Source organism: Cuculus canorus, chromosome 10 (assembly GCF_017976375.1).
Source record: "Cuculus canorus isolate bCucCan1 chromosome 10, bCucCan1.pri, whole genome shotgun sequence".
Taxonomy (NCBI): Eukaryota; Metazoa; Chordata; class Aves; order Cuculiformes; family Cuculidae; genus Cuculus; species Cuculus canorus.
Window position 1 is genome coordinate 582647 of NC_071410.1, and position 138368 is coordinate 721014.

Below are 138368 nucleotides of genomic sequence, written 5' to 3' on the forward strand. Positions count from 1 at the left end.
AACAGACATCAGTGTCCCTGGGCAGGAGTTCTGGTTGATACTTGGAGGTGTTCAAGGCCAGGTTGGATGGGGCTTTGAACCCCCCTGATCCAGTGGGAGGTGTCCCTGCCCATGGCAGGGGGTGGAACTGGATGGGCTTTGAGGTCCCTTCCAACCTGAACCTTTCTTTGATTCTGTTGCATGAGAGCACCGGTTCGTTGACTGCTCCTCATCCCATCCAGCCAGTTACGGAGCGTGTGCTTCCCTGGATGCGCGCAGGTGGGTAACCCGAAGAACGTGCTGGAGGGCCCTCAGCTCTTCAGCCAGAGACCAAATGTTCTGGTGCTCACAAGAGGGCGGCACGACCTTGCAGTCCCCTAGAGCCTGGCTTCTCTCTTTAACTCCCCTTGCCTTCTCCCATTCATCCTAGGATGAGTAGCCCATTTTCTCATGGACAAGAGCTTGCAGGCAGCCTCGGGAGGGGAGTTTCTGCCGCGCGAAGAGACTCGTCCTGTTGTGCCTGACCTGCCTGTGCCCCTGCAACTGATGCATCCCAGTGTTCCAAACTACACATTCACAGCCCAGAGATGAAAGTGGTGGGGTTTGTGGTGTTCTCCCCCTGGAGATGAGCCGTGGCTCTCGCACAGGGCCAGCTCACAGCCTGGGCTGACCTGAAGGGCTGCGCTCCAAGCCCTGACATAGGAAACAGACCAGGATCCTCAGGTTCTATGGCTGCCAGGAGCCGGCACGGCTGAAATTCTCCCTCTTGGTGCTGGGGGTCCATGTGTCCTCTGTGCCTGGAGGCAGGTGAAGAGCTGCTGCCCGCTTCCAGGCAGGAGCACGGCTCTGTCCTTGGCAGGTGCTGGTGCTGAGAGCTCTGAGCCCCTGGGATGCCCTCCAGGAGAGCGGGTCTGGCCTTCCTGCACGCTGTGGGGAGCTGGCGCTAGAAATGAAGCTCTTTGACCTAAAAGCAGCTGTTTCTGGATGCAACTGGGCAGGCAGTAACTGCACTTCAGTTGAGTAAAGCTTGAATTCAGCAATTCTTTCTGCCAAGGCGAATCTTTTAAGGCCATTTGCTGGGCTGTGTGTTAGGGCACGAGGATGGGGCAGGGAACAGCAAAGGGAAGGGTGTTCCCCATGGAATCGAGGAGTACCTCACCCGGTGAACCCACTGGCTGCTGGCACAGCGAACCCTCAAGTCCTGACCTTTGCCTTTCCTGACAGGACAGATGAAACAACTGCAGGAGCTGGAAGTCAGCTTGAAAACTGCTAACCCTTTACGCCGTCTGTGCTCAGTGCCGAGGTGAGGCTGTCGGGAGTGCGTGTGCACAGAGTTGTGCTCCCTGGGGTGCTCTCTGCCCTGGGAGCGCGGTGGGACAGCCTCTCTGCAGGCGGCAAGGGGAGCCAGACCGCACATAGCGCCGAGCAGAGCAGGTAAGGCAATGCCACGGGTGGGTTGGCGTGGCAGGGAGCTCTGCTGCACCGGCTGCTCGTGCTGACAGACACGAGGGTTGCTGCGTGGCTCTGCCGTTGCCTCGTCCAGGGGCAAACACTGGGGCTGCCTTGCCTGTCATATTTGTGCTCCTTGTGTATTGCTTCAGTCTGTTGGGGTCCCAATAAGATCTCCTGCTTTTCCTCTTGTAGCTCTTGACTTACTTTGGAGCGGGGAAGCAGAGCCCCTTGCTGTTGCTCAGCCCGGCGGCCGAGGGCAGGTCGCTCTGGCCAGGACGAGCCTGGCAGCCCCTGTGGCCACAGGGCGGGGGAAGAAAAGAATTTGCTGCTAAATCAGAATGCCCTTCTGTGTAGGACAGTTTGCATTAAGTGTTGAAGCTGCCTCAGAGTTTTCCTGGCCTCCCTGTAGGTTGGCAGCAGCGTGCATGGATCCCAACCAGCTCCGGGAACTCCCTGGAGCCACAGTGCCCATGGGTGCAGGATGGGCACCTACTTTCCCTGAGCACGAGGCATCTCTACGTGTTCATGCAGTCGATGGCCTAAACAAAGGATGTTGTTGTGGCTGTGCTTTTGTCTGAAAGGGGGCCAGGAGGAGCAGTGCCCAATGCTGGTTTGATTTAAATGTCTTCTGCGATGCTCCTGCACAGGAAGAGTGCTGTGCAGCCATCCCGTGCCTTTGCCATGTCCCTGCCACCCGCCCACGCCTGATGGACCTGGCTGTCTCTGCCCTGGGTCCTCCCAGCTTTGGTGTGCTCTGCTCTTGGGGTGCCTGCAAGAGTGGCCCAGCTCTGATGGGGTTTGGCCTCAGCCCCTGTAGCAAAGCTGGGCTCTTGTGGACAACCCAAGAGCGTTCCTGGCCTCTGCGCATAGGTGGGCTGGCAGAAACCCTTGGGTCCTGTTATCTTTGTGCTCCTGCCTGCTCCGGGAGTGCACATGCTGATGCTTGCACCCACCAGGGAATTTCCCTGCTGGCTCTGCACCTGGTGGAAGGAACAGTGCTGTGTCCAGGGACTGGCATCCCACGAGCAGAGTTGCTGTGTCTCTGGTACTGTGCTCTGGAGGAGAATCTGTGATGGACAGGGTTTGTCTCTGAATTCTGATGTGGAAAACTTGGTATGTGGATGGTCCTACCCTATGGAAGCGAGAGGAGGCTGGCTGTGAATTCATCGTACGGGGTTAGACTTGTGAAGACCTGCCCTGCTCTCAGGGAGCCGAGCACTGCCCCTGACAGATTCCTCTGTCGTGTTAATTAATCCCAAACCTCGGCCAGAATTAGGGCTGGGATCTTCCCCAGACACCAGCTGTCACTGGAACTATGTGGAACACATATGAGGAGGTCAAAGCTTGTTTATAAAATGGCATTTAATTGTGCAAGCCTGAGCAAGACATGTTTCTGCTGCCTGTGATTACCGTTGGTAGCTGCTGTGCATGTTGGCTGTGGGAGGCAGGAGGGTGTCCCATGCCCTCAGTAGCCAGGCACCAGCAGCAGCATGTCCCATGCCCCCAGCCAGCTGCTGGCCATGTGTCTGTGTGTGCAAGCGTGTGCTGGTCCCCTTGTGCCCTGTGGGCATGGGGGGCTGCCTGGCAAAGAAGATCTGCCCCCCCCGACCCGTCCCAGAGCCCGGCTGTGCTGCGGGCTCCTTGTGGGCTGCTCTAGTGCAGCCCTCGGCTTCTCCGAGACATCTGCCGCAGGAGCCTCCCTGCCCTTGCTAATAATAAGAGATGCTCGCGATTCCTTGTGCCTGTCTGGCGTCTGCCTTTGGGAGCAGAGGATTAGTGTCCCAGCCGGGCTCTAGAGCTCCATGTGTTCCTGTCGGGAAGGGAAAGCTGCCTTGGGAGTGTCTTGCTTATGCCATTCTTACACAGTGCGGGCTGCATTTATACCCTTTATCTTCACAACACCTGCATGAAAACTATGTATTGGTAGTAGATTTTTGCTGGACTTCCACCTTGTGTGGGAATCTTTGTAGACTTCCCAGACATACTGTTGTGCCCCCGTTCTGGTGGAAAGCCCTGGGCATTGCGGGGTTGTGGGCTTGGATCCATAGGTGTCAAACGCAGAGCGAGAGCCGCATGGTGGTGAGTGCCCTGAGCTCATGTGCTGCACCAGTGCCTTTGGAAAGGATAATGTAACGGCTGACACCAAGTGTCCCTGTGGACAGCATCTACTGGCACAGATGGAGGAGGAGGAAAAAGGCAGGAGAGGAGGGATGGAGCCAGGATGGCCCACAGCACCCTGGCTTGGTGTGTTTCTGGTGGTTGTCCACCACAGTGACGTTCCCCAGACAGGCTGTGTGACTGCATCAATCAAAACCATTCCTTGCTGCTCATGCCATGGCATTGCTCCTGGTGTTGTGCGCTCTCTGCCAGGGCGCTGCTCTCTGGTGAGCGGGGCAGAGTGGTACAGAGCTATGGTTCCCAGCCTGGCTGGGCTGGGGCCACTGCCAGCAGGACGTGGGGCGACGTCTGTGGGCCAGGAGACCTTTGTGCACAACAAAATTAGGTACCTCTTCCAAGGAATGACAGGGCTTCTGTTTGGATAGTTTGTTTTCAGAATCAAAACCAAACAGTTTAGATTCTCATCTGTTAAAAACAAAGCATCCGGATCTTAGCAGTTTTCTCCAGCTCTCGAGTGCACTGTTGGAGGTGAGCACACATGTGACGATTGTTTATAACGAGGAGGTTTTCAAGGGAAAAAGCAGTGTCAGGCAGGGAGCTCGCTGCCTCACCGGTGGCTTGGGATGTCTGTGCAACAGTGGGAAACTGGGGAATGCCTTCTACTGCTCTTCAACATTCAGGTATCTCAGTAGGCTTCTTGTGGTCCAGCCATTGTGGTCCCTGGTGCCCCTCCAATTGCAGGCACCAAGCCCGGGAGAGCCCTGGGTCCTCTTGGCTGGATCCCAGCGCTGGGGTCTATACTGGGCATGGCATCACAGCCGAAACCCTCACCTCGGGGCATGGGAGGTCTGGTTCAGCATGGGAGGGGCTCAGCCCCATCCTTGGTGAGGCAGGGTCTCCGCAGCCTCCTGGGTGACGTCTGCCCTGTCAGCAAGTTTTACACCTTCTCCTCCCCACTCCCGAGTGGTGTCACCGCCCCAGCCCTGTGCTGCCAGCCCTGTCCTGCCAGCACCCGCTCAGCAGTTCAGCGTTCCTAAAGAAAGGGGTTACTGTTCCTGCAATGCTCATAGTGCAAACGCCTGCCCTGCAGCGCCTGTTCCTATCCTGACCTCAGGAAAAGCCTGTGCGGAGCAGCAAGTGGAAAATCACTGCATGCTGATGGCTCACTGGGGCTGCTGGGGGCCAGGAGCAGCTTGACCCCCTCACGCCTCCTCAGACACCCCACGTTTTCTCCCTCCCGGCCCTTAGGAGTGGCACCAGCAGCAACAGTGCCTTCTCTTGCTGGCAAGGATGCTGCCGGTAGGCTGCCAGCCCTGAGGTGTTGTGAACACCATGCTGGGTGCTGTAGAGCAACAGCCGGGGCAGGAATGGCTCATCAATGGGACAGGAATAGCTCCTGCCAGCAGCCGATCCTCTGGGGGATGATCTGCTGTGAGAAGAGGCTGTATCTGTCCTCCAAAATAGCAGCCCTGTCCCATGGCCTATGGAGGAAGCGAGCTGTTTGCTGCAGTGCCGGGTCTGGGTGGGGAGTGTCCCAGTGCCCGTCCAAGACTGGGCAGGGCTGGCGTTCATCTCATGGGAAGCTCTGAGGGAGACTGCGCGGTGCGGAGTTCTCTTTAGAATCAGCCTTTCAGAAGTAGCTTGCGTTTAGAATGGGTTCTTGCATAAGTCTGAAGGTGATAGGGAGACAGAGAATCACTAGAAATCATTTTTGTTTCTCTCGTAGCTGTCTGCGGAGCAGGTACATTAGAGGTGTTGGGAAGAGCCAAATGCAGCAGCAGAGTCTGGATCCTGGCATCACCCGGCAGAAACACCCATGTTGGGATATCCAGGCTTCAGCTGCTTTGTGGGGGATTTGGTCCCCAGGACCTGTTCTTACCAAGGGTGGTATCCTGGAATGCTGAAGAAAGATTCTAGATTTCAAATTACTGGAATGCTTTTGGGATGACTGGAGAGGAAGAAGCTGCATAAGTATGCAGAAGCCTCTGTGGTTTGTCTCCCAGACCCTGGGAAGGAGACAGCTTTCTTCTATTTGTGCTAACTTGGTTTTTTTTTTTTGCTTTTGGAGGAAGAGGCAGAAGGACTTAACACTGCCAGAGTGAGCAGGAAATGAAGTGCTGGCAGTCTTTTCTCTGGCAGTGGCATTATGGTTAAAGCTATGGGGCTGCCCCCCTTTCCGCTAGGGCTGTCCTGGTTGTGGCAGGACAGAACTGTCTCTGTCGGTCTGTCGTGATTGCCTTGTGGATGTCTGTGTGCTGCTGTGCTGGCTGGAAGGGGCGATTGCCCATCCTTCCCCTGAAGCAAAGCGTGGTGCGGGGGGACGAGCCCCTGGTGGGGGGTGTCTTCTGCACCACAACTGTGCTGAGGGCAAAGCTCTGAGTGTGCGCCAGCCTGTGCCCACGCGTGTGCCGCTGCCACCCTGGCAGCACGTTTGGCAAGCAGCGAGGTGCTCCCATGGCCCAGGGCTCTGGGGCTCTGCCTGCTCCGAGGGGAAAGCCTGGAAGAAGGGTTGAGGAGCTTCCCCAGAGTGTTGATGGCAGGGAGCACCCTTGGCAGGATCCCAGGGTGGCGGTGCCGTTCGGCAGCTCTGCGGCGGTGACCGTCCCTTGTGAGCTGGAAGGGGACGTGTGGAAATGGGCACTCATCCCAGCTGCCTTTGCCCACCACAGGGAAGAGTTTGAAAGTTATCTGAATGAAATCCGTGGCCCTTGAGGCAGCAGTGAGTGAGTTTCAAGAGTGACTGACTCAGGCAGCAGCATCTGGCTTTAACTCCTTTGTGTACCCTCCTATGGGTAAAAGGCTTGCTGGGAATTGTGACCCTGGACAAGTGTTCCATGGAAGTGAGGCTATTTTGTTATCATTTAAAGGAGGAGAGAAGAAGCTGGCACACAATTCTTAGGTGGAGTCTTGGTGTCCCCAGCCCTGCTGCAGTGTCCCAGTAACGCAGGGGACACAACGGAGGATCTGCAGCCGGTGCCAAGCCCAGGAGCTGTGCCAAAATGCTGCTGAGGAATGAGCAAGGGGGAGATGGAAGGAGGCAGCTGGAGCTGGCGCTGGGACTGTCGCCGCCCGCATGCTGCCGCTGGGGCTGCGCTGGTGCCGTCACGGAGAGGAGGTCTGGGTGTGGGTCAGGTCTGCTCTGAGTGACCAACGTCGTCTTCTCCAGGTGGGTGCAGCTTCTCCAGCTCTGCTGCACCATGGTCTGCTGTGCTCCTGTCCTTGCCTCATCACCCTGCTCCTGCTTCCCAGGAGCCGTGACCGCAGAGGCCACCAGCGAGGCTGGCACTGTAACCCCTATAATGGAGATTTCGGATCTGAGCAGTCCCCTTCGGCTCAGTGGTGGTGGTGGCTGTGGCCAGGAGGAGCTGCCACACACCGTGGGATGTCCTCTGCCAGGGCTTTGCTTACTCCTCCATTCCTCTCCCTCACAGTCTTCCCTCCGCTGGCATCTCCGGGCTGTCTGGGTGCCCTGCATGCACAAAGCCCAGTTAACTCTGACGGGCACTGGTGCTGTGCAAGGAAAAGCAGTGGAGGTGGCCCCAAGATGGGCAGGAGTGGTTTACTGAGATGCCAGTCCTGCTTCGGGGGGGCCAGCACCCCGTCCTCATCTGCCCACGCTGACCTCTTGCTGTTGCTTATTCTGAAATAATAGCATATTCTGAAATAATAAATCACTGGGGTTTTCTTATGTGCCTGCAAGGAGGTCTCCAGCCCGGGGGCCTGTGCCCCGGATGGTTTGCACAGAAGTTGGTGGCATTGCCTTTTATTTTGGTCCTTCTTGGGAACAAATGCTTGGCTTGCACAAATGTTTGCGGAAGGAGCTGTGAATAGAGCTGGGGTGAATGACTGGGGGGTGGTTTTCCCTCTGTTTTCTCCCTGCTGGACTCACAGGCTCGCCAAGCGGTGCCCGCTGCTCTGCGGTGTTGTTGGCTGCACCGCAGCTCGCAGGAGGTTGTGGCAGGGTCATCCAGGGATGGCAATGTGACCATGTGGGTACAGCTTGTCTCTCGGAGGGGAGAGCATTGAGAGTCCTCTGAGAGGAGCAGGGGCCGGAATGAAAACCTAAACCATCTGGGGCTTGGCTCTCCAACGCCCTACATGTGTCTTTAACAGCGCAACTCCCGTTTCTTCTGCTCTGGGGGGATTTCTTTTCTCTCATTGCTTCCCACTGCCTGGGAACAGAGCACTGCTCGGTTTGAGGCAGGAAGGAAAGCCTGGAGCTGACTAGAAGCAGTCTTCAGGGAATTTCAATCGCCGTCCAAGCCTGTTCGCAACCAACTGAGTAACGGTGCAGGGTTTGAATTGCCGGCCCGCCTCCGCAGGCAGCGCTGCCTCCTCCCTCGCTGCCTGCGCCGCACTCCTGCCCGCACTGGGGCTCTGCCCAGCTCCGCGCCGGGGCAGCGGCCATGGAGCTGCCAGGCTGGGCTCTCCCCGCGGCCAGGGGCAGCCCTGAGGTGTAGGGGAGCTCCGTGCCTCCCCCTCGCCAGCCCCATCATGCCATTGCTGGAGTTTTTCTGGGCTTGCTTCAAAAGAGCCAAGGTAAGGCACTAAATTTAAATGGCACCCGTCGCTCCAACACCATCGGCTCCAGGAGAAGCCGGTGGACGGGACACTGTGTCTCCCACAGGACTGGGGTTTGTGCACAGTGCCTGATGTCTTCTCCAGAGGGAAGTGTGTGCCCCAAGCGCGTGTGAGAGATTTATATGGGAAGGGCCGTGCGCGGCTGCACGGGTTGCTGTGCCCTGTGCTCGCCTGCCCGTGTCCGGGCACCAGCAGCCCCCGGGCAGGCAGGGGGTGCAGATGCGGTGCCGGTGGTTGGAACACCATTGGCACTGGGCTCTGGTGGTCGTGTGCACTGCCAGCCCCCAGACGCTGTCCTGCCGTGCCCAGCACCAGGGGCACCCCTGCAACGGGCTGGCCTGGAGGCTCGGTGCGCTCTGGCGCAGCAGCGGAACCACAACTGGCTTTGCAGACCTTGGGGGACGGGGTGGCTGCCAGTGATTCGACCAAGAAACGGGCAGAGCAGAGGCCCCGAGTTTTTAATTTCCTGCAGCAGTTTCTCATGGCATCTGGTATTTTTCACTTGGGTTTAATACCTCATCTGCCGCCTTAATAACATGCAACTCTCCAGCTCTGCCTTCTCCTGGTTGTTGTTTAGGATTTATTGCATCACAGCCAGCGCAGTGCAGAGGAAGGTGTGCCAGGTGGGTGCTGGAGATGTTGTTAGTATGGATTTCAGGAACTTCAGGCTGGAAAAAGCAGTAAAATCCCTCTCAACCAGTGCCGTACACCGGGCTGTGTCAAGCGAGTGGATCTGCCGTGGTGGAATGGATGTGGAATGCATGCCGTTCCCCTGGGGTTTCAATGCAAAGCTTAAAATAGTTGACTCTAAAAATGACATTTGTGAAATTCATTAACAGTATTAGTAGCTGTCTTGTCCCTGCTGTCTCCAGAGAGCTTAGCCTGTCCTTGTTAACCCTGTTCCTCCCCGTGAGCTGCATGTTGTCACTCCCACCGTGCTTGTGGTGACACAAAGACAGAGATGGGGTCCTGCACCCCTGGCAGAGCTCCTAGTGGGCTCCAACCTGGCCCTTGCTGGCTCCCCATTGCCTGCTGCCCTCAGTGAAGCTGGAAGCAGCCAGCAGACCGCTGGCTCCAGCCCGCTGTCACCTAGAGCCTGGCGAGGTCACGGTGGCCTGGCCAGCGTGAGTGGCAGAGAGGAGGCTCCGAGCTGCTGGGAGCCGTGGGATGGCTCCTGCCCTCACTGGCCCCAGGTCCCTGTGCTGCAGCTGCTCCTCTGGCTGCAGCCCAGGGCAGTGTGTGAGACTTCTCCTCACCCCAACACGTTCCCAGCTCCCTTTCCATCTGAGCCCCTGGGTTTACTAATTAAGCCGATATTTGTATCTCCTTGCTTGCAAAACGCTTTTGCAGGGTGCCTGGAGCACGTGGGGCCTGAGCGCGGGCAAGAGTCATTCATAGGACTGAGAGTAGATTGGTCTTTCGGTTCTGAGGTTCTTCCTGCCTGCCGTCACACTGCGGTGTTGTGGTCAGGGACCTGTGATAAGAGAACCTCCAGGCAGTTGGAGGCTGCAGAAAATATTTGATCACTTGCCGTGAGACAGGTGGCCTTTACGCCTGCGAGGGATGGGCTATGCCCAAGGAGAACAAGAGTGGCAGTCCCTTGGCTCACCACCTCCAGCTGCCACGGGGACAACCTGTTCCAGTGGGCAGAAGCAAAGCAGTGAGGGGTGGGGGACTCCGTCAGGATTGGAGCTTCTCTGATGTTCAGAGGTGAGGGCCAAATCAACGTTCCTGCACTTTGTGTTTCGTTGTTCGCTCAGCCATGAGGCTCTTGTTCGATTTGGCATCATCAAACCCCAGAGCAGTGAGAAGGGTCTCCCTGGCAGATGTTGCAGGCGCTGCATTCTTCCCCGATTCAGGAGGAGCTGTAATCTTTGCGTGGTGTCCTTTGCTGGTTTTGCGCTTCCTTTGTTGCTCCCCTTGCAGTGATGCAAGGTATTCAGATGGACGCTCTCAGTCTCTCTCCATCTTTCATCAGCAGACTGCCGATCCCATGTTTCCACTTCAGCAGCTACTCTCCACCAGCAAACAAGACCTGGCTGATTCCCACAAGGGCTGGACAAGTCCTCACGTACTGTGAAGCTTGGGGAGAGGGGCAGCCAGGGAGCAGCTCTGGCCGGGTGGGCTTTAGGGCCAGCTTAGGCACCTGAGAAGTCAAAGGCATGGAGGACACCACGCTCCTGATCCCCCTCATTGAGCACTGGTGGCCTCACATGGGGCTAGGGCTCCTGCTTCACCCTGGTTCCCCATTTTCTGTTGCTGCTCAGCAAATTGTCGTGAGCAGAGAAGGATTTCTTGAAGAAGGAGAAATGTGCAGGGCTCTATGCATGGGATTAAAGCTCTCCAGGTTAAATGTGGTGGATCTGTGGAGGATTTTATGGGTAAAAGAAAATGCTAGGGCCAAGATGTGATGGCAGGGGAGGAGAGGCTTCCCAAAGCTGCTGTAGCACAAGAATCGGCCTTCCCTGCCCTTGCTATGGCCTGGGAGAGCAACCCCACCTCACTGCCCACCACGCCTTGCCCGCTCCATAGGTATCAACCACACGTGCTGGCTGCAGGGCTGATGTTTGCAGAGCCTGTGATAACGGACATGATAGAGGTCCTGGTGACACCTCTTTGTCCAAGCATTTTGGCTCTGATGCTCTCTAGTTGCACACAGGCTGCCAGTGTTGGGCTTGGGCGGCTGCACAGGTTCTCCCGGGGAGTACAGAGCCAAACTCAGGCTGGCGTCACCGTGAGCAGCCTGGCAGTGGGGAGATGGTTAAACCCGTGTCCCCTGGGGCATCCCCAGCCAGGAAGAGGGGTCCCGAGTGGCCTGTGGGAAAGGACAGCTCAGCAGTGCACTGCATTCCTGCAGTGATCCCCGACGGCACTGCTGGCCTTGTGGCGGCTGCACTGCAGGGTCTTGCCTGTGCCCAGAGGGGCTCAGGAGGGACCCAGCTGAGGGTGCTGGGCTCCGTGACCCAGCCAGTGCCAGGACCCTTCTGCTCCTCCACCTCCATTCAAATCGCCGAAATCTCCTGTGTTCTGGCAAGGTTCTGCAGTCTGTAAATCTCACTTCCCTTGCCTTTGTCCCGGGCGAGGGGCAGCCCCCATGCACGGTGCTGGGTGGCCCCCTCCCCACGCTGGGTGCTGTGCCATGGAGAGGCTTGGGGAGCCAGAGCCCAGCCTGCTGTCAGCTTTTGTTTTTTTCCCTTTCCTTTCTTTATTGTTGGCTTTCCGTGCCAGCAGCCACCATTGTACGCTCTGCTCCCGGAGCTGCTAAAGTGATTAAATGTGGGCATGTCTGCTGCAGTCTGTGCAGCCGCACAGGTACCAAGGGATGTGTCTGGGGGCGCCCAGCCTGGTGCTTCCTGCACTGGAGTGGGGACCTGCCCCACCATGGCTCTCCCAGTGCCGTTCAGAGCTAGACCCAGCTCCAGCGTGGGAATGGACTGGGCTGTGACGCACAGTGCTGGCGTACGGGTGGCTGTCGCTGTAGGGATCTGTGTGCTCAGAGAGACAGACCACATCCGTCCAACCCTTCTTTTGATCCCCTGCTGTGGATCTCATAGCCTTTGCCTCCTACCTGTCCACTCTCGGGCAGTTTTGCACCATCCTTTTCAAGCTGTCGGGCAGAAACGCCTTCTGTCCGGCCCTCCCTCTCTGCCCGGCTCCCTCACCCGCCCCGGGGATCAGACCCCTGCTCTTGGCTGCTGCTCCTCCAGTGGCTTCCAGCGGGCCAGGAGACACAGTGGTGGGCAAGCGTTGGGCATGGGTGTTTGCCCAGTGCTCTGGGCTGTGTGTGGCACTGATGTTTTAAAGCCAGAGGAGCCAATGCCGTTTGGAGAAGCCTTGGCTGGAGTCCTGCTCCTCTGCTGGCGGAGCAGAGCTGGGGTGGAGACGGAGCCCAAATGTGAGTGGTACACCTCTCTGGATGTGCAAATCAAAAAGGCAACAAAATCATTTCTGTTCTTTTTTCTTTCTTTTCACAGTGTTTCACATTGCTGGAAGAGAAAAAAGATGCAGGTAAGCTGCAACAATGTTTTTTCAGGGCAGGATTGCCCTCGCTGTGGGGCAGGCAGGGCTTGTGAGAAAAGGACTGTCCCCTTGCTGGGCTTCTGGTTCCTTCTGCCGGCAGCGTGCTTGTCCACAGAACTGTTTATCTCCAACGGGACAGTGAAGGCAAGAGGCGTGAGGCAGCGCCCCGTGTCAGCTCCTCTGCTTTGGGTGCAGAGCTCAGAACAGGTCCTACAGGTGATGGCGAAGGCAGGGAGGAGCGGTGCTGCCCGTGCTGCCGGCCAGAGGCTCCAGCGCTGTGAAAGGGAAATGCTGCCTTGCAGGCAGCCTGGGATGTGCCCGGGGATCTTGGAGCAGCTCCCCTAACCGGGTGGCGGTGACCTGGCCTCTTGGTTTTCACCGCATAAGGGTTAGGTGAGCTCTGAGCTGGACTGGCACAAGAGCCCAGGAGCACAGGACGGCTCTGGGTGACAAAAGGTGCTTTGTGAACTGAGCTCCAGAGGTGATCCTGGGTGGTCTCTCTTGCCCTTCAATGGGAGAGATTAACAACATTGATAGCAAGAACTTGTTAAAAAGGGTTAGAGAGCCCTGTGCAAGGGAATGGGCAGGGAAGTTTCCTACAGGTCACATCCATGGCTCAGATTGTGACGGGTTGAATGTTTATAGCTTTTTTTTTCTCACTGGTTAAAGCTGCCTGTGAGATCCAAGCCTCTCCTGGTAAAGGCTCAGCTACATTCACAACAATCCCTGCCTGCACCTTCCTGGCCACAAGTCTGCATCCCAGCCTGTCCAGGGTAGGACCCCACCATGCGCTGTGGTGTGGGTCCCCTCCTATGGCAGCCCCAGTCTGGTGGGACACAGAGCCCGGAGCCCTCCGGCTGGAGCAGTCCTAACCAGGGCCAGGCTTCCATGGATTTCCTAACCCTCGGTGTCCTCTCTGACAGTCACTTCCCACGTATTGTTCTGGACAAAATGGAAAGGAAAGGCTCGCACATCAGTTGTGTGCGGAAAACCTGCATGCTCTGAATACAGTCCTGCAGGCAGCAGCACCAGCCTGTCCACAAGCAGGATCAGAGCATGCCCTGCAGACACTGTTGAGCAGGGATCTCCCCTAACTGCTGAGTGGTGGGAACTGAGCTGTCAGCTTCCTTCAGCACAGCCAGGCAGCAATGTCATTGCTGTATTTCCAAAGCAGGCTGCTGCGCTGGGACGTGGTGAAATAAGAGAGAAAAGCACGAGGGACACGGCTGAACTTTTGCCCCTGCATGAAATAATAAGGTTGTATTTACCCAGCATCTGGATCTCTGAAAATAGCCTGCTAAATTTAGCTGTGGTTGATGTGTTGTCGCAGCTGAGTTGTTATTCTCCTCGACACGGAAAATCTCCTGCACCGGTCCTGCTGGTTTGTAGCTGGAGCCCTTTGCTCCTCACCTGGTGTGTGCCCACGTATTCGACGCCCTGTTTTTGGTGGGAGAAGAGAGGGACTGGGATCTTGTTTTCTGTCATTGCTTGAACAGACCGAAAGGGAGAGAGGCCGGGGCTGTCAGGAAGGTGGCTTCTGCGAGGGATGCACGGAGACCAGTACCGGAGCCGTGCTCTACCTGTGGTGTTGGTGCAAGGGAGGAGACCTGAGGTGGGATGTTGGACGTGACTGCATGGACCCGTTTCTGAGGGCTTCTGAAACCCTATGAAAAATTGCTGCCTGTTATAGGGTGGAAAATGTGGTCACGGGTCTGGAACCCACTGGAAGAGGTAGGAAGTAAAAAAGCTGAACTGAATGCGATTATGAGGGGGTTTGATGTGACATGTGACAAAAGGGACTCTGTGTGGCTCCTGCCCACCCACGGCGTTGGTCTTGGGCTCAGCTGGGGCATCACGCTGGAACACCGACCTTTGGGTCCCTCCCTAGCGCCCACAGCCCTGACACAGAGCTCTGTCAACGCTGGCCTGGGAGCAGCGCAGTCAGGGTAGACTCTGCCCCTCCTCTGGTTATTTTTCATGAAGGGAGTTATTTCTCCAATATTGTCCCTTTCCTTCTGTTATGGCCTCCATGGCCTCTCTCCTGGGCACCCTCCTGTCACTGGGAATCGATACAGTCTGGGCGGTGTAAAATGCTTTGTGATTAGCTGTAAGTGGTAAAAAAGTTGAAACAGAAGTAAGAAGACATTGCCTGGACAAGAATTTATAGAATATAACTGCTCTTCCAGGGTAGCTTCAGCGCAAGCAAGCAGTTTATGCTTCTTTCCATCAGGTGTTTTCTCAGGAACTGGGGCCAACATCTCCCAAGGCTCGAGATGCCATCTCCAGCATTTCCCTTTCAGCCTCCTCAGTGAACCTTTGAGGGCATTTTTGCACTGCTGAGCTCTTTGAGATGCATTGATCCCTTTTGGCTTGGTTTCCCTAGAAGGCAGGCTGGCACTGAAGCCCATCAGAGCCAAGGTGGTGAGCTCTGGCATTCCCTGCCTGTCCCTGTGGTCACTGCCATGGGATCTTTGCAGGTCGATGCCTTCTGGGCTGTTTTGATAAAACACCTTTCTTGGTGCTGCACTGGGCACTGCCACCTGCACCGGTGCCTCCGAAACACCCAGCTGCTTCCCAGGAGCTGCTGAGCAGGAACCACTTGCAGGGAGGGAGGCTTCCATAGGAATCCATGGAGCCATGCGTGTAACGGCATCTGTTGTTCATTGCCAGGAGCCGCCGTGCCAGCGATACGGGATGCACAGGGCTCCCGATGGCTGATAGGAATCGGGAACGCAGAGGGGTTGTCCTCCTGCCACCTCTGTGCTCTTCTGGCACAAAGGGTCCTGGATCAGCCCCCCCTTTCCATTCCCTCTCCCGGGCTGCCGAGCACCATGCTGCCATCCTTGGCTCCTGAGAAACAAACCAAAAAGGAGGAATGAGAAAAAGTGCATTAGAAGAAAATCAAAACCAACTTGGCCACACTTCAGTCTTTCCAACAAATCATTGTGGGGAAAGGATTTGTCAGAGGAAGAGGCCCCTCCAGCCCCTGGAATGAGGCCACTGCTTGTCCTCGTTCCCCTTCTGCCTATAAACTTTCTGTAACTCCGAAACTCAGCGACTGCTGCAGCCACCACCTCCCATCCCCCAGCCCAGCTCCCCGTCCTTCTGGGATTTTGATTCCAGGCTCTGGAAGTTTTTCTGTTTCCTGTAGCTAACAAAGTGCAGATTCCCTGCTCTGAACAGCAGGATCCTATCAGGAATGGGGTGAGCTGCTTTGCAGGGCAGAAGGGAAGAGCTTTGGCTGGAGATGGGTTTTCCCTCACGCCAGCTGGGCTGCGCGGTGCTTGGGAAGGGCAGGGGATGAGCTGGTGAAAGGCCCCTTTGGCCGCTTGGTGCTCAGGGCGTCACCAAGTGTTTGCCCAGGGCAGCAAGAAGCAATTGAGGCAGCCTGGAAAGGAATCGCAGACAAGAAAGTGCATTTATGTCTGCACCCCCGGGGTGGCTTGCGTGACATCGAAAGGATTGAGAGGGAAGTTGTGAGTGTGGTGACCTCCCTGAAACGAAAAGGAGAAAATCCTCTGAGAACTGAAAGGAAGCATTGGCTGCCCAGTGGTTTTCCTTTGGTAAGAGCTTTGGAGAGGAAGCAGCGTTAAAAATGCAAAGCAAGGTAATGTTTCCTGAGTCTGAAGGAGGCGGCATGTGCTGCGGGAGTGACCTGGGCTGTGGAGCACACCCGGCATCCATGGGTGCTCCGGAGACTCCTGTGGTTTCCTTCCAAAGCCTGAGAGGTCAGGTGGGAAAACAGAGGTGTGAGGTGTTTGCAGGTTGGTCTGATCATATTAATTCCTTCTCTTCCTAAGGAAGAGGCTCTGAGTCCTGCCCGAAACATCCACAGTGCTTTGGGGACCAACGCACCTGCGGGAGCAGAGGCAGGGAGCGGGTGTTCCCGGGCATCCTGATGCTGCATGGGAGCTGGGGGCTCGCTTTGAGGTGGATGCAGAGGGAACGTGGAGCCATCCTCACAGTGACCTTGACCTCTGGCCCGGCTGCCCGCGGCCCCTGTGCCTGTCCCGGGCGGCTGCAGGCAGGGGATGGAGCGAGCAGGGGATGGAGCGGGCAGGGATGCTGTGCGCAGGGGATGGATGGGGCGGAGCGGGTTCGCAGGAATCACCCCGGGGCGAGCGGGTTCCTGCGGGGGGAAATCCGCCCGGGGTCCTCTGTCGGGAGGGAGGACTCTGGGGGTCGCTGTCGGGAGCAGCCGCTGCTCGCCCGGCCCAGCGGACGGGGCTCCGCCGCGCCTTCGGGACGGGACCGGGCAAGGGGCAGGCAGAGGGTGGGCTGGGACCGGGGCCGCTCTGTGTCCCCCCTCTGGCTCTGTCCCTCCTCCCGCTCTGCTTCCTCCTTTCCAGTTCTGCCCTCCTGCCACCTCTGCCCCCTCCAGCTCTGCCCTCCCCTCCAGCTCTGCCCCCTCCCATCTCTTCCTCCCCGCCCTGTTCCGGCTCTGTACCCCCCCGCTCCAGCTCTGACTCCGTCCATCTCTTCCTCCCCTGCCCCCATCTCTTACCCGCCTTCATCGCTTTCCCCCCATCTCCTCCGCCCCCACCTCTTCCTTCCGCCCCCATCTCTGTTCGCCCTCTCTCCATCTCTGTTCCCCTCCAATATCGCCTCCCCGCTCCAGGTCTGCCCCCCCGCCCCACTATCTGCCTGTGCCCCCGGCTCTGCCCCCTCCATCTGTCCCCGTCCCCCCAGCCGGGGGCACCGAGTCCTGCGGCCGGAGGGTGCTGGCGGGCCGAGCTGTGCCCGGGGGCGGGTGGGGGGATGTGCCCGGGGGCCGCCACGGCCGCAGCCCCCGCCGAGGGTCTCCCAGCAGGTCTGTGGTTGCTCCCAGAAGCCAGCCGTGCCGGTAAGGTTTCCTAGAGTTTAATCAGCTTCTTCTCACTTGTCTTGGTGAGCCCTGTTCGTGCTTCCTGAGGCTGGACCAGAACGGAAAACCGCTTTCTTAGACTTGCAAACCACCGCGGTTGTATCTGGAACAGCAGCGTTGTGGTCGTTGCCCCCTGTAGCAGAGCTGCCGTGGTTGGCGTCGCTTGTGACCCGCTGACTGCGAACGCGGTGCTGTGTCCTCCGCCAGGCCCCTCTGCTCCCCGTCGCCTGCTGTGCAGTCCCCGCGTGGCCTGGGGGACCCCGTTCCGTCCCTGTGACGGTGGTGTTTGCCCGCAGGAGGAGCAGCGGCCGTAACCCCGTGGTGTAACGGGGGCTCCGGCGTGGGTGGGTGAAGCGGGAACAGTTGGGGTCATTGAGCTGGTGCTGCTTCTCATAGCTCACCAATGTGTTTATCCTCCAGGAGAGGGAGGCTCTCTGCTCTGGTGCAGCAGTGGCCACGTAATCCGGATTCCTTGGATAAATCCCTGCTGTTTCTCCGAGATCTGTGGCTGCTGGTTTAATTGCCTACAGCTCTGGGCCAAACACAGGACCCTTGTTGCACAGACTCGGCTCCCATGAATGATGCTGTTGTGCTGGTGTCTCTGAGCTTCCCTTTCCCTCCCTCCTGCCCTCCTCCCTTGGAAGCTGCGGAATTCAGTATTGGTGAAATCCCGCCTGCCACGCTCATGCAGCTGGCGGCACCGGCTCCATCTGCCATTTCATGTGTGCCAGTTAACTTCTGCCCCCTGATTTTCCTCTCAAGGATATTGAAGCCATCCTCCTGCTCTTGGGCCGAGGGAGCTTACTCGCTTCAGGCTGGTGCTGTGCCGAGAGCATCCCTGCGGCCACAGGTGCCGTCCCGTGAGCGGCCAGGGCTGACCCTTGGCACGTGCTCCCCTTCATCCTTCCGTGCTGAGCCTGACCTCCTCCGGGTGGGATGCAGTGGGGGTGAACTGGGGTCAAGATGGATGGGGAGAGGTGGTTTATGGGTTATCTGTGCTGTGGGGAGAGCCTAAGTGGGCAGGAGGGGGGAGCAGGCAGCTCCTCTCCTGCTCCCCTGCTTGCCGTTATCAGGGCCTTGAGCCGGATGCTCGACTCCAGATTGGGTTTATTGCTACCCTCTTTGTCAATAATGCCCTGGTGCCCCACGCAGACCCGCATGGCTCCATGTGCTCTGCCAGGGAACAATCCCACCTGCGCTGCCACGGTGAGAGCCTGGCAGGACCCATGTATTTGTTTGCTGCTTGCAGGTGCCAGGGATGCTCTCTGGGGGTCCGATGGGCAGCAATGGCAGTGGGGAGGGGTTGAATAATAGCTGTGGAGTGAGGAAAGCACGGAAGCGTCCTGCACTGGGTGGCCAGAATCGGGCACCCCAAGCAGGGAGAGGGCGGTGAGTGCCGGCTACTCCTGGATCTGAGGTGGAGTTGGACCTGCACCAAGGTAGTTCCTGTGAAAACGGCATCGGCTTTTCTCTCTCTCTGTGGCAGCGGAGAGCTGTGGTGCATCGATAATGCTTGCAATAGCAGAGCAAGACTGCCCCGAGCATATGCTGGTGTGCAGATTCACCCTGGGACACCCACACACTTGGCTTCTTTCCACTGTCTGTTTTTATTTATACACCTGAAAGAAAATCCCAACTTTGTTTTGTCCCTGTTTGTATTGGTTGATGGAAAAGAGAAGCGGATAACAGGCGCTCAGGGGCTGCTCAGGGTGTGTTTGTGGTGGATGCGTGGGTTTTCTTTTCATGGTGGTCAGTCACTGGAGGGAGGATGCTTTCCTTATGGATTCATTGTAATTTTTTCCTCCTTCTTTGATGCCTTTGCTTGGTTTGACTTTTCCGGCGCGGTTCCATTTAGCGTGGGGTGTTGCGTGCCGGGGCCAGCAGAGAGCACCTAGTCCTGCACTGCTGCGGGGGGGTCAAGGACTGGGGGTCATGCGTGGGGGAGAAATCACACGTGGAGAAGGGGAATCATGCATTGGATAGAGGGAATCAAGTGTGAAGGGGGGATCATACACGGGAAGTCACACGGGGATGTTGCCTGCTGCAGCCAGGGGAGCCCCCACCTCTTTCCCTCCCATTCCAGCTGGTCCAGATAAGCCATGTCTGCCCATGTGCCCTTCCCATCTGGAGATGATCTGTCCTCAGGTGCTGGAGGGGTGTTTGATTCAGGGATATGTGGATCCAGCCCAAACAATTGGTCTTTTTCAGCATTGGTGTTGTCTGTGATTCCTGCCACAGCAGCAGTGTTCAATGTACACCTTGGTGTCATCTGTCCTGTAAAACAAGCCTTTGCCTGTAGCTACTGGGATGCCCAGCCAGTTTCCCTGCTGGACCTCACCTGGCAGGGAAGGGTTGTGAGCGCTGGCAGGCAAGGAGGCAGCAGGGCAGCCAGGCTGCAGGGTGGGCAGCACGAACAGCGTGCCCCACAATGCTGGGTGTCAGGTCTGGGGCTTGGGCTGCATCTGCGTGCTGCGCTACAGGTGGGGTCAGGATCCAGCCCAGCTTTCCTTGGGTGCATGCGGCTGAAACGGCTCTGCTCACTTAGCTCTGTTTGCCTGCTGAGCTTGGGGTGCAGTGGGGTGAGCACAGCAACTCTGAGGTCCCGTTTATGGTCTCCTCCGAGGACCTGGTCAAGGTTATTCCACCAAGCTTGTTCTTGGCGCTTTCCCAGGTTCAGGTCTGGGTGTCCGAGCATCCAGGTGGCTCCCACCCTCCCTGCTGGGAGGAGGAGGAGGCAGTTCCGCAGCCTGTTCACCCTTCCTGACGTTTTTTCCTAGTATTCAGCCAGCCCCAGAGGCCCTTTGTTGGATTTTTTCCTATCCCTTCTCTGCGGTGCCCTTTGGGCCACCCTGCCCAGCCGCCGTCCCCTGGCTGGCCATGGTTATCTGGTGCTGCCAGGGCACCTCCGTCCCTCCTGGACGTGCTCTGGCTGGCAACCCCTGTTCCTCCCTGCCCAACTTGGGAGGGCAGCATGCTCCAGGCTGTTCCATCCCTCCTGGCTCTGCGTAGCAGCTCCTGGCGTGCCAGCGCTAAGCCCTTTGCCGGGCATCTGGTGTGAGCACCATTGGGTGGCTTGTGTGGGCACTGTGCTGTTCCTCTGCACTGTGCTGGGAATTCTGGACATCGTGAGGCGTGAATGCAGCCATTGATGGGGCAGCGTGCAGTATGCACAGGCAGGCGTGCTCTCGTCTGTGGGATGGGCTGCATCGGTCCTGCCCTCTTTGCTGCCTGTTTATAGCTCAGTGTCTCCAGGAGATTTCCTGCCTCTGCCCCCACACCCTCCCTGTTCCCGCTTTGCATGAGGAAATCAGAGGAAAGATGCTTGAAATCCTCCTCTGAGCCAAGTGCTTTTTCCACTGGCCCTCATCATGCTGCCGGGGCCGCCTGGGTGCTGGTGCCTGGCCCTGACTCACTGTGCTGCTGGGCGAGAGCCGAGCGTGGCAGCAGAACGCAGTGTGAGCTCTGCCCTTACCCACCATGCTCCCAGCACCGGGAATGGTGCCACGTCCTTCTCCCTCTGTCCCTTTCCCACTTATGTGGCCGCAGTGCAATATCCGTCACAGCCGTCCCCAGGGGCGCTGGCTCGGTGCTCAGCACCCTGTGGCTTGGCACATATCTTCTGTTTCCAGAGGCTTTGCTCCCTCTCCATCACTGTCTGCTCCTGAGAAGCAGCACTTGGTGGATGTTGGTGGTTTGGGGGGTCGAGATGGGGTTTTTGATACCCCGACCCCACTTCTGACCCCTCCTCTGCCTGTGGCTCTGTTGCAGGGTGCTCACAGCCTTCATCACCTCTTGTTTTACTTACCTTCTACTAATCTAACCCCTTTCCACAGGGGCTTGGACTAGATGACCTGTGAAGGTCCCTTCCAACCCAAAGCATTCTCTGATCTCCACCCATGTGGATCAGCAGCTGCTCCCTGTGCCGTGGCTGACTGTGTGTGGGGGACACCAGCTGCTGCAGGAGGTTGCCCCCATCCACCCCTGGCCTCTCCCTGGTGAGGGGCTCGCTCACACAAAGCTCTGTGAAGGCTTTCATGCCAACAACAGCCTCATTGAGAGCCCCTTCCCTCCGGAGTTGAGGGCTGGGGCGCAGGCGGCTCGGAGAGGGTCTGCAGAGGCAGCTGGGAGGTTGTTGGGAAGGAGGGTCAGGAGCTTGGATCTGGGGAAGGAAGGAGGTGTGCATCAAAAGCTTCTTAGACTATGAAAACAATGGAAAAAAACTGTTTTTTCCTCCTGATCCTCACATGTTGGGGTGCTTGGGCAACCCTCCAACCCTCACAGGTAATACCAAGAGAGGGTTTGTGGCATCCCTACCATGGTCTCTCCTGCTTTTCTGCCATCCCCAAGCCAGATCCCGTCACTGCCTCTCCCCCCCTCTCTCTCTTTCTCTCCTTGTGTTGTCTCTGTGCTCAGTCTTCACTGTCAAACCCCCTGCCCAGTGTCCTGCTGACTCCATCTCACCCTCTGCCTCCTCTCTGCTTCTCCTCCTCCTTCCACACTCAGGCTGGTGCTTCCTGACCTCCAGCCCTTTTGCATCCCTCTTCCCACAAACAAATTCCTCCTTCAAGTCCACTTTGCACACTGTGCTTTCCTCTCAGCCCCTCTATTCCAAACCCTATCCCACTTTCTCTTCTTCCCCTTCTTGCAAGCAGTCTGTGCCTGGTTCTGTCACAAGTGACGTGGGTCTGTGATCCAGAAGCCGGGTTGTGAGATGCGCGTTGTGGGAAGGATCTTCCTTACCCTGTGCTGTTCGTGGAGGAACTACTGAGGAGGAGAATGCCCTGTGGCGTACAGGGGATCATTGGGATGGTCCTGCTCTCGATGCCTTGCTGCGGCTGCACCCCTGCTTTCCCCACTGGCTTGGATTGATGGGCAGGGAGAGCTGTGGATGCCGGGCGTCAGTCCAGAAACTGTTTTGAGCTCCTCATCTTTGGGAGGGAACTGCTCAAGGGACCCTCATGGGAGCTCGGCATGGCGAGGAGGTAGCAGCTGCTCTGTGTCCCTGTCCTGGGGCCGCCAGCCTGCGGGGCAGGCCCTGCAGTTGCTGCTGCCGCTCTGGCAGCGGAGGGAGATGGCTGAGTGGAGAGGGGGCTGGGGGCAGCGCGAAGGGCACCGTGGGGCACGAAGAGGGCCTGGGGTCTTGCTGGGTTTCTCCTGTGTCCTGGAGCCCCTTCCCCTGGCGCAGCCCAGAGCTGGGGAGCAGCCCTTTGGCTCTCGTCTCTGGAATGCTGGTGGGTGCTGGTGAGCCAGGTTGTGCCTGTGGGGTGCTGGTGTGTGTGACAGCTCTGCGGAGCGCGGGGAGCCTCAGGGCGGTGGGGCAGCGGGCAGGGCGATGGGGCGGTGGGGCTGGGGCGGGGCGGGCCGGGGCGGAGACGGTGCGGGGCGGGCGGGGCTCGGCTCTGCAGCCCCGCACCTGCGGCGGCCGGGACGCAGCGACCCGCCCCGGCTGCAGCCCGCTCGGTGCCCGCATCGGCGCCGTCCGTCCCCCTCCCCACCCTCCTCCTCGTCCTCCTCCTCCTCATCCTCCTCCTCATCCTCCTCCTCCTCCCCGCTCCCGAGACCGCGCGGTGGATCAGGTAAAGGAGAGCCTGCGGCTCCTCCGGCGGGGGTGCAGGGCGGGCGGGGTGGGGAGCGGGGCCCGGGGGCGCTGCCGGGGGTTTGCTCCCAGCAGCCGCTCGGGGGGCTCGGGTGCCCCGCAGGATGTTCTAGGGGTTCTGGGGGGCTTCTGGTGCCCCGCAGGACGCTGCGGGGGCTCTGGGCGCTCGGGTGCCGTGCGGGGCGGCTGCTGCCGCGGCCGGCGAGGAGGAGGGGTGGGAGCTGGTGGGCGCCTCCCGGCCCCTCGAGCCGTTCTGGGTCCCCACCGTGCCCGGAGCTCCCCCGGCGCTGCCGCTGGGCCGCGGCTCCTGCCCGGGCTCCGCGGGGCTCTGCGCCTCCTCCCGCTGGAGCGGCACCGAGTTGCCGTCTGATCCCGAAAGCCAGCGTGGAAAAACTGCGCTGGCGTCACGGGGCTCCGGATCGGGCCCTCGTCCGTAGCGGGGTCCCGGCTCGGCCCTGGGCGCGTCAGCAGCCGATGGGCTCTCTCGGGGACCGGGAGGGTCTGTGCGGGCGCGGCGCGTCCCCTTGGGAGCGAGCGGCGATCCGTCAGAGCGCTGTGAGGTGAGGCTGTTGTCTCAAGCGCTGTTTGGTCGCTTAACTTAAACACCGGCTCTTTGTGCCTCTGCTTTTGTGCTTTGTGTCCTGGAGCGGCTCCGGGGCGCGGAGGAGCCTCTCCTGCTCCAGACCCCCGGCAGCCGCGGGTGTCAGCGTATCTGGGTGCTATTGGCAGGAGTCCCGTTCTTTTCCGTGTGCATACTTGAGTTCTTATCAATGGATACGCTTTTTTCTGTTTACATTTTAACTGAAACGCAGTTCCGAGAGGCAGCGGTGCCGCTGGGACGGGCGCAGCCGCCCCTGGCCGCACTGTGACAGCAGTCTCTGCTCCTCGCCGGGCAGAGGCCGCAGCTCGCTCAGCCCCTCAGCCTCCCTCCAGTCCTGTAGGGGAAAAATTGACTCCCACCTCTATGCCAAAAGCTACCCCGTAATTTCCTTATGTGACAAAATATCCAGTCCCAGGGCAGAGCAGACATCAAACCTGGCTTCTGAGGAGCTGCTCATGCTTTCTTCAGGTACTGGTGATTCCTCTGAGAAATACTTTTCCAATAAAAGGCCGGCTGAGTCAATCCAACCGTCCGTCTGTTAAGCATTCCGTGCCTGCGCTGTCTCAGGTGTCCAAACCTGAGCACGTGCATGGGACAGGCTGCCAGTGGATCAGTTGTGCAAGAGAACAATCTGCGGTCGTGTCATGGGACATGACAGTGCTTCCCCTCGGCTTCAGGGCTAATTTAAAAAAGATTCGAATGTTCTCAGAGTCAGTTGACGTGGAGCAGGGGAAGGAAAGGTTGCCCTTTCCCTTAGGGTGTAGCTGGGTGACTTCGTAGTGAAGGAACAAGCCGACAGCTTGGCCGGCACTGAGTGCTGCTGGTGGTGCTGAGGCAGGGTGCCAGCCCCTCTGTGCCAGGGGAGGCAGGAGGGGAGCTCATAAAAGCCAGGTGCTGCCCCAGCTTCCTGTCCTGGGAATGAGGCAAATCATTGCTCAGTGGAGAGGAGAACCGAGGCTCCCGCCTTAAGCTGTTTGTTCCCTGAAGAGCCCAAAGCAGTTTGCCGGTTGCAGATGTGCATGTGTGCTTGGCATGCGGTTAGAAGGGCTTTTGCATTCAGAAGGATGTGGGAGTTTAATTCTCCAAACACAGCAGTGTGCTGGCAGTGAGGCTGCGGTGGCAGGAAATGCCTTGCAGTGCAGTTGCTGTGGCCCTGTCTGTGTGGGGAGCCGCAAGGGTCCTGCGGGACCCCAGCCCTGCACTCAGGCTCATCTCCCCAGCCTGGTGATGCGTCAGGTAACACTGGTGTCTCTTTCCGTCTCCACTAGCCTGATAACGGAGATGTTGTTCCATCCCTCTGCACACTGGCTTTGGTGAAGTGCATTGCCAGCACCCAGGGACTGAAGCTGAGCTGGTTTTGGGGGTGTCAAAGGCTTTCAGGGGCAGCACGCTGGCTGCAAAGGTTGGGGTGCTCTTGCTCATGCCAGGTCTCCCATCCCATGCTGTGGAGTGCTGATCTCGGGGCAGCAGCAGCTCTGGTGGGAGACAGCAGCACCCTGAGCCGTGGGTGCTGTCGGCATTGCCCGGGACAGGCTGAGGTGGGAGCTGAGGCACGTGTGGCTGCAGGGACATCTATGTGGAAGCTAGGTCTTCTCCTTTCTCAGCTTTCCTTCCTCCACATGGTCTTCCTACCCCGCCAGCAGTATGAAGGAGATTTTGGGTTGGGTTTTCCTCTGTCCTGGAGAGCAGACAGATCCTGCTTGGGGCTGGTGTGGCAGAACCATCCGTTAACCTTTATGCTGAGCTCTGGAGAGGACTGGCAGCACATGGCCACATTCCGGCAAGGCCGGGGGTCTCCTGCCTCGTTAATGATTGAGCCACAATAACCCTCCTTGTGTAAGCCTTTCTGAAAGTCACCTCCGGATAATTATATTAACTTTTCCAGGCTGCCGGGGCTGGGCACAGAAATTTAAAGAGACAGAGTATTTTCCTATGTTTCCAGCAAGAAATTTGTTTTTAGGTGCAGGAAGTGACGGCTGGCCAGTGTTCCTTGTCTCCATTTGCTTCCTGCTTGGTTTGGCACGTTCCTTGCACGGTTCTGCACAAGGAACTGCTGGAGGTACAGAGCCGAGCTGGCCTCGCACTGCCCCGCTCCGTGCTCATCTCTCCCTTGCCCTGTGCTCCCTGGGAATGACCCCGGATGCCAACCCTGCGCCTGGGGGATGCTGCTCCGGCGGAGTCCCAGGGTGTCCAGCCCCATCTCTGGTTGCTTGGCTGTGAGTGAGTGTCTCGCCGGGTTGCCACTCGTCCCGGTTAATCATTGACAGGGTCCCTGTGTCACGTGGGCGTGCAGCACAGTGGCCGAGCTGTCCGTGCTGCCAAAGTGTCCCTTCTTGGCGCGGGACACTTGTCCCCCTGTGCCGGTCACAGGCAGAGTAAATGCTGAAGGCTGGCCCTGGGAACGGGCACTGACTGGCACAGCAGCATGGGGGACCTTCCCTGGGGGCTCAGCCATTCCATATCCCACTGCGGAGAGGCATGTTGAGCCGGCAACGTGTGCTCCCAGCCCAGAGAGTCCGTGCATTGTGTGCATGCAGAGAGCCTGCGCCTTCTGGGGCATCACGGGCTCGCTGCGCCCTTAGGAGCAGGCTCCAGTGCCCATGTTCGGAGCACACAGCACAAATGATTAACGCCGCTATTTAAAGGACGTGGGAGCGTGTGCTGGGCTCCGTGCTGCCAGGCGGGTGCAGGTGTGTGAGAGGATGCGCTGCTTATGTACTGTTGATTTGTACATGGTGGGTTTCTGTTCTCCCTCTCTTTCCACCCACCCCTCATGACTTTTAGAAGATCTTTGCTGCTGCTGCGGGCACGAGTTCAGTTTTTGAATGCCCTTTTGTCTGGTGCTACGCAAAGGACTTGCACTCCCCCCCATTTCTCGTGGGAATGGCAACCAAACGCTTCCACTGCACTCCTCGCTGGGTGCTCCAGCCGCTGCTGCCCCATGGATGGCTGACGGCTGGAAACCCAGTGGTTGGGGAGCCAGGGCAGGAGACCTGCAGGTGTGGGGGGATCCGTCCCCAAGCTGCCAACCTCTCATGCGACTGCAGGCTGCACAGGGGTGAAGCAGAGGAGCTGGGGGCTCATCCCGCCTTCCTCCTGCCCCTGCTGCCTTCCCACAGGGTCCTGTGCCTGCAGAGTGGGGTGGCTGGGGCTCAGGGGGAAAGGCAGGGAGAGAGGACATGAAAGCGAGTGTTTGAAGGCGAAAGTGGAACGGCTGAAGAGGATGAGGCTTTGCTGCAAACACTGGGCTGAAGGCTGGGCTTGGGCAGCGGGTCAGGCTGGGGGATAGATGAGTGGTCCCTGGGGCTGCAGGCGAGGGTTTGCTCAGCAGTGCTGGTGAGTGGTAGAAGGAGACCTATTCCCAGCAAAACTAGCCATGGCCTCGGGCAGTGGCAGGCGGTGGTGTCACGAGGCTGCGGGACGGTGATGCTCAGCAGTGACTCAGGCGCACTTGACCTCCTTTCCTCAGTGGCATTGGGCAAGAGCGGGACAGCTGGGCAGTCGGGGCTGGCACGTCAGCTTCGCTTTGCCAGTCAGGGAATTCCCTGCAGCCGCTGTACCAACCTCCCAGCGAGGCTGTGCCCCAGCTGAGCCATCGGCACAAGCCTCCCAGGCATGGGCAGGCACCAAGCTGGTGTCTGTGGCTGGGCATGGGCTGTGGGTTTGCGATTCCTCCTGAGAGAGAGTCCTGTGCGGATCTCCTTGGAGCAGCAAGAATTTAGGGAGCAGTACTTCTGCCCCACTTAAAAATAATGAGCTTTTGAAAACAAGAAAAGGTTTGAAGGACTCAAGTGTGTCTGAGGTCACGCGTGTGGGAAAACAGGTTAGGTGCCGGTGCCCCAGTGCTCTGCATGGGTCCCCTGCCCCTCTCCCATTCCCCTCCAGCCCTATAAGCCTCCCCGGCCTCTGGGAGCCTGAATGTGGGCTTGATGGGTGCTGGCAGAGCAGTGGTTTATCCCCTCCTCTTTGTTTCATTCAACGTCCTTGCACCCATCTCCAAAACTTGTCATCCTTCATGAGAAATGTTTCCTGATCTCGTGTTGCTCATTTGGAGCAGGGAACATTTCTTGTGGACATAACATGGCCTCATTAGTCTCTGTGGTGCATAAATCTCCTCTGCCTATGGCAGCTCGGCATCGGCTGGCTCGGCATTGTGAAGGAAGGTACCTGCATGCCTGCTGCTTGTCCTCCCAGGGCGGCCTCCTGCTGGGAGGGGGGTGGAAGATGCTGTCTTGTGACTGTCTTGTAGCACAGCTGGTGGTGATGGACTGCAGAAATTAAGCTGAAGTCCAGATTAATGTTGTGCAAGTGCCTCTGTAGGGTGTGCAGTATTTCCTCCCTGGCTGCTCACACTGTCTGGTGGAAGTGGGTGTCCCCTGGCAGAGGCACCTGCGTGCGGCAGGGGGTCCATGGAAGGATGAGGTGCCCACTATTGAGGTGCCGGCGCGCTCAGTTGAGATGCCCTGGCACTGTGGGTGCTGGGGATGTGGGGCCAGGTGGGTAGGGGTGGTGCCACTGTCCCAAATCTCTTCAGCCACCTACTCGGGCAGCAGTCAGGGCTCTCGGCTGACACTGCGCTCCCTGTTCCTGAAGGCTGAGGGAGGTGAGATCCCAGCTGCCCTGCTGCTGCTGGCAGCAATGACAAAGGCACACAGAGGTTTTGCTGTGAGGACTGTTGAAGTTTAGAGGTGCTTTTCCTGTCCCAGTAAAATGTCTGGCAGGTGCAGTGCAGCAGCAGGAGCACCCAGGGATCCCCGGTCCGTCCAGAGGGGATGCGCTCCCAGCACGTGGCTCTGTGCGCTTCGCGTTGCTGCTGACTTGAGCAGCCAGGGATGCCCATCCTCGGAACTGCCAGCATCATCCAGACAGGGCGGCTGCTGGCTCTTCTGCATGGCTTTTTCACTGACAGCAGTGAAGCCCTGGCAGAGGCTGCCCAGGGCAGTGGGGGAGTCCCCGTCCCCGGAGAGGTTCAAGCACTTTGTGGCGGTTGCACTTTGGGACGTGGTTTAGCAGGCATGGTGGGGTTGAACTGATGGTTGAAATGAATGAGCTGAGAGGTCTTTTCCAACCTGAGTGATTCTGTGATGCTATGATTTGCTCTTCCTTAACACCTTCTATGTGGGAATCTCCAGAGGCTGTAGGTACCAAGATGCCGACTCGATTACTGCTTGTCTCAGCAGAGCCAGAGGAACAAGCCTTCTGTCTTGGACCTTGCCTGGCCATTGCAGAAGTGTCCTTGTCCTACAGAGCTCTCCAGAGCACTCCTTACTGCTCTCCAGGATAACTGCCAGCTCGTGCAGGCTCTCAGTCTGCAGGGACTGGGGCTATCCTCGCTGGACACCTCAACAGAGAAGACAAAAAAGCATGGACTGAGCAGAAACTGCCTCTCTTCCCAGGAGGGAGTGTGATCTTTTGCTGAACTCTTCACTTGTGCTCCGGATGGACGCTCGCTTTCCAGCCAAGTGGAAGCTGACCCCACTGTTTCCTTTTCCCACGCCCAGGGCCTGCACACACCTCTGCACACACCATGACTTTTCCAGTGCTGCTGCTGCTCATAAAAAAAAACCCACAAGAAAACCAAAAAATCCCAGCAGCAAGTATTTTAGGCATTTTGCAGGCGCAGCTGAATTGTATCAAACTGCTCCGTGCATCTGAGGCTGCAAGTCCTGAGTGCACGTTCTGTGAGGGGCTCATTCAGGGAGGTGTTGTGGTCCGGGGACGAGGGCAGTGGTTTTGTGAACACAGGGAACTGGGCTGTGCTCTTGGCTTTGTTCCTGACACGGCTTCGGGCTTTGCCTCAGCTCTCTCCTCTGTAGGGGAGGGATAACAGAATTCCCTTCTCTGCAGGTCGTTTGTGACCCAGCGATACGCAGGGACACTACTGGGCTCTGTCACCACGTTTGATTTATTGGTTCTGCCTCGTTACTGTCCCTTGCTTGGGAACAGCATTCCTAGCTGCCAGGTGGCAGAGCTCACCTCCTCTGCCCCGCAGCTTTGGGGATGGAGCCTGTGTACAGACTAAAGGTAGGTCCCGGGCTGTGAGCCTGTCTTGGGGGTCTGGCACTTTCCTTATCAAAAAGAGGGTTTGCATGTGGAGTATGGAGTTTGGACCGTTTTTGCTCAAGACCCGGTGATGCTGCAAGGACAGAGGGGCCTCTGGCAGGAGGGATCCTCTCGCATCACCAATCCAGAGCACGGACACCTTGAAATTCCCTGAGGGGCAGAGGCATGAGGGTGGCTGAGTTTTCGGCAGGGACTGAAAGGGTTAAAGCTGCTTTGCAGTGTGATTTTTTTTTTTCAATTTTTTTTATTTTTTTTAAAAAAGCCATTTCCTCCATGTCCAGAGACAGTTTATTTTCTGGGCATTCTTCGGGACACAGGGAGGTGCCTTTTCTTTAAGGCATTTCCTGTAAGCAAAGTTTATATTTGGACCGGGAGGGTGGGGAGAGGAGGTGGGTGCTGGGGAGGGGTCCCGGGCTGAGTGACCTCAGCTTTTGGCTCCCTGTCCTGGTTTGTTGGGGGTGGCAGTCGCGGGATCAGTGACCACGACAGAGCAGCTGCCTCTGGGTCCGAGCTGAGGAGCTGCTGTGTTTGCCTTTCCTCTCCTTGCTTCTCCCTGCTGAGCGGGGACCTGCTGAGGCACCGTTCAGTCCTTCTCTGATGTCTGTAGAGGTCTAGGTTAGCATTGGGAATTTATGGAGCAGGCAGGTTTATCTTCACCGTAATTCACCACTAGCACTAGAAAATAGCTGTCTGCCTCTGCCCAGGAAGTGGTCAATGCTGAGCAAAGGTGACCAGTCACCCCCTTCCACCCTTTAAGACCACCCCTCCCATCACCTTTAAGATGATGATGATAAGTCCTGCCAGATCCAAATCTGAGGCTCATTGTTGACCACCTCCAGTTCTCTTCCCTCCCTCAGGATGGCTTTGATTGCTGTTAAAAACAAAACAGAAAATTCACTCAAGCAGGCACAGCAACATATAAGATCATCAACATTTACCGTGCTCTTGATGTCTGGAGTGCAGGGTTAACTCTTTCTCCTTGAGATTTGATCAGACCTTTATTCTTGTGCAAGGTCCTTAGAGCCTGTGGCCGGGCGAGACGAGGCAGGCTGGGCTCACCTCCGCAGCAGCACCGGGGTTCAAGCAATTCTCCTATTGTTCCCCATGCCAAGTTTCTTCTCCCCCATCTTGTTTTCTTTTTATTACCGTAATTTCCTTACATCGGAAGAGGCGAGTTATGAAACTGGAGTTATCCAAACACGTCTTGTTTGAAGATAGCGTTTCATCCAGCAGATGCAGCTTCCTGCTCTGTAAATGGTTTTCATTGTTTCCCGTTGGCTCCTGGCCCCGTCGCTGCCGGGGCCACTGGTAGTGTCGCTTGGCTCCAGCAACCTGAGAAGCAGTGGTCCCAGCCACAAAATGCCACTGGCCATAAGATGGAGGGAAAAGATTGGACTGGGAACATTGGTATTCCGGTATTTCCTCCAAAACCATCTGGAAGGCACATGCAGGCTGTCTCTTGCCAGGGTTAAGAGGGCAGCGTACCTGCCGTGAGGTACTGCTGGCTCAGTTGGCTGCTTCTCCAGCAAGGGATGCTCAATACGTGTCCACTTATCCAACAAGGCCTGTCAGGAGGGGCCAGTTGGTGCCATTTCTGCTCCAACACACCCCAAACATGTGCTCCAAATACCCACCTGGCTGGTGGGATCCCGTATGTTTGAATGGGATTCCAACCGTGGGGCCCTTGACCAGATGCTCACTGGTGAAATGGAGACACACCCAGCACGGAGAGCAGGTATGGAATACGGCACTGCTATCGGCACTGCTCTTGCCAATTTTGGTTGCAAATTAGAATCATCTTCTGCTGGGTCACGTTCAGGGAGTGCCGCTGGTCTGGTGGTTGGCATCCAGGGTGCAAAAGAGGGAGGAACCAGGGAAAAGAGGGTAAATAAAAGAAGGAGGTGCTAGTCAATGTGGTGAAGGTTGTTTCCAGCACAAAGGAAGCTGCGGAATTTTAAAATCTTTCATAGGTACTGAGGAGAGAGGGTTTGGAGACACCACCTCGAGTGCCTGATGGTGGGCAGTGCCGAGGGACAGCCCTCCTAGGGCTGCAGCAGGACGGCTGGGGAGCCTGGCGGGGCTCCTGGCAGCAGCCATGGGTGTCCTTGTGATGGCGTGGGGGATTTCTGCCAAATGTGGTGGAAGAGGCCACAGAGATATGAGGGCTGGAGCAACTCCCGTGTAAGGACAGGCTGGGAGAGCTGGGGTTGTTCAGCCTCTGGGGAGACTTCAGTGTGGCTTCCAGTACAGAGAGGAGCTCCAGGAAAGCTGGGGAGGGGCTCTTGATCAGGGAGCACAGGTATAGGTTGAGGGGGAACAGTTTTCAGCTGCAAGAGGGGAGATTGACATGAGATCTTAGGAAGAAATGTTCTCCTGTGAGGGTGGGGAGGCCCTGGCCCAGGTTTCCCAGAGCAGTGGTGGCTGCCCCATCACCAGAGGGGTTCAAGGCCAGGTTGGAGGGGGCTCGGAGCCCCTGATCCAGTGGGAGGTGTCCCTGCCCATGACAGGCGGTGGGACTGGATGGGCTTTGAGGTCCTTTCTGACCCAAATCATTCCATCAGTCTATGACCTTGGACTTGCAAGGAAGCGGTGCGCAGCCTGTGACTTGAGCGAGTGGCTGAGGGATCTGGCCAGCAGGGAGGTGGACGCAGGCTGGGACTTGGCTGAAGGTGGATTTTGGATGGATTGCCTTTCTCAGAGAGGATCTGGGTGTGCCCCGACCTCTCCCTCTGGCGCAGGAAGCTGTGGCGAGGTCCATGCCGTCCGTGGGTCTAGGGCACAGCATCCTGCAGCCCACGCTGGCGATTCCTGCCTCTCTGGCTCTTTGTCTCCACAGCTTTCCCACCTGCTTGAGAAGCACTGGTTTTTTAAATTAATTAATTAATTAACTTTGCCATGAATGGCATGTGTTTTTTGTGAATGTCCTTTAGGGGATGTGAAGCTGCAGATGTTTGCTCGTTAACTCCGTTTTGCAAAGCTGCTGCCGGAAGCAGTGCCTGGCTCTTGGCAGCACTCTGTGGTTTGATGTTTTTCCTTCCTGCCCTGCGCTGGAGCCCCTGCCTCGGCCCCTGCTCCCTCCGCCGTCGGAGCCATGCTCAGGGGGCACCTCTGCTGTGGAGGTGAGGTCCTCTGGCAGGTCGCATGAAAGCAGCTCATGTCTTGTGTCTCTACATCCTTGGCCACAGCTGTCAGAGAAGGCAAAGGTTGATGGGCTCAGAATGAGTAGAATTCGATCAGATTCACTGGTATTTTGTCTCTATAGAGAGGAGAGAAATGGGGAATTAAGAACTGAGCCCCGGCTCTCTTTTGGGATGTGGTCCTGCCTCATGGGACCCAAAGCCTCTGAGATCCCCATCTCCTTACACAGATCTTGGGTGTTCCTTGGGTTTCCCTCCAGCAGTGCTGGCACAGCTGCTTCATCTGGGGAGGTTCCTGCTCTCTGGTGGTGCATGTGCTTCTTGAACAGGAGCTGTGCTTGCCCAGGGCTCCTGACAGCATGGTGATAGCAGGGATAAATACAACTCAATGTTGCGCAAGTCTGTTTTGTGGATTATTGAGGCACTCCTGTTTCTTAGACAGGCTCCTAAGCCCGTTGGGGTATCAAATGAAGCACTAGTGGCTTTGACAGCACTTTCCCCATTTTCTAACACAAGCTGGTCCTCTTCGCCCATCTCCAGCTTTGCTTGGGGCTGATGATGGGCAGGGCTGTGCCCCACAGGCACAGACCATGGGCTGCAAGGGAGCTCCTGCCTGCCTGGCTGGGGCAGCGGGTTGGAGCCGTGGCCCTGCTATAGTTCAGAGCTGCAGGCAGCTGGTGGGGTGTCCTGCCTGCTGCGGGGCAGCTGCAAACACTTCCTGGTCACTGCTGTGTTATCTCTCTGGCCCAGCCAGTTGGCATATGTAACATACCCAATAACGGCTCCGTGTTCAGAGGGGTAAACAGTAACAGCAGGCAGGGCTTGGAAAGAAGGAGAGCAAATAAGGGAAATTGAGCACAGGTAATTTCAGCTCGACCTGTGTGATGGTTTTGGTGGAGTAAGTCAGTAGTCAATGTTGTATCAGAGGGCAGGAGACCTTTTGCTGGTTATACCCACTTGCTGTGGGGTGGCATACTCTGTCAGGGTGGGCTGGTGGCTGCGACGAGACCTGGAGCAATCCCACCGTCCAGCAGGGCTGCTTTGGTGGGTAGCCTGAATCAGTTTAGGACAAAAAAGTGAAGTGGGAAATGTAGGCTGTGTGGAGGAAAATGAAAGGCTGGAAAGGGGTTCTGCTCAGGTCCAGCCCTCCTCTTCGGTAGGCGCAGGAAGGAGGAATGGCATTTGCTGCTTCTCAGGAGTGCAGGTAGGAACTGCAGAGGAGGCCCTGTCCCCCTGCACTGAGTGTTCCTGTGCATCCCTCTCCAATGCCAGCCCGCAGGTCTGGGCATGGGGATGGACACAGATTTGCATTGGGATTGGGATGAGATGCTATATCCCACACATCTCTCTTGGAATGGTCTGGAAAGCTGGGGAGGCCAAAGCTCAGCTCGTCCAGTCCAGGTTGGTGATCTTAGCCCAGAGGCACCTCGTGACTTCTGCAGGCAGGTGGGAACAAAACGCTCAGTGAGCAGTGGGCGGGCAGCGGTCACGGCTCAGTGTCACCATGTGTGTGTGTCAGCGCCTGCGTGCCAGGCAGGGTGGTTGAGCGTGCCCGCCCGTGTGCAGGCGACTGCTGCTCGCTCAGCCAAGCATTGTGTGAGCAGCAGAGCATCCCTGCATCACAACATGCATGTTTTTAGACAAAAGCAAGATAGAGCCTGTCTGGAATGGGTCAGATGGTGAGCGGCTGCGGTGGCTGATGCTGCTTGTGCCCTGCAGATGCTGAGGTTGACCGGGATCATTAGCGTGCTGGGCTAGTTCTTCACAAGGGGGTGGGAAGAGAGATTTTCCCAGCCTGGTGTTTCAAAGCACTTGATTTTCTCATCACCTATGAAAGCGGGGCATCAATGAAGGGCTTGAGTCCCTTCATAAAACATGTGCATGAGTCAAAAATTAGCAGCTCAGAAGAATAGACACAGATGAGTTTTAGGGGGATGTGAGCTGATTGGTTTACCATAAATGATGTTAACCTGCGGCTTTAAGGTAGAAGTTCTCTGAGGCAAAGGTTTCCTGAGAAGCATCAACAGAGATTTGCTGCACACTGGTGAGGCCGAGAAGCAGTGCCTGCTTGAGGAGATATAAACATTTTAAAGCCCTGTCCTGAAAGATGCAAAGGTGACCATGTGTGTAAAACCCTGCTGGCAAAGCACCTGCAAATGGGACGGGGGTGACCATGGGGACTGAGGATGGGCAGCCCCCTGAGATGCAGGGAGAGGCGATGATGCAGCCAAGGTCCCTCACCCTGCAGCACATGGTGGTGTGGGCTTTGAGCCCTGCTGGGGGTGTTTCCTGGGTGGTTTCTTACTAGCCAAGGAGACCTGAGCGAGCACCGTGACAGCTTTGGTCTCCCAGCTGTGGCAGAGGTTACCTGCTCCTTAGGGTGCCAGGGCTGTTCCAAAACAATGGAGTGTGGGTTTTCACCACCATGCATGGCCACCGCGCTGAGGGTTTTGTTGGGGAGTTTCCTCCTCACAGGTGGGCATTCCAGCATGACTGTCTGTAGGGTGAAGTTTTCCTAGTGTGAGCACTGGGCGGTGGGCTGGAGCCTTTGTCAGCCCAGTCCCTCTATGTGAACCCATCAGCGGGAGGGGAATTTGGCTCCCATTGGCAGCAGCTACTCCTCGCGTGTCCAGCTATGAGCACAAGCGAGAACATTGTACTCTCAGGGCAATACTCAGCTGGACAAGAAAACCCCAAGTAAGTCTTGCTGTGACAAATCTTTTACTTACACAGGGGCTTTCACATGGAAGGGAAGCTGGAAAAAACATGCCCATTCCTGCCAAGAGGTGCTGTTCTGCCAGTAACTCGTCTCTGTTTGCTGTTGCTGCTGCAAATAGTTGGAGCTAATAGTTGAGTTAGGGCATCCTGCTGTCTTCTAACCCATGGGCTTCTCCCTGGCCTGACCCTGGAGAGGTCTTCCTCTGCTCCTGACCTTGCTGTCTGCAGCCGCAGCACCAACTCCGATGCGTTTGGCGTCACAACTTCCCTTGAACCAGAATAGCTGTAGAAGGGGGGTGTGAGCTCATGTGCCTGTAAATCCCTTGGGCAGCCTGGAAGTACTTGGTTAATTAACAGGACCGAAGAAGAGAGTCATTCTAACCATCTCTGAGAAGCGTTTCCTATCGCTTACAGAGAGGGTCTGGGATTTGGGACTCTCCTCCACTATGGACCAGTCCAGCTCCCTCCGTGGATCTGAGGATCCTCACTCTGCTGAACAGGCTCTATGGCTGTGTCCCACAAGGCTTTGCTTGCATTGGCTCCTCAGAAAATGCTTTGTTGTACATGTTTTACATGCTTTACACTGTGCCTTGGCTGTGGGTGGGCATGTCTGAGGGAAAGGGACGCAGGGCGGGCTGGCAGAGGTGCCTGTGCTGGCTTCGCTGGTGGGAGCAGATAGATGGGACCAAGCCAGGTGAGCGGAGTCTGCCGTTTCCGTGGTTGGTCTTCCATCAGGATTCAGCATCTTGACTGTCAGGCCACCATATGAGCCTATAACATCGCTTCAGGCCAGCTTTTGCATCCTGTTTTGTAATGTTCCTTGACATTCCCCACATTCCTGGCAAGGAGATTTATGTATTCTTTTTTTAAGATGTCCCTTCGTCTCTTTGCAAAGCTGTGACATCCTTTCAAACCGCTTCACAAAAAGCCCGCTGGCCTGCTCTCTCCAGCAACTCCCGTTACCTTCATAAAGAAATGAAAGCCTTGAGCTGGACTCTGGCCCCAACACTGTCTCCTTCCCACGGGGAAGGAGCTCTCCTGTTTCCCATAGGTGATGGGGACAGCAGCACTGGGACCTTCTCTGTGCCCCAGAAGAAGCTGTAGGTTCTGCTCGCGGTCTCCTCTCCTGGGCAGCATTTCAGTTTGCTCCAGACGAGGGGACGCCTGCCTGCCTCTTCCATCGCTTTGGAGCCAGCAAAGGCTCCCTCCTCCCCTCGCTCCCACCTACAGATGTTGGCTGCCTGGAGACCCAGGAGGCAGCTGTTGCTCTTTTGCTGCAGCTGGAAATTATGGTCTGGTTTCCTTCTGTGGTGCCGCGGTCTCATTAATGACAGGAAGGTCCGGCCAGGGACAGTGGAGGAAGAGGCTTTTCCTGAGGAGAACTTGACCAAAATCCCCTGGTCAAGGGGGAGGGTGTGAGGGTGTCACAGTGGGCAGGACGCTTGCGTGACACTCGCCTGTGCCTCCCTGCACACTTTGCCCTGGCTCAGACCCAGACCTGCTGTTGGCATGTCTGTGCGGAGAGCCAGCCTTGGCCACCAGCATCCCACATCTCCAGCACACACCTGCAGTACCGGCTGGGTTTGGTGCAGGCTGTACTGTGTGCACAGAAAGGCCTTTTTCACTCTGAAATATGGTCATTATTTGGTGTCCGTTGGCTAAGTGTGCTGCCAGCTTGTGTAGCAATACTCTTTTGCAAAGGGCGTGCTTGCTTTCAGCCCCGAGAGGATCAAGACATCTTGGGTCAGGGATTTCATTAACCTGCTGTGTCAAAACAGCTCCGAGTGATCCCTGAGCGGCGTTAGGGGTGTGCGTGCTGTGAGCCGGACAGGCAGCAGCCCTGGCATCTTCTGGTAGCGTGTGCTGCAGGGCAGCAGCCCCGCTGCCGCTGAGGCCCGGTGCTTCCCTGCATCGCTGGGATGTGAGATCACATTTGGAAGCAGCTTTCGACTCCTCCTGCGTTGGTGGAAATTTTACACATAGTCGCTGGTGACTCGGATGGCCACGGAGCCGCCTCCCCTTCCCAAGGCACTCGCTCTTGTCAGCTGGCCGCCCTCGCTGTCCCGCCTGTGGGTGTTTTCATCCTGCTCCTCTCCAGGCTTTGCTTGCAGATGGATTTACCAGCTCTCTCCTCTCAACTGTCCCCTTCTGTGCCTTGGACCTGCGATCTCCCCTGCTCCACTGAGGGGATCTCACAGCTCGTTTTGTGAACTCTTCATGCCAAAAGCACCAGCTCAGGGAAGTGTGGCTGCAGGGAAAGTGCTTTTTATTATGGAGACAAATCCCACGTCAACCAGAGCTGCTCGCTTGGACAGTGCTGTTGCCCTGAGCTTCGCTCTGCCTGAAAAGCTCTGGCAGGTTCTGCCTGGATGGAGGGAAGGAGCACTGCTGGTTTATGGTGCAGCCCCAATGGGTTGAGTGCAGACCATGAATTTGTAGAAAATTAGACTATTAAAATCTAGGTATCTTGGCTAGCAGGTGTTCCGGTTCTTGTCCCCAAGCCATCTTCTTCCAAAGCTTTTAGTTTTCCTTGGTATCTCGAGGGACTGGGAAATCTGTGACAGATCAATCTTTGCTCTCAATTTTCCCAGCACACCCATCTCCTGTGGGTGAGAAAGTCTGTGCTCACCCGCGTTGTCCTGCCTGGCTGCGAGCGACCGGCAGCTCCAGCTGTTTGCGAAGAGCGACCAAGTGAAGCACTCAGCTGAGGTTTAGGGTCAGTCATTTGACTGGTCAGTACCCAATGGGATAGGAAAGAGGATTTTGGTGGTCTCCATCACTCTCCTCCCTCTCAGCTCATGGAAGGGCAGTGCTGAGTGCTCCTGGTGAGTCCTGATTCCAAACCCTGCTGCCAGCATAATTCAGCCCTGTGGGAAGTTTTGCACTTGAGCATCATCTGAGAGCAGCCTGAGGAGAAGGACTTGGGGTGCTGGCGAATGAGAAGCTCAACAGGAGCCAGAAATGTGCGCTTGCAGTCCAGAAAGCCAAACCGTATTGTGGGCAGCATCCAAAGAAGCTTTGCCAGCAGGGTGAGATGTCCCACCTCGGTGCCAGCCCCTCTCGGTGTCCCTGCTCCGGGCCCCCAGCCACAGGAAGGGCTGCTCTGGTGGCCCTGAGCGTGTCCTGGTGCTCGTGCAGGGCTTGTGGAGCTGGAAGCAGTTAAGCAGCGAGGCTGCGTGCATGTGGCTGGCTTCCTCGTGCGCTCCCCGCCTGCTCCCGCCCCCACTGCTGCAGTTTGGCCCCGTGTGCACCGGGCATGTCCTGTTTGCTGCTAACGAGAAATTAGATGGCTGGGTCAATCGGGGCAGATTTCATTAGCTTGGTACAGTCGGCCTGCATGGAAAAATTGGAGCTGTCCCATTGAGTGCCTGCGGGAAGGTGCTTGGCCTGCGGATGGAGCTGGAGTGGCCGAGGTGGGGCGTCGAGGAGGACAGGCGTCATGCTGATATTCTTTCCTGCATTTAATCCACCGTTCCCAATGAACAGAGCCGGGATTAACAGCTTTTGCCATGGTGAGTCTGCTCGTGCCCCAGCTTTGTGTTTGCATCCTGTCGAAGGCTTCAGCCGCTAACAGCCTTTCACAGGGAGACAGGAAGGGCTGCAAAGTGACCTTTTTTTCTTGTCAGGAATGCCTTGAGAACAGCGTTTCCTTTGCAGCAGCTCCGTTTGCTTTGGCTTTTACGCAGCAGAGCAAGGGAAGGGTGAGGAGGTGCAATCTGGTTTGTTGTCAAGCTTTTGGTTTTTATTCTTTTCTTGAAAAACAGACTAGATTTTCCTTTACCTTTTTTTTCCCGTGCAATGATCTGTAGCTTCTGCCCCATTGGGAGCGTGCCGGCCCGCAGAGGGGCTGCGGCTGCCTGCGTGTGAGCCCCGAGCCCCGGAGAAGGCACTGGAGCCGAGGGCGCGGCTGTGCATGGTTGGAGAGAGAGGGGAAAGGGATGTGACAAAGTACAGGCTGGTTTCAGTCTCTGTGTGTGGCTTTCCTTCCCAGCCCTCTGCTCCCACTGGAGATGCAGGAGGCGTAATGGATCTGCAGCCTTTTTAATATTTGGGCTCATTTCTCACAGAGTCGGCTAAGCTGGTGAAAGCGCAGCGGCTGTGTGCCGTGCCAGCTCCTCCTGACCCTTGGTTGTTTCTTGATCCCACGCCAAAATGCCTCTCCGTGAGCCTGACCCCCACCTCTGCGGGGCAACGAGGGCAGCTGGGGTAGCAGCCAGTGCTGGTGGGGACGCGGCAGTGCCGGTGCCAGCCGTGCCATGGGATGTGCTATCTCCTGGTGACACCAATGTCAGGGGCTTGCAGGGCTTCCAGCAAAGGCCACGGGAGCCTGTGCGTTCCTCAGCTGGGAACTGGAAAGGTTTGGAATTCTGTACAGCATGGAAAAAACTGTAGAAAGACCACGAGGGAATGCTGCTCCAGGGGGTTCCTCTGGTAACAGATGCTAGTGTTTATTCTAAATAAATGCATAAAAGTACAAGGCAATTCCCTGCTGGATTAAGCCATGGAATTATTTTCAAGGCCTGGGTTGAAAAGCAGGAGCTGAGGTTGGCTCGTGGTGCAGGAGGGGAACTGAAGCAGGTTTGCATTGATTGGGAATGCGAGTGCATCAGCTGCAGGTGCTGCATTATGGAGTTGAGAGCTCTCTGCAGGAGTGAGAGCTGCTGCTGCTGGTCGGTTTTTAGCAAAGCTATTGTCCTTTCCCTGTGCCTTGACCTTCCTCGGCCCTCGCTGACAGCTTGTGTTGGGTCTGGCACTGCATGTTGTGTAAGTGCTGTGGAAAAGCAGCAGTGGGATGCTGCTCCCTGGGCTTGAACCTCAGTGTGTGCTGGAGGTGGGAGGAGGCTCTGGGTGCATTGTTCTGGTGGTGCTCGATCCAACGCTCTTCTAAGCAGTGGAAAAAACAGATTCTTGTTTTGTCAAAGTGAAGAAATACATGATGTGATCCCTCCTCATCTGAGAGGTGTGGTCTTGGCCAGCACCTGCAGTGGCTGATAGATGCTGTGCCCTGGTGCCACCAAAGTTGGGAGCTGGCTGTACTCGGAGGGACAGCATCTGTCAGTCCAGGCAGTGCGTGTCAGACCTGTGGGATGATCGACAGGAAAACAACAGTGCAATTTTAGAAAGGGTGGGATACAGGATGGGCAAGACAGATTAATTTTGTTCAGCATCTAAGTAGCTGTTTTCGTCTTGACCCACCAGAGCATTAGAAGCCTTAAACAAGAGGAGCACAACTCTGTTGTCTTCTTGGCGTAGCACACAGTCTGCTGCAGATCACGGTTATATGCTTAGGTACCTGTTGAGAAGGAACCACACTATCTGGTACAATCGTCAGGCTTCGGGCAGGCTGTTTGAGCAACGCAGGCTCTTTGTGAACACAGTAATTACGATTGGATGGGGCAGGCTGCCCTGTTCCCTGCGAGTGGTTCCTTGCTGGCTGCAGGCACAGGGCTGTTGGAGCACAGATGTGGGTAAGGGGGAAGGCAGGTATACCTGCATATCTTCAACTTCATTGCACAGCTGGGTGCTTTCCTTTGCTCTCTGCTGTTTGTGGTTGTTTGGGGTGCCCTGGTGCTCTTTGCTTGGTGAAGGGTGGTGACCTGCAGACATCACAGTGCGGTCACTCTGACCAGCATCCCTTGGTTCTGCTGGGTGCTTCAGCCACACAAGCAGCTTCTTTCTAACCCTTATTTTCACTGTGAAGCTTCTCCCTGTCCCATGCACGTGGATGTGCATTTGTAGAGATACAGGCAGCTCAGTAGAGCCTGAAACCCAGGAGGGCAGCAACAGAGCTGGTGCTGAAGGGAAGGCAGTACCTTCACCCCCGGCCGAGATCCAGCAGAGGCGAGCTGTGGTGCTGACAGACCTTGTCGGGGTGCTGCATGAGGTGTGCTGGAGCTCTCTCTCCCCTGAGCTTGCTTTGCCATTGCCTTCCCCAGACGTGGAAGCTGATGTTCCTGCAGCCAAGCTTACCAGTGCACTGCCCAGACGCCAGAGGGGACGGGTTCCTGTCCTGGCTGTTCTTCCTCTGGGTCAGAGCAGCTGCAGAGGTGCAGGTGGGGGAGGCAAGGAGGATGGACTGGGGTCTTCACCTTCCTGGCTCTTTGTTTCTGTTCCTAGTGCCTTTTCCATTCCCTTGTTCCCACCAGACATCTGCTCTGCAGCTGCAGGGCTTAAACACAGCGTGTTTAACCCCTGAGCTACTGCAGCGCTCATGCTCCCAGGGGCTGTTGGAAGCTGCAGACCAGGAGGAGGTGTCCTGAGGTGGCCAGGAGTGCCACCAGACACGGAGGGGAGAGGAGATGCCTATCGGGAGAAGGCATCTATAATGTCCTGTGGGACACCCCTCATAGTGAATGCCTCACATACAGATCTGCCTTTGTCTGGTCTGCCGTGCTCTGTGTGACCTAAAACCATGGAGAGGAGTGGCCACCAGTGCTGTGGGACTGGTCTCATCCTGCTTCCTCCGGCTTGCTTAGCAAGAGCAGCGCTGCCTCACAAAGAAAAGCCATCATGGCAGTGCCGGAGGCCCCTGGCTTGGTCCGTCTCTGCCACCCCACCGCGTCCTGCAGCCGCGTCCAGCAGACAGCGTGCCTAGCAGCCCAGCTAGTCACTTCCCTCCAGTGGCTGGGGCATCCCATGCCTCTCAAGCATGGATGTTGGTTGTTCAACCTTTGCCCCTGAAATAACACCCCAGGAGAGGAAGGGATCCTTTGCTGCTGCAGAAAATCAACATTGGCTTCCCTGGAGGTGAATGTGAAGCTTTGGCATCCCAGATGGGTGAATACCAAAAGGAGTGGAGGAGTTTCCTTCCCTTTTTAAAGTAAAGAGGGTAACAAGTATGTTTGCATTTTGTGAAGGTCTAATGAAGTCTCACTCATTTGGGGCTGATGTGGCTCCTTCGGTGCTGTCTTGCAATATTTGTTAAAGGCAGGAAAGGCTGCAAATGTGAATTTAAATTGCTCAAAGTGCTGTTTCTGGAAGCGCTGGCGTTCCCGGTGCAGATGGGGTGCCAGCCTGCAAGGGGAGAAGCTGCTTTTTGGCTGGGTGTGGTGCAGAGCCGAGCCCTGGCATCGCCTTGGACTTCCTTGTGGTCGTGGCTGCTACAGTGCGGAGCACGACGCTGCTCTCGCTTTGGGCTTTGACTTTTTTTCAGAATGGAATCAGACAGACACGAGGCTACTGTTAGGCTCGTTTGCAGGAGAGGAAACCAAAGCTGTCACATCCAGTTGATAAGTGCGGTTACATGCAGCCCTGGAGCGGAGCCGAGATGCAAGTGGGGAAGAGATAAGGTGGGGGGAGCGCTCTGGGGTGTTGCTGCTGCGCTGCCCGGCATGGGCTCCCTGTGTCCCCCACGTGGAGCCGCCTCTGCCCGGGCTGGGGGCACCTGCTGGAGCAGAGCCTGATCTGCTCCCTCAAAACTGTGCTCTGACAACAGAGCAGCAACTAGTTCGGCTTCCTGGTGCCCTTCCTCCCTTTCTGCTGTCCTAACCCAGGAGCTGGTGCCCACCTGGGGCGCTGAGCAGGGTGGCCGTGAGCATCTGCCCAAGCCAGGTGCTGCCCAGAGGTCATGGGGAAGGAAAGGGAGGGCCCCGGCTGGCGGCTGGAGGGCATCTGGGAGCAGAGGAGCTTTGTGGTGACGTTTGAGGGTGGTGTATGAGGTGGTCCAGGACCCCAGTGGCTTCGATCCCCTCACTATGGGGCTGGGAGGTAACCTGAGTGCTTCTCGCCCAGGTTGTACCACCTGGTGCTCTAATACCCTACCCACACGGACACTGGACAGCAATTTCTGCCTTGCTTTTTGGAGCGTTTTGACTCCCAGATTTTGCCCATGTTGATCTCGCACCATGCAGCGTGTGTCTGGGATGTGAACTGGATGGCAGTGGGCTCTGTACCCACTGGGTACCTGCTGGGGCTGACAGTGCCATCATGCCCTGTGCAGTCCTGTCCCCAGGGCAGCCATGCCCTTGGGAGCAGACAGAGCATTTTGAGGCTGGAGGTGGCAGAGGCATTTGAACAATTCTGTGTTGGCGACCTAACAAGAAGCAGTTCCCAAAACTTGTGAGATCTATTTACTACCCAAAGGTTAATTATGGTAACCCACTGCATCTGGGCGAGCATCCAACTGCATTTCTCATTCCTATCTGTGCGTCCTGTCCGTGCTGGCGGCTCTGAAATCTCTGTGGTTTCTGGATGGTGCTGGGAGCTGACTGGGCTGGAAGCAGGTAACTGGCATTTATCAGTACTGAGTGCCAAACCACACGTGGATGGGGGGATGCCCGTGGTTGTGTGGAACTCGGTGTGCCTCTCCTGCTCCAAAAGCCCAGGTCGGTGTGGGCAGTGAGCCCCAGCCGAGTGTGGGAGGCAGTGCAGGGGCTTCCTCCAGGCACCTCTTCTAAGCATGCTGGAAGTGGAAAGGTGCCTTCAGTCAGCACGGAGGGGTCCAGATTTGGCCCTCAGATGCGTTTGAGTGATGCCCTGCTCAGATGGCTCACACTGATCCAGTGAGCACGTATTGTGCGTATGTTGGCAGTGCCCTGGTCCCTTCAGCAGCAGTCGGATGTGCATTCCCTGTGGGGTTGTTTCCGATCCTTGCTGTCTGAAGCAGTAAAGGCACCTGCCCCTGGTTTAGAAGGTTTTCCACCATTCCTGTAAGCAGTAGGCAAGTGTTTCTGTTTGCAGACAGGGAAGGGGAGCTGAGCTCCGCTTCTTCATGTTCAGTGTCATGGGCGACACTTTCATTGTAAGGCAGGATGGAAAGAAAGCAGACCCAAAAGACAAGAAAACAGAGCACTGGCCCTGCGTGATGGTTGGTGGCCGGGAGCTCCCGCCCACGCCTGCCGGTGCCATGGCTTTCCATGGGGCAACCGGTGGGCGAGTCTCAGGGGTGGTTTGCATTTCGCACAGGAATTGGCCCCGTGGGACTTTTTACAGGGAATCTGGGAGCCGGCAGCGCAGAGCTGGGATCCCCGGCTGTCAGTTCTTGTACTGTGGTTTTGATTTTTAAAGGGAAAGTGCAGAGCCAGGATTCTGGGAAGTGGCTTTCCTGCCCGGCATTACGCCTGTCTCTGGTGTTGCAGCTCACTTGTTTTTGGAGCTTTTATTGCATCTCAGGTTTTCCCCTGTCTGCGCCTGTTCCACGGTGGTGGTGGGATAGCTGTGGCCCCAAAGGCACTTGAGGGAGAGATGCTGGGTTCCAAATATCCCACAGCCTGGAGCCGTTCCCGTCAGAGACACCACGGACCCAGCATGGGGCTCAGTGCTTCACCACCCATGGGATGTGTCCAGGGAAATGCTACGGTGCAGTGGCCGTGCCAGAAGATGATTAGGGGGGTTTTGTCCTTTTTGTCACCTTCATGTTGGTTTTCATACCCACTTGGAGTGTTTCTGATGGACCACGGTGGCACTGGAGCCACAGCGTGTGCCACATGTTGAGTATAGAGAAGGGGAGAGCAGCTGTGGATGCCTTTCCCTTGGGAGCAGATGCCAGAGAAAGGCTTTGCCTGGAGGGGATTCTCTGTGGCTCTCGAGGGTTGAGCACCATCAGGAGCCTTTTCTAGCAAGTACATTGATGCTGCTTTCCTCCCTGTGGGGATGTCCAGGCATTTCCCAAGGGCTTATCTCTCATGGAGGACATCCTCTGAAGTGTGGTCCTCTGTGGAAAGCCTGGGTTTGAAGCACTACTGTTGTTTTTTTGTCCCACCTTCATTGGCGGCTCGGTCCTTGGTGAGGAGCCTTGACATGCTGAGGCAGCCGTTCCCCTTGTGCTGCTGCAACCTGCCCCAAGGCTGGGTCTGGTCTGTGATGGGAAGGGGGCTTTGTGGGATTTGTGCCCTTATTTCTTAGGGAAGCGTGGGCCCTGTGTGTGTTTATGCGCCTGTGCGTGCCTGCTCCTCCCACATTACCACTGGAATGGGATCATTTCCGACCTGTTCAAACTAGGGATCACAAAGATATTAAGTTGCTAGAAGCCTGTGAAAACCATTTGCTGTCCGGAGGAGGCGATGAGCCCCTCTTCCTGGCCCCGCTAAGGGGTGAGCATAGTGCACTGTGAGCCTTTATTAGACATTAGAGAATCCACATGTCTTGAGATGCAGCTCTGTTAGAAACCTGTCTCCATTGCTGCTGCTGGTGGTGGCTTCTCTGCCTGGCATGGTTGGGTCTTCAGGCAGTGTCCCTGAGGACCTGGTGCTGGATCTCCAGGAGAGACCCCGGTCGCTGTGCCCTGGTGGTGAAGTGGCTCGTGGGGATGTGGCTCATGATGGGTGATGCCGGTGCTGGCACCGTGGCCGTGCCTGCGTGTTCAGCAGGAGGGTTTGCCTGCCCGTCCTTTCCTGCACTTCCCTGGGAAAGCACGTCTGTGGGAAGGGTGGAGGAAGCTGGCCGCCAGCTCTGTCCGGGACAGGGACACTTGGAAACCTGTTCTGTGCCAGCACTTCGATGTGGGGAGGGCTCTGCTGGGATGGGTGAGCCCCCGGCTTGTGGGGGCCTCTCGCTGCACTGGGGCTGTGGGTCAGGATGCAGAACTTGCTGTAGTGGGCAAAGCTGGGGCCGCGGCCCCAGGATGGGATGAGGAGAGGCATGGTCCCCCTGCCCCCCCGGCAGCCCCTGCGCTGGGAGGAGGCGACGGAGGGGAAGGAAATGTCGTGCTCTGACTCGGTTTCCACTGGGCGATGGGCGGCTGAGCTGAGTCCTGTGTGGGAGCGTCCTGCTGCCGCAGTGCCGCGCTGGCCCTCGGCTGGTGTCACACCAACCACGCTGGCTGTCACACGGCTCCTGTGCATCCCTCGGCCAGCTGAGCCGTGCCGTTCGGTGCCTGGCCATGCTCTTCTACCAGCTCAGCCCCTCCATCATCAGGGGTAAGCTCGGCACATGGCTCTGCTCCAGCTGCCCTTCTCACCGCTGTGCTTGCTGGAGGACACCAGAGCCATCTGTCCTTGGGACGGTGGGCAGAGGGGGGTCAGGGCATCATGGGCAGCTCTGGGTTGGGAGGTTCTGGACTGAGGTCATCTGAGCTGCAGCCTCAGGCTGGGGTAGCCTCGTGGCCAGAGACTCCCTTGTGAGGGAAGGAGGAGCAGAGCAGAGCGGGAACGGGGCTGGCAGGACCTGAGGGCTGTGGGAAAGGCCCATCTGTGGATGCTGCCTGCCCTGCAGAGGTGATTGTGAGCTGCTCTCTGAAGCTGTTGTGGCCACAGACAGCGAGTCCGGGCACCCTCCCAGGTGCATGGTCGCAGCCAGAGGCGCCTTCCCCTGCCGAGGTGCTGGGGTGCATGGGATGGGTGCCGTGCTCCATGGGGACTGGGCTGACCTGGTCAAGCTCCAGGGTTGAGGTCTCTGCTGGAGTTCCTGGTTTGAGCCCTGCAGAGGCCAGGAGGGGTCAGCCCGGGGTTTTGGCTGGGCTTGTGGCATGGTTAAGGGCAGCTGCACCGCTTGGACCCAGATGTGTGTGCTTATTCCAAAACTTCTTCCCAAAACTTCTCAAGTATTTGGGTCCAGGGTCCTGGCTTGGTCCCATCCTTAACTGAACTGGTTGTTTTGAGATTTTTTTTTTTTCGTCCCTGCTGTAGCTTTGTAGTTGGAAACGCAGCCAGAGCTCTCGGCTGAGGCTGCTGATGGGCAGTGATGAAATTGGGGTGTTTCGCTGCAATGTGCTCTGGGTGGATCTGGCCTCAGTCCGGTCGGTGCTGGGTGGTGCCTCAAGAGGAACGGGCGAGACCCTGGAACTGCCATCGCATTTTCTACACATGAGGTCAAATATTTGTCACCCTCAGCCATGTAAATCGCAGCAGAGTGACGGGCTGCCAGCCCCAGGCAGCAGCTTGCCTTGGCTGCAGAGCTTTGTGCTGCTTTCCTTCAAGTTCTGTAAATCTGAGCAATTTCCCAGAAAACGGAGCTGGCCGTTGGTTGGGCTCATCCAGGGGAGACCTGAACCCAGGTTGAGGGGCGGGAACTGGCCAGGCAGGGGGCATGGAAAGCCATGAGGGTTTTGGTGCCTGCCAAGCTTGGAAGAAGGGGTGGGGAGGCCCGGTGTGGGAGGAGGTGAGAGAAGGCACGGTTTCTTTGGCAGGCTTTTCTGGAGCATGTTTGCAGAAGTGGCCGTCCCTAAGCTTTGATCAGCTCTGAACGGTTGTTAAAAACAAAGACCTTCCTCTCTTGTCTGGCAAAGTTCTGTGTTTGGTTTGGTGGGTTCAGAAGTGGATTGCTTCATTGGGAGGTTAGTATTCTGTAGAGGCTTGAATCTTAGGTTCAGTTTTGGACCCCTCACCCCAAGAAGGACCCAAGGGTCTGGAGGGCATCTGGAGAAGGGAACAGAGTTGGGGAAGGGGCTGGAGCCCAGGGGTTGTGGGAGCGGCTGAGGGACCTGGGTTGTTTGGTCTGGAGAAGGGGAGGGTGAGGAGAGACATCATCGTTCTCTCCAGCTCCCAGAAAGGAGGTTGTAGTGAGATGGGTGCTGAGCTCTTCTCCCAAATAACAAGGCATAGGACAAGAGGGAATGACCTCAAGTTGTTCCAGGGAGGTTTAGATTGGGTATTAGGAATTATTTCCTTTTGGGAAGAGCAGTGAAGCCCTGGCAGAGGCTGCCCAGGGCAGTGGTGGGGTCCCCATCCCTGGAGAGGTTCAAAAGTGTGTGTGTGTTGCACATTGGGACATGATTCAGTCAGCACGGTGGGATTGGGCTGACGGTTGGGCTGGATGAGCTTAGCGGTCTTTTACAGCTTCAGTGGTTCTATGGTTCTGTGCTCAGGCTGCGTCTTTGCTGTATTTCAGAAATCGAAGCCAAGAAAGCCTGTGAGTGGCTGCGAGCGGCGGGATTCCCTCAGTATGCCCAGCTTTATGAAGGTGAGAGCTGCCTCCTCCACTGCTCCCGGTCTCTGCCTGGCATGTGCTCCCACGTCCTGTGTCTCAGCCGAATACTGGGGTGCTGCATGGGGAGCTCATGAAGAACTGAGGAGAGGAGAGGGTAGAAAGGATTAATAATTGTGTGATCATGTGTTAAAAGTTCAAGCCTTCGGACTTGGCCATGGCTTGGAGAGCCAGCCCTGCCATGAACTTTCCTGCATTCCTGAACTTTTCGCCTCCAGGCAGGGCTGTGAGGAGTCCCGGGGCAGCTGCTGGGGCCAAGGGTGGTTGGGCTTTGGAGAGCCACCAGCTCCAAGTGGTTCAGGGGGTGTTTGCAGTGGGAGCACTCAGGCACGTGGTGTAGGGAATGGGGAGAGTGAGCATTCCCTGCCATCCTCCCTGCTGACATGTCACCAGGCTCCTGCCCTGCCTCGAGGTGCTATTTTGCAGCAAGGTTTGTGCTTTTGGAGCAAGCTGTGCCCAGAGCAAAGCTGGCTCGCAGGGCACGGGCAGAGCCCTCTGAAGACCCGCTCCCACCTCCCTTGCCACGCGCCCAGGGCTGGTTTGAAGAGGGACCCTGGTGCTGGATCTCACCTCCGGCTCGGTGATGTTTACAGCAGCCCCACGGCTGGTCTCTGCCAGGGGCCATGCCAAGGTGCGGTGGCTGCAGCCGGCCCCGCTGGCCGGGACAATAGCGGGAAGCCTGGTCTCCGGTGGGCTGCGGCGATGGCCATTGTTTGGCTGGGCGCTTCCACCACCCCCCGCAACATGTGCGCGGGAGCTGTTCCCTCGCCTCCGACCTGATGGCTTTACAGGCTGCCTGTTTGCTTCTGGTTTCTATTTTAGGGAGCCAATTCCTAGCATGGCCACGTGCGAGGACTGTCCAGATCCCTGCAGGGGACACCCAGCCCCAGGTGTCAGCCCAAACAGTGCCTCCTGCCAGGGCGACAAAAGCGGGTGCTGGGGTCTAGGAATAAACCAGCCCTCTTTCTAGCCTCACTGAGCAAAAATTTCCGCATCTTCAGGGTGTTTTGTTCTGTTTTTCTCCGCAGCTGGCAGGGCTCAGTGTCCCCTTGGTAACTGCACTCCATAGTTTTGTTAACAGCTGGGCTCAGGTGCTTGTGGGTAATGGTCCAGGTCCTACATAGCTGGTCCCAGCAGAGGTGTCTCTGAGTGCACGGAGATGAGCAGGGAACTGGATGGAGGCCCTTGGGCACCTCTTCACCCTCACCTAACCCATCTGGAAAGAGCAGTTTCCAAAAACCTTGGGCATACACCACCTCTGGGTGGTCCTCAACTCCTACCCTGAGGCCAGCAAACAGATCTGCCTGTGGAGACCTGGCCCACAGCCTTGGAGGCGTGGGGGGATTGAGTGAGATGCTAGATCTACTGTACCACCATAGCAATACAGCGTTCCTGCTCCTCTCAGCAGCTCCTCCCTCTCTCCAGGAGAGCTGAAAGGCTTTCCTGACCCTGAGGGATCGGTAGGAGAAGGGAGCTGTTGATGATCAATCCATGCATGTGATCAATGCCACTCTAGAAGCCACTGTGAGGTGCTGAGGAGAAAAGCTGAGGGATTCCCTGTCCCTGGTGCAGTGTGTGTGGCTGTAACCCCGAGCCCGGGCTCCAGCTGTGCTCAGCTGGGAGCAGAGCTGTGCGGGGGTCCCTCTGTAGCCATGTGAAAGCACTGCACAGGGCTGGTGTTCATTTCTGAGTGGGCTTAATCTTCCTGAGTGCTCCAGCCAGCCTGGCACCCCAGCCCAGTGGGAGCCTTTCCATGGGCTTTACCTGTCGGGGGCACACTGAGGTCCCCGGTGCAGGGACAGGGTTGTTCATCCTGCGAGGGGGAAGCAGTTGGAGGAGAAGCGAGGGGATCTGCTGTATGACAGGGATACCTTTGCAGTGTCTGGGTTGCCACAAGCCCTTTCACTCTTGGCCCAGTGGGTCTTCTTTCCACCCCTCTCCTCTGCCTGGCCCATCCCTCTCACCTCTGCACTTGTCTTGCTCTCGCTGCCATGGCACCGGAGCATCCCCGGCCCCTCCATACCAGCACCCTCGTTGTCTTGCCCTGGCTCTTTGCTGGCTCCTCCGGGAGCTGTGGGCAAGCAGTGGTCCCTTGGGAGGAGCTGCCGACGGGACCCTGGGTCGAGTACTCTGTGCTTGGTAGGATCCCCTCCTGCAGCCACGGCTGTCAGGGTGGCAGCTCCTGGGGGCGATGTCCCACACACATCTCATGGCTTCTTCTGACTTGTACTCATGGCCCAGAAGCCTCCCACACTTTTCCTCTGCTGCTCTCTCCCGCTTCCCCAGCTCTCCACCCTCGCCGTGTCTCCTCCTCTGGCTCCTCGCAGCATGTCCCTCCTCCCACACTCACCACCAGCCCTCACGCCCGGTGAAGTAACTGGTTCAGGAATGGGCACTGATTTTCCTCTCCTCCCTAGACTCCTTGTTCCCTCTCGACATCGGTGCTGTGAAGAAGGACCACAGCTTCCTGGACCAGGACTCCCTCAAATCCCTGTGCAGGTAATGCTCCCTCACACCCCTTCCCTGCTGCAGGCGGTGGAGCGGGCACAAGGACTTGCCCCAGGAGAGGGCTGGGGCTGCCTGCATTCCCCAGGGTCAGCGGGGCGATGGGCGCTGTGGGGTGCCTGCCCTGCACCCCAGCTGTGGCGCCAAGCCCGCTTGGATGCTGTTGCTCCCTCTGTGAGAGGATTTTGGATGCTTTAGTCTTCTGAAGCGGACTGCACTGCTGGGTGGTGCCTGGGAAACGGCAGCGTTTCTATTGTGAACATCCAGAACTCCTGGAGAACAGAAATATTTCCCAGGAATAATTCTTCTCTTTGTATGACTTTCAAGCTGTTTCAGTTCCATGGCTGGGTAGTTCTGGTCTGTAGAGCTCGGTTAGAAATGGATGGGTCAGAGCTGAACTGTAGAAGAGCGGAGGTGCAAAGAGAGACCCAGTGCTGCTGTGCCTGCTGCCCACTTTCTCCCCTTCTTCTGACTGCTGCCCAGGGTGTGCTTTGTGTTGCTTTATTTTGCAAGGATGCTTCATAACATCTCTGAGAAGGAAATGGCGTTTGGAAACCACATCTCTGTGTCAGAGTGAAGGGTTCTCGCTGGTTGTTGGCATAAGGCAGATGGAAGTTAAAGCATCTGTGGGTGAAATGGTGTTGTGGACAGGGTTCCACTCAGCCATCAGGCATCTGCTGCCTGTGAGAGAGGGAAACCATGCAGTGAGGGGTTTGCTGAGCACTGATGCTGGGCTCGGTGCTCGGTGGAAGTTGTGTGCTGCTAATTAGCACTTTGTGCAGGTCGTGAGGAGCTGCGGCTGCTCATGGGGTGGTTTGGGGCTCTCAGTTCACACCGCTAGTTTGCTTTGCGCAGGTGACATCGGTGCTGGCAGGTCCCTCCCCTTCCCTGGCACAGCCGCGCTGCTCTGAGCAGGGGTTCCTGCGGTCACAAGTGCTGCTGGCTTCGTGTGACGTGAGTCACACGCGGTGCCTGGCAACGCAGCCCTGCTGTACATTTTCCATCAGGACACACTATCCCTGCCGCAGCGGGGCTGAAAATAGCTCCAGGAGGTTCTGTGAGGCTGCAGGAAGGCAGCGTGTGTCTCAGGGGGACTCAGCCCAGTGCTGCCGTGAGCAAAAGCAAACACCCAAAGCAGTGCCCCACGATGCAGCCTCTGTCTGGGCGGGCTGTGCGTCCTGCTGGCACACGGTGACTCAGCCCTGCTTTGGCTTTTGGGCCACAGCATTGCGCCCACGGCCCCACGCTGACTCCATGCTGAGGTGCAACCATTGCTCTCCCACCCACGCTGCCGCCAAACAGAACTGAGAATAGATGGGGAAACAGTCTGTTAGTTATGTGGTTTCCCAGCAGAGAGACTGCTGTGCCGGGCAGGAGGGGATCCCCTGCACTGCTTCCCCGGTGCTCAGCAAGCTCCTGATTTTCCCTCTTGGTGTTCCCAACAGGGCAAGAGGTCTCTGCCCATCCCTCCCTGTCTGAGTTTCCTGCTGGATTTGTCATCGCTCAGGCAGCCACAAAAGCTTCTGAGGTTGTTTTGCTTGAATAACCCAGAGCGGGTCATCCCTGCATGCTTGCAGAATTGGTGTGGTTGGGTGGGCCACGCTGGGCAGGAATGTCCCCAGCATGTTGAGCTGTCTCTGAGGTCCTGGAGGTAGCCCTGTACAACGTTTGCCTTACAGGGAGGTCTAAAAGGACACTGGAAAATGCGTCTCTTCCAAAACCAATGCCTCCTTGGATACGTTCTCTCTCCCCCAGCACATGCATGCTCCCATCCTGCTGCCTCTGCCAGACTTCATGCATTCAACCCTGTGCTGCAGGACCACGCTCTCTGTCGGAGGGGTCAGTGGGATCACCAAGAGGGGGCATTAGTCAGAGTTTTGGTAAAATGTCCCTAAGATTTGTTTTTTGGCTGTGCAGAAATGGTGTTTGCAGGCTGGAACAAAAGTACCTGTAGCAGCGTTCATGAAGGTGCTAATTAAAGTGAATTAACTGAAGATTCATTCACTTGTGTAAAGGAAAAAAGAATGGGACTTGAAGCTGTACACGAGTGACAGGAGAATGGCCCTGGTCCAAGGGCCCTGGCATCTGTCTGTGCTTGGGGGAATGGCTCTCCCCAGACACACAGCTTCAGAAAGAGCAGAAATGTCCTGTCAGCCCTCGGGCAGGGCTGCTTGTCGGTGGGTGCGGGGAGGGGGTCACGGCTAACTCTGCAGCTGTTGGAGGGGCCCCCTCTCGGCCAAGGTGAACCCTCAGCGTGGGACACTCGGCAAACACTGCCTGGGAGGCAGCTGGCAGCGCAGTGGTGCTGCGAGCGGTGGGAGACGGCATCCTTTGATGCTATGGTTGAGGGAGAGCAAACGTGGGGTGCTGGGGCAGCTGCCGGCATTCAAGCACGGCCAGGACGTCCCGGTGCCTGCATGGAGGGAGCAGGGTGCCGCTTCGATGGCTGCGCTGGCCATATCCCCACTGGCGCACAATCAAGGGCTTGCACCGCTCGTGCACTGGAGCGGTTTCACCCCTTGGCTGCGATGCCCAAGGCGCCAGTGAATGGCGGGCAAGGTGTTGGCAAACAGGGATGCAGCGTGGAGCACTGCAGTCGCCTGGGAGCAAGCTTGCAGCATTGCTGGGCTTCACAGGTCCCCCTGATCCCTGGAGCTGCAGCTGATGGGTGACAGAAACAGAAAAACCCAGCACTGTGGCCCCAGGAGGAGCCAGGACTAGGCTAAAGTCTCTCTCAATGTCTTGTAGGAGGCTGATGACCCTGAACACATGTGCCTCCATGAAGCTGGAAGTCCACTTTCAGCGTAAACAGGTACTTGCTGTGCGTTCAAGGGCAGGCGGGGGCGGGCCAGGGGGAAGGCGTGCACGCTGGTTGGGAGAGCCCTGTGTTCAGTGATGATCCCAGGCGCTCCAGCACTGCATCCCGGGGTGGACGCGGCCTGGAGGTGCTGGGCTGAATTATAGGATCATAGAATCATGGAATTATTCAGCTTGGAAAAGACCTCTAAGATCATCAAGTCTGTTCAGCCCAGCCTCACTGTGCCCACTAAACCGTGTCCTGAAGTGCTGCCTCTAATTAGCAGGTGCCTGTGTTTTCCCTGTGCTGCTGCAGCTCTCCCAGACTCTGGCAGTGGTGAACCGCAGCGCAGGAGGTGTTGAAGCCACGCTGGATGGCCGCGTTGGTCCGTGCAGCACTGTGTGCCCGTGGCATCGCCCCTGGGGTCCCTGCTAAGCTGGGCTCTGAAAGCCCCCAGGATGGGCAAAAGGAGCCCGGGTGTCACAACAATTAATATTGGCTTGTTAATAACAAAGCCTTTTCTGTTCCCCTTAACAAAACATTTAAGATTCACGCTGGCCTTGTGTTTAGCATATGGAAATCATTCCCTGCATGCACCCCTGCTTGCTCAGACAGCCCTTGTTTTGGCTTGGGTGGGCATGCTGCCCTGCGTCCCGTGCGTGGGTTGCGAGGAGGCTCCGCGGTAATGTCTCAACTGCCTGTGAGCTGTCCAGAGGGTGCTTGGAAACAGCACCTTTCCTTCCCCGGTGCCGCAGGGCCCTTGGGCAGGGCACAGCAATGCCTGGTGGCTCCTGGAGTCCTCTGCGGTCCTCCAAAGGGGACAAGGGTGGAGTTAAGGGGCTGTGCTGCAGTGTGTGTCCTTTGCAGGATGCGTGTCCCAGGAGAGCAGGGCAGGAGGATGCACCAGCCCTCTGTGACTGATTGATTATTCCCTGTTGTTGACCACTTGCAGAATGAAGACTCCGAAGAGGAAGACCTGTGTGCCATCAGTGACCGATGGGCTTTTCAGCGGGACAGCAAGAGGTGGTCGCGAGTGGGGTCTGTCGATGTTCTCTCCCAGGGCTCCGAGGTCCTGAGCTCCACCATGCGGCTGGCATCCAGCCGCGAAAGCGTCCTCACGGACCTCAGCACCAACCCAGAGGCCGTGTCTCTGCACAGCAGCGGCAGCACGGGTGGCACACTGGGTGTCAGAGCCGTGTCACCTGGCCCTCCATCCCCCATCCCCGCCGATGCTGTCATCGCCGCCTCCAGCCACAGTGTGAGTGAACGCCCCTTGCCCGAGCAGCCCTTGGGTGGTGGCGAGGGCTCCAAGGAGAAGCTGAAGAAGCGGCGATCTCGCAGCTTCCTGAAGAGGATTGAGTCCCTCCGAAGGAAGGACAAAGAGAAAACCAGCCCAGACGAGAAGGTGGCCGCACACAGCAGCATTGCAACCACACCAGGATGGGCCTCCCTGAAGGCTAACGGGGACCTTGCAGCCCCGAAGGCCAACTCCTCTAAAAGGGGGATCTCTGCCTCTTTCCATGGCAAAAAACACTTCTTCTCGGTATCGTACAGGACTAACCGCTTGCTAGCATCAGGTGGGAGCAAGGTGAGCTCTGATTCGAAACACAGTGGAGTCTACTTGGAGGACTACGAAACAGCCGGTACAGCCAGCAGCGACTGGACTGACAGGGAATGCCAGCACCGGCACGCGCACCAGGGCAATTGTTTGGTGTACATCCCCCGGGACCACAAACCAGGCACCTTCCCCAAATCCCTCTCCATCGAGAGCTTGTGTCCCTTGGGCGGCAGCTCCCTGACCCACTGGAAATCGGGGAACGCACCCATTGGGCTGGTGGGAGGCGGCAGGGGTGGCAGCAGCAGCAGCGTGGAGGGCTCATCCTCGCCACGAGGCTTCGCCTGCCGCCGCCGGCGTGGCTCCTGCAGCTCCCTGGGCAGCCGGGTCAGTGTGTACGACAACGTGCCAGAGTTCGGCAGCAGCGAGGATTTCTGCAAGGAGGACGGGGAGGTGACCTATGAGAACCTCGACGACATTTTGCAGCACATGTGGGGACTGCAGCAGAAGGTGGAGCTCTGGTATAAAGCCATCTCCCCTGACCTGGCTGGGGAGGAGGGGGTTGAGGAGGAGGAGGAATCGGACTCAGGAGGGGAACCCTCCAACCTGCACTTTGAAGAGCGTTCCATGTCGGATGTTGGCACCTCTGCCAGCGATTTTGACAGCACAGGCAACTCCCTCAATGAGGCCGAAGAGATTGAGATGCGGGAGCGCCGGGACTCAGGTGTGGGAGCATCACTCACCAGGCCCTGCAGGTGAGTGCGGACGGGGCTGGGGTTGCATCCTCCTCCCTTCCACTGTGCCTGAGAAGGGCTCAGTCCTGGAGCTGCTGGCATGCCTCTGGCCAAGGGACCACCACAAACCTGTCCCCCATCGCATGGGTGCTTCTGCAGCAGGGATGCACTGCCCGTGGCTCAGGGAGCAGCACCAGGGCCGTTGCTGGAGGCATGCTGGCCCCGGCTCTGCGCTGTCACCCTTTCCCTGGTGGCAGGAGTGGGGTGGGGAGCAGGAGATGCTGATGGACCAGGGCAGGGGTGCAGTGCAGGGGAGCGCAGTATGGGTCGTGGGTGTGCTCTGGTGGCTGCCAGCCCTGCTGCTGGTGCTGGGGCACAGGCTGCCACCTCTCTGCCTGCACAGACCCTGTGATTCAATGGGCTTTCCTTTGCTAATAACTAGTCTGAATGAAGGGGGTGTTTGCTTCCAATGTGCTCATGCTCCCTTGTGCTTTCCCTAAGAAAACTCAAGCCACGGTGGAATTCCTTGACTTTTCTGGTGCCGCTGAAGTGTATTGGAACAGAGGGAGGAAGAGGGGTGGGTTTTCCATTAGCTGGGAATGTTCCTTCTGGGTATGGGGCAGCCCCAGAGCAGCTGGGCAGGAGCATTCCTGGAGCAGCATGGACTTGGGGAGGGTGTAACAGGCTCACAAAAGAGCATTCCCTCCCTGGGTTGTCTTTTCTTCTTGAGGAAGCAGGGGTTGCAGGTGTCTCCTTTGCTACAGTATTGCTCTGGGGGTGGTCCTGCAGGCGTGTGTTCCCCTGAGCTCTCCCCACGTCTCCTGGTGGGGCCGCGCCCCACACAGCCCTGGGGTGCTGGGGTAGGTGCAGGGCGTGCAGCCTGGATGTGAGTGGAGAGGGTGCTGGTTGTTTCAGGAGAACCTACTGAGGGAACAGTGCTTTGAGGTGAGGGACGATGTCTGTCATGCTCTGGCAGCCTCTTGTGCTGGGTTTGCTGGATTGGTGAGCGCCTGGGGATGAAGCAGCACTGGCAGCACTGGGGTTGGCATTGGGATCACTGGGCTCAGCCAGTGCCGCTGTGCCCATGCCTCACCCCAAAGCAGCAGGAAAGGCCCTGCGCTGGGGTCTGCAGCCTCTCCACCACCAGCCTCTCCCTGCAGAAAGCTGCGCTGGCACAGTTTCCAGAACTCGCACCGGCCCAGCCTGAACTCGGCCTCCCTGGAGATCAACCGACAGTCTTCTGCCCAGCTCAACCTGCTACAGAAGTGCTCTCTGCTCCGTCTTACAGCCATCATGGAGAAGTACTCCGTGCCCCACAAGCAAGCCTGGACGTGGTGAGTGGGGAGGGGGACAGTGCCTGTGTTGTGGGGGTGTGCTGCAGCTCTGCGCTGTGCCAGGCGCTGCCTCCCAGCCTGGGGCAGCTTCCGTGTGTGAGGATGATGGAAAGGGAGGGGGAGAAGCTGGAACAAAGCTGGCTTTGCTCTGTGTGGCTGTGAGCATCCTTGCAGGAGTGAGCCAGGGGCTGACGCCTGGGCTTCTGGCATTGCCTGCATCCAGGAGGGCTGCAGGCACCTATGGGGCGTTGAGGTGCTGCAGCGATGTACAGAACCACAGGATCATAGGGCCATAAAGGGTGGATAAGACCTCTAAGACTGCATCCAATGCAGCGTGGCTAGCAGGGCAAGGGCGGGAATTCTCCCCCTCTACTCTGCACTTGTGAGACTCCACCTGTGTCCAGTTCTGGATTCTCTAGCATAAGAAGTATATGGAACTGTTGGAACAGGTCCAGTGGAGGCCATGGAGATGATCTGAGGGCTGGATTCTCTGATTGTATGATTGTATGATCAAGTCCAATCATCAAATCAATTCCAACTGTTGAAAGAGACATAAGGGAGAGAAGTAAGAGAGTGAGACAATGGTTTCCTTTTGTAGCCAAGTATCAAAGCATTTTGGCTTAATCAAAGGTGCTGCAGTTCCTGCTCAAAAGCTGCCTTGCTTCTATATTCAGAACAGGGCAGAAGCGTGAGTGTGTGTGCCTGGGGTCCTGCTCCCTGTGGCCAGGCAGTGCTCAGGGAACCATTTGCTGTGCTGATGTCCATCTGTCCCACCCTGCAGGACTGTGCCCAAGTTCATGAAGCGGAGTAAAGTCCCCGACTACAGGGACAAGATGGTCTTTGGAGTGCCGCCCATCATCAACGTGCAGCGGACGGGACAGCCGCTGCCCCAGAGCATCCAGCAGGCCATGCGCTACATCCGCAGCCAGTGCCTGGACCAGGTGATGCCACAACCGCTGGCCGTGGCTCTGAGCCTACTGCTGGGCATCAGCACCGGGGTTTTGGGAAAAAAAAAAAAAAGCAGGAGGGGCTTTTCATCACCTCTTGTGGTGAATCAGGAGCTGAGATTGTCTGTGGGAATTCTGCTCCTACCGGTGTCTTTTGACCGTCCCTCACTCAGGCTTCTCCTTCGGGTAGCAGGGGAGGGAGGCCTTTGGGGGAAAGCCTGTCCCTAGGGAATCCACCCTCATTGGTGCCCCCTCGGCACTTGAGCACCCACCTGTTCTTCCCCCGCAGGTTGGCATTTTCCGAAAGTCGGGGGTGAAGTCCCGGATTCAGGCGCTCCGGCACATGAACGAAACCAGCCCCGACAACGTCAACTACGATGGGCAGTCAGCGTACGATGTGGCTGACCTGCTGAAACAGTATTTCCGTGACCTGCCGGAGCCCATCTTCACCAGCAAGCTGACAGACACCTTTCTGCAGATCTACCAGTGTGAGTGCTGGGCTAGGGGTGACAATCAGACTCTCCCAGACATTCTTCCATTCCTTTGGACAGAGGTGATGGTGATGGGTGGTGGCCCATGGGGACAGAACCACTGACCACCAGCTTCACCCTGTGCCCGCAGTTGTGTCGAAGGAGCAGCGGCTGCAGGCGGTTCAGGCGGCCATTATCCTCATGCCGGATGAAAACCGGGAGGTGCTGCAGACTCTGCTCTACTTCCTGAGTGACATCGCCTCTGCCGAGGAGAACCAGATGACAGCTGGGAACCTGGCCGTGTGCCTGGCCCCTTCAATCTTCCACCTCAACGTCTCCAAGAAAGAGAGCACCTCGCCAAGGTAAGGATTGGACTAGTTCTGGCCTCCTGAGCCTTCCCACAACCCATCGCCCCTTCCTTGTCTATCGTGGGAGGAGGCCACCGGCGTGGTAGGAGCACACGTGATCTCCCACAGCCCCAGTTGCTCTGCTTTGCGATGTAGGGTCCCCTGCTCTGCGACACAGAGCAGAGCAATGTGGGGCTGGGGGCAGGTGGGATGCCCAGCAATGCCTGCTCCCTGCAGGGTGATGCATAGGAGAGGCACCATGGGGAAGCCTGACCAGAAAGACCTCAATGAGAACATGGCTGCGACGCAAGGGCTCTCCCACATGATCATCGACTGCAAGAAGCTCTTCCAGGTGGGTGGCTGCAGTGTGCCCAGCCTGGTGTTGCCCTCCCTGGGTGCTGCCAGTGGGAGATGTGAGTTTGCTGGTGGAGTGCTGGTCCTGCGGAGTCGGTGTGGGGTGAGATAAGGGCGCCCATCCTCTGGTGGGGCAGCTACCGCCAGTCAGTCAGCCACAAGAGCAAAGCCTGGCTGCATCTCGTGGTGGTGCAGGTCACACACTGTGGGAGGCACGTCCAAGGAGGCTGTGTCCATCCTTTCCACATCCGTAGTGGAATGAGGATTTGGGGGTTTCTAACTGCTCAGGACCATCACAAAGTCCATGTAGGATCCCTCTGGCTTCCTGAAGATCTCCTTGCTTTTGGCTTCTAGGTTTCCCATGACATCTTGCTCCAGCTGAGCAGCTCCTATATGGCAGCGGATGCTTACCCCCATCCCCTGGCTGACTTTGTGTGTCAGGGGGAAAGTAAGGCTTTACACTCCTACTTTGAGCAGAGTGTCCAGAACCTGCTGAAAGAGTCATCGGAGAAATTCAAGGGGTGGTTGAGCACTCCAGGGCCCCTGAACACGGAGCTCTCCTGCAAAAAGGTAAATGCTGCTGTGTCGAGGGGGAGGTTGTGGTCACACAGGGAGATGTGTACAGAGTGACCACGGGGAGCCATGGGTCCTGTGGGCACCTGCCCGTCAGCTAACAACCCCTTGGTGCTTGGAGGGATCAACAACCCCTTCCCTGGCCAGAGTCGGGGCTGAGAGATGAATGGCTCTGGGGTGGAGGATGGTCTGTGCCCATCAGTTCTGGCAGAAAACCCACCGCCTTGTTAGCAGAGGAGCTGCTTGCCCTTGCCCATGCCATGGCATCCCCTCCTCTCACTAGCCAGCAGGTGCCAGGTGCTGCTCCATGGGGGTGGGGTGGGAGCCATCAGTAAAGCCACTTGGGGTTAGTGCTGCGGGGTCCCATGAGACAGCCTGCCTGACCTTTCTCTCGGCCTCTCAGGTTGGGGATGGACACCCTCTGCGCTTGTGGAAGGTCTCCACAGAGGTTGAGGCCCCTCCCACCACGGTGCTGCACCGGGTGCTTCGGGAGCGTCACCTCTGGGACGAGGACCTGCTGCAGAGCAAAGTGGTGGAGGCTCTGAACAAGAACACAGAGGTCTACCACTACGTCATGGACAGCATGGCTCCCCACCCGCGCCGGGACTGCGTGGTGCTCCGGTGAGGGCAGGGCCCCAGCACGAGGGTTTGGTCCCGGTTTGAGGGATCCCACCTGGCCCCAGCTCCTCGGGCTGGGCAGGATCCCCACCTCCTGCTCCCGCTGCAGACCCCGAGGGCCGGGCAGGGGTCCCACAGGGGAGCACGCGGGGCTCAGAGCTGAGCGGGGCTGCTCTGCCTGCAGGCACTGGTGCACGGACCTGCCGCGGGGAGCCTGCCTGCTCATCTCCATCTCGGTGGAGCACGACAAGCTGCCGGCTGAGGGAGGCGTCAAAGCCGTCGTGCTGACGTCCCAGTACCTCATGGAGCCCAGCGCCATGGGCCGCTCCAGAGTGACCCACATCTGCAGAGCCGACCTCAGGTGAGGGAGCCCTTGGTGCCGTGTCAGCGGCCACGTCGGCTGCCGGGGAGGCTGCTGGAGCAGCAGGTGGGGTGTGGGAGCTGCTCGTCACTGGCAGCGCAGGCAGGGCTGCAGCTGGCGCATGCGGTGCCAGCCCCGAGTGAAGGGGGTGCTGCTCTGGGGCCAGGCTTCAGCTGCCACAGAGCTACTGGGAAAGGAGCCGCCGGCTCAGTCGTGCCGTGCTGGTGGGTCCTCTGGTGGCTCTGAGCGTGGGAGCAAGTTGTGGAATGGGTTGAGTTGGAACGGACCCCGTGCTTTAAGTCCCTTGAAGCATCAGAAGGCCCAAATTCCCCATGGGTCCAAACAGTGCTCCCCTCTCTCTGGTGAGCCATGCTGGGTGTAGGGGTGTGAGGTGGGCTGGTGCACAGGCAGCCTGGTTGTCACTCTGTGCTGGTGCGAGCCCGGCTGGGTCAGATATTCCCCCATTCTGCCACACGTCTGCAGTGGGGAAAGGGACCTGTAGTGCTCGTTCATCATCTCTGAGTCCATCACAGCTAGGACCCCGCTGAGTGCCTGCCGCATGGGTCCCTGCTGCCCACTCACCCTCCTCCCGCTGTTCCCTTTGCCAGAGGCCGGTCTCCCGAGTGGTACAACAAGGTCTTTGGCCACCTCTGCGCCATGGAGCTGGCGAGGATCCGAGACTCGTTCCCAGTCCTGAGTCCCAACGGTCCCGAGACGAAGATCTGAGGCACCAGGAAGATGCTCTGTCCTGTCTGACATGGACTTGCCGGTGGATCCGGGCTGGGGCTCCTGGGAGGGAGCACGCTGCGGGCAGCCGGCCCTGGAGGGGAGCAGAGGCTGGCGCGTGTTTGTAGGCGTCCTTTTACCCTGGGCTGGGCACTCCCTGTCCCCCCAACTCTGGCTGCTTCAGCCACCCCTTGCCTGAGCGCATCAGGTTGTCCACGGAGGCAAAGCAGTGCAGTCCCTGGTCCCCACAGGAGGGGTTAGGGAGCAGTGGGGAGCCTGTGGGGTGACCCCGGGACAGCAGCCTGCGGGCAGCGCTGGGCAGCAGCTGGTGTGGGTTGAGCTGGGTCCCCCCCGGTGTGAATTGGGAGCTGCGAAGGGTGAAGGTGTGTGGAGCAAAGCAGGGGAGTGCAGGGGCTTGAGAGAAGCAAGCGGGGAGGACTGTGCTGTGTCTGTAGGTTGCAGCTCTGTGTCAGAAAGTGCAGTGTGGCAGCGAGGGGTGGATCGAGTGTGGTGGCACTGGCAGGGACAGCTAGGGAGGCTAGTGGAAGAGGCTGCTATTCTGGGACAGGAGGGGCTACACTGAGATATGCCTGGAGTCCCAGCAGTTGTTGAATGGCAAAAGGGATGTATTGCTGTTACCTTTGGTGCTGAGTTTTATTGGAGAAGAAGAAAATGCCCTCTCATGCAGCACCTTGCTCTTAGCTAAAAGAGAGCTCTCATGTGCACTAGGTTTAGTCAGGGCTGGATGGAGGATGTTCCAGGGGGAGCCTGTCCCTCAGAACCAGCTTTTGCTTTGTTTGAAGGGAACAGGGCCCGTCTGGAGCCCCTGCTGCCCCTGTAGTTGCTCTGGGCAGGGAACAGGCAGTGTCCCCCTGGGACGGTTCGGAGGAGGCAGTGTGGCAGGGAGGGACGCGTCCAGCCCCACATCTCCCCAGCCCTTGCTGCTGCTGGGGTTCAGGGTGCACTGCCCTGGAGAGAGGAGAAGGGCATGGCAGCCTCGCCAGCACCCACTGCACTGCTCTGGGCTGAAAGCTTTGGCCAAGCAGGGTTGTGGTCATCCCAGCTCCCTGTGCAGCACCTGCCGCCTTTAAGCAAGCAAAGCTGGGTAGCCCAAGCTGGGCTGGGGTAGCCCAAGCTGCCTGGGGCAAGCTCGGCCCCATCCTGGCCCTTGCAGGCAGGTGGGGTGGCAGGAGGTGGAGGTGTCCTGGATGCACCCCTCTTGGGGTGGGGCCCCTGCCCCTCCAGGGTGCAGAGCTGCCTCCCCAGCACTGCTCCCGGCAGAGTCCATTCTCCTTCCCATCCCTGTCTTTGTCGTGGAGGAACTGACTGCCGTGGCTGACAGCACCAGGAGCCGACGGGGTTTCTGCGGTTAGGCAGGGACCCAAGGTACCCGACATTGTTCCAACTGGAAGGCAACGTGACCCACACATGGGAGCAATTCCCAGTGTCAGTTCTGCTGTAACACAGCCTCTCCGCCTGTCTTTTGGTGAAAGAAAAAGCAGCCCAGCCTGTACTATGTGGTTTTTTTAATATATATATATATAATATATATATTATATATATATATATAAAAATATAACTAACAATTGGGGGAGTGATTTTTCTCCTAATTTTTTTTAGGCGTTTCTTTTTTTTTCTATCTATAAATACTTGTACAGTTGGAATATTAATATATAACTGGCAGCAGAGCTCGGCGCTCGGTGATGCTCACTTGAGACATGCATTTTGTATTTAAGGGACTTTCGTTTTGTATCATACGTGACTGCAACATTCTTTGACTCGGATCGGGGCTGCTCTTCCCATCTCTGTAATTAATAAAGTACTAACGGTATCTGAGGAGGAACCCTGGGTGGTCGGTGAGCGCCGCCTGCTGCTGCGATGCGGGAGCCGAGCCGGGTGCTCCCTCGCGGGGCTGGGGCGCCCCGGGGGGCACGGGGGGCACCACGGTGGGTCAAACGCTGCTGGCCGGCAGCGTCACCAGGGTGAAGCTTTTGCGGGAGTCGTGCAGCTCCAGCTGCTTGGTCTGCAGGCAGCCCTTCACCTTCTCCTGGAAGGAGGCAGTGGTGATGGTGTAAAGGATGGGGTTCAGGGCGCTGTTGATGGGCAGAATGAAGATGACCACCCAGGAGGTGACAGTTCCTGTGTCAACAAGGACATGGCATCAGGCAGCCGAGAGGTCTCCCACCTGCCCTGGCCTGCGCGTTGGGAGCGGTGCCATCCGCAGGCTCGTAGCTGGAAGCAGGGAGGTCATGACTGCTGCTCCCTGGGGAGAGCCAGGGGCTCAGGGACACCGGGAACACTGTCCGTCTCCCCTTGCAGCCCACACATCGGGGAAGAGAGCTCCAACCTCAGCAGCACCTACGGCGAGGGGTCCCTGAGCAGGGACTTGGGGCAGGCAGCACCAATGTTGGGGTCCGCTTCAGGGCCTTGTGGGGAACGAGGGCTCACCTGGTATTTCCACCTGCAGCAGGGAGAGCAGCTTGAGGAGGAAGATTGGTATCCAGCAGAGAGCATCAGTGAAGACAATGAAGAAGAACCGCTTTGCGATGGCGACTTCCCGGGAGCAGACTCCTCTCTCTTCTGTTTTGGATGCCGTGACATGGATGGAGTAGAACATGCCGGAGTAGGCGAAGACAATTGTGATGAAGGCTGCGAGATTCACGCCTGGATATGAAGAAATGTTGCTCTGAGCATAGCTAAAGTGCAAACCTTGTGCGCTGGGCTCGGTGGCAGCAGGACGACTGGTGCTTTTAGCGCTAGAGGGGGCAGAGACATCCTGGCAGCCCTGGCTGGACCTGAATCAGCCTGAGCCCAGCGATGCTTATGCCCGTGGCCAACTCTGGGGTGACGTAGGGCACAGCACCGGGCTGGTGCAGGGACCCTCCCAGCCCGGGATGGCAGGCAGAGCTGGCACCCCCACCTTAGAAGATCGCAGTGGGATGGCAGTGCCCTGTAAGATCAGACCTCCCACTCACAGAGGCGACGTGGGGTTTCCTGGCACCCTGGAGGAGAGGGCTGGACAGGGCAGCCCTGCTCCCATCAGGGAAGCCTATCTTGCCCCACACCGTCCCCATCCCCAAGTCCCACATCCTGAGGGGGCCTTACCCAAGTAGATGGTGGCAGAGTAGCCCCGGGCACTGGGCCGCTCACCCAGGTCAGACTGCAGCGGAAAGCACACACCATTCCTCCCGTAGTAGTTCCCAAAAGACTCCTTACACCACAGGGGGATGGTGCTGAGGGAGAAGCCCAGGAGCCAGATGGCCACTAGTACCGAGATGGTCTGCTTCTTGCCAGCTCTGTGGTGGCTGAATGGGAAAACAATGGAGAAGTATTTCTCCAAGGTCATGTATGTCAGCAGCAGGACTGACACCTCGGAGGAGAGCATGGCCAGGCTGCCCACCAGCTGGCATTGCAGGCTACCCATCCAGCTCTGGGCGTGCTTGTTGTATTCGCCTGAGTACTTGAGGTCAAAGGCTCCAATGACGAAGAGGTAGATGCCCATCAGGCCATCTGCACCTGAGCAGGGAGCAGTGAGAAAAAAGCATCAGTGGGCAAATGCAACCCTTTGTGTTGACTACTGTGTTTGGTTTGGGGGCCTCAGTACAAGAGAGACACTGAGCTATTGGGGCATATCCAGAGGAGGGGAAATGAACAAGAGACTGAGCGACCCACAGCTGTTTAGCCCAGAGAAGAGGAGGCTGAGGGGAGACCTTGTTGCTCTCTACACCTGCCTGAACAGAGTTTGGGAGAAGAGATCAGCACCCACCTGGATTCCAAGTAACAAGTGATAGCACAAGAGGAAATGGCCTCAAGCTAAACCAGGGCAGGTTTAGACTGGACATTAGGAAAAATGTCTTTACTGACAGAGTGGGGAAGCCCTGGCAGAGGCTGCCCAGGGCAGTGGTGGAGTCCCCATCCCTGAAGGGGTTAAAAAACTGTGTAGATGTGGCACTTCAGGACACAGTTTAGTAGGCATGGGGGTATTGGGCTGGATGAGCTTAGATGTCTTTTCCAACCTGAATGGTTCTATGAATCCATGATTAATGCCATGGCCACAAAACCATCACAGAACTGGGCAGCCTTTGGCTTTATGCAGATATATCTAAGAGCTGCCCGCTGGTGGCTGTGAGCACACCCAAGGGCAGTGGCCCAGATGCTCCAGGCAGAGGAATGCCCAGAAATCCCTCTGCCATCAGTGCGAAGGGAAATATGGCAGCAAACAGGCCCCGGGTGCACTGGGGAGGGCTGGCATCAAATAGACAGGTCCTCCCTGGGGAGATGTTGGTGGGTGGCTCATCCTCCGCCGTCCCTCCTGGCCCCCCCAGTCCCTGCCCCGCCGCCGCCCAGCTCACAGCACAGGGACTTGATGGCCATGGTGTGCTGGCTGTTCTCCGTGATGATGAAGGACCGCATGCAGATGACAAAGAGGTTGCCCAAGCAGGTGAGGCAGGCGATGACCCAGACAAAGACACGCAGGATGATGTTGGCGAGCAGGTTCTCGAAGGAGGAGATGCCGTCGGTGTTGGGCTTGCAGCTGCGCACGTGGGGTGCGTAGCTGCAGTACTGGAACTTCTTGAAATAGCTGTGGGATGAGGAGGGGAGAGAAGGGTTTCCTGGCTGCCACCAGGACCAGGAACAAGCACGGTCTGCTGTGCACAACCCCCCTTGTCCCTGCTAGCTCCCTCCAGCCCCTCAGCTATGCTTTTCCATGCGTGGGTGGAGAAGAATCGCTAGGTGGGAGCCTGGTGGCTTGCGCAGACCAGGGGAAGGGAAATGAGGAAGGAGGCAGCAGAAAGGCAGGGTGGGAGTGGGGAGGGAACGATGCTGGGACCCGCGGGGGGCAGAACTGAGCAAGGGGGCTCCCGTTTGCACAGGGATGCAGCTGGTTCTGGATTCTAAATATGCAGCATCCCAAAGCCTTTGCAAAGCTGGCTGGAGGCACCCCAGTGCTTTTTGGATCATGTAATGTGCAGCCACGCTCTTAAATCTGCCACTATTCAGCACTGTCAGCCGATAAATAAAGAGTGTTTTCCTCTAGTCCATGATTCTCGTAAACTAACGTTTAAAAATCAATCCCTTATTCAAACCCTTCAAGTTCCATTAACAGGGATTCACATTTAATCTGAAAATACAGGGGAAAAAAGCATTTCAAGCCTTATAAAAGCCAAACTGTATAAGCTTAGCAAAACTATGCATTAGAAAATTACTACAGAGCTGCAATGCAAGGCTCATTTCTGCTTAATTATAGATAAAAGGAGAGAAAATGATTGCTTATTAGCAAGTCAGGTAGAAAATGTACCACATTTATAGTGCAAACAGACCAGTTACGGGAGGGCAGAGGTACAGTTGGCTTTCGTTATAGGTACTTTAAGGTGTGCATCTGGAGAAAATTGATGATGCTTTTTCTCTGTCCCAAGTGAAGCCCAGGCACTCACAGCTGGCTGTGCTGGCCTCTTTGCCCCTCTGCGCAATGCCTGGCCAGCATGGGTGTGTGCGCCTCTCTGGGGCTTCTCGGTCCTTATCTCAGACCCCAGCCAAAGGTCCCCTAATGCCATGACCTGACCACAGCTTTCAGCTCGCAGCCTGGCACCCCTTGGTCTGACATGGTCTACGCGTCCAGGTGGGGAACCCACGGCTCTGCAAACTGCTTCCCTTGCTCTGAGTGAGCCCCACCTCCAAGAGACTCTCTTGGCCCAGGGGAATTTAAGCATTATCATCACGTGCAGAGGCTTCCAGGGGGCTGGAATAACTTGCCCAGGGACACAGAATTGACCCGGTTCCCCTCCCCGCACACAGTAGCCTCATGCACAGCTGCCCGCTGCCCCCACTCACATGTGGGAGAGGTTGGTCAGCTTCTGGAAGGTCAGGTTGTGGATGTTTGGGATCTCCAGTCCTTCCAAGCTCCTGCAGAAGGAAACAGATGCTTTGAGCAGTCCCGGGCTGGGTGAGGGGCTGCTGCGGGCAGAGGCAGCGCTGGGGGTCAGGGTTGGTGCATGACTCACAGAGACCGCAGCTGGGGCAGGCTCTCAAACTGGCCGGGCAAGATCTTTTTCAAGGGATTGTAGGAAATATTCCTGGAAAAGAGAGAAGCCTTCGGTGATTTTCCCACCTGGAAGCTCTCAGAGCAGCTGGGAGCAAGGGCAAAGGGGTGTCTATGGATTTTCCCAGCACTCCCCCTGCTCTGGGATGGATCTGCAGCCCTGAAGCACAGGGTTGGATGGCACCATGCCGGGAGGGAGCTGGTCCTGATGAGGCTCTGGTGAGCGGACAGATGGTGCTGGAAGGACCCCTACACAGCAGGATGCAGGGTGCAGGGCTCCCTGTCACTCGTGGGCCCTGGGGCAGCGCAGACCCACTACTCACAGCTGCTGGAGCCGAACGAGGCCATCAAACAGAGAGGAGGGGAGCTGGTCCAGCCTGTTGGCCGACAGGTCACTGTGGAGAGAGCAGTGCTTGAGGGCTCCAAGCCTTGCACCCTGGGATGCTGAGCAGTGAGATGCTCCGGGCAGGGGACAGAGCAGGGTCCCAAGCAAGGGCCTCAGCACAGCTCCTTCCTGCAGGTCCTGCGGGTCAGGGCAGCGATGGGTGCAGACGTACAGCTCCACCAGCCTGTTCAGCCTGGAAAATGTCCCCTCCTGGATCCACCTGAGCTTGTTTCTGCGCAGGATCCTGGAGGAGGAAAAAGAGGAGAGAGCATGTGGATATGGCACAGCCCCATACAACCTTCGGGAGCATCATCCCACCTCCAGACTGGCTGGGGGTGCCAGGGCTCATAGCAGGGTGTATCCAGCCCTGCCACATCCCTCCCAAACACACCAAGCCACAACCACCACCCCCACTGTTGTGGGGAAGGTCTAAGCCACATCCTGATCTCAGGTGCGAGGCTGATCTCTGAGGTCCTTCTCTGCAGGGCTGGTCTCCATTACATCATCTCCCATCGTGTACTGAAATCGGGGATTGCCCAAATCCAGGTGTAGGACCTTATACTTGGCCTTGTTGAGGTTCTCACAGGCCCGCTTCTCCAGTCTGTCCAGGTCCTCTGGGAGATGCGCAACTGTCCCATGCAGCAAAACTAGATCCTGGGAGAGGCACCAATGTGAATCTGCTGCCTCTGTCAGCTCCAGGAGGGCACCTAGGCAAGAGCTCAGCCCCAGAGCTGTGAGGGAGCGGGGCACGAGCAGGCTCCAGGCAGGAGGGGAGGAAACAGCAGGGCACTGTTTGACAGATGGAAAGCCGGCTCACAAGTTTTATGGCCTTCCTCAGGGATATTTTTAGAGGATTTGGACGCCAGCGGAAGAGTCTGGGCTGGCTGTGAGCTCTGGTATTTGCACACCATAGGAAGATTTTTCCACGCCGTGTCCTGCCACTACCTCTCATCTGAAGAAGCCTCGCATTAGATCTCAGCAGCCCCCGTGGGCTGGTGACAGGGTGCTGGGGTGAGCTCACCAGCTCCCCAGCCCAGACCTCCACCAGCACAGAGCCCCTGGAAAAGGCTCCGGGGCCCCTGATTGAGTCCCTACAAAATTCATTCAGCTGGCTGCTCCATCGATGCTGTGTGCAAACGAGCTGAAACCACTAAACGCAAGCCAGTAGCCCCTTATCCAGCCCAGAACAGTGGGAAACAGCAGCTCCAGCCAAGTCCTGGCTATCACCCTCCTCCTCTCACATACCCACAGTGGGACAGGGTCTGCAGCAGCAGAGACGGAGCCACGGCCAAGCCCTCAAGGTACTCACAGCACTGTGAACTCACGGCACTCCTGGAAGACAGCGCTGTGCACCGCCCGGATCCTGTTCCCTTCCAGCTCCCTGCAAAAAGGCAATGGTGGCTGCCACCTCCTGGGCTCTGCCCTCCATCTATGCTTAGGGGCTGCCCAGCCTGATCACTCACCTCCTGCTTGCCCCCCCCCCCCTCCACCCCCAGCCCCAAGGGATGCTGCCAACACTTTCCACCCATTCTCTGCTCCAGAAGCCTAGCCAGGAGTGTGAGCAGCACCTGCAGAAGCCCCTGCCCCACAAGGATGCACTCACAGCCAGCTGAGCTTCGGCATCTCCGTGCAGAGTGAGGTGTTGGGAATCTGCACCAAAGAATTGTTCAGGAGGTACCTAGTGGGAATAAGGATGAGCAAAGTCATGGCACTGTACATCTTGCCCAGGATACAACTCTGTGCTGGTCCTGCTGCTGCTCCTGGACTGTGTGATATTTCATGAGGACTTTCTGCTGGTCCTCACCCGAGAGGACATCAGCATCGTGTGGGATGCCGCTCTCGTAGTACCCAGGGGCGAGCTCTGGGTCGGGGTGCAGCCAGCCCAGAGCAACGTGGCCGTGGCCGCACTGGATCCTGCACCCTGGCAGAGTGGCCACAGCCACTTGAAACCACAGCGTGAGTTCAGCTGCCACCACCCCAGGCAAAGCCTGGCACACACGCCTGTTAACGGCAGAGTGGGGCTTCAAATTTGTTATCCTGTGCATCCATCTGGGAAACGGCTGGGCCTTAAAAGCCCCTTGGCTTGAGAAGACCTGTTGTGAAATCCCCCAGCAGAGGGGCAGCAGTTTGGGAAAGCATCAGATCCCATTCCCAGTCACTGTCTCAAGGAAAACAATCAGCAATGTAAGCCACGGGCACTGCCTCTCGTCCTGCTCATCTGTGAGCGCGGAGGCTCTGCTCAGGGCAGGATCGCCAGGGACCCGCCTGTCTCCGTCCCAAGAAGGGAGATTAATGCTGGTGTCCCGAGAGCGGGACGTGCCCCAGAGAGGCAGCAGCACCAGCAAAGCCCTCTGGGTTCCCCTGCCAACTCCTGGAGACGGGACAAGGGAGACGTACCCTTACCCCTCATGCCCTGGAAGGCAAGGAAGCTGCAGCAACTTTGGCTGCCCCGCAGGAGGCCAGAAGCTGCCTGGAGAAGGGGGGCAGGAGGTGCCAGGCAGATTCCCACCAGAGTGGGGTCTCCCCAAGCCCTGTGGGAGGGCTGCCCCTGCCCTACTTACAAGAAATACAGCGACTTCAGCCCTGCAAACGTCGAAGGGATGATCTGGGCGATCCTGTTGTTGTCCAGCATCCTGGGAGGAGAAAGGGAGAATTGAGATGAGGGGAGCCAAAGAGGCAGCAGGACTCTTCCATCAGAGAAAGCCCCTGCATTTAGGACCGTGTGCTGCCCTGGTGGGAGGTGGCTCCATCCCTTCTCCCCTGCGAGCTTCCACGGATACCCATCCCGAGGTGGGGGTTTACTCCCTCTGAGGCCTTTTCCCCTCCATTTCAGTCCTGCCCAGACAGCACTGTCTGAAGTGTTAGATCCAGCTACAGAGTCTGGATTCCTTCAGAGTCAGGATCTGTTGTTTTTTCCCTCTCCTCTGCTGCGAGATAAAGATAAATCAGAAACCATTCAGGGAATTCATAGCCCTGGCTGGCTTCTCAAAAATCCTCTGACTTGTTAGCACCACAGACCACCCTCTGCGAGCTGCTCATCCTCTGTTTTCCCCTTTGATTTAAGGAATAACAGAGCTGGTCCCATGGTGAGGAAGAAGAGAGGAGGCAGGGGCTGGCAGCCCTGCTCCAGCAAGTGCAGGATGGGAATGAACTACCACGTAAGGCAGCCTTTACGGTTTCCTCTCTGTAGTGATCCCTTTACAAGCTCCATGTGTAAAACCACCCACCACATGGGCTCAGATCAAACAGAGCCTTTGAGAATAAACAGAGGGGAAGGAGAGGAGCTGTACTTTCAATTTAGGGCTGTATTTTTCAAGGTGAAGGAGCTGTAAGTCTGTGTTTAATAGCACACTTAAAGCCTTTCGTACATAGACCTGCATTGTTTCAGCCTGAGAGCTGAGGCTCCGCGTCTGCACGGAGCCCCTCGCCGCATCCCATCGGCAAGGGGAGGGTGGCAGGATGAGGCCTGGCAGGGACCAGCCATTTCGGCCAAGAGCATGGCCAGTCCATGATAAGCCTGCCCTCAGTCACCGGGAAGGGAAACCCTAACAGGAGTTTCATAAGAGAGCCAAGAGGGGCTGAGTGTGCTCTGGCCCCCAAGGTGAGGAGTAAATGTGGGGAGATTCAGACCCAGCAGGGCAATGCACCCATCCCCACTGCGGGCACACTGCTTCCTTGTGTCCCACTGCCTCCGCTCCCAAGCAAATGAATTTATGGTAAATGTGAGGAAGAGTTGAGATCAGCCACATCTTCCCAGACTGGCAGAGGGACTCACAGCCACTCGAGATGATGCAGGTCCTCAAAAACCTGGGGCTTCAGCTGCGCAATCCTGTTGTGGCTGAGGAACCTGGAACCAGAGCAGAGCAATCCTCAGACGCTGCTGCTGATTAAACCCGGCTTTGCTAAAGCCGCTCTTCCAGAGCTGCCCATGGCCCCAGGCTTTGGATGCCCATCACACCGTCTCCCTTAGTAGCTCAAATGCAGGATGACAGCTTAGGCTGGGAAGCACAGGCACAGGAACGGGAGGGGAAATGTCTCTGCCCTGCCCCAGGGTCACCCAAAGGACGTGCAACTCCTGCTCAAAGCTGCTTGACAGGGACTATTACAGGAGAGACAAAGGGCTCAGCCCTGATCTCCAGCCGGCTGTGAGGCTTCACGCCAAGGCTAACAGAGGACTGTGCACATCCCAGCGCTCCCCTCTCCAGGGCCCTGCAACACCGAAACCTTTACTCACAACATTTTAAGCTGATAAAGTCCAGCAAAGGCTTTGGGCGAGATCAACTGGATCTTGTTGTTTTGCAAAAACCTATTTAAAATACCAGAACAGCAAAGAGACTGAAGAAGAACTGCTTTTGAAGGGATTCTCCGTGTCCCTGGGCTATGCCTGTGCCTGCAGGACAACAGCACAGGGCCAGCTGCTGCCTGCCCATTGTCATGGGCTGGGTCCCTGGCAGTGCTTGGGGACAGAGGTCCAAGCTGCTCCCGCTGTGGGCTCCTCATCTGGAGCAGCCCTGAAGAGACCCTGCCTCATTTACTCCATGCAAAGGGAAGGAATTTGAAAGTACAGATGCCCAACAGTCACAAGCAGATGCTCTGAGCTGCTTGACGCAGTTATTGCTGTATGGAGCCACCGTCCCACTCACGAGGGCAAACATCCCTGTCCCTGCTCTGTGGGGTCCCTCCCATAGCTCCTGGCACAGAAAGGCTATAGACTCAGAGATCCAAGGGTCCAAGCCCTCCAGAGCGGGACAGCTCGCTCACAAGACGTCTCATTCACACAGCATCCCATCAGGGTGTGTCGTCCCAGGCAGAGCTGTCCCAACAACTGCCCCACCAGCACCAACCTGCACATCCACTCCTCTCCCCTTTCATCACAAACAAGCAGAGAGAAGGGCAAAGAGGGCAATACTCACAGCTTCTTCAGGCTCCTGTACCTGGCAAATTGATTGTCCAGCAGAGAACGGATTTTGTTTTTCTTTAGGTCCCTGGCAGAAAAAAACAAAGGAAAAACATCAATCCCAGGGCCAGCAGACTAAGAGGGATGAGAGACCCTTAGCAAAGGTCTTATGAAGACCAGACCTCCTCTTGTGCAATGCAAACGAGATGAGAGGCAGCTGCTGTTCATCAATGCTCCATTGCTAATTGCCCTCCCACTCTGCAAGCATTATTTGCTGCAGATAAGGTTTTCTGCATTCTCTGCCCTTCCTAGCTCTTGCTTTGTGTGTGGAAGCCTCAACCACACTGACAGACTGAGCCGGTGCATCTCAGCTGGAGGCTTGGCTGGGAAGGCAGGGAGCATGGAAAGGCATTTCTGCTTCCTTGGATCCAGGGACAAGTAAAAGCCAGGGATTCCATTCCCTTCCCTCTAAGCTTCTTTTCCTGCGAGTTCCTGCTCTACTAGGGGAGAAGAGTGCATACACCCGCTGCTACTCACATCCTGGTCACGTTGGAGGAGACCCAGGGGACAGCAGTGAGGTCCTGCTCGGTGCAGTCCACAGAGCTTCCCCAGCACCGGCACCGCTCTGGGAAGAGTCCCAGCCCTGCGAGCAAGAGGAGGGGCAGCGCTGAGGGGAGCACAGAGGGGCTGGGGCAGTGCAGGGGAGCCCGTGGGGTGCAGAAGGGTGCAAGGCCCCGGGGGGGACAGCTTACAGCAGGCATCACTCTCCTCTTCAGCCTCACTGCTGCTCCTTGCAACCAGCATGTCGCCCAGGACCTGCAGCCAGCCACTGTCATCCACTGTGGGCACAGAGCGGGGCCACCGTTAGAGGCACCGGGCATCAGCACGGAGCAAAACCCCCGGCAGCCCTGGCAGAGGGGGCTGGATTGCATGGAGCCCGAGATCTGGCTCCAGCTCCACTACCCTTCCAGGGTGGAACAGAGATTCATCCAGCCCTGTGGTATGTCCCCAAGCACTGCCACAATAGCATTTTCTGTCCTTTACTTCCAGCATCCCACCTAGCCCACTTTAGGGACATCCTGAGCCGGATGTTGCTTCCAAGCCCCTCAATTAAGCAGCTCCCCTAGGGCATGAATTTGTCTGGTCTGTAACTCATTCACACTCCTGGACTCAGCAGCCCTGAGCCCTATGTACTGTTTGAAAGAAAAGAAGCCAAATTTGTGTCCTTAAAGCATATAGAACCACAGAATCCCTCGGTTTGAGGAGACCTTTGAGATCATCAAGTCCAACCAACTAAACCACCCCTGAGCACCTCGTCTACCCAGCTTTTAAACCCCTCCAGGGATTGTGACTCCACCACCACCCTGGGCAGCCTCTGCCAGGGCTTCACTGCTCTGTCAGTAAAGACGTTTCTCCTGATGTCCAATCTGAACTTGCCCTGGTGCAACTTGAAGACATTTCCTCTCATCCATCACTTGTTACTTGGAAGACCAACACCCACCTCACCACAACCTGCTTTCCAGGACACCTCCCGCTGGATCAGGGGCTCCAAGCCCCATCCAGCCTGGCCTCAAACCCCTCCAGGGGTGGGGCAGCCACCACTGCTCTGGGCACCCTGGGCCAGGGCCTCCCCACCCTCGTGGCCACTGTGCCAGGATGGTGAGCAAGTAAGATGGTGAGCCAGTGAAGAGCGGATCCAGGAGTGCTCACGCTTCCCAAGGGAGAAGTATGCTCTGCTCTTAATGCAATCATGGTCCCAGACCCTGGCATTCCCAGGAATGGGGGTTTTTCACCGCGAGGGATCCCCCCTTGCGAGGGGCTCTCCGCTTACCGCAGTTCTCCTCATCAGCCCCGTTGTCGCAGTCGTCCTCCCCGTTGCAGTGCAGGGCCTGCGGCAGGCAGACGGAGAGGTTGCCGCAGGGAAACTGCCCCAAAGGACACACGTGCCTGTCCCGCTGGGAGCCGATCACCGGAGGCTCTGCCCAAGGAAGTGGAGATGCTCAGCACTGGGGCAGCACCTTCTACCCCCGATCCTTTGCAGATGCTGCCCTGTTGCCTTCAGGGTGCTGAGCTCCTGCGGCCTCATCCTGCTTTGCGCCCAGCTCCGCTGGCTTTTGGAGCAGAGCGGGGGTAGGGGGAGGTGAATGAAGGGTGCCTGGGCTGCTGAGGACCGGCATTGCCACAGCGGTGCCCTGTGACACCGTGCTCCGGCCGGAGCAAGTGTGAGTGGATGGGGTGCTGGAGACCACCGAGGAGACACAAGAGTGCCCCAGGAGAAAAGAATGGCCCACACCCCTGCTTCCAAAGCACTTTTAGCTGGCAAGGTGCTGCCCGGAGCCAGGAGACCTGGGCAGAGGCAGTGCTACTGAGGAGTGTGTGGCAATGGAGACCTCCAACCAACTGCCCACCCCATCCCTGCTCCCCAGCCCCTCAGGCCACCGCCATCTCTGATCAGGAGCCCTGGCCCCGGGTGCAAAGCTGTCCAGGCTGAGCCCTTTCCATCAGCGATGGCGAGCGGCAGGCCGCTGCTTGTTAGCACCCTGCAATTAGCCATGGCAGAGCCATGCTTCGGATCCAGCTGCACATCTCCACAGTGCACTCTGAGCAGGGCCCTGGGAAGTGGCAGCCGCCAGGGAACGCGGGGGGGGGTGGGTGGGTGGGCAGCTCTTGCTCGGGGCTTTCTCCAGCTGCCAGGCTATTAACGGCTAATGGTGCGTGCGGTAATTAAAAGCACTTTGCCTCACTTGCACGCACACCCCCTGAGCCACCCCATCAGCAAGGGCTGTGGCGTGATGCGGGAATGGATGCGGGGGTGGCTGGGGGGGTGTTTGCTATGCAGGGCGGGCAGGGTCGCGCGGACATGGTCCCCCCTGGGCCGCTGATCCACGGCTGTCCCATCCACACCAGTGGGATTTCAGGGCAGACAGGTCAGGCCTGAACCAGAAGAAGTTTCCCATTAGACCAGAAACACCCTGCTTTCTGCACTCGCTGCTGGGCTGGAGGCACGAAGTGTGCACTGCCTGAATCCCTGCCTGGATGACCCTGCTTTAGTCCTTCCAGAGGGATTTTTCCTGTCTCAGTTCCCTTTCTAGTTATCCAGGGAGGCTCCCTCCTTCATGCTGTAATGCCACAGAGGTTTTGGGCTGTTTTCTCAGTCTGAATTTATGCAAGACCCACAGAAGTCAGCGGGAACCCTTCCAGGGCCTCCAGGTCCCTATTGCACAGAGTGTATCCACACACAGAGCTACGTAAATACTTGGAGAGAAATTTATACATGTCGGTGTTTATACGCATAAACACAGATAGTTTCTATTTTTTTGGGGACTGATGTTCAACCCGCGGATTCCCAGCCAAACGGTCACTTTGCTGCCGCCCCCACAGGACCTGCTCCTGCGTTAACTCCGCTCGGGGCCAGTGAAACCAGTGACCGGGCAGGACAAGAGCCAGGGACCCAACCCGAGACAGGACAGGAGACGGTGGAATAATGAAAGAACCACAGCAGAGGAAAAGTGTGTTTGAGGCAAGGTTGAACACTGAGAAAACAGGTGAATTTTGGATGACGTAGCTTGTTAGATAAACGACTGATCCCTGGCAGAGGCGGACAAGGTGGGCAGAGGTGCTGTGCCGCAGCAGGACCATCCTGCCACAGAAGGAAGCACAGACAGAGGAAGCGGCTGAAAGCAGCCTTGGTTGAGCTCAACATCTGCCTCAACTTTTTACGAGGGCCACCCAGGATTGTAAATGAAGCCCACGCACCACCAGGAAGGCAGTCGTGACCAAACTCTCTGGAAATCAACAGGCTGGATGAAATGCGCCTTCACTTGCATCGCCTCTGTCTGTGAAGGCAACTGGCAAGGTCTGCCAGTGGAGCCCCAGAGCTGCTGGACTTGACTTGGGGTGATGCATAGCCCATCCCGTTCATCCCTACTGCCCAGGTTCTCTGCACCACAGTGCATCCCTGCTGCCCATGCCCAGGACTGCAGCCCCCTTCCCACAGCACCTGCACCCCATCCCCTTACATTTCCCGTACCTACACCCAATCACCCTTACATCTCCCATGCAGTGGGGCTGAGCTCACCAAAACCTGCTCTAAAGGGAACCCAACCATTAACTGAATGGAGAGAAAAGTTTAACCCTCCTCTCTCCCTCAGGGCTGGCAGGGAGGGAACAGTTTGCATTGTCATCCACAAAAGTAAAACACAATAAATCAGATTGAAATGGAAAGAATGCAGAGCCCCTACATTTCCACCATTCTCTTTCCTAAGCACCAGCAAACTGTGTCACTTTTCAATCTGGTTTCTGTCTGCCGCTCTCTCCCCTCGCAGACCGTAACATCGGCACAGAGGCTGCATTCAACTCCCCCTCCGCTCCCAGGCTCGCACTCTCTTCTCTTGAATAGAAGGCACGATCTGCAGCTGTGCCTGGGTTTACAGGTGACAGGGACACTGAGAAAAGCGAACTGCAAGTGGCACAGAGAGCAGCGTTATGGGGCACACAAACTCTGCTCTCCGGACAGCACTTTCCGGTGCAGCACGGCTGTGTCTGGGCAGCCAGCACCCCTCTGGCACGAGCCAGGAACGAAACCCTGCTGTAAAATCCCCTGCACCCCCTGCAACACCCCAGTCACACAGCCCGATTTCCTCCCCACGTTGGATGCTGAGAACTGCAAAGGCAGCCACTTACTTGTAGCAGCGTAGAACAGCGATGGCAGGAGGATGAGGAGCAGCCTCATGTCTGCAGCTGCTGGCAGGGCAGCCCCAGCCCCAAAAAGCTTAGACGCAGGCTGGGCTGCTGGCAGCAGAGGGAGGAGGGAGTGTGGGGACGCTGTGGGTCCTCTGCTAATATCCACGAAGGCACGGACGTCTCCCGGGAGTTCACGCACCAGGGATGCTACAGGTTGTCACTCTTCCATGGCGAGCCATACATTGTGCCTCCATAGTGGGCCGGGGAAGGCAGCGATGCGGCGGCAGCCGGGCACCTTCGCAGCACCGCGCAGCCTGCGTGGGCTCAGCACAGCAAACCCAGCCAGGGGATGTGTGTGGCCAGGAAAGAAGAGGAAGAAGTGAATCTGGTCCTTCACCCAGGAGGGTACAGTCCTTCACCTGCACTCCCCACCCCTGGAGCTGGGCTGGTGGGACACCCCGGGTGCACAGCCCAGGGGAGCCCAGGACCAGCCTAAGGAGGAGCAGGAAAAGCAGGAGGAGGAGGAAGAAGGATGCTTCGTCCCCCAGAGGGCCCTCTGCTGGATTTGCAGTCGGTGCCTGCACCCACTCATGTCCAGTGGCCGATAGAAGTGACCCAGTGGTGTCATCCATGGGCTCCCTGCCCCATCCCTGTGTGTTCCAGCCATCCATCCCAGCATGGACGCAGCCCCATAGGGGACCAGGCAGACACCAGCCCTGAGCCTTCATCCCAGCACACCTCAGGGTATTTGGGTTTGGTGCACGGGGGTCTGGGCAGGCTGTGGGCGAGGGCCACCCTCTCTCCCCACTGAGACTGTGCTCTCCCTGTCCCCATCCCTGCACTGCCTGAGACTCCCTCCCTGTCCCCACCATGCACGCCCTGCCCTTCCACTGCTGCAGTTCAAAGCACTCACCTTTGCATTGAGGACTGGACGGGGGCTCAGTATCCGGAGACAAAGCCACTTTTCTGCCCTGATGTTCCAGCTCGAGCATTTGCTGCTGGATGCCAAGCAGCCAGACGGCAGCAATGGCAAAGACTTCAAACCTGCAGCCAGGGATAAAAAACAAAGCTCCAAACCAAAAGTGTATTTCAGAGAAGGATGACATTTCTTCTGCAGGAGCCCCCAAGCTCCTGTCGCTGTGTGTGCACCACAGTTACAGCCCCTGACAGCAAACGATGGGCTGGAGCTGAGGAACCTGCCCTCAGGAATCTCCTCAGCACAAGGGTCTGGGTGGCTTGTAAGCAAAACGGGGATCTGGGCAGCACAGGCATGAAGGTGCACGGTCAGGATGTTGATGCTGGACCTGGCTGGAGATGTTCCATCAGGAATGGGGGCAAGGAAGCACCTTGAGGGGCTTGCAGCTGCTGCAGAAAGGTGTCCCACTTCACATTTTGTACTCCTTCCAGTACAGCCTAGCAGCGGAGCCTGCTCCCCTCAGAAAGTCAGGAGGAGCCAAGCTTCTTCTACATACACTCCACATATCATCGCCCCTTGCTGCCTCCAGCTGGCTGTTCTGGCACCTCCCTGGGGCACCTCCATGGCCCGTTCCTCGCTCTGGCTCTCAAGCGGCAGAAGGAGCAGTGCCTCCCCCTGTCATCCTCTCGCAGCACTTTCCTATAACCTCCTGCACTCTCAGAGCCTTCCAACATTCTTCCCCCAGGCCCCTGCAGGCTGTCAGCGTCTTCACACCGAGTCTGTATTTCTTAACATGAGCTTTGTTAATGGGCCAAAATATTTCACCTGCTGCCCTTTGGCAGCGACCTCTGTCCAGCTCGTGGGGCCGCGCGATGGTGATGTACAGCTCTTGGACACTTTCACACACACATTAAGCCTCTGGGCTGCAAAGCCCAGCAATACGTTAGGGTACAGAGCCCCGTGGGGCTTGGAGAGGACTTGTGCAATTGCGTGGCATGGATTTATATCCCAGGGTTCAAAAGCCCAATCTCTTTGGCTAGGTCTGCAGTCATCAGGCTCCTCTCTGGCAGAGCGGCGCACAGCATCTTCCTCGCCAGCTCTAGCTTTGCAGCTCCCTGGATAAGGTCACATTGGAGCAAACCAGGCCAGCTTTTCCCTTTTGCTTTGTTTTCCGCTGGAATAATTCCTTGTGCAAACTCCTTGATTCTCATTCATGCCTGACTTCTCTGGTACTTTTCCCTATTTGTACGAGGTGAGGCTCTGCCTGCATCCGAGGCCAGGAATCAAGGACCGGACTTGTTCCCCCATGGGTTGATGTGGACACCTCACATGCCCAGCTCTGCTCTCAGCAAGGTGCAGGCAGCCTCTACCTTTGTCACAGCCGTTGATGGGGCTGCTCTGGGACTCAATCGCTTGGATGAAATTGTTAGTCTGGGGCCATTGCTGGGTCTGTTCATCCATCTAAGAGCAGGCACAGCCTGCTGCCCTGCTCCCAGCCTGGGAGTGGAGTGCTGAGCTCAGCAGAACAGCTGTAGTTCAGCATTACAACACAGAAACACACTCAGCAGCTGGAGAAATTGCCTACGGAGGACAGGGCTGAGACAGATGTGGAGCTGACTTGCCTTTCCCTAAGTCAGCAGCCCCTTTCCACCTACCTGCCCACCCTCACTCTCTTGCCAAAGGTGCAGGCAGGTTTCCCCTCCCTTCCAAACCTGAGCACGCCAGAGCCAACAGCAGCGTTGTGCCTGAACCACAGGTGGTCCCAGGCAAAGCTCTAAATCTTCACAGCCAAACTCAGAGCAGCCTTTGAAACATCCCTGGGCTGTGGGTGCAACGCCTGGTGCAGCCCAGCACCTCCCTCCCTTCCCTACCAATGCCTCACCAGCCAGCGACAGGCACAGGGTCTGCTCGCATCTTCAGAGGAGGTGGTGGAGGCCCCCACAACCGACTTCACACAGACCAGGAGACCTGCAAGAGCAGGGCAGTGCGGGTGAGACATGAAGGACAAGACCTGCAGCCAGGCAAGATGCTGGAAGCATGCAATCCAGCCCCAATCAAATCCTGCAGCCCTCGGCAGCTCTCCAGACAAAGCCTGTGCTGCCCGCCCGGTGCGGTGTCACGTTAACAGGCATGATGATTTCAGCATCCCTGCTGAACGAACGTCATCTGGTTCAAGGACAAGAACGAAATTCAGACATCCTTACTGCCTGACCCTGGGGCAGCAGAATTTTTCTGATAAACGTGTTCATTCAGGCACAAGAGAAAATGCTGTGAACTCGTGCAGCGCTCCCCTCCCTGCCAGCACCGCACTGATGCCCTTGACGGGCACGGCTCCTCTCAGGCTGGGCTCCCTGCACCCAGCCTGGAGAAGGGCTTGTCCCACATCCCATAGGACAGAGTGGTCCCAAGCGATCAGCCTGCTTGAAAGCACGGATGATCCATCCTCGGGTCCCAGCAGGGCAGCTCCTCAGCTGGTCTTTGCATTCCTCCTCTGTCTTTGGAGGCAAATCTCCAGGCAGAAGGTGGCTGGAGAAGAGGACAAATCAGAGAGAAGACAATGTTAACTGAAGATTTGTAAGGTAAAAGAGGAACATGGGCAAAGATCAACCCCATTACCAGCCACATTAACAGCAAAGAGAAGTGGAAGGCAGTGAACTGGAAAACAACTTCCTCCAAAAAATTCATTTATTAGCTGGCAGAAGAGGACAGAGGTGGAGAAGGTTGCAGGTTTGAGAGCCTGCCAAGCAGCAAGCAAATGGGCAGGAGAAACATTTCCCTGTCGAACTGCAAGAAAATGCAGTAATAATGAACACCACAGACATTTATACAGGATCTTCCCCACGGACAGGCCATCTACACACACATCACCTTATCTGCTTCTCCAAGCTGGAGCAGTCATCACCTCCCAGAAACAACTGCATGTCAGTTAAATTGAAGTTAATGACTTTTTATGAAGCTGCAAAGGTGGAATCAGAGGCAGCATCCAAAAGCCCCTGGGAACCAGGCAGCAAGGAGAGCATCACCCCGTTTCCCAAGAAGCCAGGCTGTGCTGAAACCCTGTAACCTGCAGCCCCTCTGGTTCACCACTAACCAATTCCTGCTCCCTCCTGCCCCCACGCAAGGCCCTGGGCTTCCCTTCGTGCACAGCACCTCTCTCCCCTCCAGCCGGCACATCTGGCTTTGCCCTGCTGGGCTACCAGCAGCGGGGGCTGCTGCAGTCTGATCTCCAAACACAGAGGCTGCGCTGCTTGGAGAAACCCGTCATGAAAACAAAAAGTACCAAGGGGAGCAGAGGGTCGTTTTTGTGATATTTTGATATTTTTTTTCATTTTCTTCTGTCCTATAATCTTTGAAAACACAAAGAAACGGGAGTGGAACTGTGGGTCCATGCACAGAGATGCAAAGCTGCCCTTCCTTCCTTGCCAGCACTGCCTGGAATGGAATTGGAGCAGAGTTTTGCCCTGGGAAGCCACTTTCCATGTCAGAAGTGCTTTTCCCTATCACACTGCTTCACAGGTAAGGGACAAATGTCTCATTAACAAACACCATGAGGGCTGTACTGGTGCCTGAGCACTCACAGAGGAATCAGTCTGGGCGGAGTGAAGGTGCCCAAAGCCACAGCCTTGTTGACACTGTCCTTACCCCAACTTTCCCAGCTGTCGCAGCAGAGCCGCATCCTAGTACTGCTGTGGATGCAGCAGGGCCAGCAGGAACCTGCTGCCCTCCATGTGTGAATCCCCACGGAGTTTCGTGTTGTCCTACAATTATTCTGTGCATTATCACTTTTTATCATGCTGGAAAAACAGATTGCACCGATCTGCCTAAAACCTGGAGGGAATGAAGCCAGAGAGGTCTCTGCTGGAAGGGGAAAGACCTGGGAACTGGAAGAAGAAAGAGACAAAGCCTTTCTCTGGAGCAAGGGCATGCTTGTGCTCCACTGCTTAGTGAGATTGGTACTGCAGGTCTGGCTGACTCACAGTCTCTAATAAACTCCAACCCTGGTGGTGTAAAGAGGTTAGCTGGGGTGGCAGCTCCAGCTGGGCAGAAACCCTGCTTGTTCTCCTCCGCAGTCTCAGCCAAGCACTGCTTCCCTCTGCGGTTTGTCTGCTGCTCTGAATGTGGCTGTGCTTCACTGCTGCTAATTTTGTTCTGTGGGCTGCAAAGCCATTTGAGGTTGAAAACCCTCAATGCTGGTGGAAATTTTAGTAATTACTGCCACAAAACAGGAGTGAAGAACATTCTCTTGCTGCATGAGGCTGCTGTCTACACACGCTCTGTGAAACAGGGTAAATGCTGGTGCATGGGAGTCCAATATTGCCTTACCGTGTGGTTCTTGTTTTAATGCAATGGAGACACCATTCCTGCACCAAGCTGCATCTGAGCAAGGACCGTGTGGGGATGCTGGCCTGTTCCGTGCAGGGTCTGCAGTCAGGGTGGCAGCTGGGCTGGGATCAGTCTCCATCACCGCCAAGATTATCTTTGCCGTGGGGCAGTCCCTGTGAGAGCACAACGTTCCCTCGGCAGGGCAGCCACTGAGAGGGAACGGGGAAGTAGAAAACAGAACGATTATAGGAGGTCGAAGCCCCCCAAAATAAGAATTCATAAGCGGAAACACATGGTTGAAGCTAAAGAGAAACATTAGCTTCACTGGAGTCAGCATTTGCAGCTCTGACCCCTGATCTCTGAGAAGCCTTCACCAACCCTCATTGCCATCACTGCACCTCAGAGCCAGGGAGGAAGCACAGAACACACCACCATCAGGCGAGTGCTCACGCTCCCCAAGCTGGGCAAGAACACGGCTGCAGGCAACAAAGTTGTAAACTTTGATGTGAAATAATTATCCCACTCCTTGATGGTTTAAGAGGAATGGAACCAGTCTGACCAGAGCCCAGCTGGAGCAGAGGTGGGGCAGCCTCTTACCGCTCTGGGCTGCACAACGGCTGTAGAGAAGTGGAACAAATTGCTAAAGCTCTTTAAGCTGGCACACATGGCAGTTTCTTCCATACTCTGCAGACTTACACGGTTCTTACTGCTGCAGATCCTGGCAGAACAAATTACAGGAAGATATCTGGGCCTTTGCTTTCCAGTTGTCACGTTGAAACCGTGTGAAATTGCCAACCTTAAAGCAGACAAGAAGTTTGATGGCAACACCTTGTCCCAATGTTGGATTTTAGACATAAATACTGAGCTGTGCTGCTTTTTAGGGTTCAAATGCTCTACTTTAAGCATCTTGGGAGATACAGCCTGCTGAGGGTGGTTTGGAAGCCACTGACATGGGAAAATCCAGATTTTCAGACCCAGGAGAATTGGCTCCCTGAAGGCCACCAGGTCTGGACAATGATTAAGCCAGCTCTGAGCTTTCCTGGGGAACCAGCATGATTTTCCGCTTGCTGATCCTTTGGACATTTCCAGGTCTTTTGACCTCTGCAAATCTGGACTAGTTTTGCAAAGCTATGGATTTCTCCAGCAGTTCCTAGGGCTTCAGGAGCATCCTTGGGCATCCGTGCCCTTGGCTGCTTTGGCAGCCCAAGACTCTGGAACTTTGAGTGCATAATGACAGTTGTGAATATGACAGCAGAGACCAGGGAGAAAGCGGACAACTGGCCTGCCTTCAAGTGCAAGGTTCCAAAGGGTGGGCTCTATCACCCAGCCAAATAAGAGCTGATTCCACTTACTTAGGTAGCCATGTGCCTCTAATTGAAGTTTTCTCCTTCCCCTAGAGCCCACACAGAGGCTCAAGTGAGTCTTCTTTCTAGTTTTCTGTTATTCTCTGCAAACACTGGGTGTTCTGCACTCTAACCCACTCTACTCTTTCTTCTGAGTCCTTCTTGCCCCCATGGCTCCTGCGCATGGAGCTGCGTAAGAAAAATCTGTATGCCTTTAGACAGCCAAGAGTGATGGGCGAATCCTCTGTAGGAAAGCCCTGCGTGGGGTAGGGATGATCACTCTCCTCTGATGCCCCAGGGCCCTTGGTAGAAAGCCCTGCTCAAGGACAATCAGGCAGAAGGATCTGTAATAGCATTTCTCAAGCACTGCAGAACAGTCTCCAGGGCTTGAAAAAGGATGGCTGTGGTGAGAGGAGAATCAATTGGTTCCAAGAAACGTCCTAAACTGCCGACTCAGGCAGCAGGAGCCAAGGAACAGCATCCCTCAGCAGGCACTGGCAGAGGCCAGAGCTCAAGAACATCGCAGTGCCTCATGTCCTGCATCTGCTGCTGACAGCTTTGGGGAGTCGGGGGACCTTGTCTGGCTGTAAGTGCGCATCCCAGGGACAGACAGAAGTCCCTCATCCCCCAGCACTCCAGTTCCCTTCTCCTCTCCATGTTTCTTCCCTGCCTGCCCAGGATTTTTACTGTCCAATTCTATCAACCATGACAGCCCGATTTTCCCTCCCTTCCCTCTCATCAAGGCCCTCTATAAGCTTATCACCTTCATGCTTTTGTTTATGCAACCAGAAAATCCTAACAGCATCACAGATTCCAGCTCTGGCCAGGATCCCTCTATAAAACAAAGCACCTGCCTGGAAAACCTCCTTCTCCGAGAAACGGTCCCGGCAATCGCGGCTTCGACTCTGCATGCAGAAGTAGTGTTTGCAATAACAATCAGAGGGTAAGCAAACATCATTAAGACTAACTTGCCAATGAGCGGAAATAATTATCAGATAATTGCTTTATGGATAGCCAAATAGGGAAATTAGGAATAGTATTTTCTCTGTATTAAACAGGGAAACACAAGTAGGGAAACAGAAGCACCATGGGACAAAAGAAACCGTTTTAAGGCCGCACAGAGGGAGGGGTGAGAGTAGAAATGCCCAGTCTGATTGATTTTATACCCACCAGCAGCTTAGCTGTCCTTGTGCCGGGGACTGAAAACCCCGGTCCGAGAGCCCCAGCATTCCCAAGGCTGGGATCTGGAGTCACCACCGTCTCTGTTCGCCTGGTGCCAAAGCACTCATCCCCACACTCTGCCCCTTCTCCAGCCCACAGCATGAACCGGCATCGCACCCCAAGCTGCTCTGAGCGACTCCCTCCAGTGAGCCCCAGGCTTGAGAGAGGGAACACCCACCGTGGGAGGTATTTAACCACTTAACCTGGGTGTGGGCATTTAAACCACTTCACCTGCAGCTCCTGTTTTCCTCAAAGCAAGCCAGGATTGTATTTTCCATCCCCATCTTCTCTCCTGCAAATTCGGGGCGCTGCGGGTAGCGGATTATGCAAATGAGGACATCAGCTTTAATGGTGTTCCAAGATTTTTAGTCAAATTTAATTACCTTCCTTCTTCCCCCTCTCTTTGCCTGTCCCTGATCAAATTAAAGCAAACAACCCCCAGCAGAGTGTTTGTGACAGGAATAGTGTTTGAGACTAATTAAAACCTGATGGTCGTCACTGAGATGAGCCTGGCAGACGGCGGAGTCAGGCAGCACAGAGGATGTGCGGCACGCTTGGCGTCGGATGCTCCCAATGGCACCTAATTAGCTGCATGCTATTGATCCTTCGTAATGCTGTCTCTTCCACCCCGAGCTGCTGGCCAGTGGGCAGGGAGCTGGAGGGGCAACACGTGGGTCTCAATTAAATTCAGCAATAATTTAACGCACTAATTAACAAACCCATGTGGCACCTCCTCTAGGACGCTGCTGAGCATGGCAGGGCGAGGTGAGCAGCAAGGTGAGGGGCTGGCAGGCCCTGCCTTCAACCAGGGAAGGATGGGAAGCGGGGAGGCAGCTTGCTTGCGTACCCTGACTGCACACCTGCGAGCAGAAGCCACTCCGTCCTGTTCAGCTATGCGGTCCTCAGCACAGGGCTGCTTGGGCTGGGCCTGGTGGCTCTTCCCACTCCAGCCCAATGACGGGTCCTCAGTCCTGCCGCAGCTTTTCTTCTCCTGCAGACCTCCAGGTCTGACCTTGGTGAGGAACAACCCAGCTGTCTCCTCTCGGGGTGTTGTAAAGCAGCCGCTGCCCCCCTCCTGCCGTGTGCCCCGCGGTGCCCTGCTCCCCAGCCCGCTCTCCCCACAGCCTCCCACGGGAGCGACAGTTCACAGCTCTTGGCCCCAGGTCCAAAGCGCCGCGAGGCTGCGCGCAGAGCTGCTCAGAGCAGGTTTTGAGCCTGGATGGCGATGGCTCAGCAGCCTGCCTGGTAAGGAGCGGCCCCGGGGAGCTCTTAACATCTGCCTGTCTCACATTTGCTGTTGGAGAATTAGGGCAGAAGATTTAGGGGTGGGGTTTGGAAAGGCAGCTCTTGCAGATCAGGCATCTGTCAGGGCCAGGAGCCCCTTCTGACCGTTTCTCTCCCCCTGCCCGCTGCCCATCTCTCTGCCCGGAGCCCAGGGCACGCAGCAGGGAGAGCTGCTGGTCAGTGCCAGGCTGGGCTCTCCCCTTCGGGAAAGGTCTTCCTTCACAGTGTGCAAGGGCACCCATGCTCGTGCCGTGGGAGGAAAGTTCCATGCTGGGCCAGCTGAAGTCCCCGCTGCCATCCCACCACCCCAGGGCCACCCCTGCCCGGTGCTTCCCCTTCCCTTGGTGCCTGGGCATTTTCAAGCTGCTTTGTTTGCACAAGCTGGTAGCTCCCTCCTGGCACACCCTGCTTTACACAACCAGAGGCTCCAGCACCACCGTGATGCCTTCACCTTCTAGGAAATGAGTCAAAATGATTCTGATGTGAGTCCATGCTGAAGTCTTCCCTCCATGCCTTTTCCTGTGGTAGTTCCAGATGGATTGCGAGCCTTCCTCCAGCTCAGCTCCTTCACCTTCCTGCGATGCCTCTGTACATCTTTCCTACAGATCCCTGCCTGTTCACCTGAGCTGCTGTTTGTTTATTGACATGAGCCAAATAGCCAGCACCTTCTGAACTTTCCCCTCGGAGGACAATTGCTCCTTGCCCATTGTTTCCAGTCCCTGTGTGCCCCTGATACCCGTCGGGAGCACTCTGGGTACAGCCAGCAAGGGGTGGGCAGGCAGTCTCCACCAGCAGAAAGAGGGACCTTTGCTGGCTGAGCCGTGATGGGGAGCAAAGACACATGAGAGCCGCCCGTGACGCAGCCCCCGGCAACCTTCCTGTCCCCCGGGATGTCCTTGTTACAGCATCAATGAAGTTACTAAATGATTCCTCTTTCATATCGCTGCAAATCAATGGGTCTTGGTGGTGTCGTATACAAAAGGCTGGTTTCAGTATTTTAGCTGAGAGAATCCTCAAGAGAAGCCAGGCTCATTAATTAAATACATTTAATCAATCTGCCCTACAAGGGCACTGGTTATTTATTCGTCAGAGGCTGCACAGTGCAAACTGGGTGATTTGAAAGGCAGTAAATAAACATGTAAATGAAAAGCTGAGACAGCAGAGCTTACTTATGCCTGGGAGATTTCAGAGCCGGGTCAGATAATATGGGATCATAGGTTTCATTTAACAAAATCCAATAAAAAGTGTACCTGCAACAATACCCCGAGGATGGGGAGCAGCAGCAGCCGGTGAAGCCAAGGGCCCTGGCCGGGCTGCGAGGAGCCCAGGTGCCTGCAAGCAGGGAGACATCTGAGAGAGGGAAGCAGCACCACGTTGTGCCCGGGCTCGTGCCAGGCAGACAACAGCCATGAGGATGGGTATTACTCCAGCACAGTCTCGGCTTCCTGCGGGTTTATCTGGTCAGCACCCTCTGATGCTGAGGAACTTGCAACATCGCCTTGCTCACATGTTCCTGTGACGTTAATTACAATGAGAGCCTTTCTGGAATTAGAGAAGAGGAAGGTGTCAGTTGATGGAAGTGAAAACAAAGGAGGGTGAACATTTTGCTTTTCAGCTCATTCTTTACAGGATTGTTCCCTGCTCTTCCAAGAAGCCCGGGGGGACCAAAGCTGGCAGGGATGCAGGCGAGCCTCCTCCAGGTCTGTAAGCCCTGGTTTTACCATCACTGGGAACTTGAGTAGCTTCAATATCATTCTGAATGCAAGGACTTGCAAATCAGTGCTGAATAAAACAAGGATGTGGGGCATTTCCGAGTGCTTGATCCAATGAGTTGGCTGCTCTCACAGTTTGTAAGTTTATATATTCCTTCTCGGTTTTCAGCCACACTAAAATGAATTAACCTGCACTGCTCCGGGATTACAGGGGAGCATTTGTGAAGCAAAGATAGGGGTTCCTGGCAACGCCTTTTCAGAACTCATGAGCTTTAAACCAGCCCTTTGGGATGCTCCTGGCTCAGGGTCCTCCTGGGACCGGGCAGTGTCTGTGGCATTCGTGGCTGTCACTGGTAGCACCCCAAAACACATGGGCTCTGGAGGGGGTGGAGTTGTAGCCCCTGAGGAAGTGTTTTTCAGACGCTTTGGGTGCAGAGGAGGCAAAGCAGTAGAGAGAATCTCAGGCTGCATTGTCTGGATTTGGGGATGAGCTCCCTCAAAGCACAGGAGTGCCTGGAGCTGGGGTTTTGCTCCCAGCTAACTTTGGCACCCATCGAGCTGGGCAGGGCTCTGCCTCCCCTTGAGGACTTTGTCTGGGAGTGCAGAGGCCAGACCTGCCTGACTCCCCCCTACCTCTGCCTCCAGCATCCCCCTGGAGCCAGGACAGTTTCTGAGGTACCTGGGGTTTCCCCTCCCATTTTCTTGGGAGCTTGAACTGGAAAAGTAATGTGGAGAGCATTAACTGTTAAATAGTTCCAACCATGACAAAAAGAGAAGTGTTCAGTTCCAGGTTTTGGCCTGATCTAGTATTTTTCCAAGCTGGTTTCTACCCCCACGTCCCAGACTCCCAGTGATTCACAATGACCTCATGACTTTTTCTAAGTTAACACAACTAACTTGGCTGCTAGTTGATGGTTTATTAATACCGGACTCATTCCCATGAAGATGTATTCTGTCTAGGAAATAAAGGATTTTATGATCTGTCCCAAGTTTCTGGCCAACCCATCCAGCCTCTGAGCTTGCTCATTGTAAGCGCGAGAGTGCAAGGGGCAATAAATACAATCTTTCACAGTGTTTTTTGACTCCTAGGATCTCAAAGCACAAATACACTCTGAAAGATACCCTGAGCCAGTCCAGCCGTCGGTGACGTGCAGCAAAGCATCGGCACAATGCAACGCCTGTTGCAGCAGCAGCAAAGCGCAGCCACTACATCCCATTACAGAGATGAACAGAACACCTTCCCCAAATGCAGCACATTCCCAAAATACCTGAACAGAAAATCCATACGCTTGGAAATGAAAGCATTTGTCGTTTTGCTGTCTTCACTGTTAGCTGGAGAAGCATGAATCCTCTCCGGGGGCTGCATGTGGCAAGACAGATGGAGAAAGTAACTCTAGCTGTCAGTCCCCGGGGACGTGCAGAGGAATCAGTGTTTGGCATCTGATTTAGCTCTGCTGCCTCCTCGAGTCCCCACTGTCCCAGGCTCTGAAAGACATACGGCCTTCTGAGACAGGTAAATTAAACCTCACCAAACAGAGGGGCGCGCAATGCCCCCTCCGAAATGCCAGCTGGCAGATGCTGATGGAGAGCCAATGAATCTGTGCTCACTGCCTTGAATTCGAATGCCCTCCTTCCTTCCCTCTGCAGGCTGGAATTAAACTGGCCCAGGAGAGGAGTACGGCACTGAAACCCACAGGAGAGCCCATGCAGGCAGAGCTGGGGCCAGCGGGCAGGGATGGGCATGGACAGACCTCTGGCTTCTGGAAAAGTGGGGAGACTTTGGGGAGCATCCTCCTTCCAAAGGGTTGGGCTGCTTTGTCAAAGCACAAATGACTATGGTAGGTGCTCACGGCAAGGGGGATGAGTTTGGGTGCTCACAGCAGGTGGGACTGCAGGTGGTTTCTCACCTCTGATGTACCTGAGCATCACACCTGGCAGCAAAAATCCTCTCTCCTTTCACACTTACAATGACTGAGGCTTTCCACATCCCACAGTGGCTTATGGTTGCTTCTCACTCTTGCCAGGTTGTTTGGCATCCACTCCAGCCTTGCTGTTCACAGGACGAACACCCACTTCCAGGTACTACCACAACACCTCTCCTTGCAGGAACCACCTCCAGGAGAACCGAGCACTTTGCCCAGCCTGCTCCCACCCACCTCTCCCTTGCAGGGTGGGAGCGCACGCCCAGGGAAGCGTCCAGGGAAGGGATAGAATGCACGCAGCCCGCGGGCAGCGAGCATCACAGCCAACATTGGTGCCAGGACAGGGGTTACAGGGTTCCCAGGAGCCAGACACACGCCCAGGGGAGCCCTGCTCAGGGAAACGCTTTGTCAGCAGGGCTGTGGACACCTGAGAAGTAGAGACGCTGGAGAGGAGGAGGCAAACATTTCAGGAGAATCCACAACTGTAAGGAAGGAGTGGGGGTCAGGGCAATAACACATCCCAGATGACCTGGGGAAAGTGCTCTAGCAGAGCGTGAGTCATTGTGAGCAGAGGGGAGAGCAACAGATTTTTGATATGAGGCAGAGACACTTTACTTGGCTCTTTAATCTTCCTTTTCTGATTGTGCCAGGTGAGCACCTTGCAAAAGGGTCCTCTGGGGACCCCAGCATTCCAACCTCTCCCTTGGCTGCTGGTCCGGTCCTTGCATCCTTCCTGGGCATGCGGCCATGGCGTTCTGCTGCCCACAGGCTTCTGTGAGTGTGGGGCAGGGAGAGATGCAACTGCCTGGGGGACAGGTCTGGCTGAGTCCAGCTCTGGAGGCCACCAGAAGCCTGGTTCTCAACGGAGGTAGGAGCCATCTCACCCCCATCAACAGGATGAGCTGAAGTTAGAGGACCCAGATGTGTGGTTGATATGAACTCCAACCTTAAGCCTTTGAAGATTATGGCCCCTCCCAGTTTACTTTCCTAAATGAATCTCCCAAGTGGTTCAGCATTTCCTCCTGGTCCTCCTGATTCTTGTCCAGCCTTCTTCCACATCTTTCTCAATTTGTGCCATGTCTCCACGGCAAAGCAGGGGAAAGCCTATACTCTACGTGTCTCAGAAATGCTGATGCTGTCTGGGTACCTCAGAGGACATTTGGCTTTCTCTCTCAGGGGCCTTTGGTGGACTCCTGCCCAGCTTGAAGTCCACTGCAATTCTTGGAGCCTGCTTTCCCAGTTCCCCTCCTGTTCTCAGCTATTTGATTATTCCTAAGGGCAGAACTTTGCATCTACTCCAGTTGAACTGTGCTTCACTTTTTGCCCAGGACTGTTGCTCCTGTTTATCAGGATCATTTCAAATTCAAATCCTTTCCCTGTGTTCTTCTTGCTCCATCACATATGCAAAACAAATAGGCAGCCTCCCTTTCTATCAGCTGAGCCATTAATGAATGCATGAGCCCAGAGCCAGCCCTTCTGAAATCCTGCTCCGTGCATGCTTGCAGCCTGTCAGCAGCACTGGAGAACTTCTCCATCAGTGCAGGGAGCACCCAGTTCATAATCATTTCAGTTCTTCTCATCCTTGCTTACAAGTGTGCCATGAGACACAACATCAAACAGCACTAAAGACAAAATATAGGACAACTCCTTCTTCTCTCCATCCATAAGGCTGTTGCTCCATCATAAAAAAAATAAATATGAGATTGATTTGACATGATTTTTTCTTGAGGAATCCATCCTGACTGCTTTCCTTGCATCATTGTCTCCTCACTGCTTACATGCTGCGGGCAGGATGTGTCCCTGTGTGACTGGTGCGTACCCGCCCAGCTCCGGGCACCCTCTTTTGACACTGTAGGTTGCCAAAATCTGCAGAAATCACCCCAGGACATCTGGCCAGGACCCAGCATATCGGAGGGTTCATTTCACTAAAACTAATGGATGCAGAGCAATCTGAAGGTTCCGAGGAGCCCTGCCCGTTCTGTGCAGCACGGCCCCTGTGCGGTGCTCCAGCCACGGGTGCAGCGTGAACCGGGGTCACACCCAGCTCTGCCTTGGGTGCTGCAAAGGCAAAGGTCTCTGGCACTGTGGGTGTGGGAGCGCTGGCTGAGGGTCCGTGTGTCAGTCCTGGCCATGGGCCCATGAGTGGCCCTGTGCCTGGATCTGTGTGTAGGTCCTGGCATGGATCTGTGCATGGGTGCATCCCTGTATCCATGTGTGGGTCCCAGTCATAGGTCCATCCCTGTGTCTGTGCCTGGATGTGGTTGTAGGTCCATGTGTGGGACCATCCCAATATCCCTGCTTGGGTCCATCCCAGTATCCCTGCTTGGGTTCATGCATGAGTCCACCCCTGTGTGTAGATGTGGGCATTGGTCCATATGTAGGTCGGTGACTGGATGTTGGTGCAGGTCCATCGCTGTATCCAGCCCGTCCCCATCCCCATTCCCGTCCCTATCCACATCCCCATCCCTGTACCTGTGCCTGTACCCATTCCCATTCCAGTCCCTATCCCCATCCCCGTCCCTGTATCTGTGCCTGTATCCATCCCCATCCCCGTCCCTATATCTGTGCCTGTATACATCCCCGTGCCATCCCGTCCCCATCCCACCCCGCCCCACCCGTCCCCGCGCCCATCCCCGTCCCCTCCCGGCTGCGGGCGCGGGCGCTGCCGCGCGGGGGCAGGCACAGACCGCGGAAGCCGCGGCTCGGGCTGCCGAGTCCTGCCGGGAATCTCGGCTGAGGATGGAGAAGAGGGAGAGCGGGGGGCTGGGGAGGATCTGGGGGCTCCCCAGGGGGCAATGGCCTCGTTTGTAGAGCCAGTTCTGAAATGGAATCGATGCAGGGTTTAAAAAGGGGAAAAATCCCTGCGGACGGGCTCCCGGCTGGAATTCCGAAGGGATGAGCTCTGCCCTCGACGGAGCGGGGGGAGGCGCAGCGGGCAGAGGGATGACCCACACCGGGACCAGGGCACCCAGCTGCCCCCGAACCGCCTCTGTCCCCAGCTGGGCTCGGTTCGGTTCCCTCCCGGCGCGGGAGCCCGGCCACGGGGGCGTCCGCGTCTGCAGGGCGCTGGGCTGACACCCCCAAGCTCAGTCCTGCGGGTGCTGCCTGGGGTCAGTGCCCGCTGCTGCGAGAGCACCCTCGTCCGAAGCCGTTTTGCTCCGGTCTCGTGTTTGCTCCCCAGCCCTCTTCCTCTTTCCCTGCCGGCTGCGCCCCTGGAAACACTCGCGTGAGAGGGGGATCTTTGTTGGGGGGCGCGGAGCCTCCGCTCGCCCCACCTGCAGCCAGCATCCTCACTGGGGATGGGCTGCGGTTGCCGGGGTGATGGTTGTGATGGGATGAACAGAGGGAAATGGTGATGGTGCCAGCTGGGAAAGGGCAGAATGAATTTTATTTCACGTTTCTTGAAGCACAAATTACCATAAGAAACAGCCTCTCTGTGTGCAAACAAGGGAAACTGAGGCCCTCTGGGCTGCACGGGTGCTCTCCAGGCTCACAACTGGGCTTTCAGCAAACAGCGCTGACCCGCTCCTCAAGCTGAGCTGCGGATTCTCAATGGGAATGTCTGTTTACATTGGGAGACAGAGGGCAGGGTGTTTGGGAAGGCTTGTCTGCCAAGCGTGGTACAGGGACGGCCGCAGCAGGATGCTCTGGCTCGGCAGAGCTGGCTCCCCTCTCTGGGATGCCCACAGCATGGGAGGCGGGAAGGAGCCGGTGAGCCCAGCTGCCTCTGGCCAAACCAGGAGGGTCCTGGTAGAGGTTATGGTTGATTCCACAGGAGAAAAGGAAAAGCCAGTCCTAGACTTTGTGGCTAGTGCTCTGCTTGTGCAAGCTCTGGCTGTTGATGTGTGTTCATCCTTGCCTTCCACCCTCCCAGGCTGCAGAGACAGCAGGAGTCTCCACTTTGCTTCTGCTCAGTGACTCCATCCCAGTTGGCAGCAGCGTCTGGCCGGGCTTCAGGGGTGATTCGTCACGAGCTGAGGAGGTGACCAAGTGTGAGCCTCTCCCTGCAGTCTAGGAGTGGTGAAGCTCCTCCAGCAGTGATGTTAGACTCTCTCGCAGATGGAATTGCATTCACTGAGTTTCAAAACTAGGAGGGACCACATATAATTATCTTGTCTGATCTGTGAAAAGGGGCAGCTGCTCCGAGTGGAAAGGCCAGTGGAAAAATTAGCCAAGAGCTGCTGATTAGCGCAGCATCTTCCCTTGTGTTCCGTTCTGCCTGACTCCAAGTGTCCTGCTTTCAGGCCATCCTACAGAGGGTGAAACGAAGAAACCCTCCAGGAAACTCAATGGGGCTGCAGGAAATACCTGGGACTTTCTGCGGCAGGAAATTAAAGCCGAGAAGGTTGAGTGGTGGCGAGGGGCCAGGACACTCTCCTGGGCGCATCCTCAGGCTCTGGGGCTGCACAGCTGAGGGCGTGAAGAGAAGGCGACCATGCATGGCTGGTGGGAGAAGGGGAAAGATCTCTACACTCACTCACAAAATCCCCTCTCAGATAATTTCCAGACAAGACAAGTTTGCTGCTGGTTGTTGAGGTAAATCATCTACAGATGAAATTACCAGTCCTTTGTGTTTCCCCCCCAGCTGGAAGAGCATAGACACTCAGCAAGAAACTGAGGCAGAGGCAAAAAGCCATGATGATGCACTTTTTCCCCGTGCCCCACTTTGCAAGTCCTTCTCCCCAGCATCCGCAGCTCAGCTGCTCCCTCCTTTCCCCCCGTCCCACCATCCCAATGCATGGATGAGCTTGGAAGTGGCTCCAGCCTGCACAGGGCATGTCCCAGACAGCCACCTCCGGAAATGTCCAGCTCTTCTGACACACCAGAGACCCTCTGGGGAGGAGAGATGGGTCGGTGCTGGCAGGAGCCTCTGGAGGAGGGCGGCTGGGGGAGGACGCACTGTCTGCCCTCGGGAGCCTGTTCTGAGCAGAGCGTCCCCTGCTCTCCCCTCTGCTCTCCTCATCAGCGAAGAACACATGCACAAAGGGCCACCACAATGAAATATATATTTATAACAATCATAATTATTATTCTTTCACCAATTTTCTCTTCCGTGGATGGAGCCTGGCAGGGACTACAGAGCAGGCAAAACTGCTAAAGCAGAAAGTAATGGTGCCCCCAGGACGAATAAAAAGCGTACTTCAAACCAGCAGATGCTGCTGAAAGCCCCAGCGCAGGAAATATCTGCAGAATGAATCGGGGCTTTTATGGAGCTTGATGTGCAGGTTTTATAAGAAAGTTTCACCAGCCCAGGAGGGAAAGGGAAACCAGGACGAGGGGCTGGCACCTTGGGGCGTGGGGCTGGCACTGTGGGCTGTGGGTGCCAGTGTGGGACGGAATATTCAGGTGATTTACAGGTCTGGGTGGGCCCTGATACAAAACACAGATAGCTTCTGCTCACTGGGTCCCTAAAGCACCTGTGCAGGAGCCACTGCCTCAGTGAAACCCTAGAAAGAGCTGAGGGATTGCACTGCACCCGGGGGCTTTGCACCGCTGGCCCTCGGTGGGCGTGGGGGGCTCAGCCCCAGGGAAGGGGGCAGAGGGCTCTCAGTGGGAGAAGGGACGCGATATAAGGAGCGGTAAACAAGGCAGCATCCTTGGTGAGAAACAGGAGTTCCCGGTCTCGTGCTCCTCCTTGTGCTTCTAGGCTCTGTCTGTACCCACACCTCAACCCCGAGGTGTGCCTCCGGTTTGGGGAGTCCTGGCAGTGACCCAGGAGATGGGACAGAGCCAGGCTGCTTGCACAGCACAGGGTGTCACTGAGTGCGCACAGCCCCGACCGCTGCTGCTGCCAGACAAAATAAATCAGGAAAACAAGGCTCCTCTCCCCAAAAGCCTTCAAACTCTGCTGGGAAGAGCTCCGGCAACTCAGCCACAGCTGGAACAAAGGCATTCCTGCGTGTGCTGCCGGGGTTTGGCACGTGTCTTGTAGTTCCAGGTTTTTTTTTTATAGTACATCATAAAATAATGTTCTATATTCTATATATTTTTATGGCTGGCAGGAGAGCAGTAGAGGGCAGGGAATGGTGGAAGGCTGGCCAGCAGAAGGAAGGCTGTAGGAAAGGAGTCTCCAGAGGAGCAGCCTGAGGTGGGCAGGGGCCTGGGACCAGGGTCTGGTCCAGCATGAAGTGTGGCAGGAGCAGGAGGGTGGTGGGGTGAAGGACCCAGACATCTGCAAGAGCAATGGGGCTGTGTGCAGGACACCCGAAGCAGGCCAGGGGCAAAGAGGGGAGGCTGAAGCAAGGGTACTGCCAGTTAGCTCTGCCCAGGGAACGTGCAAGGGATCATAGAATCACAGAATGGTTTGTGTTGGAAGTGACCTTAAAGCCAACCCAATCATGGGCAGGGACACCTCCCGCTGGATCAGGGGCTCCGAGCCTCATCCAACCTGGCCTTGAACACCCTCAGGGGTGGGGCAGCCACCACCACACTGGGCAACCTGGGCCAGGGCCTCCCCACCCTCACAGCAAAACATTTCTCCCTAAAATCTCATCCCAATCTCCCCTCTCTCAGCTGAGAACCGTTCCCCTCATCCTATCCCTGCACTCCCTGATCAAGAGCCCCTCCCCAGCTTTCCTGGAGACCCTTTCAGTACTGGAAGCTGCTCTAAGGTCTTCCTGGAGTCCATGGGATATTCCCATGCTGTGGGCTGGGAAGAGGCTTTCCCTTCCTGCTGCCAGACCAAGAACGTCTGAGGTCTTTTTCATCCACTTGCTGAGTGCTGCTTTGTTAACAGTGAGGAAAGCGAGAAGCTATGAAGCAGTGCAACAAATTGCCTTCAGCCTGGCTCTTGGGTCCCCCCCAGCCCTCTGTGGGTTTCGCTGCTGCGTTTGTGCGGGGGGCTGGCCTGGCTCTGCGCGGGCGAGGGGGCACCGCGTGAAGGTGTCTGTGACACAGACAAGCCCTTGGCTGCGGTCCGAGGTGCAGGTGGATGAACTTCCCCAGAGCACTGCCCCTCTCACCAGTGGTGGGGTGAGGGGACAGAAGCCACTGGTGGCACAGGGCCTGGAAATGGATATTCAGGGAGCAAAATCTTTCTGAGACTTGAAGAGCAAGGAGCTCTGCTGAGATAATCTGGAATGTGCAGACTCAGGTCACATCTTCCCCACTTCCCCATGTCCTCATGCCTTCCTTTGCCACCTCCCTGGTGGCAGCGTCCCAGGACCTGCTCCATGCTCCCAGCCCCGCTCCCCGGCAGAGGCACGGGGAGGGCTCTGGGATCCAGCCTGGCAGAGCCGGCTGCCTCTACGGGAAGGGCACGGCACGGAGCCGGTGCCAAACTGGCACTCAGCCCTTGGCTTCGGGACGGGGCTCATTAGGTGCTTAATTTTTAAGATGTTCACCAGCTTTATGGATTCCTTTCTGGCCAAGCATGGAAACTTACCTGTGGTCTCTGATGGCGTCTGTGGGCTCTGTCTCCCGGGGCGGGAGCGTGTCGGGACCCGCGTCGCTGTGGGTGGCTGGGTGGGAAGGCGTCGGGAGCTGCATGGACGGGAGCCCACCCGCCTGCGCCAGCGTGTTCCTGCAGCCCTTCCTGGGCGATCCCAGTGGGAGCCCAGGTGATGGGTTCTCTTTGGTCCCTGCCCCTGGGGCACCTCCAAGCCTTTGATTTCAGAGGCTTGTCAGAACGCTTCAGCAGCCTCCGCAAGGTGTGTGTAAACACAGTGATTAAAAACTATGGTTGCAGGGGCTGTGCTGAGGCTAAAAATGGCACCCAGGAAGCCCAGGGAGAGAGAGGTGCCACATCAGCAAATAGTTTCCTTTTTAATCCCCTAGGAGGTACCAGTACTGGGAAAGGGGTCACAACTCAGGAAGACCGGGGGAGGACCTGACCCCCAGGAGAAGGCAGGAGAGCAGAATGTGTTGCTGCAGGCTCTGTGGAAGATGCTTGGATTGTTCAGCAGGGAAGGAAGGGGCAATTTTTAGATAAACTGATAGGACTGCCTAGACATCCACATCATTTATTAATGGGGAAGTTGGTGACTGTTGGATGGAAGGTGTTATGAAGGTCATTTATTATGGCCAGCTCTGCAGAACAGCACCTACGGGCATACACCACGCACGGCTGCGGCTGGAGCAGCACCGAGGCTTCCTCCCCCCATCTCCTGCAGATCACCTAACGGCCTGTGGGTTTTCTCACAGAAGAGTATACCTGGGCAAGAAGGGACGCTTCTTCTTTCCTGGTTTTGTTCCTGTTTCTCACCTTTTTGTCTCCACATCAGACGTGCCTTTCATATTGTGATGTCTTTACAGGCACTAATGTTGAGCCACGACCAGGAGAGACTGGCAGGGGCTGTCGGGGAGAGGAAGGGGATTTTGGCTGCTGAGCTGAGCTGGGTCCAATGTGGGTGGATGCTGAGCTGCTCACTGTTGATGCTGTATCCGTCACTCCTCAGGTATCTTGCAGAAGAGGGCCCCACCAAAGGTGCTCAGTGAAGCTCTGGCTGATGCACTCCTTGCTCCAGTGTGGGGCTCATCAGACCTTTCAGACCCCGTTCTCCCCCTCCTCAGACTCAGCCCGCCCCGCTTGTCTCCCTTCCCAGGACAATATTTCTCTTTCAGCCTTTGAGGACGAGCAGGCGAGCAGTGGCTCCTGGTCTGCTGAGCACCCAGCAGCAGCACAGAGCAAGCAGAAGCCCTTTCAAAGCCGGCTGGAGGAGAAAGAGATCTTTCTCTGAGCGCTAAGGGTATTCCTCTCCATTCCCCTAACAGATAGGCTGTGGCCTGAAGTTAATATTCCTCTGGCGTGGCGCCCTGCCCGGGGAGGGTGGCGGGCTCTTGCGTTTAATAACTTATTTATCTTTCCTTATTGCAGGAATGATGACAGTTTTCATTATTAAGCTGCTAGGTAATAGTCTAGCCTTTGATGGGAGCTGAATCATCATCCCCTCTTTGCTGACAATTTGATTCAATTACCCAGGAGAGGTGTGACAGGGAGGAGGCCGAGCAGTGTCCCTTTGCTGCCGCAGCCGGGACTCAGTGCCAGGGGGATGAGGATGGGGGTACGAGGATGGTGGGGTGGGCATAGAGGGCTCTGTGTGTGCCGTGCAAAGTGTGGGCTCTCTCTTGGTGGTTGGGATGATGTCTGTTCCCCCGTGATGTTCTCTAACACCCACCTGTGCTCCCCTTTGTTCCTGCAGGGGGGCAAGTGCCCACCCCAAGGAGCCCATTTGTCCCTCACCGTGGGGTCTGCAGGAGCAGGGGACCATGAGGGCATCAAGCACAGTGTGCTGGGGACCGTGGGCAGTCCTGACCCAGCTCCAGCACTGGGGCAAGGTGAGGTGGTGGCAGGGACATGGGAGAGGGCTCTCCAGCTACTGTCTTGCCTTGAAAACAGCTTTCTCCTCCCTAGCCCCAAGGGATTTGGAAACCACCAGCCCACAGTGGTGTTGTGTGTAGCTGTGGTGCTGGGAGGAAGCCACAGAGAGCCTGGTGAAGCGCTTTCCCTCCCTGCTCTGCCCGGATGCTCCCCAGGCAGCGGCTGCAGCAGCACGGCTGTCGCAGCAGGCGGTGGGAGCTCCAAGGAGGTGACACTGGCTGTATGATGGGCACTGCTAGCAAAGTGAGGAGAAGCCAGAGGGAAGCTGGCTGCGACCCAATGGTGCTTCTGTGCCTGTGACACTGCACAGAGAAGCAGCTCTGTGACTGCTGCTCATGGATGCAATGAGCCAGCAGTAATGATATATGCAATCAATTAAATATGGCCAATTTTTAATTAGATGTATAAACACGCCTAAAGTTAAATGAGGTCTCTTTATAGAGAAAGAATGCAGCGTGGTACCATATTAAATGAGAAAGTCATGCGCTTCCCAAATGGGAGCTTCCCAGATTCACACGTGGATTTGCCTTTGTAAACCAGCCCCTCGCCTTCTACTTGGCAGAGGCGGTTCGGGCAGTCAGGGGTGTCTGGGCACAGGGACTGGGGCTCACAGTGATGCAGCCTCTGGTGGGAGGAGAAGGGCTGCATCCCCCGGCTCTCCTCCAGGAGCCTCAGCTCAGCTGGGATGAGTCCCTGTGTCTGCCCAGCTCCTGCTCGCCCAGCTCCGCTTCAGCCTGTGCTTTGCAGCCCCCTGGCCCTGATCTCGGCTGGCAGCTTCCCCTCCCAGATGCACACCTTGTTAGAGCAGTGCTAGTACAGACGAAAAGAAACAGAAGGAAAAATGGGAACCGGTTTCTAATTATGCCTTGTTTGCTTTCATTTGGAGCTAATTCGGCCCACACAAAAGTTATTCTCCAAGCTAAAAGAAATATATATTTAAAAAAACCACACAGATTCATGGCTTCATTAAAAACATTAGAATGTTGAATGCAGTAGTGCCCATTTCCACCTTTCCCCCTCTGATTAAAAACTATTTGCATTTCAAAACAAACCATCATTAATTTGGACCAAATGTTACCAGGGCTCTTCTTTCTAGTCAGGGTAATTAAGCATGTGGCACAACAGTGAAGGACTCCTTCCCTCTACAAAGACTCAGATTTTCTTCTTCCTCTGGGCTGAGGTGGTGGCTCGGAGGGATGCAGAGCCCGTGTTCCAGAGCAGCTCATTGCACTGATGCCTCAGGGACAGAGCATCTGTGGCCCCAAGAAGGAGAGCGGGTGCTGCTCCCCCTCCTGCCTCGGCAAGGGTTTGCTGCGGCTATGGGAACCCAGAGAAAACGTTTCCAGAAGGTGAAGCCTACGCTGAGCCTGCACATTGAGAATTAAGGGCAAGAAATCCTCCAAGCAAGGTTTTAGGCCCAAACCTGTAATGATTCCCGCACAGACTCGGAGATCTGGCTGACAGCAGTGGTATTTTGTGCAGGCACAGGGATCTGCTGGCACAAGCTGGAGGCCACGGTAGTTTGAGAAGAATAAAAAAGCCTCAGGAAATCCAGAGCTTATTTGCAGGAAACCCAAACACTTGAAAGAATGGAAAGTCACCACTGAAGGTGAGCAACCTGCCTTCCACGTGCCCCTGCCTGCGCACCACTCCCTCGCTCTCTCTGTTTCCCTAAACCCTTGGAGGATGGGACCTGGGGAGCTCTGGTTGCCTCTGTTCCTACCTCTGGAGCAGAGCTCAGCCCTGGCCCCCACTCAGCTTTTGTTCTTCCCCTGTATCGCTCTGGTTCGGCTGGGCTGGACCGGGAGGCTCCGAGCATCCTGCATCCTGCAGCCCCCAGTCCTGGGCTACAGTGACAGGTGGGCACATCTAAGGAGCAGCGGTCCACCAGCAGTCACAGGCTCTGGATGGGGAGCAGATGCCGTCAGGGTGGCGCTCGGTGGCAGAGGGCACATCGTGTGTCAGAGCACAGGGTGCAGGGTAGGGAGGAAGGTGAGCAGGAGCCTTTCCTCGGCCCCCGTGTCTGCTGCTGGAGGGTTATGGGCATTAAGCTCCGCAGGGCTGTATCTCCCAGGAGTCTGGCAGCTGTCTCTCACGGGTGCTTTGGGGGTTTTTTGTCCCTTGTGATGGAGCTTCCGGCTCAAACAGCAGATTTCAGTGCTGGTGCCACAGCAGAGGACAGCCATGAGACAAGGCTCCTGGCTGGTCTTGCTTGTCAGAAGAGTCAGCACGGTGGGAAAGGAGAGGAGAAACTTGCAGGCTCACTAGCCCTGCTCCCGTTAGGTGTCTGTTCCTGTTTTCCAGAGGCACTGGAGCTCCCGCTGCACAATCTGACAAGCGGATAAAGCGATGAGTAAAACACAGCCCTGTGGTCCTGAAGCTTTCTCTCCTCCTCCGGCAGGGCTGTGTCCAGGTGATGCGGGCGGACTGAAAGAAACCATGTTTAGAGCCTCTGATTTCTCCTAAATGCAAATGGAATTTGAATGGAGGTTTCTGGATTAATCACAGGGGAAAAACATACAGATGATTAAATAGAGAGAAGTCAGAGAATCGCCTGAGTGGGTTTGAGCAGAGCTGCGAGGCTGGGCTGGGCTGGCCACCCACCTCAGCACTGTCCTGCTGCTTCACGTTTTCTGCCCAAGGTTTCTTCACCGGGTGATACATCTTGGAAGGTCGCAGTGGGGGAAGGATGCCTTAACTCAAACAGATCTGTGCAGCCTGGGGACTTGTACTACTTGAGAACCTCTCTGTAAGAGGGCCATCAGCCTCTGGGTTTCCAAACCATGTGGGTTTCCTCCAGAAGCTGTGAGATACAGCTCACAGTTGTGATAGCGTGGAAGCTGGTCTAAAACAGGAAAGGAAGTTCTTTGCCCAAGGGCTGTCGGCCCAAATGAGCACCGAGGATGGGAACAGCACAGCCGATCCTGTGCCGGTGGGAGCAGGGCAGGTGCCCTGGCATGCAACTGCTCCCTCCTCTCACCTACATTTGGCCCCCAAAATATCCTGTGGGCATGTCAACATTGTAATTATGAATGAAAATAATTCACTAAGACTTTTCCTTCATTGCAGTTGCCTTCTGTTTGTGTTTGCTATGGGTCTGAAGCCTTGGCCAAGCCCTGCGGGCACCCATCACCCTTGAGGAGTGCAGGGCTGCCCTGCTCCCATCAGGGTCCCCCACAGCAGCTCCGGCATCTGTTTTTCAGGAGGTATTGGCCAATGTTACTCTCAAATAACATTCCAGAGATATTTACAAGATATGTACAGAAAATAAATACACAAAAAGAGAATTTATTAAAAATAATAAAGTGGAGGAGCTGCGGAATGCCTCGTCTGCCCTGGTTACACTGCGCAGCCGCCCATGGACCGATGCTGGTCTGGTCCAGGAGCAGCCCTGCAGAGATTTGGGGAGCAGAACGGAGCCATTAGCTTTTACCACACCTCAAGGCATCTTAGAAGCCCTAGGTTGGAAAAGATGTTTGAGATGATCAAGCCCAGTCAACCCTGTCCACTACTGAACCATGCCTGAGCACCTCGTCTGCCCGTCTTTTAAACCCCTCCAAGGACCGGGACTCCACCACCACCCTGGGCAGCCTCTGCCAGGGCTGAGAACCCTTTCGGTGAAGAAATTTTTCCTGATGTCCAATCCAAACCTGCCCTGGTGCAACTTTAAGGCCATTCCTTCTCCTCCTATCACCTGCCACTTGGGAGAAGAGACCAACCCCCACCTCACCACAGCCTCCTTTTAGGCAGTTGCAGACACTATAAAGTCTCCCCTCAGCCTCCTTTTCTCCAGGCTAAACCACTCCAGGTCCATCAGCTGCGTCTCATGATGCTTGTGCTCTAAACCCTTCCTCCGCTCCGTTCCCTTCTCTGGACCTGCTCCAGCCCCTCGATGTCTGTCTTGGAGCGAGGAGCCCAAAACTTAAGCCAGGATTTGATACAGCCTCACCAGTGCTGAGTACAGGGGACAATCCGTTCCCCGGTCCTGCTGGCCACGCTGTTTCTGAACATCATCTCTCTGGAGCAGGACATGGGGCTCGGAGAAATCCTCCTTGATGCATCCTGCTCCCCTGTTGGAGCTCACGCCTCTCCAGATCACCCATCCCCAGCACCCGCTGCTGCTGCACCCATCAACAATGCTGAGCTCACAGTGGAGCATGAAGCATCGGAAGTGCTGTGTGAAGAGGAGAAGAAAAGCAGACTATTAATTAACAACAAATGTACAGTTAATGGGGCTTTTTTCCCTTCCTAGACAATTTCTCAACATGATTTCACAGAAATTTAGCTGATGGGGCGCTAAATGCAGCTGCTCCGTCCCGCTCTGTTTTTTTTCTGTCCTGGCTAGAGCAGAAAGCTGATATTGCAGCCTCGGATCGGGGATTAACTGCACGCTTTGGGGTTGGAGACAGTGGGAGTGAATAAGTTAGTGCTTCTGCCCCTGCCAGAACCAAGAAGATATAGGGGCTGTAAGTAGAGGGGTTACAATACACAAACCTGACATAATACTCACCCCTTCCTTTATCCATGCTCCTTTACTGCCTGTGAGTTCATTTAAATACAGAGCAGGAATTCCTCTTGGGCCAGTTTAGGGCCTGCAATAAAGCCAAGCGAGGGAGGAAGGCCAAGCTGGTTATTGGGGATGCTGTTACTGGATACGTCACACTGTTACCGAGTGCGCTCAGCGGAGCCCTGAAACGGCCTTGCTTCGTAAAAAACCTTTGAAAAAAAACAAGGTTGTTAAACTTTTTAGTGTTTTTTAAGATTGCTCTTATATAGAAAGAGGGAAAACAGCTGTTTACAGCTTTAAAAGCTCCGTCTTTTCCTTAGAAGTCACATTGCTTTTGGAATTTAAAGGTAGAGAGAAAGGCAAGCTGTAACCAAGAAAGCTGCCCGGTATCTCAGGGTGCTCGGCAGCTCTGCCAGTGCTGACTCTGGGTCCCGGACTGAGCAGCGCCATGGCGAGAAGGATCTGTGTTAAGCACATGCTCTGTGTCCCCTCAAAGCTGCTCGCTGGTGCCTGGCTGGCTTGGCAGATGTTCCCGAAGCTCTGTCTCCTGTACGCCACAAACACCCTGAGCTCGGGGGCAGCTGTGCTTTCTGGGGAGGACAGCAGAGTTCATCTCAAAGACCAGTGCTGTGGGGCGCCGGTGCTCACGGGAGGTGCTCCCCACGGGCAGGGCAGAGGGTGAGCCGGTGCCCTCACTGGGGCAGTTGGGTGCCTGAGAGGGAGGTGCACGACGAGCCGAAGGTTACCTGCAGCCCAGTTCTCCCTCGAAACCCTCTCATCCCTCTAACCTGCCTGTGTTTCCCAAGTCTTAGAAAGCTGCTAATCAGCAGAAGCATTTAGATTTCAGAGCTGGCTGTTATTTTCTGCTTTACACCCTCATCTTGCATCCCCAGAGGAGGTTGGAGGTGGCCTACAGTGGTCATCTACTCCAACTGCCTGACCGCTTCGGGGCTGACCAGAAGTTGAAGCACGTTATTAAGGGCTTTGTCCAAACGCCTCTCAAACACTGACAGGCTTAGGGCATTGACTGCCTCTCCAGGAAGCCTGTTCCAGAGACGCAGGGTGGGAGCTGCAGTCCAGGGAGACGGCGATGGACAAACAGGATCCAGCTGCCAGAGGAGCAAATCCTGGAGCCTCACAACTTTCCCATCCAGCCATGAAACAATCTGCTGATTTTATTGAAACCAGATCACTGCCTTCATCCCGCAGTCACTGCTGCAGCCGGTTCGTCACGTCCAGCGGCCCCTGGGAGCTGCCCGTGCTGCAAGGGGAGCAGGAGAAGATGACAGAAGAGATGCAGGTTGGCCACATTCCCCCACCACAGCCTTGCCCGAGCTCACAACACATACACATATGTTTCCAAAAAAAGGTGGACCAAAGCATTGCCAAGATCTGGAGGGGCTGGCTTAGAGCCCATATGGCTCCCATGAAGTCCTACCCACCACGCTTTTACCTTTTGGCTTGTCCTTCTCCCTGTGATATTCCAGTTAGTCCTTTCCTCTTACACCTCTCCAGGTGCCTTATTGCAGAGACCAGGGCTGGCATCTCCTTGCCCTGGAGGTGCAGGAAACTTTTAGTGTGCCTGGGGCTCAGCACCTGCCTGATGCCCACATGGCAGCAGGCACAAGTCCAGCTCCCTAAACCCACTGGAGATGAAAGGCTTCAGCCTGCAAGTCCTGACCTGCCCCAAGTCCAGGCCTTGCTCGCAGCTGTGGTTCCTGTAACCAGAAGTATCATAGAAGACCCACAGAAGTGGGTCATAGTAACTCAGCCAGCATCCCACCACAGCCTGCATCCTCCAAGGAAGCCCAAGTTTATCCCAGGGGTCACAGTTGAGATGGGTTTGCAATGAGTTCATGAACAAAAGTAACCAAACCTGCTGTATTAAGCCTGGGAATACTTATCTCCATTGTGGTGACACCCAGGGTCATGGTTGGCATCCCTGAGCTGAGAGCACAAAGAGGTGGACTTGAATTTCTATGGGTGATGCTGCAAAGCCCAGAGACTTTGGACAAAATCTTCAAAATTATTTGAGTGACTAATTGCTAGCGAGCTAATGAGGAACATTTGTGGTTCATTATGGAGCCTTAATGACTTCCACCAAGTCAGAGATGTTGCAGCACCCTTGGTGGTGTTTCTGGAAAATCTTAACAGAAAAAAACATGATTTGTTCTCAAGTTTCACAAATCCAGCCTTGGGACTCAGCCTCAGGGAGAGGGAGGGTGCCCAAGGGGTTCTGCTGGGGTCCCCAAGGTGGATCCGCAGCCTGCAGAGATGGAGGGAAGGGGACAACTGGATAAAACCATCCAGCAGTGACAGTCCTCTCCAATGCCCTGCACAGAATGCAGAGCAGACTCTGGTGGAGAGCAAAGTCCCCTTGCTTAAAGAGCATCGTGGGCATTCATTTTGCTGTGACTTGACTGCCCTTAGTAAGGAGGAGAAATGGAAAAGAAAAATCATAAAAGAAAGAATGTGAAATGAGCTGGCCTGGAGGGGAGAGAGCGAACCCCCAGCCATCCGAGATGGCAGAGCGTTTACGCTTCTATTTCAAAATATTACTCAAAGGGTGGGGCTTTTGTTCCACAACCTTACTTAGAGGGTGATAAATTATATAAAGGCAGGATGGGATTTTGCCTAAAGCCTCTGAAGCCCAGAGCTGCGCCACGATGAGCATGGCTGGTCCTTTACAGTCCCAGAGATTCCTTCAGCCATCTCAATCCACAACCTTTCACCGAGGGTCTTCTCCGCGGGATGTAAAACTCTGTAAGGGAGGGCAGAGCCACCCTTCCTCACCCTGTGTTGATCCACAGCAACAGGAACAGCAGCAACCGTGGCTTTGGCTGAGTTAGGAAATTTAAAATAAAGACATGTGAGAAATAAAGCACTTCCCTGCTTGGCTGTCCTTGCTCCAGAGAGACCAAGCTTGGATGCAGTATGAGGAGCAGGATCTCTGGGTCAGAGGGGACTGCAGCAGAACCCTCGAAGTGGTGAATGGGACCTGGACAGGGTAGGCTCCCACACCATCCCAGGGACCCGCCTCGGGCACCCCACCGCGGCGGAGCAGGAGCTGCCTGCTTGCCTTCCCCGGGCAGGTGAGCAAAGGGTGCTGTGACAGAGACACCAGGGCTGCTCTGCAATCCTTAATCTGCAATCCCAGGAACGAAGAGCATCAGCACATTAGGGTTGCTAAGGAACCTGTGCTGGCACCAAACTCGCTCAAACAAAACAAGCCTGATGCATCCTTGCAAATCAACAGCACCTTCAAACATCACTCTCGATCTTCTGCACAGTGGAATGTCTGGGAGAGGGGCAGGGGGACCCCAGTCTGCTCCCCACCACAGGCAGATTCCACGGGCAAAGCATCCCCTCTTCCCTGTGGAGACACCCAAGGTTTGCTCCTTTGTGTTCCTTTATTTATTAATCTTCCTCTCCAGCAGCCTTGGGCGAGGACCCGCAGGAGGCTGCGGGACAGCCAGACCATCTCTGTGCGTTCAAAGAATGCGCCCAGGCACAGTGCAATAACACTCCTCCTGGGATTAGGCAGTAATCCTGGCTGCTTCTTGCCATCCAGGAAAAGCTCCCAAATGTTTTAACAAGGCAGTGTGTTATCCACCTCCTTGCTCCCTCCCCTCTCGGCTCAGAGAACCTATTCCCAAATTATCACGGGGATATAAGTGGAGCAATAACCCGGGCTGTCAGGAGGAGCTCAAGGACCCGTTGGCTGCAGCCCATGAAACAGCTATTCTGGGCACTTTTTCCCCCAAAGTCTGATTATTTTATTTTTTTTTAACCAGAGAAAATTAACAAAACCCAGAGCTAGCGGATTTCAACAAAGTGTTTTGATGAATAATGTGCTATAATGGGCCAAAAGAAGATAGGGAGTTTATCTCATCCCGCTGCACATCACATTTCATGCTCACATCCGCTCGCTTCCAGCCTTCCTTCCTGGGCTGTGATTGGAGAGTCTGGTTCCTTTCAGAATCTGCTCCAACTGCTCCAAAATGGGATATTTTGAGGGTTCTAGAGAAAAGGGTTGGTATTTTTTTCTTCCATCTGTGCCATTCTGTCAAGAGGCTTGTGCAGGAAGGCAAGGACAATCAGCTTGTGAAGTTGGGAAATCATCTCAAAATGCAAATATCATCCATATGCCCCTCCCCTCCTGATTTTCAATCCCAGTGCAGTGCACGTCACCCAGGTCAAGAGGCAGACACAGCCCCAAGTACCCACATCTTCTCAAACACCGGACCTGTTTGGGAACAGACTGGTCATTTTGTCACATATTTGTTAAGATCATCTCTCCTTGGTGTTTTGGGTAGAAAACCAAGTGCAAATTGAACGAATGGTTGAGCACCAAATCCATGCCCCTATTAAACCCACGCCCCTATGCGCCTTTCATTTTGTGTTTGTATGCATGAAAAGATTCCACAAGCCCTTAAACCCATCTTTCCTCTTATGTCTGGAAAAGAGAATTAAAAAAGCAGCGAGGCAAGCTTGCGGCTCCGTTTGTGGGACTGGTCCCGCTTCCCAGCCCTGACCCTGAGGCTGCCGTGGGGCCAGAGCGGTGGCCTGGGCTGCCTGAGCGGCTGCAGCCCCTGCTCCCTCAGGCAGCGCTGCCATGTGTTTCCATTTATAAATTAATTAAATCTCATATCAGACCCACTGGAGGATTTTGTGCACTCTCTGCCTCTCTGAGGAAGATGTCACAAGGCATCGGCTGCTTGGAAATATCCAGCCTCTTACTCTCAGCGACACAGGAATGCATAGAGGGAACAAAAACCCATTTAGACCTGGAGTCTCCCCTGGCCTTTAGCTGATGCACCGTTTTGGCAACCAGATTAAGAGAAGGAGCTACTTGAAAGCTACCTGGAGCGGGAGACCGGCAGCACGGCAACTCTCCAAGCTGGGTTTTCATCCTTTCGCTGGGCACACTCTGGAGGGTGTGCAGTGGTAACGGAGGGCGCTGCAGCCCTGATGGGCTGCTGAGGACGTGGGGAAAAACTCTTCCACCCCAGATTCCCAGGGAATATGCAGTCAACAAAGAGCTCCTGTTTGGACACCTGGACTCAGCACAGCCTGGCCTTGGAGCACGCTCCGGCACGTAGCTGTTGTGTTGCCATGCTGGCTGGGCAGTGCCAACATCCCAACATCTGTTATGAAATAGTGAAGGTCAGGAGGGCGATGCTGGGGAGGCTGCTCTGCTCTGGACCTCATCTCAGCTCAATATGTGAATGATATAAGGGGTGTGTAGGGGCTGCTGCCCCTCCAGGTGAGTCCAACAGAGGTTTCCTCTGAGGGAAAAACATGCTACCAGCCTGGCTTTTGCTTGCACCTCTCTTCCTGGGAGCTGGAGTGTGATAAGGGAGGTGGAAATGAGGACATGAAATGGGATGCTTTGAGATGAGACCCCTGTGAAGCACACACTGGGGCTGGATGCTCAGCACACAGCTGCTCTGCTCCAAGAAGAGTGGAGGAAAAAAATAAATTAAATAAACTCCCAAATCAATTAAGCAACCAGACACATTTGCTCCAGGAGCATTTGTTCAAAACCCATAAGTAATGTACTTCCCTTGACTTTAGTGATCAATGCTACTTACCCGCATGCACTCCAATTAATAAAACCTTTGTTCACTTGGCCCTGGTCCACGCTGGCTTTTTAGCATCATACATGCTCCGGAGCAGCCCAGGCCACCCCAGCAGCCTGTGCCAGAGCAGCCTGTGTGCTTTGCTTTTGTAACCCTTGCTGAGATCAGAGCTGATGGAAAGAGCCTTGTTCCTGCCCTCCCTTGGCCCCAGGGGAGCCCACACATCTGGACACGGGGTGCCCAGGAGATGCCCCAGTTGAAAAGTGCCAAAAAAGGAAACTGCTCTAAAGTCTCCCTGTAGCCTTCTCTTCTCCAGGCTGAACAACCCCAGCTTCGCCTGGCCTTGAATGGGAGATGCTCCATCTAGTGTGGGCTGCTGGAGGCTGCCCTGTGGCCCTGCTCTGTCTCATGAGAGCCTCATAACCAGTGCCGAGACAGTCCTGCAGCAAGCTCCCCATGTCCAAAGCGGGGTGGGCTTTTCCTGCCTCTTCTCAGTGTCACATGTGTGCTTATTGGGACAGAAATTTCACTTGAAATGCTTTTATTCACTGAAGTGCCTGTACTCGTGCACGCACAGGCACGTTCCCAGGTGGAAAAGTGCTGTATGTAAACGACTCCACAAGAGAAGCATCTCCCCATCACTTCGCACACGCAGATAGTTACTCTGAGAGAGAGCAAATGGGCTGTAACGTCTCATAGATAGTGAACATGTCTGATTCCCCCTCTCCTTTGGGAAGAGAACCAGATGCTTTTAAGCCTGGGGATGAGTGCCTAGTGCCATTTCAACTTGTTTTTCTTTGTGCAGCCTCTAGACCTCAGAGACTTATTTCATCTTGGTGCCAGGGTTGCTCCCCTGCTGAGGAGGGACATCCCGAGCCGTTTGGGGCTCCACCAATCCCTTCTCCTCTGTGTCAGCAGTTTCCCTGCATCCATGTCCCCGGTCGCACCACCCCAGGTCTCAGGGCCACCCGTGGCAAAGCCTGACCAGCTGTGGGGTCACGAGGAATTAGCTGAGAGGAGGGGTCCAAGCGATAATTCACAGCCCAAGTGGTGGCCCAGGGGTGAGGAGCTCTCAGCCTCACTTCCAATGTCTGGAGCCGTACTGGTGCCCGTTTCTCTAATCTATGGACAAAGAAGCAGCAGCATCACCTAGGGAATAGGGGAGATTTATTTTGAGCTAACATGAATGCTGTTCCACAGCACTGGGATGTTTAACCTTGGCCAAGAGGAGTGATCTTTCTATTGTAGAGCAGATAATTAATTGTTGCAAAGCCCCCAAGAGATAAGACAAGCGGAGGGTAGCTCTGAGGCAAAGTCCCAGATTTATACTGTGCCTTGGGCCACCTCCACCGCCCGTGGCCGAGGCAGCCATGTCCAGCTCCCGGCGTTTGGCGAGCGCAGCGTTGGGTGCTGAGTTGGCAATTTAAAGCAAACTGCAGAGTCCCCGGGTGGGCTCGAAGCCAGAGCATGAGAAGTGCCTGCGTGGGGTGTTGCACAATGAGCCCTGGTAACACCTCATCGTCCCCCTCTGCTGCAGAGCTCTCTTGTGCCCTGGGGACTGCAGCAGAGCCGGGCATCCCATGCGCTGCAGCTCTCCGTGGGGCAGAGCCCTAAGCCCTCTCCCCACAGGCACCCGATGGGGTGGCAGGGGGTCCCCGGGTGGGCGGCTCTGCTGGGCGAGGGGGCAGAGGGTCCCAGGTGCAGCACCCGCTGTGCCAGGGGCTCCCTCCCCTCGCCTGCCTCCTTTATCCCAGTTCTGGCTGTCACAGGACAAACCAGCTCTGTGTGTAAATCTCCCTGTAGCGAGGAGTCAGCGAGGTTCCCTAAGTGTGTTTTTCGTGTATTTTTAATAAAGGTCGCTCTGTGTTTACTGGCAAAGATGATCAATACTGGTTCATTATTTATAAAGCATCCCACCGGTCTGTAACGACCTGCGTTGGAGGACACAGCGAGTTTTGTTCGCAGCATCTTCAGTTCCCCTGCCTTCTGTTCTGCCCAGCCTGAAGGCTGCTTGTTTTTAAGGCATTTTCCCCTCCCTTTCTCCCTGGGATGGAACCCGCAGCTCTGCCGAGGGGCCAAGCTGCTGCAGCGCGGCTGTTCAGCCAGGCACCACCGCCCACCCTTCCCCGCTATGGCCAGAGAGATCCCACCCGTTTCCATCCATCCCCTGCCCACAGGCCCGTCCTGAGGCCCAGCACAGTCTCTGCACTGCAGGCACCACTGGGCTAAGAGCGAGGAGCCCTTGCTGGGCCGCAGGTCCCGGTCCTGCCTGCCATGCAGCTTCCCCGTGGCCATTCCTGCTCCCTCCTCCCTTCCAGCCTCTCGTGCCAGCTTTAGCCACACGATGCCCGAGTTATCTGAAGCTGTGCCTGCACGCAGGGCATCCTCTGGGCACATTCCTGGTGGCTGTTAGCCCTCTGCTGGCTTGCAGAGAAGAAGCTTTGCTTTTCCTGAGAGCTGAGCTGCCCCTGGGAGCATCCTCATCGGGGCAGGGATGGGGCAGTTCCTTTGAATGAGGTTGGGGTAATTCCTCAGGATCAAGCTGGGGCAGTTCCCTGGGATGAGGCTGGGGCAGTTCCCTGGGACGAGGCTGGGGCTGTTCCCTGGGATGAGGCTGGGGCAGTTCCTTGGGACGAGGCTGGGGCAGTTCCCTGGGATGAGGCTGGGGCTGTTCCCTGGGATGAGGCTGGGGCAGTTCCTTGGGATGAGGCTGGGGCAGTTCCCTGGGACAAGGCTGGGGCTGTTCCCTGGGATGAGGCTGGGGCAGTTCCTTGGGATGAGGCTGGGGCTGTTCCCTGGGATGAGGCTGGGGCAGTTCCTTGGGACGAGGCTGGGGCAGTTCCCTGGGACGAGGCTGGGGCAGTTCCCTGGGATGAGGTTGGGGCAGTTCCTTGGGACGAGGCTGGGGCAGTTCCCTGGGATGAGGCTGGGGCAGTTCCTTGGGACGAGGCTGGGGCAGTTCCCTGGGATGAGGCTGGGGCTGTTCCTTGGGACGAGGCTGGGGCAGTTCCCTGGGACGAGGCTGAGGCAGTTCCCTGGGATGAGGCTGAGGCAGTTCCTTGGGATGAGGCTGGGGCAGTTCCCTGAGACGAGGCTGGGGCAGTTCCCTGAGACGAGGCTGGGGCAGTTCCCTGGGATGAGGTTGGGGCAGTTCCTTGGGACGAGGCTGGGGCAGTTCCCTGGGATGAGGCTGGGGCAGTTCCCTGGGATGAGGTTGGGGCAGTTCCCTGGGACGAGGTTGGGGCAGTTCCCTGGGACGAGGCTGGGGCAGTTCCTTGGGACGAGGCTGGGGCAGTTCCCTGGGACGAGGCTGGGGCAGTTCCTTGGGACGAGGCTGGGGCAGTTCCCTGGGATGAGGCTGGGGCAGTTCCCTGGGATGAGGCTGGGGCAGTTCCTTGGGGCCCCGAGCTCCCCCTCTCCGGGCAGCCAAGCAGGGTGGGCTATGCTGACCGGGCACGGTGCAGGTGCCAGCAATGGCGCTGGGTTTTCCTACAGGCGAGGGTGCTGAGCCCCCCGGCAGTGGCTGCCCCTCGCTCCAGCCGCAGCCTCATCACCTTGACATTCCCACCCGGCTTTGCACTCAGAGCAAAGCGGCAGCCACGGCTGCATGAAAACCTGTGCTTGCTGCGATGAGGGGGGAAAGAGAGAGACTAATGCCTTAATAAATTTGATTTCAGAGCAAATGAGATGGCTGCTGGTTCGTGGTTGTCCATGTTAACCTGGTTTTACATTACCAGCTGAGAGGGGGAGCGTGGCTATTTTTAGGCTCTTAATACCAGTGGAAAAGAAGGCAAAGAAGGCAAAGAAAGAAGAAGAAACATAAACCCCACAGTAAATAACAGGGACTGGGTGGGACTGGGGTGGGCTGAGAGGGCACTTCTGAATCTGTTATCTCTGGGGAACCCCCATTTGAGGTCCACTGGCTCTCCAGCTGGTGCCTCTCACACAGGAGGTCTTGGGGCTGGGTGTGGACACCAAAGTGCCAGGAGGTCTCCAGCCTGTGAGAGTGCGCTTGAGGCTCGCACAGGGACTCGAGCTCAGGGTTGGCCTGGAGCCTTGTCCTGCTGCAGTGTCACCATTCCTGTTGGACACAGAGGGTGCGTGGGTACCATGTCCTTCCCGTCCTCCGCTGCCCTCCCATTGTGCTGGGTCCATGGATGGGCTGTCCTCCTTCTCCATCCCTCTGGGTCCTGGCCCTCACCTCTGTCTGCAGCAAATGAGCTGTGGCACTGGGGAGAGCCCCACGGCTGGAGTGCCAGGAGAGAAACAGCTCAGGGAGAAGGGATGTCCAGGGAGGCAAAGCCTTGAGCTCCTGATGCAGCACTGTTTGCTGGAGAAACCTCCCTGCCTGTGCCTTAGTGTTAATGAGCTGGACATAACTAGGGCAGATTCACATCTGGCCGCAACGTGTGGTTACCTCCTGCTCAAAAGGCCCCTGCGACAGTGGGTCCCAGCCAGGGGCTCCCCTCCAGAGCTGGCAAAGAGGCTGAAGGGATTTTTTTCTCTTCTACCAAGACTTTTAACACCAAGGAGAGTTTGTCCCTGCTTTTGGCACTGACGGACCAGGGGGTCCTGTGAGCATCTTTCTCCTGGCCATGGTCAGCCCAGATTTTGGGGTGCTTGGAGAGCCAGCCCTTCCTGCTGCATTCCTGCTGCTGTCAGCCTCTTTCACCCAGGTCCTATCCCAGCAGCTCATGGGAGGCAGCGGCTGAGGAGGGGCTCAGGACGCAGTTTGAGTAGTGTGGTTTTTGGGCAAAACTGGAACATTTATTCCCACAGCAATCAAGAAGGTCCTTCTGAATTTTATTATTATGGTACTGAAGCATAAAACAAAACAGGGGAGAGAGAAGCACATGACACTATCAAGTGGAGAAAAATAAATTGATTCTCCTAATAAAGGTGGGGAAAGAGTGGCTCATCTCCCTCTTTTTCCCATGAAGAATAAGGAGAAGCCAAGGCAGATCCCACAGACCTGTCGAGACTGCTGAACTTACGTTTTCCTCAGGATAAATCGGTGTGAGAAGAGGAGGTGAGCAGAGCAGAGAGGGGCCAGGGGCTGTGCTGACTGGCACTGTGGGTTGGGGGCTGCTGGGTGCCTATGGCCAATTTACTGTGAGTTCACTGACCTGAAATTTGGCATCAAAAAGGAAGAAAAATTTTAAAGAGACGTTCCAAAGTGCTTCATTTGTCCTGGGGGGAACTGCACGAGATGGTGGTGGTCAGGATAAACCATCCCGGTGATGTCAAAGCTGTAACCACGAGCCCATCCTGCCGATGGGGTTTGAGATCATGGAGCGAGCAGGGAGCTGGCTGCGGTCCCTGTCTGTGGGAAGGAGCTCGGCCGATGACCCTGAACATCAATTTGAAATAATCAACTCGCTTCCCCTTCTGAAAACAAAAGCCCTGGGAGATTTGCAGTGGGGAGGTGGGTTTATGGCCCAGAACTACGTGTCGGGCCAAGCATGCGGCTGTGGCTGAGGAAAAGGCCAAGCTGACAAGAAGTGACTGAGGCTGCATTTCCCAAAGAGCCCTCAGCTGTGCTGGAGATGCTCAGGGGTGGATTTGGGGTCCCCGTGAGGGCAAGAGGCAGCTGGGGCTGCAGCACAGCCAGACCACCCAGCATTCCCCACCGGGAGAGGGAACACGTGGTCCCTGGGGACCCATTTCCATCACTCTGGGTTCTTTTCCAGTTGGGTTTGGCAGGATGAACATTGATGCCAGCCTGGGAAATGCTTCTAGATCATGGCATCAGGCTCCGAGGGGCTGAACGTTAGCAGAGGGCTGGAAGGCAGAAGCTGCAGGATAAGTCAGGCAAGTGTTACTGAAATAGTCAGTTTCTGATAAAATACTCAGGCCAAGCTGCCTCTGAACCTGCTGTTAATCCCTCCTTGGCCAAGCCTGTGACTGCATTTCCCAAATACCAATGCAAGAATGTATTTGCACAGCATAAACCTGATCCGTATCAACATTTTCCCCTTTGCACTCTGGTCCCATTTCCCCAGGACCCGAGGCTTGAAAAGTTCATGCTTGTGAAGGATTTGTCACCACCCTAGGCCAAATCCCCCTCTCTTTGTCTGCTGTCCCTCACCTCTGGCCACGGAGCCTCCAGCCTCTCGGCAGGACCCTCTCCCTCCCTCGCCTCTTCCTCAGAGTGAGAAATTTTTGCAAAGGCACGAACAACATTTTTATGGCTCCATTATGTGCTGATTTCCTCTGCTGAGAAACGCTCCTCTGGGCTCAGCTCCGTTGGATACCACTTCCCTCTTCACTGCTGGGCTGCGAGACACCATCAGCTCTGGGGATGCCCATGACAAGGCTGCTGGGATCCTTCTTTCTGCCTCGCTCCTGCACCCTCACTCCAAGACTGTTTTCCTTTAATTAGGACTGAAAAATAGCAATCATTAAAAACTGTTCTTCATTAGAACGTGCTCTCTTTCTTCTGTCCCTCTCGTCTGCTGGCTCTGCAGCCAGTTACTCTGTTCTGCCTGAAGAGCCCTGCCGGTCCCACTCCCACAGAGCCCCCGGCCGGCTCCTCGCGGGGCAGCACAGGGCACTGGGGACTCGCCAAACAGTCACCAAGATGCGGTGAAAGGAGGGGTGGGCAGCCTGAACGATGGGGAATGGCCGGCAGACTGAGCCCTTGAGGTCACCTAAGGTCAGCTCTGCACCAGTGCCTGCCCTCCTGCTCCCAGTTTAATAACGTCTTGGCTAGAGAGTAAAACCCTCCCCAGAAAGATGAGTTGGAAGGATGTCAGTAGGAGGAACAAAGAAAGGGTGTATGGCTGTCATCTGCACTCTGGAAACTCTGCCCAGGCTGGGAAGAGGCAGCTTCACAAGGCAGGCTCTCCCAAAGCCCTGAGAGACATCCCAGAGCGGGCACATCCCCCAGGTGATGGCACAATGCTGCTTCAGCCAGATCTTCATTTGAGATGGATGGGTGCAGCTCCTGCCACTGATGCTGATCTGTGAGACTGTGTTACAAAACAGTAATAATAGTAATAGTAGTAGTAGTAGTAACAATAATAGTAGTAATGTAATAGTAGTAGTAATAATAATAATAACAACAATAATAATAATAATCATAGGAATAATACAATGGAGGTTCCCTAATTTGCACTAAATGACTGGAAGAACCATTGTGAGTTAATGAGATCTCTGGCTTAGCAACCAAAGGAGCAAATCCCATTTTGCATAGCTGGAGTAATTCATCACCAGATGCACTTTGTTCGCCTGATCTGACAACTGCAGTTTGTTTTTCATTATTGATGCTGTCTCACAATGTCCCAGCACATACATGGAAGCGAGTTTTGTAGGAGTGGTGAGATGAAGTCTCTGTAATGTGAAGCTGGAGAAAGGCTCTGAAGCCTTCGGGCTGTTCTCCCAGCAGGATCTTAGGGTGGCACAGACCAGTGGAGCCTGGGACACTGCTGCCCAGGGAATGCTGTGGGAGTGGAGGCCTGAGCCCCTCAGAGCCTGGTGCTTGCACTGGGCATAGGGCACCCCAATGCCAGAGACGTCAGGGAGTGCACCCGGCAGAAGCTACTCGCTACCCTTCCTCACCTCTGCAACGCTGAGTAAGTCTTTTGTGGACAAACCTTTCACCTGTAAGGCACAACTTGCCTTTGTCCTCTCTCCAACCTCCCTTTCCATGGTTTCCTCCTGCCCACACGTACCCAGGTTCCCTCCAACCTGTGCTCATCCCTCCCCTGCTCCCCGGCCAGAGGTATTTTGCAAACACAAATGCATTAACAAGCTGGTGAGAGCCCACATGAATTTTTCATGTTTAACATGCCCTCGTTTCCTCCTGGTTAATGGATGCTCTCCCCATTATGTCTCCACTTGTTTGAGCAGGATACCTTTTCAGTGGAACATAAAAGCCGCTCCCCGGTGAGGTGGAGAGGAAACCACTTAGCTCCGTGATTCAATAGCCCCAGACACAGACGGGTCCAGCCACCCGCCCTGGTGCGGTAGGCAGATTGGGTTTCCTCTAACAGCTCCTCTTTCCCTCTCTCAGCCATTTTTCTTTTTTTCCCACACTGAATTTTGCTGACACGTGTGTCCGGAATGCCCCACACCTCCCCCAGTGCTTTCAGGTGGTGATTTGCTGCAGGACAGCAGATGAGAGCAGAAACCATCGTTGTAGGCAGCGTGAAATGCACCTGGCTCCATCCTCCTTTCTGGGAACTGCAGAGAGCTATGAGGTCTCCCCTCAGCCCCCTCTTCTCCAGGCTGAACAGCCACAGGTCCCTCAAAGATGCTGCCCTGCAGGTTTTCTGGACATCATTCCCCTGACCCCTCTTGCTCTGAGGAACCGCTCCTCTGGCTCAGCTCTTCCCAGGGAAGCTGTGGGTTGGAAGGTGCCACCATCAGCAAGAGTCGCTGCCGACCGGCTCCATCGTGACATTGGCCTGGGGATCAACAGGCATTGCTGGTGCAGTCCCAGGCTCTGCAAAATCGATGAGACAAGATGCGTTAGCTGCAATAAAGCCCAAGAAGTGAGGCAAAAAAATGAATTAATGTGACTAGAGGTTTAAAACTTTAAGCATAGGGTGCCTCCGCATGACTCCTCGTCCCAGCACTGAGCCGCCCTGGAGCCCGTCCTGGAGCCAGCCGTGTGCCGATACCCATCTCACCCGGACACAGGGAGTGGGTGCAGCAGGCTCAGGGGAGCTGCGGGGGTGTCCGCACCCAACAAAGTGGCCGTGTGGCTTCGCCCCCGGGGCTGCGCTGCGCCCCTGCTGCTCTGGAGCGCAGTGGTTGCTCCTCGTTTCAATGAGTCCTGTTGCATGGCCAAAGCTGGCCTGCGCGGACAAGTGTGCGGGGAGCACCGAGATGCTGCCATCTCCGGTGGTGCCACACGAACCCCGAGCTGGGCCCCCACTTCAATCACACAAGCACGGGTCTGGGATTTGAGTTTGCAACTCCATCCTTCACCAGCAGACCGGGGTGCTCAGGGTTTGGCTCCCCAGCGTGAGCCACACTCCGGCAATGGAACCCACGCTCCCCAAGATGCCAAACACCCCTTGCCCCCTGGGGAGGTTTCAGGCTGGGCGGAGGGGCCTCAATGGGAGCAGCCACTAGAAAAGGCTCAGCCTTGGGGAATCAAAAAGTGAAAAAGGAATTAATCCAGGTTTAATGAAATGTTACATTTCACTTGCAGGGAAATATTTGTTTTGTTCTGGAGCATTAGTTTTTAAAAAGTAGGATTGAAGGGCATTTTAAAAGCAAAGATTTTGGAGAGAAAAATCGACACATTTCATTGTTGAAATGCCAAAGGGAGGCTCTGAATCTGGAAAAAAAAAAAAGGAAATTTAATTTAAAGATCTGAATGTGAGCAAAACAAATGCAGAAAGGGCTGAACTGCTGTGGCTGGCTGAGAAAAGCTTTTCCTCAAGCAGAACTGTTTCCCATCCCAGGGGCTTCAGCAGCAGCTCAAGTGCTGTGTGACCTCCCGTCCCAGCGTGTGTCCAACCCTGGTGGGGAAGGGAGCTGGGAGAGCCATGGCCCAGCTGTGATGCTCCATCCCACGGGATGAGCCCTCCTGCATCCCACCCCTGCAGGGGATTAGGATGGGCAGCGGGCTGGGACCGACAGGACGGCGACTGCAATTAGCACTTCGGGTTTGATACAATTATAAATTACATGAGTAGTAAGGAAAACAAAGTCCTGGCCAACAGCACGTTCCTGCCAAGCAGCCATGGAGGGGCTTGGGCTGGAATTAGGTTTCCTCAGTGACGGGGTGTTGATAGACCCCATTTGTGTGTGTACATGACGTGAGGGCTGCGGACAAGCTGCACCAGCCTGGATGCTGGGGGATTGCTCCGGGGTCTCCCCAGCTCAGCCACAACAGCCCAGGCACGAGGATCCGGTAGTGCTGGCAAGTCCCAAGACGTGTATTTGTGCCAGAGAGCTGGCCTCAACACGGCCGCTACCAGCAGCAGCTGCGGGTTGCGAGAACAGCGTGCTGCACCGGGACACGCTTATCCTGTTTCACCACTCCAGCTCCCACACCCTCCTCATCCTCCGAGCTTCACAGGCACAGGGTGTCCCAAAGCACGGTGCCGTGGAGTGTCCCAAACCATGGTGCCGTGGAGTGTCCCAAAGCACGGTGCCGTGGCGCTCACCCCGGTCATCCGGTTGCCCTAGTGCGGGCAACAGCACGGTGTCCTGGCTGCACTCAGAGCAGCTTCAAAATGCCACTGCTGCAGTTTTGGGCTCCTCATCTGTGGGAAACCTCTCAGAAAATTCCCATGAGAGCTCTTTAAGTAACCAGGAGTCCAGGGATTCCTTGCTGGAGGAGCTGGGCAGAAGCTGGAAGGGGACACCTACACCCTGCAGACCTTTGAGGCAATCGGACCTGTCCATCCCCAGGGCTCACTGACAGACATTACACTGTGTCCCCAGAGCCAAAGCACCAGTTTGATGCCAGTGGAGACGTCCTGCTGTCACCCAGCCCAAAGTGAGCCACCTGCCTGTAGGAGGTGTGGGGATCGGGAAGAAGCAGGCTCCTCGCAACCTGGGTCCCAATCTGCTCTCAGATGGTGCTGATGCAATGCCAGGGTCCCAGCCCAGCCCTGGTCTTTGGGGAGCGGGGAGGGAAGGGGGTCCCTCAGCTCCTTCCATCATCATTCACCTCTCAGCTCAGTTTGCTGTCAGCCAGGATCTGGGGCCCATCTTTGCCCCTTCCCAGGTTCCCTTCCATGCCTGTCCTTCCCACCCCTTTCCTTTCACATGCAGGGTTTTAATCTAATTTTCTCAATGCAAATCTTAACAGGGAGAAACCTTGAAATCGAATCTACAGAAGCCTCCTTTCACAGTTCAGAGGTTTGATTAAATTGCAGGCTTTGTTAATATTTGGTGCGGTGGTGGGGGGAGAGAGGGGAGGTGGGGAGGCAAGAGGGGAGAGGAGCGAGTGGATCTGTCGAGGGCGGCCGGGGCCTTTTCAAATAATCTGTTTACCCCTGCAGCTAAGGAGCCCATTAGCAACCATTCTCGTTTCTAATTTCCCAGCGTGCCATGTCCCGCAGACCTTGCTGTGTTTATTTGGAGAAGCAGAACAAAATTGTTTGTATAATTAGATCTGCTACAAGGGCTGCCCTCGAAGGGTCCCCAGCAGGAAGCTTTCCATTGCCGAGCCCCCGCCACCGCCAACCCCGCAGCGCAGCCGGAGCCAACGCCACCCCCATCCCACCAGGACGGGCTGCAGAGCCACCGTGGGGTCCTCGTCCCGTAGTGGCACAGAACACACTGCTCCAGGCAAGCGGTGGGAGCAGCACACTGGGCTTTGCCAAGAGATGAAGGCAAGGGCTGCCTGGCAGCGGTGCCCAAGGCAGAACTGGGCTCCTGTGTGATGGCCACCAGCTGCCCACCTCCACTAGCCGAGCCGCCAGCTCCCCATGCATCCCACCCATCTGCGAGGCCATTTCCTACCAACATGGGAATGTTTTCCAGCTGTGTTGGAGTGGAGACCCGTCCTCCTCCCCCAGCTGCTGGCCCCGGGCAGCGCTGCCCTGCTCCCACCGAACCACCGTGGAGCCACGGATGCTCTCACTGCCTCCCAGGCGCTGGCTCCGGCAGCACTGCGATGAGTGGGAGTCGCTGTAAGGCGTTCCCTCATGGTCCTCCTGTCCTCCCATCTTCCCATCACAGGTGTGAGAAGGTGGATATTTTTGCAGGGATGCAGTGAGGTGCGAGGCAGGGCTGAAGGAGCAGGCTCGGGGCCAGGCAGCTCAAGCAGAGACCTAGAATCTACTCACATTTCTTTATTCAAATAGTATTTTACTGGAAAATGATTTTTTTGTTGTTTCCAAAGCTTTCAGTGTGTGTTTTGGTAACTGAAGGAAAGTGCTTGAAAAAGCCGTTTTTTTAAAGAAAAGGTTTGGTATTAAAAATAGTCTGGAAAAAAGTGTTTATGAAGAACACCTTCCCTAAAAAAACAGAAACTTTTTCCCAAGAAATATTGATTTAAATGATAAAAATAAAACATTTTTTTTTCTCTGTGGAGTAGAAAATCCCAGCCCCCTGTGCCCCACCTGGCAGCCTGGGTGGCTCCATGGGGGCTGCCGTAAACCTCCCAGTGCTACCAGGGCATCACTGCCAGCCCCGGGGTCAGTGAGGTGGGGATGGGGTGATGTGAACATGGGAGGGGAGGAAAGACAGCAAGGTTTCCCCTGGTAACATCTGCTCTTCCTCTGGAAACAACTCCAGCTGCCCCGGCAGAGGCTGCACTGGTGCAAGAAGAGGCCTTTGTGAATGTTGGTGCGGAATGGCTGGGTTTGGTTGGCCCTGTGGCTCTGACAAAGCGGCGGTTAACCCTAACGGGAGCCACCCCGGCTGGGCACCAGGAAAGCGCCCTGGAGGTGCTCGGGAGATGCACTGCCTGCGTTTGGCACTTTAACCACACACCTCCCATCACCCACCCAAAACCCCAAACAGAGCAGCGGGCTCAGGGTGGATCATTAATCATGGTGTTATCAGCACTCAGACGCCCCAAATGTGCCATTTCCAAGGGGAGCTTCCCTGCGTGCTGTGTCCCGGTGTGTTCCCTGATGGAGCTGCAGGGCTCCCCAGGGACTTTCTGGAGCTCATCCCACCCGAGGGAGGGCTCAGGAGCATCACACATGGGAGCCACCATCCCCAGGGCTGCTGGTGGAGTGGGATCTGCTGGGGATTCCGGAGCACTGAGCACTCCCAGGGCAGGGGATGTGATGGAGAGTGAGCAAGAGCCTTCCTGAGCAAACCTCCTCTCCCCTTTTTCCCCCTTGAGGTGGGTGGAAAGCAGAGGCCACGTGAGCAATTTAATGGAGCAGAACTTGGCTTTAATCTGTTCCCATAAATGTTTATGATCCCCTAATTATTAACATTTAATGCCGTATTAATTCATTGATGGGCTTTCATTTTTGTTTTCAATGGCTCAGCAATTTCTGCTCTCCCCCTTTGCTCTTTTGTTCTCGAAGGGAAGAAGAAGAGGCAGCAGTACACAGCGGGCTGTGATGGTCTGGGGTGGCTCTGCCTCCTCCGCTCTCCTGCCAGGGATGAAGGTCCTGGGGAGCCACGGCCACTGTTCCTCCCTCCAGGAACGAGGGCTGGGAGAGGGGAGGGACACGCAGCCGTAGCAAGTGTCCCCCAGCCCACGATCCTCCTTACTGGGGGCAAAATGGGACTGGAAATGCTTGCAAGCTTCAGGCTGAGCTGACAACATGGTGCGAATTGCAGAGGGGCAACCTCAGGGAAAACCCTCGGGACTGAGGGCACGCATGGTTTTTTAAATGCTGTTTATTTGAAGTGTCCTGCTGAAATGCTTCCAGCACTGCCCGGCTCACACGAGTCTCTCCCACCGTCCCACATCCATCACGCCACTGGCTGAGATGTTTATTTAAGTGTCCTGAAAACTTTATCTGGAAATCAGTTCCCTTCTCTTCCCCTTGTCCGCCTTTCCACTTTCTTTTCCCCCCATTCATCACTTTGAAAAATGATCGCTTTTCTCTCCCTCACTGGATGCCTCCTCCTCCCCGCGCTCCCTGACAGCGAGGGCTGCCCACTAATTAATGGTGCTGCTCTGGAGAAGTCACAACTACATCCCAGGGAGCACAGAGGTGACAGATGGACCTTCTCACACCGGGACACCCCATGTCCCCAGAGCATCGCTGCAGTGCTGGGGCAGCCTGGGAGGGCAGGACCTGCCCTGTCCTGCCCATCCCACAGGACAACAGTCATGAAGGAGGAATGGGAGATAAGCTTGGAGAAGACCATGGAATGGGGTTTCTCCCATCCTGAGCCAAGGTGCTGGTCTTCACTGAGCATCCTCTCACCTGAGCGGCTGCTTCAGCTTCCCATGTTGTGACAATCTGCCAGAGAAGAAGAATCAATTAACTAAAACCAAGCCCTGAAACGATTGTTTGTCCACTTCCCATCCTCATTTGGGAAAAACGAACACACAGTTATTTCAGGCTGGCGTGCGAATGCACATAGTGTCTGCATTTCCATGATGAATGTCATCTGCACCCAGAAGCGCCCTCCCCTGTACCCTTCTCCACCTCCATCTGCTCCCCACGTCTGGGGCCTGGCCAGCAAAACCAGGGACAAAACTGCAGAAGGGAGGGAGCAAAAGATGGGGAAATGCACAAAGGCTGTGAAAAAAAATGTGTGGTGGGAGTTGGAAATGTCATTTTCCATTGAGGGCTCTGTCACCTCCATCTGTAAGCTCAGCTCTGTAAAACTGGGATTAACAGCTCCGGTGTGGAGGAGGACACGTAAGGGAGGGCAGCAAAGCCCTGGCAGCCTCTGTCTGGCCAAGTCTTCCTCCTCTTGTCTCCGCAGCTGGCCCCAGAGCTCTGGGCACGACTGCACTTGGGCTCACCCGCACCGGTGCCTGTGAGCTGCTGGGCTGCAGGGGCTCTCCCTGCATTCCAGGGACTCCGGCCCCTGCTCCTCGCTCTCAGCCCTGAGCCTGGTCATCAGCTCTCCTGAGCTGCCCACCACGCAGACGCGCAGCAGCCGTACCCGAGTGCTTTAGCTCTGCTCCTGTTCAGGGAGGCTGCCTGCTCACACCCCTGCTCCTCCACAAAGCCCAGGTATGAATTTGCACAGAGAACAGCAAGCATCCCTTTCCCCAGCCCTCGCAACCTTCTTCTCCTTGTGCTCGCCAGGCTGATCCTGACAGCAGCTTGCACCTCTTTGCACAACCTCTCCTCCAGACAGGCGGTGGTGTTAGCTATAACCACATCCTGCCAGCGCTGGCCAAGCAGCACAGTGCATGGAGAGGACGGGTACCAGGGCCTTTTCATTCCCGTCCTCAGGCTCCTAAATCGTGTAAAACAACAGAGACTGAAGGAATTCATTTTAAAAAGCTGTGAAAAATCCTCCTGAGAATTCCTTTTGTTCCTGAAAGGGAGCAGAGCTGGAGCGCTGGGGTACGGCTGCTGCCCATCTACACCATGGGCTGCTCGGATGAGCTGCTGGCTGGACCCCGGGCTGGGGGCAAGGACCAGGGTGAGGTGTGGGGGCAGCCCCAGCAGCACCGCAGCTCACGGGCACGGCTGCAGGCAGGATCAAGTGCAGTTGTGCCCTGGCCCAGAGCTGGGTGGCAGGGCGAGCTTTCCTCTCCCTCCTCCCTGCCCTCTGGCAGCTCCCCATCCGTCAGCAGTCTGTTCTGGAAACCAGCCTCCCTGCAGCCGGCTTCTCCTGGGACTTTCAGTAAATAGAGGCAAAGGTGCAGCCTTCAAGCTGAGGGGCAGTGTCAGATCCCTGCCAAAGATACCCTGTGTTTGGAAAGGGTTTCCTTCCCCTTGATCATTCTTTGATTCTTTAACAGTGTTTTTCCTGCAGTTTTTCTTGATGTCAGCAATTAATCTGTTGCTCCTCATAAGGAAACATGAATTTCCTTGGCAGGAAAGTCAATTGGCTGTGTCAGATGTGAATGGGCAGGAGTGCACTTGGGATGTGAGGGGCTGGTGGCCCCAAGGCTTTGCTGGGCACACGAGGAGGATGCCTATGGATCCCCACAAACATGGAGAATGCTTTTGGGATGGATGTGATCACACGGGCCAGCTCCCCGGCATCCCCGCCAGCCTGGGCAGCACCCGCAGGGCCACCCTGCAAGGCACAGATGCAGCCACTCGACGCTGGACGCCTGGTTCCTTCAGCCCTCTCACTGAAAAATGCTGATACCAAGTTTGATACCAAGTCAGCTTTAATGGGAAGATTATTTGCAAGTCTTTTCCTGGCAGGAACAACAGCAGTAGCACCAACAACAGCCTCTCTGCAAAGAGCTGAAGAGCTGCCAGGCGGATTTTCAAGTGAAAAGATGGCAATAAAAGGAAACTTGCCATTGCACAGCCCCCTCCACATCCCACCCAGCAGCTGCAGCAAATCCTGGCGCTTTTGTGTTTTATCTTTGCCGAGCTGTGTGCCCGTTTCTTGTATCCTGAGTCCATCACCTCTTAATTCCCTTTCAAAGCAGCAGCAGTGGGGAGGGCGGGCAGCTGGGAGCCACTCGAGCCGCGCTCCAGCACGGGGCTGCGGAGCGGGACAGGACGGGCATGAGAGCAACGGAGAATGGAGCAGCTTGGGACAAACCCACTGCAGGGTTTAGACTCCTTTCTTGGGTAGATGAAACGCTCTGCCTTTGCTTTATTTTCAGAGTAAATGTATTCTCATCTCCAGCTTTCATCAAGCATTAAGGTTCTTGTCATGATTAAATCATGAAAACTGACAGCCCTCCCACTAAAGTACCAGGGCAGCGTAAATTAGACATGTTTAAGCACAGTGGGCAGGATAGAAACCCAATTTTGCCCCTTTCTCTTATAGGGAGGCTGGTGGGAAGGCAGGAGGATGCTGTCCACTCTCACAGACACCACGTGGAGGCACCTTGAGGCGTTCCCTGGGAAGGGCATGGACAGGGAGGGATGGGAGCGGGAAGGATCTGGCCAGGTGCTGTTCAGGTTCCTCCTTTCTCTGGGAAACCAGCATTTCACCAGCAAACTCCATTATTTTAGCTTTTGTTTAATATGGCGTGCTGGAAATCTGCTTGTCAGAAATGCTAACTGGTGCAAACCAAACACATTTTACCATTGCTCTAGCAGAAAGTGTTAGCTCTGCCCCCACCATTTGGCCACCGCTGCCTCCTGACCCCGTCTCTGCGGGATGGGGGAGCCCGGGGTGCCAGCAGGGTGCTGCTCAGCAGAGCCACGAGGCTGTGGAACAGGATTTGCTGTGCCCTTGCAGGGGCACCTGGGGCTGGATACAGGGACGGACCCCGCTCTGCAGCTGGGCTGGGGGTGCTGGGGGGGCCCAGACCCACCACCCCTCTGTCGCAGGTTGTCCTCTGCTCGGCTGGGCTATCACGAGGCCCGAGCAGCTCCTGCCCGTGTGCTGGGCTGTTTGCAGGCAGGTTTCCTGGGATACTGGTAAAGATGGCCAGGCTGAAACCAGGGTGATTAAAGAAGGACGAAGAGCTGACCCGGTTCAAATGAAAGCACTTATGGTGGTGAACCTGGCAAAGAGCATTTGCAGCTCTATAGCAAAAGCAAAACAGACTCAGACGGTGCATATTTTCTTTCCTTTGAAAGGGAAAACACAAAGTTAAAGGATTTAAAACTTTTTTTCCCCCTTCTTTTTAGAGGAATTAAAACAAAAATTCACATCTGGAATGACAACTCCTAACCCTGTCCCGTACCCCTCAAATTAATCAGGCCCTGTAATGGAAATGCTGACAGACTCATAACTCCAACCTTTCAAACACAGATCTGGGATTAAACTGCCCCTGAAGCCCTCTAAGGAGCAGTGCTCGAGCAACAGCATTTTCCAGGTGCTACAGGAGATGCAGCAGAGCGGCGTGGGCACTGGTGATGGGGGCTTGAGCCCTCTGCCCATCCAGTGCCACTCTCCTCTCCTTCTCTAACAAGGGATGCTCCTTTCTGTGCACAGCAGCCTCCTGCCCATTGCACCAACCCCATGCGTGTGCCGACACTCCCGCACCCTCCTGTCCTGCACCCTGGTGCACCAGCACAGCTCTGCTCACACGGCAGCTGCATCCCTTCTCCACAGGGTGCAGGCAGCAGGCACAGCCACCCCCTCCATGCTGGGGCACTGCCTGGTCCCCCTGGCTGTCTCCTGGCCCACCCACTCTTCCCTTGTCAGGATGGGATCCCACCACACTACGCGGCCTCTCTGCGAGCTGGCGCGCCGCAGCTTTCAGGCAATCCCCATGAGCACAGCTCAGCACACGTTGGCTGCACTAAACCTGACATGTTCTTTCCCTTCAAAGCTGCTGGTCCCTTGCAATTGTTTAAACTTTAGTAGCATTAGTGTACAAGCTGTAAAAATAGAGCCTGATGCCAAGAGACCCATCTAACACGTCTTTGAACTTGGTGTCAGCCTGCGGCAGCTGCGGGTCTCCCCCTTCACCGCCTCCCTGGGGCTGCTCGATCCCGGGCGACCCAGCCGGCACGGGGAGCCGAGCGGCTCGGTGCCCAGGCGGGAGGTGTCAGACGGGGCACGGATTCAGCAGTTTGCAGCCTGTGAAGCAGCTCAGGCACAGCCAGGATCACTCTGCCCACATCCAGGAGCTGGCTGGAGGCTGGGGTTGGGGCAGGAGGGAAGGAAGATTTTCTGGGAAAGGAGAGTGTAGGAGAGTAAGGACAAACAAAAGCTCTGGGAAGGGCAAGTGTTGGCTGTAGAAAGTTGTTTGCATGGGTGCTCCAGCAAAAAGCTTGGCTTTCAGCATGCCATGAGTCCCTCACCCCTGCGACAGCTTTTCTGGGCTGCTGACAAATGGGAACTTCTGTCAAGGGACAGGAAGGGGTGCTGGGCAGAGGCTCAGCTTTTACCTCTCTTCCTCAAACAGGGTCCCAACTGTGTTGTAGCACCTCCTGCATTAGTGATGGGGACTTAAGGGTGACGGTTACTGCGAGTGTCCTCTACTGTGAGAGAAGGACTCTGGAGAGAAGGGCTTCTGGAGGAAGTGGGTACCTGGCCAGGGCATGAGCACGGAGCGGTGCAGGGACACGGGGCTGTGTGGGCACTGGAGGTGCCAGGAGCCCTGGTCCTGCAGTGAGCGGATAGCGAGCTCTATTGTTTTCCCACCTGTCTGAGTTACAAAGGGCTGAATGGATTTTCATGAAATGTTATTAAAAAATGAAAAGGGTTTGGCTTCCGGGCCCGGGCCCTGTTTGCCAAAGCAGCCCCAGGCGAAGTTTTATGACTAAGTATGCAATAAAATCCTTTGAAAGAGGGGCTTATGTCCGAAGTCTCCATAGACCCTCTCCCCTCCAGGGCAGCACGTGGTGATTGCAATCCATTCATATCCAGCTCTGTACTCTTCTGGAGGCATTTTTCCATGACAGGGACAAAATTTCCCTCAGGACAGACCTGCTGCTCCCTGCAGCGTCCCAGCTCTGCCTGCACTGCGGTCTCCTGCTGGAGGGGTCATGGTGGGCTCCCTGGCAGGGACCATTCCTCTCTAGGTGACCATGAGCAGGGGCAGAGGGGACAGAGCTCCAGCGAGACGCGCCAGGACAGCCCAGCTCCCAACAAGTGCTGTGTGCCCAGGAACGGAGCTGTGTGCCCTGCAGCTGGCTGGGATGGTGCCCTGGAGCAGCAGCCCCGCGGGTGCAAGCTGATGCTCCTGTATCTGGGTCTCTGAAGGGTTTGTCGGAGGGCTGGGAGGGTGTCAGCACCCAGCAGTTTGGGAGGGTCCTCGGGGAGTCAGTTTGAACTGGGCCAGGAGAATAATTCGTGGCTGTTGGTGTCAGGTGGTGTGTGGTGCACGTGTGCTCCCCACAAACACGCTCCATCCGCACAGGCTTTCTGGGTGCAAAAATTTGCTTTGAATCATTTGTAAATAATGTTCTCATTATTTTGCTAGCTCTAATTAGGACAAAGGGGGAAGAAATTAAGTATTTAGGCTGACTCCCAGGGAAACTTCATGGCGCAGAGCAGCTCCCTAGGCTTCAGAGCAGTATCCTAAGGGAGAGATGGAAACCCTGAGCTGTTTAAATTTAGACTGGAGGAAACCCTGGAGGCTGATGTTCAGGCCTGCGTTGGCCCACGGAGGGAAGCGGGGGAGGCAAAAAGGCCTTTTTCTTTCCTCTCCATGCCATTGCAGTGAAGGAGCAGAGGGCAGACTGCAGATTTCTCTCCCCTGCAATACATCGCTACTCTGGCTGGAATCTCAGGCTCTGCTCCTTTGTGCTCAGGGTTTAAATTGGCGTTTAACAAGATCACTCCAGCAGAGTAATGAGACATCGCTTTAGTGCTGCAAATACCAATCTGCGGTTAAAAACTGCACGTGTCAACTGATGGCTTTGTTTCCACAGTCGTCTTGTTCGGCATCAATCTCATGGCTAAGCAAGCCTTTCGAGCAGGGGGGTCTGAGTGTGAGGGATGTAAGTGTAAGCGAGTGGGTTATGTGTGTTATCTGAAGTTAATTACAGCAGGAGAGTGACAGCAGCTCGTGTTGGACAACGCGCTGGAGTGAAGCCCACAGGAGCTGCCGGCAGCCGAAGGGGCAGCTTTGGGCAAACCTCACAGGTGAATGCAGGGAGGATACAAAGCAGGGACTCAGCCACGAAAGCCCTCGGGGGCCTGCCTGGGCTGAGCCAAGGAGCAGTTTGCCAGATGAACCCCGTGCATGATGTCTGATGAATGAATGCTCCAGCTTCTCTTGCCTTCTCCGTCAATTGCAGAAGCAATCAGATCAGGTGGCAGAAGTAATTGTGAAGGTATGAAAGCCCTGTCCCTGGCAGAGAACGGGCTTTGGGAGCGGAAACAGAGCAAACCCCAGGGTAATTCTGGGCAGAGGGACAGGAGTGATGCTAACTCACTGGCTCTTGGCGGAGCTCTGGCCTTGCCAGGTAGGTGGAAGGCTGATGAGATGCTGATCTGTGGGTTTACCTTTCTCATCTAAGACACATTTCAACAGATGTCCTTTTCACACCATGTCATGTCACAGCTGAGTGCTAGGGATGCTGGAGCTACTGGGGACAGAGGGAAAGGGATGATGACAAGGCAGGAGTGCAGGTCAAGGCAGCAGAAGGGCTGCAGCTCCCCACTTGTGTTTCTGCACTGCAGACAGTGTGGTCAGTGGGCCCTGGACTGGTAAACACAGGTGTCGAGGTCCCACAGCCAGAGGCAGGGACAGGCTGGGAGGGGGGCAGTGGGAAGGGAGGGGAGGTGGGGGGATTATTAGTGCACACAGAAAAATTGTGTGGGGGATAGAAGAGTGGAGCCTGCAATGGGGATTGGGTGGGGTGCAAGAAAAGCCCAAACCAGCCCCACGCTGGGAGAGCACAGGGGGGCTGCAAGCACCGTACACCACGCTTCCCCCTAGAAAGTGCGTAGCTAAGTCTGACTCCAAAAGGGAAATCCTTTCCTGTGAAAAATGTTCTGATTTTCTAATACCAGAACACATTCCTGAAACTGAGTGAAACATCATTGGTTTCCTCAATATTGCCCATTCCTCAGTGCTTTGGGAGCACCGGATGATCTAGAGTGGACACACGTATCGTGCCTGGGCTTGGGGGAGCTGCCAGCATGTGGCATCTATTTAGGTATTGCAAGGGAAGGCAGAGAATTCAAGGTTTGCTGCTAACAATTCACCACGCATGAATGTCTTGAAAAAAAGACATGAGGATGGTTGTGTCAGGCCCCAGGTAACACTTTCAGAAGAGAGTGTATGTGATAAAGTACCTCTTTCTCCACCTCTTCTCGTTCCCCTTGGCTGACACTCACAGAGCACGTGGTGGTGCCTGTGAGTTGCCCAGCCTGGAGCCGGGCTGCTGCCTCCTGCTCCGGCTGGCCCAGGCTTGGCGCGGGTGCTCCACCGGCAGTTCGTGGGTGTGAGCCCCAGCACCACTCCAGGCTGGCACAGCCGTTTGTCAGTGCCGGGAAAGATTCATTGCTGATTTTGCAGAGGTGTCGCTGCAAAGCCCCAGGAATGAGAGGAGTGGAATCGCAGCCAACCTGCTTGCATGAAAATCACCAAATACCCTTGCTAAAAAAAAAAGAATGCATTTTTAAAGCTGCTGATTGCTTTGGTGGGATTCCTGGAGGACTTTTGGGTGTACCTGAGAGTGCATCATGCATCTTGAAGGTGATGTTTCCCTGGCTGGAGACCTCAGGCTCCTTGAGCAACCACTCAGCACTCCCACCCACGATGGGGACCAGAGAAACTGTTTTGAGAAGCAGCAGCAGAAGAGATTTCATCTCTCTTGCCCAAAAAATATGTGAAAAGAAATGATTGTGCTATGATCAGACTGGCAGGGGTTGGCAATTCTGCTTCTCAGCAACTTCAAGAGCTTGAAATTGATTGTTTTTTCTGCTGGAAACAAAATGTGACCTCCTGGAAGGCCTTGCAAAATGGGCTGGTGTTGAAACATCCACTGCCGGATCAGAAGAACTGAGGTTTTGATTTGTGAGCACCTGCCTCCCTCTCTCTGATCGGAGATGACTGCAGAATGCTTGACCCAACCTGTTGAAAATAGCGTGGAAATCAATGCGCCTCCACACGAGTCCTCACTTCTAATGCAATCCTGTGTTTAGACAAAAATAGACTTGATCAAGAAATGCTCCTACTGCTTTATCATGTCTTCTCCAGTACTGCTGATGGGCTGCAGCAGAGCAAGGATGCGACACCCCATCCTAAAAGGCGAAGGGATGATCTCGGTGCCCTGGTGCTCTGGCACGAGGGAAGCGCAGGGCTCTGCCCCGCAGGGCTCAGCAGCGGCACTGCCCTTGGGCTGAGCATGGACACGGTGGGGCTGTGCACGTGTGTGGAGGTGCTGGCCAGGCTGGTGGGAACGCTCCCTGGGATGCATCACTCCCCCCTGGACTCGAGTTCCTGCAGGCTGCTGCTTTCCTGGGTGGATGTTTGGACGCAGCTCCCACATGGTGAGAGTCTGGGAAAATGAGACAAAGCCTTGCATGGATCTAAGTGTCTGACATCTCCACTCTGTGATGCCTTTACTGTGCAAACATCTGGGCAGCTCGGAGCTCAGAACCCTCAAAGCGCCTGTTCCTGCATACGGGGGTGTTGGCGCATGTTCCCACTTGCTGAAGGTGCTTTGTGCTCCCCAGGGACTGGCTGTGACAATAACCAGCCACAAGCAAACGTCTTCCTCAATGGTGACCCCACAGAGCTGGCGGTGCTGAGTGGTGCTCGCTCCTTTGCTCCCATCAGAGGATGCGGGACAAGTGGGTCAGGATGATGGTGATGTCTGGGATGGGTGCTGGTGCAGAACTGGTGACGCTGGTGAGGTTGGATGGGGAGAGAGCAGCCAGCACTGGATGAGATGTGGGGCCTTGCTTTGAAGGAAACATGCTCCGTGCAGGGGACCTGGGCTACAAGCAACCACTACCCCTGCAGCCCTTGCAGCCCGCGCAGAGGGAGAGGGGCCAACTCCCAAGGAGGATCAGCTGACTCCCCCTTCTTGTGCCCCTGTGTCGGGGGCAGGAGGGGACACATGGGTCTGGCCATGCTGGGATGCTCCCTGAGCCACGGGAGAAGGGAAGTGAGTGTTTGGAATTGTTTGGTGCAAAAGGGAATGAGCTGAAGACAATGTCAAGCTCTGTAAATATTTATGAGATGAATGAGAGCAGGGGTTTGAAACGTTAGACAGCTGAGAAATGGCTGTTTTAATAATTCTCCTGATAAATTAAAGCTCAGGGCGGGGGGGGGGCAGGGAGCGGGTCAGGGGAGGAGGGGGATTGTTTAGAGATGTGGGGCTTGAGAAGCTGTTCTGGGCTGAGATAGGGCCACAGTCGGCCAGCCTGGGCCTTTATCCTTGCGGATGAGGATGAGGAGAGCTGTGCTCTTGCCTACCAGGGTGCCAGGGCAGCTGCAGCTCCCTCCTGTCTCTCATTGTCACGGTATGCACAGGGCTGGTTACAGGGGGGACACACGAGAGGCAGGGGCAGAGCAGCCCCTTGGCAGAGCAAGGCTGCTCCATGGAACCCACCAGAGTAACAGTAGGACAAGAACAGGATGGTGAGCTCACTGATAACCATAGACCAGCTTGACTTCTCTGCTGACTTGGGCATGTATAAGGGGAAAAGACTCAATTCTCATTGTTTGGACCAAAACCTCACACTGCAGCCAAGCCCAGCAGCAGTCTGCAAGCAGGGCTCTGGTTGCGTTCTCCTGATGCTCAGCTCTCCCCACTTTCTCAATTCAGCATCTAAAGCTCCATGCTGAAGGACCAGACCTCCACCTGCAATCCTCCCTCTGCCCCTCGTGGAGCCCCACCTGCGCTGGGACACGACGAGGGTTTGACTCGCTACGTTCTGCGAAGCACAATCACCCCCTGGCAGGGAGTGCCCAAAATCCTGGTGCTGGGGTTGGCAGGTGAGCGCAGGGAAGCAAAATTTCAAGTAGTTTGGTTTCAAATGTGTTTACAAGTTTGGAGCCTGCACATAGAGTTGATTGATTGCTTGGGATCTTGGAAGAGTTGTTGTGTTTTTTTTTTTAAATAATGTTATTTTAAACAAAACTTTGCAGTTCCCCTTTAAAGGAGACATCTGGGCTCAATGTGGCGGGCAGGGGAGAGGCACGGAGAGCAGAGATGATCCCAGGGAGAGGCACGCGAAGGAAAAAAGGACATTGCTGTGGGGAACTCGGGAGACAGCTCCCCTCTCTGCCAAGCCAAGGTGTGCTTGCAAGGCTCTGACTGGGGCACGGGCCACGGGCACCCTCCCAGCCACCGCTGCTCGCATGGCCTGGGAGGCGAGGCCGTGCTTCTCTGTGGATTCTAGGCAAGAAGAGCTCAAAACCAATAGGAATAGGAATAGGAATAGGAATAGGAATAGGAATAGGAATAGGAATAGGAATAGGAATAGGAATAGTTGTGCTACGAACTCACCATGAACACAGGTATTACTGCGGGGTAGGCTAACAGGAGAGAAATACTGGGGAGATAAACTTTCCCACCTCAGCTCCTAGAGCATCCCCTGACCCTCTGGAGCTGGGCAGAAGCAGCTCCTCTGTGCATGTAGCCCCATCTCTCTTTTTTATGGGATGTCTCCAGCCTTTCCTGCAGCACCTGGTAGCCAGCGTTGGGAGGGACAGGCCTCCAGACTGCGGGGAGCTGCAGTCTGGCCCTTTATGCCAGTTCTTAGGCCGCCATATTATGTGGGCTTTGGGGCAAGTTGAAGCACAGCTGAGACAGAGGAGTAAAGCAAGACCTTTTTATTTATTTGCCTTCTAATGCTCTGCCATATTCACCTTTCAGGAAATTCCCGTCTGCCTCCAAGTGGCCGGCTTCTTCCTTGGGCTCTGCATGCCGGCTCCACATGGTTTCATTTTCCTCCCCAGCAATAATAAATCTGTTAGTGAAAGCGTCTGCTGGAGGTGTCTGCTCCCTGATAGAAAAGCCTCCTTCGCCTACGCAGAATGTCCATGTCAGCAGCTTACAAATCCTGCTCCTGCGCCAGCCCGGGAGGCGAGGGGCTGGTCTCGGGGGGCCCGGGACGGGGCTGCCTTCCCTGCTGGGCTGCCTGTGCCGATGCAGTGGCAGAGCGGGAAAACTCCTCCAATTAAATATATTAACAGCCCGTTCTGCTCTGCCCGGGCTGCCGGGAGCTCCTCCTGCGGCACCATGGGCTGGGTAACCCGGTGATGCCCTTGCCTGCATACCACGAGAGCAAGCACAGCCCCCCAGAAAAGCAGCCGAAAGCTTTCCTGGGAATAAAAGCCAACTGCCCAACTTTGTACCATCAGCTGCAAGGTCTCCAAGCCAGCTTTCCCCAAGCAAGGGCCTGGGAAGCAGGAAACATTCTCAGGATCTCCTAGTTTTGGCCAAGTGCTCAGCTCTGACAGTGAGAAATGGGTATTTTTAGTTAATTGAAAGCTGAGATTAACTTATGAACCTGTGACTTTGGGAGACTGCACTTTAATAAAGCCGATAAATGAAAGCTTTCTGATAAGAATCACAATTTTAGAGTGCAACATGATTGTTTTCTCTCCTTCCCTACGGCGCCCCAGGCTCAGGTGTAGCTTGAGAGCACCTCAGGGCAAAGATGGGTGATGAAACAAGAGGGGTTGTTGGGATTTTCCCCAGCCTGTGGTTTGCTCTGAGGCTGGCAGGTGCTCTGAGCCATGGCTCCAGCTTTAAAAAGGGCTCCCTGGATTCAAGGAAAACACGGTTATACTTGATTCGTACAGATCTTGTTGGTGTCTCACAAAAACAGTCCTGTCTGTGCTCATGGTTCAGCCTGGGCGTTGTGACACATGAGGGTAAATGCTTTTCACGTGCCAAGCAGAGATTGGAAATCTTTGGACTGCCCTCTTTGCTGTCCTCCTCCCCAGCCTCTGGCAAAGGCAGCGCAGAGTTTGCCAGGCTGGGATTGCATTTTGTGCGTCAGCAGGTCTTGGCCGGGGCACAGAGCCCACTGCTCAGGGACACAACTCTGGCTGCCTTCATCCCCTCTTCCTCCCCCTCCTCCCACCTGCATGATGCTTTCCTTATCACTAACAACAGGTAGCGAGGTGAGCGTTGGTCTCTTCTCCCAAGTTACAAGTGATGGAATGAGAGGAAATGACCTCACATTGCACCAGGGCAGGTTTAGATTAGAGATTAGGAAACATTCCTTCACTGAAAGGATTCTCAGCCCTGGCAGAGGCTGCCCGGGGATGTGGTGGAGTCCTCATCCCTGGAGAGATTTAAAAGCTGGGTAGACGAGGTGCTCAGGGATTGCTCAGTAGTGGACAGGTATGGTTGGACTTGATCTCAAAGGTCTTTTCCAACTAAACAGTACTACAATTCCTCCCAACCAATGCTCTTTTCTCTGGGTTCTACTGACTGTCCCCATTTCCAAACGCACCCCAGTGCTGCCACTGACTCTCCACCGGGAGGCTCACAGAGGGCTGACTTTACAAACCCTGGCATTATCCTTCCCTCTGCTCCAGGTTTTTATCCACCTTGTATAACCAGAGAGCTCTTCTGGGGAAAGGAGCTATTTTTATTTCACTTGAACTAACCTGAGCACATTTCTGCTGGCGCAAAACAAATTCCACGTGGAAGATAATGAACGAGGCAAAGAGCTGTGCCGGGAAGCACAGACACACCAAAGGAATGAGGCCATTGCCCTGAAGACACCTCCGTGCAGGCAAACGTTCCCCAACAAGAAAAACCTTCATCAGCAGTTCAGAAAGGCATTTGTCCTGCCTTGTGGCAGGATGGCGAGGGAAAGAAGCACGACTTCAGGGGATTAATTTAAGTGTCCCTCTGGATACACGGGATCACAGCCACGATTCAGCAGCCCCACTCCGTACAGATGAACCCAACACACAGCTTAAGGTTTCCTAAGGCCCCTCACTCCGTGGCCCTCTGGTGCTGCTGGAGGGGTGGTGGGGAGGAGCAGAATGGTTGTTCCCAGGGACAATGAGCCCTGCTGTCCCCATCCCCACCGCCGTGCCTGCAGAAAGATAAGCAGCAGATAGGAGAAATCGTTTCCTAACAGCACAAATCAATATTTATTATAATGAAAAGGAGAGATTGATATCAGGAAGGGTGATAATAATAATAACAAAACAAGTCTAAACTTATTTGTATGTACGGTCCGAGATGAAAAAAAAATCCCCAAACACAGCCTTTGTTGATTCCTTTGCTTTGTAGAAGCAGATCCCTCTGATATTCTCCCTGAGATTTTCCCAGGCACCCCGCTGAGGTTTTGATGCTCAACTCACATCAAGAATATTGAGCAGGAAATCTAAACATTATTTCTGGTGGTAGCTGATGGAGAGACAGAGTGAGGGACAGTGGGGGAATATGGGGGGGCCTGTGCTGTACCCCGGGGCAGGCTGGAACGCTTGGGTGAAGAGCAACACTGGGACTGAGGAGACACGGAGCTGTGGGTGTCTTCGGGAAGGGCAGAGCATTAGCCAGAGCCACATTTCAAACCGTCTTTGAGGTTGTCTTTTTTATATTAGGGTAGCAAAATCAGAGCCCCAAGTCCTGGGCTCTGCTACAGGCTCTGCTGTCCACCTTCCTGGCAGGAGCCCATCAGCCAGAGGGTGGTGGGAGGGAGGAGTGGGTGGAGCAGCTTCTTTCCCCAGCTTATATCTGGTGTCCCTTCCCCCAGCCAGGGTGGCAGAGGCTCTCAAAGTGGTAATGACTTAAAACCAGGCTGTTTCCATGTCAAGACCCATGAGAACCAGGCCCAGGGTTCTTCTGCTCTGGGCTGGTCCAACATCTCGCACTCAGGTCTTGTTAATATGTGAAGAGCAAACGCCTTCACCCAGCGCGTGTGTTTGGTGGCCACTTAGAGCCAGCTCTGGCTGAGCGCTTTCCTGAATCCAGACCTGGCGAGGCAGGAGGGCTCCTGGTGGAGAACAGTTTTGGAGAGTGGTTTCCAGCCCGTGGACAGAACCTCCCCAAAGTCTAAGAGACCATCATAGACCTGAGCACCTTCTCACCAGTGGTGGATTCTTGAGCACAACTTCTCTAATTACCTCCTCAGGATACATGTTCAAGTGTTTCGGTACCTGTAAATCTTCTTGTAGACTGAAGATGACGCAGCACGTGTAGAGCTTTGCTTGATGAGCCACGGAGGGCTCTGAGACGTGAGGGTGAAAGCAAGACCCTGTGTGAGACTGGGCAATGCTCGGGGGCAGAAGAAACAAAGCAGCTCTCGGGATGGTGTGGTGGGAATGGGACTGAGAGGGTGCTCGGGAGAGTCGCTGACACTGCCCCAGTTGCCTGAGCTCCTGCTCCCCAGATTCCTGCTCTTTGCAACAGTCAGCAGTAAGAGAGACCAGACACTCGTCAGGAAGGAGATGCCTGCTTAATAAAGTGAGCACTAGTGAGAGTGGAAAGCTTTCTGATTAATCAATAAGTCAAATTGATTTGTTAAACCTCCACAATTCTTGTCAGTGACACCAGCCACTACCTCATCGACTCCTCTGGGTACTGTCCCTGGGCCTCTTCCTGTGCTGTGATCAGTGACACACTTGTTTCCAGTCCTACATGTTCTCCCCTAGCCATGTCCAGCCCATCCATAGAATCACAGAATCATTTTGGTTGGAAAAGACCTTTCAAGATTGAGTTCAACTGTAAATCTCACACTGCCAAGTCCACTCCTAGTCCACATACCTAAGTGCCACATCCACAGAGCTTTTCAATCCCTCCTGGGACGGTGAACCTACTGAGCAGCCCAGCAGCACTTTGGAAAGCAAACCGGATTTCAGTGTCAGGAACCTCTCGGCTGCTCAACGCTGGGGTTTGGGTCTGACCCCTGGACACACAGATGAATGGTGCTCTGAGGTGACTCGGTTAGCTGCCCCCACAAAGTCACTCCCACGCCTTCCCATCGCTGCGCTCCTTCACTGGGTTCCTTCACCCCAGGATGGGAGGTTCCCACCATCCCGCTGGTCCCAGCTTCTTCCTCTCTGGATTTCCCACACCTGCCGCCCGGAACTGCAATTCACAG

The 138368-nt window shown here is 55.9% G+C and overlaps 2 protein-coding genes across 10 annotated transcripts; one reads left to right on the forward strand and one right to left on the reverse strand.

Annotated features, from left to right (window-relative positions):
* Positions 1 to 7854: 7854 nt before the first annotated feature.
* Positions 7855 to 63055, forward strand: STARD8 (StAR related lipid transfer domain containing 8). 5 transcript variants are annotated; one of them, XM_054075289.1, is made up of 15 exons: positions 7855 to 8088; positions 12105 to 12138; positions 47895 to 47966; positions 50408 to 50489; positions 53244 to 53307; positions 54245 to 55602; positions 56742 to 56915; positions 57697 to 57856; positions 58152 to 58350; positions 58484 to 58694; positions 58917 to 59031; positions 59388 to 59603; positions 60010 to 60227; positions 60409 to 60585; positions 61194 to 63055. In XM_054075289.1, exons 1-15 carry the CDS (start codon positions 8044 to 8046, stop codon positions 61309 to 61311), a joined length of 3243 nt encoding a protein of 1080 aa, XP_053931264.1. In that variant the 5' UTR covers positions 7855 to 8043; the 3' UTR covers positions 61312 to 63055. The 5 variants fall into 5 exon arrangements, with proteins under 5 accessions (XP_053931264.1, XP_053931267.1, XP_053931265.1 ...); XM_054075292.1 differs by lacking the exons at positions 7855 to 8088; positions 12105 to 12138 and adding exons at positions 22412 to 22520; positions 22551 to 22590; XM_054075290.1 differs by lacking the exons at positions 7855 to 8088; positions 12105 to 12138 and adding an exon at positions 38286 to 38641.
* A 184-nt stretch (positions 63056 to 63239) lies between these two features.
* LOC104054333 (relaxin receptor 1) lies at positions 63240 to 80710 on the reverse strand. Of its 5 annotated transcripts, XM_054075299.1 has the most exons (19): positions 80115 to 80706; positions 77317 to 78360; positions 74465 to 74611; positions 73386 to 73472; positions 73171 to 73276; positions 72650 to 72721; positions 71971 to 72042; positions 71512 to 71583; positions 70298 to 70369; positions 69340 to 69414; positions 69046 to 69117; positions 67909 to 67980; positions 67675 to 67746; positions 67314 to 67385; positions 67144 to 67215; positions 65664 to 65893; positions 64417 to 64827; positions 63760 to 63975; positions 63240 to 63450 (listed from the first exon to the last, which is right to left on the reverse strand). In XM_054075299.1, exons 2-19 carry the CDS (start codon positions 77363 to 77365, stop codon positions 63263 to 63265), a joined length of 2157 nt encoding a protein of 718 aa, XP_053931274.1. In that variant the 5' UTR covers positions 77366 to 78360; positions 80115 to 80706; the 3' UTR covers positions 63240 to 63262. The 5 variants fall into 5 exon arrangements, with proteins under 5 accessions (XP_053931274.1, XP_053931269.1, XP_053931272.1 ...); XM_054075294.1 differs by having other exon boundaries at positions 67675 to 67980; positions 80115 to 80708; XM_054075298.1 differs by lacking the exon at positions 63240 to 63450 and adding an exon at positions 63463 to 63669 and having other exon boundaries at positions 67675 to 67980; positions 80115 to 80710.
* Positions 80711 to 138368: the final 57658 nt, after the last annotated feature.

What these genes read in the sequence shown, in the direction of transcription:
- STARD8 (XM_054075289.1), top strand. Translation starts at nt 8,044, where the DNA reads ATGCCATTGCTGGAGTTTTTCTGGGCTTGCTTCAAAAGAGCCAAG. An exon ending in TCCCTCAAATCCCTGTGCAG is followed by an intron (nt 50,490 to 53,243) that starts GTAATGCTCCCT and finishes AATGTCTTGTAG; the next exon opens with GAGGCTGATGACCCTGAACA. An exon ending in TCCACTTTCAGCGTAAACAG is followed by an intron (nt 53,308 to 54,244) that starts GTACTTGCTGTG and finishes GACCACTTGCAG; the next exon opens with AATGAAGACTCCGAAGAGGA.
- LOC104054333 (XM_054075294.1), bottom strand. Translation starts at nt 77,365, where the DNA reads ATGAGGCTGCTCCTCATCCTCCTGCCATCGCTGTTCTACGCTGCTACA. An exon ending in TACAGGAGCCTGAAGAAGCT is followed by an intron (nt 72,043 to 72,649) that starts GTGAGTATTGCC and finishes TATTTTAAATAG; the next exon opens with GTTTTTGCAAAACAACAAGA. An exon ending in CTGCATCATCTCGAGTGGCT is followed by an intron (nt 70,370 to 71,511) that starts GTGAGTCCCTCT and finishes TTCTCCTCCCAG; the next exon opens with GATGCTGGACAACAACAGGA.